Source organism: Oncorhynchus clarkii, chromosome 22 (genome assembly GCF_045791955.1).
Source record: "Oncorhynchus clarkii lewisi isolate Uvic-CL-2024 chromosome 22, UVic_Ocla_1.0, whole genome shotgun sequence".
NCBI classification, from domain to species: domain Eukaryota; kingdom Metazoa; phylum Chordata; class Actinopteri; order Salmoniformes; family Salmonidae; genus Oncorhynchus; species Oncorhynchus clarkii.
Genome location: NC_092168.1, coordinates 31,436,581 through 31,554,784, shown reverse-complemented (window position 1 = coordinate 31,554,784; position 118,204 = coordinate 31,436,581). Strand labels below are relative to the sequence as shown.

At 43.8% G+C, this 118,204-nt stretch overlaps 1 protein-coding gene across 12 annotated transcripts; it reads right to left on the bottom strand.

Annotated features, from left to right (window-relative positions):
• Positions 1-11,362: 11,362 nt before the first annotated feature.
• Positions 11,363-107,004, bottom strand: LOC139380785 (mitogen-activated protein kinase kinase kinase kinase 4-like). 12 transcript variants are annotated; one of them, XM_071123802.1, is made up of 32 exons: positions 106,712-107,004; positions 106,339-106,404; positions 57,537-57,593; positions 53,577-53,702; positions 50,876-50,986; positions 50,428-50,518; positions 50,112-50,242; positions 49,756-49,810; positions 49,560-49,638; positions 48,990-49,165; positions 48,816-48,888; positions 48,478-48,688; positions 46,619-46,780; positions 46,429-46,530; positions 42,848-43,003; positions 41,191-41,406; positions 40,586-40,624; positions 38,901-39,013; positions 37,243-37,400; positions 36,951-37,048; positions 36,003-36,184; positions 35,039-35,156; positions 34,013-34,453; positions 31,516-31,630; positions 31,116-31,283; positions 30,878-31,021; positions 24,550-24,684; positions 23,978-24,078; positions 23,653-23,802; positions 23,245-23,404; positions 22,983-23,122; positions 11,363-14,534 (listed from the first exon to the last, which is right to left on the bottom strand). In XM_071123802.1, exons 1-32 carry the CDS (start codon positions 106,766-106,768, stop codon positions 14,451-14,453), a joined length of 4,215 nt encoding a protein of 1,404 aa, XP_070979903.1. In that variant the 5' UTR covers positions 106,769-107,004; the 3' UTR covers positions 11,363-14,450. The 12 variants fall into 12 exon arrangements, with proteins under 12 accessions (XP_070979903.1, XP_070979904.1, XP_070979907.1 ...); XM_071123803.1 differs by having other exon boundaries at positions 46,444-46,530; XM_071123806.1 differs by lacking the exon at positions 40,586-40,624 and having other exon boundaries at positions 34,013-34,290; positions 34,327-34,453; positions 46,444-46,530.
• Between the last annotated feature and the right edge of the window lie 11,200 nt (positions 107,005-118,204).

Genomic DNA, 118,204 nt, shown 5'->3' with positions numbered 1-118,204 from the left:
CAGCTGCACAAAAGACTAAGATCACCATGCGCAATGTCAAGAGTCGGCTGAAGTGGTGTAAAGTTCCCCACCATTGAACTCTGGAGCAGTGAAATGTGTTCTCTGGAGTGATGAATCACGCTTCCCCATCTGGCAGTCCAACAGACAAACGTTACCTGCCCCAATGCATAGTGCCAGCTGTAAAGTTTGGTGGAGGAGGAATAGTGGTCTGGGACTGTTTTTCATGATTCAGGTAGGCCCCTTAGTTCCACTGAAGAGACATCTTAATGCTACAGCATACAATGGCATTCTAGAAATGTCTGTGCTTTCAACTTTCATCATGACAATGCCCCCGTGCACAAAGCGAGGTCCATACAGAAATGGTTTGTTGAGATCGGTGTGGAAGAACTTGACTGGCCTGCACAGAGCCCTGACCTCAACCCCGTCGAACACCTTTAGGATGAATTGGAACGCTGACTGCGAGCCAGGCCTAATCGCCCAACATCAGCACCAGACCTCACTAATGCTCTTTTGGCTGAATGGAATCAAGTCCCTGCAGCAATGTTCCAACAAAGCCTGCCCAGAAACATATAGGCTGTTATAGCAGCAAAAGGGGGAACAACTCCTCATTAATGCCCATGATTTTGGAATTTGATGTTCGATGAGCAGGTGTCCACATACTTTTGGTCATGTAGTGTATGTTTGTGAAACATTGTTGCATTTAAACAAAAAATCTCCAGTTACTTTGTGTGCTAAATGTGAAATGTTTTTGCAATGGGAAGTAATAGTTGTACATTTAGATCGGCCTAATGGTTGTACACTTAACCTAATGGTTGTGTTTTTGTATTGTTATGATTGGGACCTACTGGCTTATTATGTTCGAGTGAATTGACTGCTGTCTTTCCATCGGCCCTATTCAGTGGTGCAGCGGTGCCTGGAGAAGTGGGTCCTGTGAAGGAAAGGCGCCCTGTGTGAAAAAATCATATGTTTTCCTATATATTTTTCAGATTTTCACTCTCAAAATCACACTTTTTAAAAATAAAAAGTCCATAACAATGCTTTAACCACATCAGGACACCATTATTGAAGTCTGGGGAAAAATCAAAAATATTTTTGTGTGGGTGTAGTTTCCCTTTAATTCATTTCAGAAAAACAAATGACCTCCCCATTGACACAACTCAGCATTATATCATTCTGTCAGGTAGACCTACATTGCAGTCAACATTTAATTGGAAAGTTTTTGGGGGAAACCCTTTAGAAATGTTAATGCAAACAGTGCGTGGTGAATGGATTGCACATCGCAAATAACCTACTAAACAAGACTAAGGACAAAACTTGTTCAATGCCTGATTTGCATACCCCGTGTTGCCTAAGTTAGCATTTACTGGTAGATATAATACTTGGAAATGTATTTCCTATTTCCTACCTACCGGATACCGATGTGATTCTGCTGTGAGCTGCTCCATGCAACAACCAGTTAAGAGCTGAATGCTCTTGCTGCCTGCAAATGATATTTCACTGAAACTAGTTTATCAACTATATTTTACATGCTTTGTGATTGTGTAGGCTACTTCGTGCATGATTTCTCTATTGTACTACATAATTAACAAGTCATATACCTCCACTACACTACTTTCATACGCAACAGAAGGGATTAAAACGTGAAATGCAAAACAAGATAATGCGACTCACAATTTAAAAAACTCTAAATGTCACCTACCTGACTGAACCCTAGTCAACACTTTACTCAGAAGTCAACCACACACACCACTAAACACCCTCGAAAATTCCACTCCTGGAGTTGACACAGTTTACTTTTTTTAGCAGGTTACTCATGCAGGGCCACAGCTCTGCACGTTCTCTCTTTAATACGTGCATGGCCAATGCTTTTTACTCCATGATCATACAGTGTACTAACCGGCAGCAACAACTAACACATTCTTAGCATACATTAATGATATAGTCATAAATTAATGAAATACTGTATACCCATTGACTCTTATAGGATGTAGGATATATCTTATAGGAATCCCTCATGAGCTTAGTTCAACTGTCGTACACCATCAGAACCAAAATACAAGCTTGTTTTACTCCAATGTTTGTAAACAATGTAAATATCAACAAACACTGTATAGCCTCAAAACATGCCTAAAACTCAAATGTTGATATCATGGATGATCAGTGCTTGCATCGATAACTGTGTCCGTGAATTTGAGCGCTTACATTTCTCCAGGCCCATCCCTCAGACTGTTTCAATTAAGGATTCTAGCTTTAAAGTTACTTCTCTAGTTATCACTGGTTAAAGGTGATACACATAGGATTTTTTTTGTATTGTAATTTCAGAAAATGTCAATAATATATCTGATGTAATAGTATAATGATACTGTTTCACAGTATCACTGTACTTACCCACCAGCGTTGTGATTGGCTGTGATATTAGCTTTTTGTTTTCTCCCGCCGGAGCGGCATCTGTGGGAAAGCTAATCTGACTTTGTGTCTATGTTATCTAGTGGAAATCGCTCTGGCAGTTCTTGGTTGCTAAATTCGACACTGTTTGCTTAATTTCAGTTTATGAGAGAAAAGATACAATGAATAGTGTAGGGAATCTATGCTAGAAGATACCCATTGACTTCCAGTCATTGCACTAATGCGAGTTAGCATTGGCTTGCGAAACTACCTCTAACTTCCTTCATACTGGACACATAAAAATTATATCCACAAGTTCTCTGGGGAAGTAGATAAAGGGCCTCATTGCCACAATCCGGAAGTATCATTTTAAAGCCTTCAGTGTGAATAAGGCTTTAGAGGGCCTCCAGGCAGAGCTAAATGGTGGGGGCTACTTAAAGAGCCAGTACAATTGAGACACAACGTGAGCCCCATGGTGGAGTTGCTTCTCCGTGAGGACCACAATCCTTACTGAAGACATTGTGTTGTGGTAGCCAGGTGGACATGACATACAGTGCATTCAGAAAGTATTCAGACTCCTTGACTTTTGCCACATTTTGCCACATACCCCATAACGACAAAGCAAAAACAGGTTTTTAGTAATGTTTGCACATTTATTAAACTGACATTTTTTTTGCAGACCTCCACATGTCTGGTTCATCCTTGGGAGTAATTTCCAAATGCCTGAAGGCACCACGTTCATCTGTACAAACAATGTATAAACACCATGGGACCATGCAGCCGTCATACGGCTCAGGAAGGAGGCGCATTCTGTCTCCTAGAGATGAACGTACTTTGGTGCGAAAAGTGCAAATCAATCCCAGAACAACAGCAAAGGACCTTGTGAAGATGCTGGAGGAAACAGGTACACAAGTATCTATATCCACAGTAAAATTAGTCCTATATCGACATAACCTGAAAAGCCGCTCAGCAAGGAAGAAGCCACTGATCCAAAATCGCTATATAAAAGCCAGACTACGGTTTGCATGGGGATAAAGATCATACTTTTTGGAGAAATGTCCTCTAGTCTGATGAAACAAAAATAGAACTGTTTGGCCATAATGACCATTGTTATGTTAGGAGGAAAAAGGGGGAGGCTTGCAACCCGAAGAACACCATTCCAACCGTGAAGCATGGGGGTAGCAGCATCATGTTGTGGGGGTGCTTTGCTGCAGGAGGGACTGGTGCACTTCACAAAATAGATGGCATCATGAGGGATGGAAAATTATGTGGATATATTGAAGCAACATCTCAAGACATCGGTCAGGAAGTTAAAGCTTGGTCACAAATGGGTCTTCCAAGTGGACAATGACCCCAAGCATTCTTGTGTTGTGGCAAAATGGCTTAAGGACAACAAGGTCAAGGTATTGAAGTGGCCATCACAAAGCCCTGACCTCCAGTGGAAAATACAGAGGGAAAGGGTTGATAATCTTCTCTACTATTGCCGTGATTGTGTCAGTGTAATGTCACTCAATGGGGACACTACATCACCACAAAATCTACATGGAGAGCTTGAAAGTTTAAGCCCTCTTGGGTGCTGCCATAGATTTACATTAGAAGTCCCCATCCAAAAGACTCAAGGTCATTGGTCACAGATAAAATTACGTCAAATCACATTACAGCTACCGTAGCTTTGATTGGACTGATCATGTCAACGTCATACTTTCAAAATCTTAGCTAGCAAGCTAGACAAGCAGTCATCATCGTGAATCACGTTGACAATCTACTGGCAAATCCTTTTCCATCCTTGTCATATGAAGAGAAATCGTGGATAAACATATCAGTGCTAATCGGCCAATTAACATAAACATTACACAACAAGTTGGAAATCGCAAATTCAACAATGAGTGGTTTGGAAGGAATCATTTACTAACTACAAGCGTTGAAAAGCAATCCCTATTTTGCTTCCCCTGCCTGCCTGCCATTCGGTGGAGAGGGTGTGTGGTCCAAGTCTGAGTTTAAGGCTTTTCCAAGCTTAAAATGATAAACATTCACATGCAACACCATGGGCCAGAAAAGGTTGAACACGTTGGCCATGCTGTCATGCCAGCATGACATCTGCCGTGCTCAAAACAACTGGGAACTCAGAAAAAACGAGCTCCGACTGGGAAAATACGTTTTGAACGGTCATACAACTCGGAATTCCAAAACGGGAACTCCGGTCTCTTTCTAGAGTTCCTAGTTGTTTTGAAAGCACCATAAATCCAGAGAATGTCAGACCTTGATGACAAAGTTTCATGGCAAAATTTGCCCACAAGAAGGACCGCTGCGCCACATTCCTGTTCAAGTGGGCATAGCATAACTGTGAGTCCAAAAATGTCTTGTATGCTGCTGCATAAATTATGTAATATGCCAGGGAGATATGTCTACTGTATCTAAGAAAGTCATTCTAAGTGTATGTTGTGTAATAAGCTGTTAGTAACCCATGTACCTCACCCTAACAATTTTGTCTCTTTCTCCCTCATAACTTAGCCTACTGTTCTGACTTGGTAACTGCTGGACGATTCTAAAATCTATAAAGCATTACTCTTTTATCAGAACTAACTTTAAACCTGCTGTCAATCCTTCCTAATGGTTATCTTCATGCTACATATTAAGCCTAAGTGTACTAACAGTTTGCAGTAACAATTACAATACTTCCATGAATCTATGTATCTTCTTGGAGATGATAAACCCAAGGTGCTCCTCAGGTTGACTGAAGTGTGATTTTAAGGAAGATTCTTCACTTTGACAAGACAATGCTGGAGAATGTTTTCTTCAGGTGTGAAACAACCTCAGCTGGATTTTCCCCCATTGGATTGTAGAATCTCCAGTACTCCTAGCCACACTTTCTTTGAAATGGCCTATGATCACATTGGATTACAGTAAAGCAGGTTACCAGTCACAGCCAGTCCTACCTGTATGTAAACTAGACATAACAGAAGAGCTTGGAGCTTGGAGCTTCTCCAAACCGACACACCATTTCTGGGAAGTGTCTGGGAAGTTTCAGGACTGTGCTTTAATAAATTATTTAAGCTATTCGGCTCACCATTTATAAAACATTTAACAATAAATGTCAGTAAGCTGTTCATAAATACCTGCATTCATAAAAATTTGTTTAAAATGTATTGATTATCTCAATTCTGAAAATATATTCTTTCAACAATCCTGAATAAATAAAGGAACATTTAGGTGGGAAATTGTTTTAAGTAGATAAAGACATTAAATAAATTATATAGAATGTACTGGGCACTCTTTATTAAAGCTGTCTCACAGATGTGGTGTGTACAGTCGTGGCCAAAAGTTTTGAGAAATTTTAAATTTTCACAAAGTCTGCTGCCTCAGTTTGTATGATGGCAATTTGCATATACTCCAGAATGTTATGAAGAGTGATCAGATGAATTGCAATTAATTGCAAAGTCCCTCTTTGCCATGCAAATGAACTGAATCCCCAAAAAATATTTCCACTGCATTTCAGCCCTGCCACAAAAGGACAAGCTGACATTATGTCAGTGATTCTCTCGTTAACACAGTTGTTGACATGTGTGTTGACATGGACAAGGCTAGAGATCACTCTGTCACACTGATTGAGTTTGAATAACAGACTGGAAGCTTCAAAAGGAGGGTGGTGTTTGGAATATTTGTTCTTCCTCTGTCAACCATAGTTACCTGCAAGGATACATGTGCCGTCATCATTGCTTTGCACAAAAAGGGCTTCACAGGCAAGGATATTGCTGCCAGTAAGATTGCACCTAAATCAACCATTTATCGGATCATCAAGATCTTCAAGGAGAGCGGTTCAATTGTTGTGAAGAAGGCTTCAGGGCGCCCAAGAAAGTCCAGCAAGTGCCAGGACCGTCTCCTAAAGTTTATTCAGCTGCGGGATCGGGGCACAGAGCTTGCTCAGGAATGGCAGCAGGCAGGTGTGATTGTATCTATACGCACAGTGAGGTGAAGACTTTTGTAGGATAGCCTGGTGTCAAGAAGGGCAGCAAAGAAGCCACTTCTCTCCAGGAAAAAGATCAGGGACAGACTGATATTCTGCAAAAGGTACAGGGATTGGTCTACTGAGGACTGGGGAAAAGTCATTTTCTCTGATGAATCCACTTTCTGATTGTTTGGGGCATCCGGAAAAAAGCTTGTCTGGAGAAGACAAGGTGAGCGATACCATCAGTCCTGTGTCATGCCAACAGTAAAGCATCCTGACACCATTCATGTGTGGCGTTGCTTCTCAGCCAAGGGTGTGGGCTCACTCACAATTTTGCCTAAGAACACAGCCATGAATAAAGAATGGTACCAACACATCCTCCGAGAGCAACTTCTCCCAACCATTCAGGAACAGTTTGGTGACGAACAATGCCTTTTCCAGCATGATGGAGCACCTTGCCATAAGGCAAAAGTGATAACTAAGTAGCTCGGGGAACAAAACATCGATATTTTGGGTCCATGGCCAGGAAACTCCACAGACCTTAATCCCATTGAGAACTTGTGGTCACTCCTCAAGAGGCAGGTGGACAAACAAAACCCCACAAATTCTGACAAACTCCAAGCATTGATTATGCAAGAATGGGCTGCCGTCAGTCAGGATGTGGCCCAGAAGTTAATTGACAGCATGCCAGGACAGATTGCAGAGGTCTTGAAAAAGAAGGGTCAACACTGCAAATGTTGACTGTTTGCATCAACTTCATGTAATTGTCAATAAAAGCCTTTGACACTTATGAAATGCTTGTAATTATACTTCAGTATTCCATAGTAACATCTGACAAAAATATCTAAAGACACTGAAGCAGCAAACTTTGTGGAAATTAATATTTGTCTTTCTCAAAACTTTTGGCCACTCCTGTATGTACAACTGATTTTTTAAAAACAGGTAAAAATTGCACCTTATGGAACAGCAGGGACTGTGAAGAGATACACACGAAGGTACAGACACACGCATATGCATACATTGTAAAATTGTTGTATGGTGGTATTATACATTTTGTATTGTACATTTTGTGTTGTAGATACAGTGGGGCAAAAAAGTATTTAGTCAGCCACCAATTGTGCAAGTTCTCCCACTTAAAAAGATGAGAGGCCTGTAATTTTCATCGTAGGTACACTTCAACTATGACAGACAAAATGAGAAAAAAAAAATCCAGAAAATCACATTGTAGGATTTTTAATGAATTTATTTGCAAATTATGGTGGAAAATAAGTATTTGGTCAATAACAAAAGGTTATCTCAATACTTTGTTATATACCCTTTGTTGGCAATGACAGAGGTCAAACGTTTTCTGTAAGTCTTCATAAGATTTTCACACACTGTTGCTGGTATTTTGGCCCATTCCTCCATGCAGATCTCCTCTAGAGCAGTGATGTTTTGGGGCTGTTGCTGGGCAACACAGACTTTCAACTCCCTCCAAAGATTTTCTATGGGGTTGAGATCTGGAGACTGGCTAGGCCACTCCAGGACCTTGAAATGCTTCTTACGAAGCCACTCCTTCATTGCCCGGGCGGTGTGTTTGGGATAATTGTCATGCTGAAAGACCCAGCCACGTTTCATCTTCAATGCCCTTGCTGATTGAAGGAGGTTTTCACTCAAAATCTCACGATACATGGCCCCATTCATTCTTTCCTTTATACGGATCAGTCGTCCTGGTCCCTTTGCAGAAAAACAGACCCAAAGCATGATGTTTCCACCCCCATGTTTCACAGTAGGTATGGTATTCTTTGGATGCAACTCAGCATTCTTTGTCCTCCAAACACGACGAGTTGAGTTTTTCCAAAAAGTTATATTTTGGTTTCATCTGACCATATGACATTCACCCAATCTTCTTCTGGATCATCCAAATGCTCTCTAGCAAACTTCAGACGGGCCTGGACATGTACTGGCTTAAGCAGGGGGACACGTCTGGCACTGCAGGATTTGAGTTCCTGGCGGCGTAGTGTGTTACTGATGGTAGGCTTTGTTACTTTGGTCCCAGCTCTCTGCAGGTCATTCACTAGGTCCCCCCGTGTGGTTCTGGGATTTTTGCTCACCGTTCTTGTGATCATTTTGAGGTAAGATCTTGCGTGGAGCCCAGATCGAGGGAGATTACCAGTGGTCTTGTATGTCTTCCATTTCCGAATAATTGCTCCCACAGTTGATTTCTTCAAACCAAGCTGCTTACCTATTGCAGATTCAGTCTTCCCAGCCTGGTGCAGGTCTACAATTTTGTTTCTGGTGTCCTTTGACAGCTCTTTGGTCTTGGCCATAGTGGAGTTTGGAGTGTGACTGTTTGAGGTTGTGGACAGATGTCTTTTATACTGATAACAAGTTCAAACAGGTGCCATTAATACAGGTAACAAGTGGAGGACAGAGGAGCCTCTTAAAGAAGAAGTTACAGGTCTGTGAGAGCCAGAAATCTTGCTTGTTTGTAGGTGACCAAATACTTATTTTCCACCATAATTTGCAAATAAATTCATTAAAAATCCTACAATGTGATTTTCTGGATTTTTTTGTCTCATTTTGTCTGTCATAGTTGAAGTGTACCTATGATGAAAATTACAGGCCTCTCTCATCTTTTTAAGTGGGAGAACTTGCACAATTGGTGGCTGACTAAATACTTTTTTTGCCCCACTGTATGTAGTGGTGTAATAATGTATATGGTGTACTGTTATCTTTTGTTTTATATGTAATGTAAGTGCTTTTATGTGTTTGGAACCCAGGAGTGGCTGCTGCCTTGGAGGCAGCAAATTGGGATCCCTGATAAATACAAATACAAATCCTCAAAAAGGTGCTACAGGAGGGTAGTGCGTACGGCCCAGTACATCACTGGGGCCAAGCTTCCTGCCATCGAGGACCTTTATACCAGGCAGTGTCAGAGGAAAGCTCTAAAAATGGCCAAAGACTCCAGCCACCCTAGTCATAGACTGTTCTCTCTGCTACCAAACGGCAAGCGGTACCAGAGCGCCAAGTCTAGGTCAAAAAGGCTTCTTAACAGCTTCTTACCTGTTATTTTTCTTGAAACTACATTGTTGGTTAAGGGCTTATAAATAAGAATTTCATGATAAGGTCTATTGTATATTTTCCCAACTTCAGTTTTATTAACTGCTCTGTATTAGTAGTAATGGTAGTTGTAGTGGTAGTAGTAGACTAAGACAGTGGGTATAACAGCTTACATATAAGTGATTTTCCTCTTCCCTTTGATATCTTCTGACATCATCACGTTTACTTTATGAACATGCATGTTATACTGTCACACTGAGTAAAATAAAACAGCAGATTGAGAAATTCAGTTCCCTTACACACCGGAAAGATGCAATAGAATTCAAGACAACAGTGATTTAAGAACGGAGGACCTTAATGGGAGGAGCTATAAGAGGACAGGCTCGTAATGTCTGGAATGGAATTAATGGAACGGAGTCAAACATGGTTTCCATATGTTTGATACCCTTTCATTAATGCCATTACAATGAGCCTGTCCTATAGCTCCTCCCACCAGCCTCCTCTGTTTGAGAAGCATTGTGTATGTGGATTACTGCAAATTCAACTTAACTCCCTTAGCTGTGTGTGTCCATGTGCGTGCGTACGTGAGACCATGTGCATGTCCACATGGTGAGTAAACTGTTTTTTTTTTCTTTTTTTCGGTATCATACGTCCATCAAATCCCCCAGGATCCTTGGCAGGTGAATGACCACACACACACACACACACAGTGTCTTCGAAAAGTATTCAGACCCATTGACTATTTCCAAATTTTGTTACGTTACAGACTTCTAAAATTGATTAAATAGAAAAAAATCCTCAGTAATCTACACATAAACCTGTTTTTGCTTTGTCAGAAGATGTCAAAGGGAAGATGAAAATAACATATGTAAACTGTTATACCCACTGTCTTAGTCTACTACTACCACTACTACTAATGCAGAGCAGTTAATTAAACTGAAGCTGGGAAAATATAATAACAAACTGTCTCAATTCCCTCAGATTACATTTGTACAGTACAAGCCAACACACAACCTAGTGCATCTTTTGTATGTAGCAAATCAAATCAAGCGTGTTAGTGTGTGCACATCTTTTTGTTACAGCCTGAACTCGAAATGGATTCAAATCGTTTTTTCATCTATTTCAACTCATCTATACACAAAACCCCATTATTACAAAATTAAAACATGTTTTTTGAAATCTTTTTTGAAAACTGTTACTAGGCCAGTCAGGAACATTCAATGTTGTCTTGATAAGCAAGTGTATATTTGGCCTTGTGTTTTAGGCCATTGAAAGGTACATTTGTACATTTGTCTCCCAGTGTCTGTTCAAAAGCAGACCGAACCAGTTTTCCTCTAGGATTTTGCCTGTGCTTAGCTCTACTCAGTTCATTTGTATCCTAAAAAACTCCCTAGTCCTTGCTGATGACAAACATACCCATAATATGATGCAGCCACCACCATGCTTGAAAATATGAAGTGATACTCAGTGATGTGTTGTGTTGGATTTGTCCCAAACATAACACTTTGTATTCAGGACAGAAAAGTTAATTTCACTGCCACATTTTTTGCAGTTTTACTTTAGTGACTTGTTGCAAACAGGCCTCCTTTTCACCCTGTCATTTAAGTTAGTATTGTGGAGTATGTACAATGTTGTTGATCCATCCTCAGTTTTCTCCTATCACAGCTATTAAACTCTATAACTGTTTTAAAGTCACCATTGGCCAAATGGTGAAATCCCTGAGTGGTTTCCTTCTTCTCTGTCAACTGAGTTAGGAAGGACGCCTCTATCTTTGTAGTGACTGGGTGTATTGATACACCATCCAAAGTGTAATTAATAACTTCACCATGCTCAAAGGGATATTCAGTGTCTGCTCTGCTCTGTATTTGTTGTAGAAAATATTTCTTACCCTCAGGGACATACTATTGGATAATGATGACATTCTCACACTCTCCACTTCAAGAATTCAGTCAGTCAGAGAGGGGACAAGACAAAATACTACAGTAAATCTTTAAATTACTTTAGAGTTTATTCAAACAGAAAAGACCTTCAGGAAAATACAAGACTTCCTGTCATACACAGAGAGCACATAAGTTAGAGTAGCATGGAAGAAACACTGGAGAAAAACACCCACACTGACATCCAAGCCGGCAAGGAACAGACTTTGTCACTACAATGTCCCCACAATGCTGGGAACGACATTATGGGATCATCTGGAAAATCAAATGTGGCATGTGTATTCTTTATTGTGTTTTGAGTTGTTTGAGAAAAAAAAACAAAAAAAATGGCATAATTTAGGATTATTGATCAATCATGTTCAATATAAAACAAGCTAAAAAAAACTAATATCATGATACACATTAGTGTAACAAAACATTGCATCAGTAAACATTGCCATTTTCTCAACCTAACATCAGCGTTATAATATTCAACCACTGCAAAGTACATAAACTATTGTTAAGCTTCTTAACTAAGTCTAAAACTTAATGCTTCAAGTGAGATCTTAAAAAAGTATATTTATCAACATAGTGGTTTCGTCATTCTTTTTACACTTTTAATGTTGCCATATTGGCACTTTTATAAAACATAAAATCAGCAAGTGACTGCTTTTCAGATTGCGAAGAAATTGTTGTCCGTCTTTCCATTAATAGAATATCAATAACCATAACCTTAATAAACTCACTTATGCCACTCATGAAGGCCTTGATGTAACCAAAAAGACATAGTGGGACAGTGCTGGGGGGGGGGGGGGGGGGGTATTCAACACACACACACACACATACAGCATTGGGGTTCGCTTTTCAAACAGGTTTCTTTTTCCATATATAAAAAAGGTTGGCTTGTGAAACAATTCTGTGATGTATAATTTGCAGTGCCTTTCCCACAGCTCTACACACAATGAATGGCATGACTGTTAGTAGGAGAAAGACTCAACTCAGAGAATGATTGACCCACTATGGAGTCTGACACACAGTTAGGGTAGAAAATCTGTCCCCTTGGGTGAAATAGCTTTGATCCATCATTACCATTAAACCACAGTTGTGTTCCTTGGGAAAAGTAGGGTAATCCTACTCAGGAAAAGAATATTAAATGTTGTTTGTCACCATGGTTTAGGCAGGTCAGATACCCTGTCGTGAGAGAGTCGTGGCAGGGAATATTGCAGTGTATTGAATAGTCTTCAGATGTACAGACTATACCCTTTAACAGTGAACAACAACAAAAAATAATCTTCCCAACGTGGGTTTCTGTGGTGAACACCTTCAGAGAGCTGTAGAATCACAGATGTCACCCATGCTCTGCTCTCCTCTGATTTGAAACAGTTGTTTTGATTTGCCTTCCATTAACAAGCTGACACATCACACGAGAAGGACAAGAAGTAGAGCTCAAGACTTCTTTATTGAGCCTGGCAATGTTTTTTTAGAGTTAAACACTGAGGTCTAAAGCCCTGTTAGCGCATCTGGTTCATTAAGCTACTGTGAGCAAACTGGCCCCACAGGAAACTACTGTAGCCTAGCAACTTCTCAACTCAGAGCTGTTAACGCTTAAGCCCCGATTCACTTTAAAACATTGAGTTTGTGAAAGGAGTCACAACCTAGTCTCAGAAACGATTCAGAATTGCCCCAAAAACCGACATCTTCCTTAGAGCCTCCATTGTTTAATATTCACTTGTGTCAACTTGAAATTGATCACTTGTGACAAGGAACAAAAATAAAATTCTCATGCCTTTGACCACCACACAGTATATTTCTTTCTACATTCTTGACACTTAGTGCATTGCATTCATAAAAAGATACTAATGAAAAACAACAATAAAACACCACCATTATTTCCATCCACAGTCTATGAGTCCATTGAGGTTTGCTGACCATGTGTAACCTTCCTGCTACAAAAACTTACATTGACACCCCTCCTCTCTCATCTATTGGCCCCTTTACTACCACACACATACTGTATATGACCTGAACCTTCTCCTCCACTCTCTTTTATTATATCTGTCTATTCACATCAGGACCATGTCCTCCATCCTGGACTCTGATGGTACAAGCCGGATCACAGTGTCATGTTGGACTGAGGATTCCACTAACATGACGATTGAAACTATGAATGATATTAAATTAATATTTATTATACATAGATACTATTTAAATGTTTTACCCAACCACTCTCTGACTCAAAGCATTTGAATGTGTTGTGGGTTGAAATAAAAGCAAAGAAAACTGGAGGCTATGTGCATTGTGATTTTTAAAACCAAGGTAAAATAAATATTAACTCCAAATACTTACTTTTTTTTAGGGAATCATAATAAAATAAAAAAACACTAAGTCAAAAAACACAAAGTCCATCTGGTTCAAATGTTTTTACATGAACTTGCACATTAAAATACGGTAGCTGTCCTAACTATCAACACACTCCAGCTGAGTCCTCTCAGATAACAGACTTACGGTAAAATGCATAGGCCCTTCCCACACACTGTGTCATGACAGCATTGAGCCTAGAACCAATTGGCTCCCTTGCACAGCTTCTTTATCCCCCCCCCCCCCCCGCAGTCAGCAATCATTGGACCAAACAGAAAGACATTGACATACACTACTGTAGCATTAACACTGTATGCTCCGCCCCCTGCCCCTCCTTCGCTAAGGAAAGGAAGGGGAGGGGAACTAGGAACGACACACACACACACACACACGCACACACACACACGCCTTCAGGGCAACAGCCCCGCACAGACGTGTGTCCACAACCTGTTGAGCACCAAAGTGGGGCAAACTGTTCACCCCCTTTCTTCACATTTTTTTATTTGATTTATAATCAATTAACTTCATTTTTTTTTTTACAATTCTCATATCTGGTATTCACGGCCGGGGCGACGTCATCTGCCAGGTCGCAATTGTAAATGAGAACTTGTTCTCAACTTGCCTACCTGGTTAAATAAAGGTGGGAGAAAAAAACAAGATGTTGTGTATCCTCAATATAGCACGATGCCCCGGGTCGAAGGTCATGATTATGTCGGAGGTGGTTGGCTTTTGACCGATGGCATCGTTGAACGTCGGGTAAAACGTGGTTGGTTGGTTTCCAGTGTAGAGGGGGTGTAGTCTCTCTACCAGCTGAGCAGAGAGGTGCGCCCCAGGGTCATAAAGTACACCTGGCTGGCTCCTCCGGATCGCACCGAGGCAAAGAACACCTGCGGATGGGAACACATGCACACACGCCAGTCAATAATGAAACAAATCAGTGACATCAGTAATGACCTTAGTGATCAATGTTTACCAGCCTGTGTTCGTAATGGATGCTCAGTTAAAAACGACCTGTCCTGATTTGTCAGATGCTTGCTAAAAAACTTTAATGAGCAAGCCTTCCTTCAAGACCTGGCCTCTGTAAATTGGTATAGAATCAGCTTGATCCCCTCTGTCGAAGACTCTTTGACCTTTTAAAAAAATATTTTCAGTGGTATTGTTAACAAACACGCCCCCATAAAGAAAATGAGAATTAACAACAGGTTCAGCCCCTGGTTCGACGCTGATCTGGCTGAATTACTCCACCTCAAGAAGTCCATTTGGTGAAAGGCTTGGCACACGCATACTCAGGCTGACTGGCTCTAGTTCAGGAAAATTAGAAATAAGTACACTCAGGTGAGCAGTTCTCTCTCTGTGGGTCTAATCCCAAGAAGTTCTGGAAAACGGTTAAAGACCCGGAGAATAAACCCTCCTCCTCACAGCTGCCCATGTCCCTTAATGTTGATGATGTGGCTGTTACTGACAAGGAGCACATGGCTGAGCTCTTTAAATCCCCACTTCATTAAGTCAGGATTCCTATTTGACTCAGCCATTGCCCGTCCAACATTTCCTCATCTCCCACCCCTTCCAATGCGACTAACCCCGATGCTCCTCCCTCTTTTTCCCCTGCCCCGCTACAAAGTTTCTCACTGCAGGCAGTCACTGAGTTGACGTGGCAAAAGCTTTTGATACAGTAGACCATTACATTCTTGTGGGCCGACTAAGGAGTGTTGGTGTCTCTGAGGGGTCTTTGGCCTGGTTTGCTAACTACCTCTCTCATAGAGTGCAGTGTATAAAGTCAGAACATCTGCTGTCTCAGCCACTGCCTGTCACCAAGGGAGTACCTCAAGGCTCGATCCTAGTCCACACACGCTTCTCAATTTACATCAACAACATAGCTCAGGCAGTAGGAAGCTCTCTCATCCATGTATATGCAGATGATAGTCTTCTACACAGCGGGCCCCTCCCCGGATTTTGTGTTAAACGCTCTACGACAAAGCTTTCTTAGTGTCAAGCAAGCTTTCTCTGCCCTTAACCTTGTTCTGAACACCTCTAAAACAAAAGGTCATGTGGTTTGGTAAGAAGAATGCCCATCTCCTCACGAGTATGATTACTACCTCTGAGGGTTTAGAGCTTGAGGTAGTCACCTCGTACAAGTACTTGGAAGTAGGGCTAGACGGTACAATGTCCTTCTCTCAGCACATATCAAAGCTGCAGGCAAAGGTTAAATCTAGACTTGGTTTCCTCTATTGTAAACACTTCTCTTTCACCCCAGCTGCCAAACTAACCCTGATTCAGATGACCATCCTACCCACGCTAGATTACGGAGATATAATTTATAGATCGGCAGGTAAGGGTGCTCTCAAGCGGCTAGATTTTCTTTACCGTTCGGCCATCAGATTTCCCACATCACTTCATTCTATACTCCTCTGCAAACTGGTCATCTTTGTGTACCCGTCGCAAGACCCACTGGTTGATGCTCCTCTTAGGCCTCACTCCCCCCTATCTGAGATACCTACTGCAGCCCTCATCCTCCACATGCAACACCGGTTCTGCCAGTCACATTCTTTTAAAGGTCCCCAAAGCACACACATCCCTGTGTCACTCCTCTTTTCAGTTCGCTGCAGCTAGCGACTGGAACGAGCTGCAAAAAACACTCAAATCTCCATCTCTTCATTCAAAGACTCAATCATGGACACTCTTACTGACAGTGTGGCTGCTTTGCGTGATATATTATTGTCTCTACCTTCTTGCCTTCTTGTGCTGTTGTCTGTGCCCAATAATGCTTGTACCATGTTGTGTTGCTACCATGTTGTTGTCATGTGCTGTTTCTACAATGCTGTGTTGTCATGTGTTGCTGCCATGCTATGTTGTTGTCTTAGGTCGCTCCTTATGTAGTGTTGTGGTGTCTTGTCCTATATTTGTATTTTTAATCCCAGCCCCCATCCCCGCAGGAGTCCTTTTGCCTTTTGGTAGGCCGTCATTGTAAATAAGAACTTAACTGACTTGCCTAGTTAAATAAAGGTTAAATAAAATAATTAAATAAAAACATCATCGGTTAGTTACCACTGCCACAAAGTCACAACTGTTGGACATATCTCCATGCTGCTGTGCTGTTTGTTGCTACTTGGCTACCTACCAACCTTTTGGTTTTTACATTTACTAACCGTTTAATCAAAATCTGCATTTAACACATTTACCAATGTCTTAGTTTTTACCTCGCTCAACTATTTTCATTCAACTTTTTCACCCCGGACGCTTTATCTGGACATGTTTCTACAGGACCTCCACCAGCCAAAGCTAAGTAGTAACATTAACACTATGACATTTAATTGCAGTCGCTGTACTCATAATATATAGGAGAACTATCGCCTTATGGTGAGGATAGCTGAGTTGCCAGCACAGCTTCAGATGCAATCGTTAGGCAAGGGTAATTTAAGTGTAGGAAAGGATGAAACAGCATCTGTGCCACCAGTAAGTAGAGATAGTAGTATAAATATCCCCATACAGTACCCGCAGCCGGACAATTTTCTGGAAAGAAATGCTGTCGGCATACTCAACAGGTGTCGCTCATTCAGCTGACAGAAACTTTCAACCGGTTTTCCCCATTAAGCATTGACTCAGAGTCAGAGGCCGGGCCCTCTCAGGTCTCTCCTCCACCCGCTACAGGGTCTGAGCTGCCGAAGCCACCCATTATTAGCTCTGACAAATTGAAAACCCTAGTCATTGGCAACTCCATAACCCGCAGTATTAGACTTAAAAATAATAATCCAGCGATCATACACTGTTTACCAGGGGGCAGGGTTACAGACGTAAAGGCTAAAGCTAAAACTGGCGAGCGGAGAGAGTATAGGGATATTGTTATCCACGTCTGCACCAACGATGTTAGGATGAAACAGTCAGAGGTCACCAAGAGCAACATAGCTTCAGTGTGTAAATCAGCGAGAAAGATGTGTCGGCATCAAGTAATTGTCTCTGTCCCCCTCCCAGTTAGGGGAAGTGATGAGCTCTACAGCAGAGTCTCTGGCCCCCTCCCAGTTAGGGGGAGTGATGAGCTCTACAGCAGAGTCTCTGGCCCCCTCCCAGTTAGGGGGAGTGATGAGCTCTCACAACTCAATCGCTGGTTGAAAACTGTTTTCTGCCCTTCCCAAAAGATAGAATTTGTAGGTAATTGGCCCCCTTTCTGGGACTCAACCACAAACAGGTCCAAGCCTGGCCTGCTGAGGAGTGACTGACTCCATCCTAGCTGGAGGGGTGCTCTCATCTTATCTATGAACATAGACAGGGCTCTAACTCCTCTAGCTCCACAATGAGATGGCCTGCAACCTGATAGCCAGCCTGCCAGCTCAGTGGAGTCTGCCACTAGCACAGCCAATGTAGTCAGCTCAGCTATTCCCATTGAGACAGTGTCTGTGCCTCGATCTAGGTTGAGAAAAACAGAAAATGGCAGTGTTCGCTTTAGCAATCTCACTGGAATAAAGACCTCCTCCATTCCTGTCATTATTGAAAGAGATTGTGATATCTCACATCTCAAAATAGGGTTACTTAATGTTAGATTCCTCACATCCAAGGCAATTATAGTCAATGAACTAATCACTGATCATAATCTTTATGTGATTGGCCTGACTGTAACATGCCTTAAGCCTGATGAATTTACTGTGTTAAATGAGGCCTCTCCTCCTGGTTACACTAGTGAGCATCTAGTCATGTAACCTATGCAGCCTAATCAATCACTTTTTATATCTACTGTTTACAGGCCTCCTGCGCCGTATACAGCATTCCTCATGGAGTTCCCTGAAGGACGTCAGAGTACAAAATAGGTTAAACACCTATCCGAGGATCTAAATTTAACCATGCGTAATACCCTAGAAGCAGTCACACCAGTCACACCCCTAAAAACAAAAAATATTTGTCACAAGAAATTAGCTCCCTGGTATACAGAAAATACCCGGGCCCTGAAACAAGATTCCAGAAAATTGGAACGGAAATGACGCTCCACCAAATTGGAAGTCATCTGACTGCTCAATCATCCAATTTTTCAAACCTAATTGCAATTTAAGCAAATTACAGACTCCTCTTTGAATCTGCATATTTCTCTATAGCTCAGTTGTCCTGAGTCTGCAAAGACTGTCAGGACCTTGGATCAATGGAGATCCAAGTCTTTTAATCCTGTATCTCTTGACACATTCATGAAAATAGTCATGGCCTCTAAACTGTCAAGCTGCATACTGGACTCCATTCCAACTAAACTACTGAAAGAGCTACATCCTGTGCTTGACCCTCCTATGTTGAACATAATAAATGGCTCCCTATCCACCGGATGTGTACCAAACTCACTAAAAGCGGCAGTAATAAATTATCTTGAAAAAGCTACACCTTGACCCGGAAAATGTAAAAATCGGCCTATATCGAACCTCTTCAATATTATACCTCTTGGTGATGTCATTCGGAAACACAATGTCAACTTTCACTGCTATGAGGATGACACACAGCTGTACATTTTGATGAAACATTGTGAAGCCCCAAAATTGCCTACCTGGAAGCCTGTGTTTCAGACATAAGGAAGTGGATGGTGGCAAATGTTTAACTTTTAAACTCTGAAAAAACAGAGATGCTAGTTCTAGGTCCCAAGAAACAAAGAGATCTGCTGTTGGATCTGACAATACATATTGAAGGTTGTACAGTCTCAAAACAGTGAAGGACCAATAATATTTCAAGGACAACTTTATTCCATCTTCTTAACATTGCAAAAACGATGTGGTAGAATTACAACATTATGTTAAACACATTACCTTTATATTCAAATGTATTCCTATATTAGTATTTTCACAATCTGTCCTTCTGAGAGGAGTCTCTGAGGCTTAACGCTGACGGCTGATTTACGATGCCTGGGTGATAAAACCTAAAGACTGCATTCCATTCCATGATTAGTGTCTGGGTGCCAGTCTGCCAGTACCAGGCATAACCTCCCATACCTCCAGTTTATTTCTCCCACGTGGCAGATGAATACTGGACTTCAGAAATTAAGTGAAGGACCTGGTGTCCTATGTTGCATTAGTATTTGTGTATAGTAGAAAAAGTAGAAAATGACCTAGAGACAGAAACCCGGTGCAATGTCTATCTTGCTGTCCATTGCATGAGAGCACAATCTACCTTTGTATAATTTCACAAATCTGGCGTTTGTTCCATATTCAGATGGATGTGTCTTCACTATAAAATGCTGTGGCTTAGTTCTGCTCATAGAGTTCTCAGTGATTACCTTAAGGGTGGCTACCGACCAACTCCATTACTGCAGTAATTAAAAAAGAAAGTTAAATTGTTTTGAAGAAATCTAAGTCTCTCTCCTTTGACTAGAATAATTCCACGACACCATACTTTTGTCACATCTAGAAGAAAGAATCATAAAACATTGTCCATTGTGCCATTAGATGGTATGCACTCACATGAGATTTTCTGTGATGTTTTGACAGAGTGGCATGGGAGGTTTATTTCTTAGACTGGGTTAAGATGTCAATTTTGGGACACATCCTCAGTAGTGTGCCTTCGAATCAGTGGGTGTTTCGGCCTTTAATCACTAAACACCCTCATCAAAGGTGGCCAGCTAAAGGGTGATCAAGCCTTAGCTTGTGTCCCATGCCCAATTAAGATTTCCCACGGGGGCCTCCTGGGTGGCGCAGTGGTTAAGGGCGCTGTACTGCAGCGCCAGCTGTGCCATCAGAGTCCCTGGGTTCGCGCCCAGGCTCTGTCGTAACCGGCCGCGACCGGGAGGTCCGTGGGGCGACGCACAATTGGCCTAGTGTCGTCCGGGTTAGGGAGGGATTGTCGGTAGGGATCTCCTTGTCTCATCGCGCACCAGCGACTCCTGTGGCGGGCCGGGCGCAGTGCGCGCTAGCCAAGGTTGCCAGGTGCACGGTGTAGCCTCCGACACATTGGTGCGGCTGGCTTCCGGGTTGGATGCGCGCTGTGTTAAGAAGCAGTACGGCTGGTTGGGTTGTGTATCGGAGGACGCATGACATTCAGCCTTCGTCTCTCCCGAGCCTGTACGGGAGTTGTAGCAATGAGACAAGAAAGTAGCTACTACAACAATTGGATACCATGAAATTGGGGAGAAAAAAGGGGGTAAAATTGTTTTTTTAAAAGAATTGTTGTTATTGGGACCTCACAGACTGTGAGTGGCCACATTACCCGGGGGAGAAGTCCAAACTGTAGGCACCAATGCTTGAGCTTCCCAGGCAGTAGGGTCTTGTTGATGTTCTCAAGACCGTCGGTGATGTCCTGCCTTACTTGCTGCACTTGATCTTTATCGCGGAGGCTTTCGTTGTACCATCTACCCAGGCTCTTGACGGGTTGCTCAGACACCGTTGGTATCGGGTCATCTCCAATGCAGAACCTCACATCTTTAAGCTGTCCCTTGACTATGGAGATGCTTCGAGATTTGCTTTGCTTGATTTTCATCCGGGCCCACTTGATGTTATCCTGCAGTTTTGCAAGTAGCCGCCTGGTGCATGCTGCAGTGGTCAGTGTAGTCATGTCATCCATGTATGCTCGGATAGGTGGGAGACAGAGCCCTTCCTTAGTTCTCTCACTGCCAACCACCCATCTCGATGCCCTGATGATGACTTCCATGGCCATAGTGAAGGCCAGAGGTGAAATTGTACAGCCTGCCATTATGCCTACTTCCAAGTGCAGCCATGTTGTTGTGAAGTCAGGTGTTGTGAAACACAATTGCAAGGTCTTGGAAATAGGCCTTTACCAGTGTAGTGATGGGTTCTGGTACGTGGAAAATGTTGAAGGATTCCCAGAGGAGTTAATGGGGAACTGAGCCAAAGGCATTGGCCAGGTCGAGGAAGATGACATAGAGGTCTCTCTTGTCCTTCTTAGCTGTTTGGATCTGGTGCCAAATCATACTAGTATGTTCCAGGCAACCAGAGAAACCAGGAATGCCTGATTTCTGTACAGATGTATCAATGTACTTGTTCCTTTCTAGGTAAGTGGACAGCCTCTGTGCTATTATACTGAAAAAGATATTCCCTTCGATGTTGAGAAGGGAGATTGGTTGGAATTGACTGATGTCTGTCGCATCCTTCTCTTTCGGGATTAGCACACCACCAGCCCTTCGCCATGTCTTTGGTATTATTTCCTTCTGCCACACTATCCTCATGAGCCTCAAAAGAAAGCGTAGAACATCCGGGGCGTTCTTGTAGAGCTTGTATGGTACTCCATTAGGCCCAGGAGCCGAGGCCGCTCTTGCTCGTCGGACAACGTTCTCTACTTCCTTCCATTTTGGAGGGTCAGTGTCCAGATTGAATTCTGGTGGTTGAATAGGTGGGATGTCATGTGGTGTGATTATCTGCTCATGCCTTTTCATGTCCTGGTGGACCTTTTCCAGATGTTCTTCCAGTTCTGGCTTTGGAGTTTTTAGGATTCCGCACTTTTCCTTTGCGAAGAGGTCTTTGACAAACTTAACGTTTTTTTTTTATAGAACCGTGTTCTTGAGTGTTCCTTCTTCCTACAAAGTTTCCTTAAGTTTTCCGCTCTTCACAAGGTTGCCAGCCGACATTTGATGTCTGCTTGGAGTAGCATGAGACCTTCTCTCTCTGCATCAGAGGCCTTCTTCCACTGCTTTCTCCGCTGCCTTCTCTCTCTGACAAGTATCTCGATCTCTTGCTGCCTCCTAGATTTAGCTGGCGCGGGTGGTGTCTTGCCACTTCTCCTTTCGTTTACTCCAAAGCGCTCTTCTCCGTAGTGGTAGATAATGTTTCCCATCCTTTCAAGCTTTTTCTCTGCTGTTCCTACATGTTCCTACAAGATTTTTGTCAGGTTGTTGTTGATTGTTTCCCACTCTCTCTTTTCAACAGCTTTGGGCCACTTCACACTCGGTCTGTGCCCTTTGATCTTTTCCTCTTTTAGAGGTCTCTGTGGTTGGGTGAAGCCATGAAAGCCATGAAGTCATGAAACTGCTGAACAATTAATCAAATGTTCACCCGGACAATTTATATTGTCCCCCCCCCCTTTTATTTTTTACACTGCTGCTACACGCTGTTTATTATCTATGCATAGTCACTTTACCCCGACCTATATGTACAAATTACCTCAACTAACCTGCACATTGACTCGGTACCAGTACCCCCTTTATATAGCCTCATTATTGTTATTTTATTGTGTTTATTTTTATAAAATGTTTTACTTTAGTTTATTTAGTATTTTCTTAACTCTATTTATTGAACCTCATTGTTAGCTAAGGGTTTGTATTCTGCGCATGTGACAAATAAAATGAGATTTTGACAGAGTTATTCGTGAAAACAGACCTGGGGAGAGTACCTCCAAATGTGTGTGTACGTGTCCAGGGGTCTCACCTTGTCGTTCCTCTCACACAGGAACTTGAGTCTCTGGGCTCTCTTGTGCATGAAGACTCCGTCGAGATGTCCAGTCTCCACAGATCTGATCTCTATGGCTTTCTCCCCCCAGCCCATTATCTGGTTAGAACGGATATAGGCTACAGAGAGAAAGACAAAGTGAGGGATAGGGCGGTGAGTCGGTGGGATGGCAACCGAGTTAACATGTTTAAATACTTAATTTAAGGACCTATTGTGTGTGAGTGTGTCTGTGTCCACTTACCCACAGAAGTGGGCATCTCGCCCCACTGCAGCACCACGTCCTTGGTGATGCGTCCGTAGGTGTTGACATAGACACCCTCGTCCTCGTAACACACCAGCAGCTCAATGCCATCTGTGTTGGGCAGGATGATGATGGCATGGGACTGGATACTGGTCTGGATCTACAGAGAGACAGACACAGAGACAGAGAGAAAGAGAGCACGAGAGGGAGAGCGAAAGAGAGAGGGGAAGAGAAGAAAGGATAAGAGAGAGAGAGCGAAAGAGGGGGAGAGAGAGCAAAAGAGGGGGAGAGAGTGAAAGAGGGGGAGAGCGAGAAATTATTTATTCAATTATGACGTTATCCTTGAAAAAAAAAAAAGGAGGAAGAGAAGGGGATTTGAGGTTCCATAGACATGAGTGTGCTTCTTACATGGGTGGGCAGGTAGATGTCGTAGACGGCCCCTGAGTCCACGTCCACAGCATGAAATCCGTTACTGGAGCCATAGATTACCTTTAACCTCTGACCCTCCTCCACCGTCAGGTCAACCAGCAGGGGCTTGTGCACCAGGTCACCAAACGACTGCAGGGGTCAACCAGGGGGCAAAGGTTATTCACATACAGTACAGTAGTGTGTGTGCATGTGTGTCGGGGAGTCATTTTATCATTGTCATGACAATTTACAATAGCTGCATGACTAATTGAATAGATGGAAGTGAATATCTGTCATGCATAAGCAGGGGCATCGAAGGTTTCACCTTGAAAGCCATGAACTTGTGGTAGGGTTTCGGTGCCCATGCATAGACCTCCACCGAGTTCTTCAGGGCCAAAACCAAAAACTTGATCCTCTCGTATTTCACTGGGGAATAAACCAGTGGGGACACATGAGGATGTTGCCATAAGGAGGCACCAACTAACAGGGTCAATTCAGAGCATCCTCAAGACGTTTAATGACATAGTAGCCTTATTGTTCTCTGCCCCAGATACTATATGTAGTAGGAAATCAAAGTCTACCAAAATGCTATTAGCTGACATGTATTACAGTCTTATTATCTTACTCAGAGATGTGACAGTACAGAAATGGGACATGGTGTTTGCTGGGTAGACAGAGGGTATTTCGAACGCTGCTGTAGATTTCATTACCAAACTCTGGACTTTATCTCTTCCAACATGTTTCAGTCATGACATGAAGTGCTGACTTATAAAACAGTGGTTCCTAAACATGTGTGCAGACTCATTTGACCATAACGTAAATTTCTATGCAAAAACTGTCCTCAATTTTTCTCCGCAAAAATGTACTGGCCAGATGCATGCTGGAGATGGGACATACCAACTTTGTAGTGAACAGCACCCTCCAGGTCACCCACAGTGACCCAGCCCTGCTTCTTCTCCACCTCAGGGTCGTTGTGCAGGATCTTGTTCCTCAACCAGGACAGATAGTACACACGCAACTTGTTCTTCTTGCCTTAATAGGACAGGGTCAGACAAGCGGGAGAGGTCAAGAGTCAGGGTACCTACGATATATAATCCATATGTAATGGCACAGGGGGTGAAGTTTCCCCTAGGATCAGCTTCCCCTCAACCAAACATAAACTTAACCATTAGTGGGGAAAATCCCAAACTGACCTAAGATCAGCATGTAGGGGCAACTTCACCCTACTCCTACCCTACTCCTATGGGTGGAGGAAGCGTCTTTATTGTACACACCAATTTCAATGAATAAAGGTGTTATTGGAGTTTTTACTATGTTATTTAATTATTGGTATTATATTAGACATCATTATCAATACTAGTACAGAGGATATGCCGAGTCAATAATGAGGTCTGTATTGTTGTAGAACCTGTACTGAATATTTGACAACACGTTGCAACATAACGGACTATTATGTTTGTAAATTTAGGTCAAGGTCGAGGTCAAATTGAAAGACAAGATTTTCTGTAAACTCACCAACAAGTCGGCACACTCACACACAACTTTTATATTCATCTACTGAGAATGATAAAGTACAATGACTTAAAGAATAAAAAATATGTATTTCTATCGAAGATAAAAACTGAAGAAGCAACATCAAATGGTCTCAACGTCTCTTTTGAGCATGGACCCTTTCTTCATTCATTGCAAAATGACATCAAAATGACACTGCATCTATGTGTGTTTCCGTGCTTCCAGCATGGAAACCTTTGCGTGTGTCAGTGGACATGCAATACAAGTATATGATGTCGTACACTCTAACTAGACCATTTACTCCATTTCCTCTGGCTGAATGTCTGTTGGGTGACACCAGAGGAACCAGCGTTGGTTGTTACAGTGAATGAATGACGCGACCACAGCACAGGAAAGAGAAGCAGGAACCTACAGTCAGCCCACGCCCGACGGTCAGTCAGACCCCACCCGACGGTCAGTCAGCCCCCACCCGACGGTCAGTCAGCAGTCAGTCCCCGCCCTACGGTCAATCAGCCCCCGCCCGACGGTCAGTCAGCCCCCACCCGACGGTCAGTCAGCAGTCAGTCCCCGCCCTACGGTCAATCAGCCCCCGCCCGACGGTCAGTCAGCAGTCAGTCCCCGCCCGACAGTCAGTCAATCAGCCCCCGCCCGACGGTCAGTCAGTCAGCCCCCGCCCGACGGTCAGTCAGTCAGCCCCCGCCCGGCGGTCAGTCAGTCAGCCCCCGCCCGGCGGTCAGTCAGTCAGCCCCCGCCCGACGGTCTCATCAGAGAGATCAACATCCTAAAAGTGTGTGTGTATGTTCTGTGATAGAAAAATTATGTATTCACCTTATTTGTTGGATATGTAAAAATGATTTACTTAACAAAACAGTAAGATATTTCTGTCCTGTTAATGCTGTGTTTTATGGTCTCCACTCTAGCACCTTGCAGCTAGTCTGGTTGTTGAGGACATGGGTTTTACTAGAGATAGCTTGAAGCTGACGATTGATGTTGGTGATAAAAACCTAAAAGCCGGCATTCCATAGACAAGATGTGGTGTGTGTGACCCGAGATAGAGATAGCCTGGAAGAGTTCAGAACAATCCCTCATTGTCCATTCTTCCTGGCATCTGGGAAACTAAGCCGGGTTGGGGGTAAAACACCATCCTGTGTAGATAACCAAGGTGGCTTATGGGAGATGGAACCACTAAGCATTTTTAGGTCCTATATAATATCACTATTTTCATTATCAGTTAGGCTCTCAGCCTAACAGTCAGAACAAGACTGTTGGGTTGACGATTTCATTATTGCAATAATTATACGATATTAAATAAAGATGATTGTTTGAAGAAATGACCAAGTCTCTGTCAGTACTGAATTTCATACGACAGTGTTTGCATGTCTGTGTTTTCCCGTGTACAGTTGAAGTCGGAAGTTTACATAGACCTTAGCCAAATACATTTAAACTCAGTTTTTCACAATTCCTGGCATTTAATCCTAGTAAAAATTCCCTGTTTTAGGTCAGTTAGGATCACCACTTTATTTTAAGAATGTGAAATGTCAGAATAATAATAGAGATAATTATTTATTTCAGCTTTAAATTCTTTCATCACATTCCCAGTGGGTCAGAATTTTACATACACTCAATTAGTATTTGGTAGCATTGCCTTTAAATTGTTTAACTTGGGTCAAACGTTTAGGGTAGCCTTCCACAAGCTTCCCACAATAATTTGGGTGAATTTTGACCCATTCCTCCTGACAGAGCTTGTGTAACGGAGTCACGATTGTAGGCTTCCTTGCTCACACACACTTCTTCAGTTCTGCCCACAAATGTTTTACAGGTTGAGGTCAGGGCTTTGTGATGGCCACTCCAATACCTTGACTTTGTTGTCCTTAAGCCATTTTGCCACAACTTTGGAAGTATGCTTGGGGTCATTGTCCATTTGGAAGATCCATTTGCGACCAAGCTTTAACTTCCTGACTGATGTCTTGAGATGTTGCTTCAATATATCCACATAATTTTCCCCCCTCATGATGTCATCTATTTTGTGAAGTGCACCAGTCCCTCCTGCAGCAAAGCACCCCCACAACATGATGCTGCCACCCAGTGCTTCACGGTTGGGATGGTGTTCTTCGGCTTGCAAGCGTCCCCCATTTTCCTCCAAACATAACAATGGTCATTATGGCCAAACAGTTCTATTTTTGCTTCATCAGACCAGAGGAAATTTCTCCAAAAAGTACAATCTTTGTCCCCATGTGCAATTGCAAACCGTAGTCTGGCTTTTTTATGGCCGTTTTGGATCAGTGGCTTCTTCCATGCTGAGCGGCAGAAATCTTGCTTGTTTGTAGGTGACCAAATACTTATTTTCCACCATAATTTGCAAATAAATTCATAAAAAATCCTACAATGTGATTTTCTGTATTTATTTTTTCTCGTTTTGTCTGTCATAGTTGAAGTGTACCTATGATGAAAATTACAGGCCTCTCTCATCTTTTTAATAGATGACATCATGAGGGTGCAAAATTATGTGGATATATTGAATTAACATCTCAAGACATCAGTCAGGAAGGTAAAGCTTGGTCGCAAAAGGGTCTTCCAAATGGACAATGACCCCAAGCATACTTCCAAAGTTGTGGCAAAATGGCTTAAGGACAACAAAGTCAAGGTATTGGAGTTGCCATCACAAAGCCTCAACCTGTAAAACATTTGTGGGCAGAACTGAAAAAGTGTGCACGAGCAAGGAAGCCTACAATCGTGACTCCGTTACACTGGCTCTGTCAGGAGGAATGGGTCAAAATTCACCCAAATTATTGTGGGAAGCTTGTGGAAGGCTACCCTAAACGTTTGACCCAAGTTAAACTTGCACAATTGGTGGCTGACTAAATACTTTTTTGCCCCACTGTATCTGGAGTACTTCAACTGTCTTATCCAGTGTCCTGTGTGAATTTAAGTATGCTCTCTCTAATTCTCTCTCTATCTATCTTTCGGAGGAGGACCTGAGCCCTAGGACCACCATGCCTCAGGACTACCTGGAATTTTATTTTTTTATTTTACCTTTATTTAGCCAGGCAAGTCAGTTAAGAACAAATTCTTATTTTCAATGACGGCCTAGGGGGTTAACTGCCTGTCCAGGGGCAGAACGACAGATTTGTACCTTGTCAGTTCGGGGGTTTGAACTTGCAACCTTCCGGATACTAGTCCAACGCTCTAACCACTAGGCTACCCTGCCGCCCCATGATGACTCCACCTGGCTGTGCTGCTGCTCCAGTTTCAACTGTTCTGCCTGTGGCTATGGAATCCTGACCTGTTCACCTGACCCAGACCTGCTGTTTTCAAATATCTAGAGACAGCAGGAGTGGTAGAGCTACTCTTAATGATCGGCTATGAAAAGCCAACTGACATTTACTCCTGAGGTGCTGACTTGCTGCACCCTCGACAACTACTGTGATTATTATTATTTGACCCTGCTGGTCATCTATGAACATTTGAACATCTTGGCCATGTTCTGTTATAATCTCCACCCAGCACAGCCAGAAGAGGACTGGCCACCCCTCATAGCCTGGTTCCTCTCTAAGTTTCTTCCTAGGTTCTGGCCTTTCTAGGGAGTTTCTCCTAGCCACCGTGCTTCTACACCTGCATTGCTTGCTGTTTGGGGTTTTAGGCTGGGTTTTTGTACAGCACTTTGAAATATCAGCTGATGTACAGTGCCTTGCGAAAGTATTCGGCCCCCTTGAACTTTGCGACCTTTTGCCACATTTCAGGCTTCAAACATAAAGATATAAAACTGTATTTTTTGTGAAGAATCAACAACAAGTGGGATACAATCATGAAGTGGAACGACATTTATTGGATATTTCAAACTTTTTTAACAAATCAAAAACTGAAAAATTGGGCGTGCAAAATTATTCAGCCCCTTTACTTTCAGTGCAGCAAACTCTCTCCAGAAGTTCAGTGAGGATCTCTGAAGGATCCAATGTTGACCTAAATGACTAATGATGATAAATACAATCCACCTGTGTGTAATCAAGTCTCCGTATAAATGCACCTGCACTGTGATAGTCTCAGAGGTCCGTTAAAAGCGCAGAGAGCATCATGAAGAACAAGGAACACACCAGGCAGGTCCGAGATACTGTTGTGAAGAAGTTTAAAGCCGGATTTGGATACAACAAGATTTCCCAAGCTTTAAACATCCCAAGGAGCACTGTGCAAGCGATAATATTGAAATGGAAGGAGTATCAGACCACTGCAAATCTACCAAGACCTGGCCGTCCCTCTAAACTTTCAGCTCATACAAGGAGAAGACTGATCAGAGATGCAGCCAAGAGGCCCATGATCACTCTGGATGAACTGCAGAGATCTACAGCTGAGGTGGGAGACTCTGTCCATAGGACAACAATCAGTCGTATATTGCACAAATCTGGCCTTTATGGAAGAGTGACAAGAAGAAAGCCATTTCTTAAAGATATCCATAAAAAAAGTGTTGTTTAAAGTTTGCCACAAGCCACCTGGGAGACACACCAAACATGTGGAAGAAGGTGCTCTGGTCAGATGAAACCAAAATTGAACTTTTTGGCAACAATGCAAAACGTTATGTTTGGCGTAAAAGCAACACAGCTCATCACCCTGAACACACCATGCCCACTGTCAAACATGGTGGTGGCAGCATCATGGTTTGGGCCTGCTTTTCTTCAGCAGGGACAGGGAAGATGGTTAAAATTGATGGGAAGATGGATGGAGCCAAATACTGGACCATTCTGGAAGAAAACCTGATGGAGTCTGCAAAAGACCTGAGACTGGGACGGAGATTTGTCTTCCAACAAGACAATGATCCAAAACATAAAGCAAAATCTACATTGGAATGGTTCAAAAATAAACATATCCAGGTGTTAGAATGGCCAAGTCAAAGTCCAGACCTGAATCCAATCGAGAATCTGTGGAAAGAACTGAAAACTGCTGTTCACAAATGCTCTCCATCCAACCTCACTGAGCTCGAGCTGTTTTGCAAGGAGGAATGGGAAAAAATGTCAGTCTCTCGATGTGCAAAACTGATAGAGACATACCCCAAGCGACTTACAGCTGTAATCGCAGCAAAAGGTGGCGCTACAAAGTATTAACTTAAGGGGGCTGAATAATTTTGCACGCCCAATTTTTCAGTTTTTGATTTGTTAAAAAAGTTTGAAATATCCAATAAATGTAGTTCCACTTCATGATTGTGTCCCACTTGTTGTTGATTCTTCACAAAAAAATACAGTTTTATATCTTCATGTTTGAAGCCTGAAATGTGGCAAAAGGTCGCAAAGTTCAAGGGGGCCGAATACTTTCGCAAGGCACTGTACAAAGGGCTATATAAATACATTTTATTTGTTTTGAATTAGTCTATCAGAAGCTTCTAAAGCCATGACATAATTTTCTGGAATTTTCCAAGACGTTTAAAGGTACAGTCAACTTAGTGTATGTAAACTTCTGACCTACTTGAATTATGATACAGTGAATTATAAGTGAAATAATCTGTCTGTAAACAATTTTTGGAAAAATGACTTGTGTCATGCACAAAGTAGATGTCCTAACCGACTTGCCAAAACTATAGTTTGCTAACAAGAAATTTGTGAAGTGGTTGAAAAACAGGTTTTAATGACTCCAACCTAAGTGTATGTAAACTTCCTACTTCAACTATATGTGTAGTAACTGTGCATGTATAGTGTGTGTAGTAACTATATGTATAGCGTGTACAAACCTGATATAGTAACCAGGACGTTGAGTCCCTCTAGGACATCCATTTGTTGGAAGCGGCGTCGGCTGATGAGGGGATACACCTTCCCCTGACCGCTACGATCTAGCAGCATCAGACCACTCTCTGTCCCCACCAGCAGGTTCACTCCTACAAACACTTTCGCCTTTAGTTTGCTGCCACCTGTGGCGAAGACTGAAATGACTGAGATAACTACATAGCAGAGATAATTGTGACAACTCACCCCAGAGCGCAGCACACAGGATCTCAGAGTTGAACCTCTTCTTGTACTTGCGGATCTCTGGGGTGTCACTCTGCGGCCGTGTGTTGACAGGGTTCACATTGACCACGGAGCCTTTACGTGACGGGTCCGCCCTCAGTGCCTCCGCCAGCCTGGCGTCGTTCCCAAAAGCTGCAGAGGACAAGGAAGGGATTGAGTGTAAATACAAGCAGATTATGTTTTACTATCATATAGATTCAGTTATATTTAGTATACATTTATATAACTTTTGTCAGTTATAAACAGGTGTTCTCTGGTGTTGCCTCAGAATCTAACACCAGGTTGATTGACACTGGAGGGAACCACTCAGATACTACTGAAGGGGACTTGTCATCCAATAAGAGGGCTGGGAGAACGGGTTTACCCAGGTTGTTGAGAGCTGCGCCGGATGTAGAGACCTGGAGGAGGCGTGGATCGATAAAAGGAGTGAAGGAGGAGGAGGACTTGTGTTTCTGCATTGTGTTGCTGACAGAATGACTCTAGAGGAGTAGGAGAATAGAACAACAATGAGGATACATAGAATCACATGTATTTCTACCATTATGACATTGACTTACCTGCCAACTCATAGACCAAGACAACAATGGCAGCAGTGTGTGCAATATGAAATATACAGTGCCTTTGGAAAGTAATCAGACTCCTTGACTTTTTCCACATTTTGTTATGTTACAGCCTTATTCTAAAATGTATTAAATGTTTTTTTCCCCTCATCAAATCTACACACAATACCCTGTCATGATAAAGCAAAAACAGGTTTTTAGAAGTGTTAACAAATGTATTAAAAAAAAACTTTGGCAGCGATTGTGTCTTATTGTGTCTTCTTGGGTATGACGTTACAAGCTTGGCACACCTGTATTTGGGGAGTTTTTTCCATTCTTCTCTGCAGATCCTCTCAAGCGCTCATGTTGGATGGGGAGCGTTGCTGCACAGCTATTTTCAGGTCTCTCCAGAGATGTTTGATCGGGTTCAAGTCCGGGCTCTGGCTGGGCCACTCAAGGACATTCAGACACTTGCTCCGAAGCGACTCCTGTATTGTCTTGGCTGTGTGCTTAGGGTCATGGTCCTGTTGGAAGAAGAACCTTCGCCCCAGTCTGAGGTCCTGAGCTCTCTGGAGCAGGTTTTCATCAAGGATCTCTCTGTACTTTGCTCCGTTCATATTTGCCTCAATCTTGACTAGCCTCCTAGTCCCTGATGCTGAAAAACATCCCCACAGCATGATGCTGCCACCACCATGCTTCACCGTAGGGATGGTGACAGGTTTCCTCCAGATGTGATGCTTGGCATTCAGGCCAAAGAGTTCAATCTTGTTTTCAGCAATCCAGAGAATCTTGTTTCTCATGGTCTGAGATTCATTAGGTGTCTTTTGGCAAACTCCAAGCGGGCTGTCATGTGCATTTTACTGAGGAGTGGCTTCTGCCTAACCGCTCTACCATAAAGGCTTGATCGGTGGAGTGCTGCAGAGATGGTTGTCATTTTGGAAGGTTCCCCTATCTCTACAGAGGAACTCTAAAGCCCTGTCAGAGTGACCATTGGGTTGTTGGTCACCTCCCTGACAAAGGCCCTTCTCCCCCGATTGCTCAATTTGGCCGGACAGCCAGCTCTAGGCCAGCTCTAAAAAGGAGTCTTGGTAGTTCCAAACCTCTTCCATTTAAGAATGTTGGAGGCCACTGTGTTCTTGGGGTCCTTCAATGCTGCAGAAATGTTTTGGTACCCTTTCCCAGATCTGTGCCTTGACATAATCCTGTCTCGGAGCTCTACGGAGAATTCCTTTGACCTTATGGCTTGGTTTTTGCTCTGACATGCACTGTCAACTGTGGGACCTTATATGGACAGGGGTGTGCCTTTCCAAATCATGTCCAATCAATTGAATTTACCACAGACAGACTCGAATCAAGTTGTAGAAACATCTCAAGGATGATCCATGGAAACAGGATGCACCTGAGCTCAATTTTGCATCTCATAGCAAAGGGGCTGAATACTTATATAAATAAATACAATTTCTAAAAACCTGTTTTCAGTATGTCATTTTGTGGTATTGTGTGTATATTGCTGAGGATTTTAAAAATTTTGTTTAATCGTTTAATTTTAGAATAAGGCTGTAACGTAGAAGAATGAGGAAAAAGTCAACGGGTCTGAATACTTTCCGGAGGCACTGTATAAGTTCAACATAAAGTTCAAAGACTACCAAAGAGAAATGTTGAAAGACGGAAGCAAGAAATTGAGGCAGATGTTAGGAGCATGCAGCTATCAGGCATAGGGAGAATTTCACAAAATCACACGTTGAAGTAAAGTGAACAAGGCAAAAACAAGAGGACTCTATGGTGGTGGGTAAAAGTAAAACAGATGGAATGTTCAGGTAAAAACAAAAGCTGAGGAACAAAAATATATTTAAAGGAATGGCTTTTTTATGGTAAAGCAATTGCCAGTGCTTATTCATGAAATATGCTACGTTGTAGCCTAGTCTTGAGCGTTTCTGGAATATGTCTTTAACAATCTGACTGATTAAAATAAACAAATAATAATCAGAGATAGAGATCTTAGGGCTAAAGGAATACCTGTAATGGGCCTCCAAGAACATGTAAGCCAGTGCAACCTAATATAGTCTCAAAAATAAAAAAAGATGTCAAATGCCAGACACTAAATATTTTTTCAGAGGCAGCAACAAAAATGATCCATCACCACACCACCTTACCTACAGAGCTTGGAGGAAACTAGATTAGTCGTCGCACTCAGAAAAAGGAAACGATAAAGAGCACCACTAGGTGGCCAGAGAGAGAGCAGATGCAACCAGCAGAGGGTGCTCCTTGCAGACCCAGGCCTGAAGGCGGACCAGGGGTCAGAGGGGGGGCTGAGGGACATACCTCCAGGAGTATGCTGAGCTTGTCCAGGGGGCTCTGGGGGGACATGGACATGGTGGGGCTCGCCATGCTGGAGGAGGAGGGAGAGGAGGAGGCAGAGGAGGAGGGGGAGTGGTGGCTCTGCTGGATCAGGTCAGGCAGGAGGTGAATGCGGCCCACAAAGCCATTTTTCTCCTGGTGGCCTTGGAGACCAGGGTGGCCTTGGAGACCAGGGTGGCCTTGGAGACCAGGGTGGCCTTGGAGACCAGGGTGGCCTTGGAGACCAGGGTGGCCTTGGAGGCCTGGAAGGCCCTGGATGGCAGGGTGGCCTTGGAGACCAGGGTGGCCTTGGAGGCCTGGAAGGCCCTGGAGGGCAGGGTGAATCAGCCCGGGGCTGGTGTTAAACCCAGGGACAGGGCCATGACCAGGGCTGGGGGCAGGTCGTTTTTTGTTGTCACCTGTACTCTGGAAGTAAGAACAGGGGCACACTTTGGGTCTAGATTTCTTTCCCTGAGGAGGAGGGATTCTATTGGCTATTGTGTTAAGGGAAGACTAGTCTACTAAAGTAGTCTAGTAAAGTAGTCTACTGAAGCTACAGTCTACTACTGTAAGTAATTGAGGATTAAGTAAAAGAAAATGGTCAACAACAGACACCAAAAGTGTAATAATTTTGTTTACATTTATTAATAAATGATTTCTATGACTTTAGTGGAGCCATTTTATGATGTTCAATCTGTTGCAGGACTACCATCTAGCCTTTATACTGTCATCTAATGGGGGAGTGGGTGGTTAATACTTGGAGTAGGTCCATTTCTCCAGGCTAACTGACCCCTTTCCACTCCAACCCAAACCCCTTCACCAGCAACACAAAGTAAACAATGACAGAACAAATAAGATGAGGTCCAACACAATATCAAACACAGTGGGTAAACTATAGGGGGACAAATTAGTCAATTAAATACCACAATAAAATAACTAAAAGGTTTACAGTGTGTGACTGATATGTTGTTATAAGAGAGGTGGACGGCATGGCCTGGGTGTTGGCCTTACCGGTCTGACGATCAGAGTGTCATCTTTACAGGGTGTGGTTTTAGAGTCACTCTCGCCCTCGACGTGAACGATCAAGGTCTTCACCGATTCCATCTCTCCGTTGCTTAGTCTGGAGGAGCTGGTGGAGTAGGTCGAATAAACAGAGAACCAGGAAGATGGTTAGTGCTGGGGGAAAAAATCAATACAGTTACATATCGGGAAATTATTTTTGATGATATATGGTATCGTTTTCACAATATGGCAATATTATTTATCGAATCGCAATACAAAAAGAGTCCTGATACACATGATATTGGCACCGAAGTATGGTGATATTATCGTATCTTGAGGTCCCTGGCAATTCCCAGTCCTAGTTATAATGACCGGACTTTTCCTTCACTGCAATCACAAGCTCAAATGTCGTCGCAATATGATGTCATTGAGTATGTTTAAATGCACACTAATAATTTGATTTTAAACTGATTATGGCACTAGGCTGAATATGGCAATAGTCAAGTAAACGCCTAACTGCTCATTTTAAATCAGCGTAAGGTCGTAATCGAAGCAAGCATACAACGATTAAACACCTGGTTTTCTGAGCAGTCTTTCTAATTATTAGGACATGTAAATGCCTTAGAGTTCCAGCTGTGCAGTTGATCTGTGCATGTGCTAGCACGAGTAGCGCAAGCTTCCTTCTTTTGCGCGAGTGAAATGAGTTTGGAAAAACAAAGTATGCATCTAATATGTCCGATCTAAGAATCAAATAGTTATCCCAAAAATAATATGGTCGCTGTGGTAGAATGTTTATTTTGATTGGTGATTTTGGGCATTTATCCCATCGTTATTCTTGCAAAGCATGTTAACATTTAAATCAAACTATTATATTAATCTGACTATTCACAACAATTGTATTATTGTGTGCATGTAACTGGACTCATTGTGAAAAGGGTTAGGGGTTAGGGTTCAGGTGTCCTCCTCTACATACACAGCGTGAGAGTCCTCTGGTCCTGAGGTAGACTCCTCTCCTCCCTCCTGGTCTACTTCTTCATCATCCTCATCCTCATCCGTGGTCCCCGACTCCTCACTAGATGAGGAGTAGTCTGTCACCTTGTGTAGGCGTTGCACGTCCTCCACCACACGCAGCTCTTTGGCCAGCGCGGTCAGGTCCTGGGGGGGTCAGAGGGGGGGTCAGAGGTCAAACTATGCTTCCATCCCTTTCTCTCTCTTTCTTTCAGTCTTGCTCTCCCTCTCTTTTTTTAGCTCTCTTTCCGGGTTGTGGATGTGTTACCAGGTCACTCGCAGGGTTAAATGCAGGAGACAGGCTACAGGAAGCTGCTGGGGGAAGAAGTGAGGTCACAGGTGCACCAGCAAATGAAGAGCCGGCCGGTGAGTAGCAAAGCCAATAGGATATGAGAAAAGAGATGAGTAAGTACATACACTGCTGCCATACTGCCAATGTGTCCACAAGGCTATAAGAGGTTAGTGAGTCCATCAAGTGACCAGACCCGAGCATACAAGGAAGGAAGGGGCTGCAAGTATGCGAGTGAGTGATTGAATGATCCAATAGAAAGAAATAACAAGTATGAGGGGAGGAGATTGAGGTTAAAAGGAACATGAGTAAAATAGCAACAATCAGGAGAGAGGCAAGCCATTAGTACAGAACCCTTCAGCCAATGAGATCTTCAGTACAAATACCCACCCCATTTCATTCTAGCTTACCACTTCCCCCTACAGAATTCACAAGTACCGGTAATCCACAGCGCAGAGGGCGAAACAAACACACACACAAAGAACTATGTCAGATTATTGTAAAACCATCATTCCCACTCAAAACTTAATTCCACCGCTTTCTGAAGTGTCACAACACTTAGTGTAGTTCAACACTAGTTAGTACACTAGGTAGACCACTAGTTTCACGGGGGTAAGGTCTCACCGCCAGTCGGTTAGTTCTGACAGACTCCTTCCTCTCCTCAGGTTTTTTCACAGCATGCTCTGGATGCTGGAGGGGAGAACCCTCAGACTTTGATGAGGCTGAGAGGGGGACAGTGGGGGATACCGGTCAGTAAATTAAAGAGCTATGTGGAGAATTGTGCCAAGAATTTAATTGTAAATGTGAGTACTTTGTAAAGAGTAATTATGTGTGTGTGTGTCTTGAGATTGTGCATGTAGGAAACTATGCGTGAGACTATGAATGCATGTGTGTATCAGGGCAATATCAGACTCACAGCGGGCTCTGAACCTCTCCCCTGAGCCACTGTGAGAGCTGGGCTGGGAGCTGGAGTTACTGGAGCCAGAGGAGCTGCAAGTACTACCACTGCCACTCGTTGGCCTGGGAACCAGTTTCTCCACCCGCTCCCACAGCAGACGCGGCTCTGCTGCAGCACTGTGGAGAGAAACAGAGAGGGGTTGTTATAGTATAGACACACAACCTTTACACATACACACACAACTTTACATACTGTATAGACACACAACCTTTACATACTGTATAGACACACATACTTTACATACACACACACACAGTACTTTACATACACTCAGTGGTCAGTTTATTAGCTATACCATCCCGTTCACAAAAATTGTTCACTCCTACAGACAGTGATTCAGGTGGCCGTGGCTTGCTATATAAAGCAGGCAGAAAGGCATCGAGGCATTCAGTTACTGTTCGATTGAATATTAGAATGGGCAAAATGAGTGACCTAAGTGACTGAGTGTGGTATGATCGGGGACAGGCGCGCCAGTTCCAGTATCTCAGTAACAGCTGGCTTCCTGGGCTTTTCACGCACGACAGTGTCTAGGGTTTACAGAGAATGGTGTGACAAACAAAAAACATCCAGTCAGCAGCAGTCCTGTTGGTGAAAACAGCTTGTTGAGAAGTCGAAGGAGAATGGCAGTCATGCAATCTAACAGGTGGGCCACAAACAGTACAATAGTGGTATGCAGAACATCATCTCGGAACGCACAACTCATCAGTCTTTGTCATGGATGGGCTATTGCAGCAGACGACCACACTGGGTTCACTCCTATCAGCTAAAAACAAGAAGAAGTGACTCCAGTGGGCATGCGATCACCAACACTCAACAATTGAGGAGTGGAAAAACATTGCCTGGTCCAACAAATCCTGGTTCCTGTTGAGTCATGCTGATGATAGTCAGGAGAACATGGCCCCATCCTGACAGGTGTCAACGGTATTGGCTGGTGTCATTGGTGTGGGCAATGTTTTCTTGGAACACGTTAGGTCCCTTGATACCAATTGAGCAATGTTTCCATGCCCCGAAGAATTCAGACTGTTCTGGGGGCAAAGGGAGGTCCAATCCAATACTAGATGGGTGTACCTATCTAATACTTTACATACACACACATTCTTTACATATAGACATGTATACAAATACATACAGTATATATTAATAGACAGACCCATAAAGAAACACACATACATTTCCATAGACACAGACATGCACAGTCTGAAAGGAGCTCAGTATTATAGAGACATGCTAAGAAGGGAAGAGTGTGTGTGACAGTGCAGGAGACAAGTGCAGGAGACAAGGATATGTAATGCATGGCAGAACAGTAAGTAATGTTACATAAATCATAATTCTGCCTTGCTCAAGGGCAGAACAGAAGATTATTACACCGGGGCCCGCTCAGGGATTCGAACCAGCGACCTCTCGGTTACTGGCCTAAAGCTCTTAACCACTAGACTACCTGCCGCCCAGTACTAACAACCCGAATAGAAGTGGAGATGGTGGAGTGGTGAACAGAGGGATAGACGGAGGGAGAGACAGACAGAGCGACACCAAAATAAAGCAAAAAGGATCGATCGAAAGAGAGAAAAAGAAAACGAGACAGAGAAAAAGATAAATGGAGGGATGTGAAAAGGTACCTGCAGGCGTTCCTCTGGCCCGCCGGGTTGTTAGGCGTGGCATTGGAGTTGCCATGTAGAGGAGAGTCCCTGCGTGACAGTACTGGAGACCTGGACGTTGTCCTCACAGGAACCTTCCACACATACAGATGCCTGCTCACAAACACACTCTACGGGCACATACACACTCTCGGAGGGTGTATGTGTGCAAGAGTGTGTGACATAGGGGTGCCAGGAGCACAAAAGCTAGACACACACTGTTAAGATGTCCCTAGAAAGTCCCCAAACTATGTCCCTGTATACTCACACTGCGTAAAGCCAAACCACTGAAAGTGAGTTCGGTCTGACACAGCAAAAGACAGCATTATATCCACAACAATCTTCCCTCAAATATTTTTCATCACTGAGCAAATTTCAGGTCTGCTGAGCGCAGAAAATTCTGTGCGTGCTTTTACACTAAGGCTGTACCTGCTTTAAGTTCATTTTAACAGTGGTCAAGTAGACTGTGGCTATTTGATCATAACGTAGGCCTACCACAGAGTGGCTTACCATTAAAAACAATGGAGACAATGTATCCCATAACATTTTTACATGGAAATTGCTGTTCTATCATTCAGCCTACAGTAGCAGCCAATGTGTGGTGTTCAATGTAGGCCTACATTCCATGAGACCTTTGACAAAACATGCAGGGCTTGACATTATTGTCCTTCAGACAAGGAGGTGACTGAAAATGTTGTTGTGTTGTTTGAGGCAAGAAACCATTTTACTAAATAAAACTCATAATTAATCCCATACCATTATTTCAGAGAATCAGACAAATTATGCTACCCTCTGCCTATTGGCTATTTAGCTTATTCAGGCCTGTCTCAAAATACAACACTGCCCCCTTTAAGACAGAAAATTGAGCTTTAGCTAACTGGCTTTTCAAAGACGTCTAGAAATGCACACGTTTTGTGCTCTTGTAGGAAGTAATCACTCCCACATTGCTGACTACAAATGATCTATAACTGGGCTAATAACTCACTAAGTATATGAACAAATGATCTATAACTGGGCTAATAACTCACTAAGGATATGAACAAATGATCTATAACTGGGCTAATAACACACTAAGGATATGAACAAATGTACAAATGTGCACATGTCGCTACACATCTACTCACAACTGCCCATGCTGTAAAAACAGTCCAGTTAAAAGTGAATGGCACATATCCATATATGGCAATGCTATTTTTGCATATCGGCCTACTGCAGCTCTGATTGGTTATGGTGCACAGGTTTGTGTAGAGCCATGCCTGTCAATGCAATAGAATCCTAGTCCGATGTGCTTCTCTGCGCGCGCTAATATTTATTCTGCGCGGCAGTCCCGGGTAGCTGCGCGCCCACACAGGGGTTGATAAGAGAAACGTGTGGATATAATACTGTATTTTGCTGTGTCAGACCTAACTCTCTTTCAGGGGGGTGGCTTAACACAAAAACAGCTTTAAAGTTATATTATAGATTTCAGCATTTCTCTTTAGTAGTTTCCAGGGGACAGGAGGGAGAACAGCTTAAGAAGGAACAGGGGGCAGCATCCAAAGCAAAGCAGGGCGAAACAAAGCCACTCCATTCAGATGGAATGCTAACTAACACTGACATTGATATGAGACACTACCAAAGGCTTACACAGGAAGGAGGGGGCAGAACAGGAAATGGCATACTCATACCTCACCAAAGAAGAGGAAGTGATGTTTGATAGTTAGGCCCTATGTGAAGAGAGGACAATAATACCACCTCTAATTTGTGCAGATGGAGAGCAAAAAAATGGTCACGATTTCAACATGAGGAATATTTTCCTTGGAGAACGTTTCTAACAGTCTGAATCCTACACTTTATTTGTGACAGCCTCCAGCGTCCCATTGATTTGGGAGCATCTCTAATATGCTGAGATGCAAAAGCACTCAGCTGTCGAGTGATTGCTGCTGCAGCTTTCTTTCTCTAGTATTTTTACATGTCTGCTATGGAGGTCTGGGAGGCTGAACGAGGGAGGGTTCTGAGAGGAGAGACAGAGGGGGGGAATAGAGAACGAGCCTCTAATCCTTTCATAACGTTCTGCTCTCTCTGAATCCTCTCAGCAGGCTAGGGTGAGGAGGAGGTCGCTCCATCTTAGAACTGTTACTAAGACAAATATCACTCTGCTCACTCACTCCAATGTTGTCCTATCCAGCATCTAGTGACTACTAGTATACTGGTCTACAGTTCAGACTTCCTAGCAAAGCCGTCTAATGACTACCAGTTTACCCGACTTTGCCAGAGGATGAGCCTATCTTACCCTGGGAGGGGTGTCGTCTGTGGGGGCCTTGTCAAGGGGCAGGGCCTTGGGCTGGGGGTAGGACTGCGGGTCAGTGCGTGCGGGTGATGATGGTGCAGGGTGATGGTGTTGCTCCTGAGAGCACAGGTGGAGGTGTGCAAAGCTAGGGACGATGGGCTCACTGAAGGAATGGGAGCATGAGACGACGGGGGGAGCGGCCAGGTGGGACCACTGGACCTTCCAGAGACAGAGACAAACGGGTGGTGTCAGAGGGGGAGGACACATTGGGAGGAGTGGGGAGGTTTGGGGGAGGAGGAGGGAGACAAGAGAACAAGACCACAAACCCAAGCAGCAGACAGTGATTGGATACTGAAGCTTCAGGAAGCATCACAATGGGCGGAGTTGTCTTGAGACCAATGGGAAGTCTTAGGAAGTCAGATTGACCATTTGATTGTTTCACATCACAGACAGCCAATGACTGCTCCACCCGTTTTGATGCTCATGACGATTCAGTCCCAACACCAGGTGTGAGAATGAGCATGGATCACATAAACAAGGCATACACAGATCAGCTACTGTAGCATCATGCATAGACAGTTAGACACAAACACTCAAATAACGGCATGCGCACATTCAAGGATACTTAACTAAGAGGAGATGAATCCAATAGGGACATAGCCATACTAGGTTTATAACTGAATTTATTCCCTTTCCAATTGATTTCAAATATGCACTGAGAAGCGCTCAGACAGGAAACACCAAAAACATTTATCACTCAACAAATGACTTTTCTGTAACAAGCCCAACACGCCTCATATTTGTCTCTAATGACGTGTCACTAACGAGAGAAAACTGACTAATGCATTTAATGGCTCTGCTAAATCATTTAGCAATCAATTACATCATCATCATCACCAAATTCCACACTGTTACATCTAATTACCATGACATTGTCCAAAAACAGAATGTTTCCCTGAATGGTGCCCTGTGACATTAATGACTGTATTCACGCTGGGTTGGTTGAGTCTCTGAGCAGATGATATTAGTAATATACTGAGTCACTGTGAAATCAGAAAGACGAATTATGGATGTGTTTGTGGTGTTTAGCACACAGTCAAGATGTACATGTAACAGCTCTACCTTTATAAAAGGAGTCACCAACATGGCAATGTACACACACACTCACACAATAGAGGAAGCAGTCAGAGGTAGAGCGAGTGGGTAAAGCTGATATTGAGCAATGAGTGGCCAGAATAGAAGCAAGCAGCTTGGACCTCGTAATAACACAGTGGTGGAGGATAGGCTGTCACCCAGGGAAGTATCAAAGACGATGGAGTTACCTATTAAGGTACTAGAAAAGGCCAACTATGTCATCAGTAAGGGACAGAGAACAACACCCACATTTCTCCACACTGTGAAAGAATTCAGCTAGAACAGAGGCTAGAAGAGAGTTAGCGAGGGGGAAGAGATAGTAAACACAAGAACAAAAATCTACGGTAGCTAGTAAGACACCACTACTGCAGATACACAACCCGGAGAGAGAGCGAGAGAGAGACCACCCTGTTAGAACTACCTGGAAGGAAGAAGTGATTGGAAAAAGTAGAGCTACGGAAAAGGGAAGAGTAACGAGAGGAGGAATAAGCAACTGGCGATCGGCCATCTTGGTTGTTGTGGTTACCTGGGGTTCCATGGGCCTTTGCATGGAAGGCTGGACAGCAATGGGGGTGTTTCCATTGGCGATGGTCTCGGCGGCGCGGGGAGGAACCGGGGGCTGAACCTTAACCTGGGCGGCCTGAGGAGAACCTTGGATGTTCTTACGGTACCTCTCATCAGCCTGGAGGGAAAGAGAGAGAGGGACAAAGTCATTAACCATCATCATGACAAAGAGGATCGAGCCACAGCAGCAGTGAGAGGGTCAGAAGTAAGAGATTTCAGGTGGTCTTTTGAATGACCTGTTATACTAAAGGGCATTATCATCATTTTCACAATTTCACAGTATTATTCCAACCAGTGTGGAAATATATAAAACACAGGACAATCACGTTTTTGACTGCACTGGGCGTTTAATGTTTTATGTTCATAATAATTTAGTTTGGAGAAGAGACAAATATAAAGAAGAGTTTTCATTTCTCCAAGGTGCTGTATTTCCATCTGACAACAGGGGTCTCCATTTGACAACAAAACCCAAACAAGGACACTTCCATGTACACTTGATTGGACAGATTGGTGAAACGCTAATATATTGCCATCTGAATGTAGAAAGGATATGGGTAGGTAGCTTGGACATGCATTTTCCCAGGCCTGTATCTGTAGTTTCTTTAGAGGCCTCATCCTGAGCAGGAATAGTAACATGACCACTACAGTGAAAGTACCTCACACCAGAAGTCAAGCCACAGACCCCACATAAAAATGCACACCTTACAGCAGTTTATAACTGTAGCGTCGTGGCAATGAAGCTTGGGTTCACCTCTCCAATTGGCCCAGGCATGGGGGCCTTTGGGGTCAGGGGTCAGTTGCTGTGGGGACTTGGTCCTCTCCTGGATCAACAGCTATGGGGACATGGTCCTCTCTTGGATCAATAGTTGTTATGGGGAATTTGTCCTCTCTTGGATCAATAGTTGTTGTGGGGACACAGTCCTCTCTTGGATCAATAGTTGTTGTGGGGACATGGTCCTCTCTTGGAACAATAGTTGTTGTGGGGACATGGTCCTCTCTTGGGTCAGTTGCTGTGGGGACATGGTCCTCTCCTGGATCAATAGTAGTTGTGGATACTGAGACCTGTTGGTGGCTGGCTGCAGGAGTTTTGGCTGCTGTTGGAGGAGCAGTAGGTAGGTCTGTTCCTGCTAAAGCTGCTTCATGGCCTTTCGCTGCTACTCCAGCTCCCAACACTTGTTCTACTGAGTGCAGGGAGGTGTGGTGGTGCATCATCATCTAAACTTGGCCACCCCATTGAAGCATGGTGTGTGCTGTTCCATTTGAAGTAGTTCTGTATAAATAAGGGCTGGTGTCTTTATGGTACAAGCTATATCCATGTAATGAGGGAAATGTTGAGTGGGTTTGTATTTTCACTGGGACCCAATTATCCTAAATGTTTAAATGCTTCGAAAATGTTTACTATTACAATATAGGCCAAATATTGGTTTAAAAATGTAAAAAGTAAAAATGACTGAGCTAAAAGCTGATGATGCTTAAGAAGACATGAGGGAGACAGTAAGACATTGGTTGAGAGAGAGAAACGATGACAAGCAATGGTGGTGTGAAGTTGAAGGGATGTGGGTGATCATATCCTCACATTATCTAATGTCCTCGTCAAACCCCTGGAGGAACAGAGGCCTTCAACAACATACACAGTGTTAACATGTTGCCACGCAGATCCGCTAACAACACACCATCTCAGCAGAGTTAGGAACATTGGTAGAGAAACAATGAAAACCTTATCTTCCTGTTGGTAGGACACTCCCACATCCTGGTGACATCCTCAATTAAGGACTGTAATAAACATTCTGGCTCCCCCAACTCTGCCCAGAGAATGAATAACTCCAACCTCAATAGTTGGCTCCATTCAGATATACTGTGATATACTCTAACTAGATATTAAGAGTAGGGTGTGACAATAAATCCATTTTTCAACACCCTACTACAGAACAAAACCCATAGACTGCAAACCACTGACTTAGAAAGCTAGAATAACAGATGGATAATGGGAGATATACAGTAACAGTCCAAAGTTTGGACACACCTACTCATTCAAGGGTTTTCTACACTGTAGCATAATAGTGAAGACATCAAAACTATGAAATAACACATATGGAATCATGTAGTAACCAAAAAAGTGGTAAAACAAAACAGATTCTTCAAAGTAGCCACCCTTTGCCTTGATGACAGCTTTGCACACACTTGGCATTCTCTCAGCCATCTTCATGAGGTAGTCACCTGGAATGCATTTCAATTAACAGGTGTGCCTTGTTAAAAGTTATTTTGGGAATTTCTTTCCTTCTTGAGTCAATCAGTTGTGTTGTGACAAGGTAGGAGTGGTAAACAGAAGATAGTATTTTACCAAATAGGGCTAAGTCCATATTATGGCAAGAATAGCTCAAATAAGCAAAGAGAAACGACAGTCCATCATTACCTTAAGACATGAAGGTCAGTCAATCAGGAAACTTTCAAGAACTTTGAAAGTTTCTTCAAGTGCAGTCGCAAAATCCATCAAGAGTAATGACGAAACTGGCTCTCATGAGGACCGCCACAGGAAAGGAAGACCAAGAGTTACCTCTGCTGCAGAGGATAAGTTCATTACAGAGTTCACGTAACAGACACATCTCAACATTAACTGTTCAGAGGACGCTGCATGAATCAGGCCTTCATGGTTGAATTGCTGCAAAGAAACCACTACTAAAGGACAGCAATAAGAAGAGACTTGCTTGGGCCAAGAAACACGAGCAATGACCGGTGGAAATCTGTCCTTGGAATGATCAGTCCAAATTTGAGATTTTTGGTTCCAATCGCTGTGTCTTTGTGAGACGCAGAGTAGGTGAACGGATTATCTCTGCATGTGTGGTTCACACTGTGAAGCATGGAGGAGGTGGTGTAATGGTGTGGGGTGCTTTGCTGGTGACACTGATTTATTTAGAATTCAAGGCACACTTAACCAGCATGGCTACCACAGCATCCTGCAGTAATACGCCATCCCATCTGGTTTGGGCTTAGTGGGACTATAATTTTTTTATAACAGGACAATGACCCAACACACCTCCAGGCGGTGTAAGGGCTATTTGACCAAGAAGGAGAGTGATGGAGTGCTGCATCAGATGACCAGGCCTGCACAATCACCTGACCTCAACCCAATTGAGATGGTTTGGGATGAGTTGGACCACAGAGTAAAGGAAAAACAGTCAACAAGTGCTCAGCATATGTGGGAACTCCTTCAAGAGTGTTGGAAAAGCATTCCAGGTGAAGCTGTTTGACAGACTGCCAAGCGTGTGCAAAGCTGTCATCGAGGCTACTTTGAAGAATCTCAAATATAAATATATAAATATATATTGTTTAACACTTTTTTAGTTATTACATGATTCCATATGTGTTATTTCATAGTTGTGATGTATTCACTATTATTCTACAATGTAGAAAATAGTCAAATTAAGAAGAACTCTTGAATGAGTAGGTGTATCTAAACTTTTGACTGGTACTGTATAAAATGCTAAAAGAACAGATGGATAATGGGAGATATACAGATGGATAGAAGAAGATAGATAGGCTTACGGAGTTCGGTCTCACCAGTAGCATGGCCTGTTCATGGAGCAGCTGCTGCTGCAGGATCTCCAGGTGCCTCTGCTCCTCCTCCAGCTGGCGACGGATGTACTCCTGTCAATCAAACCACACACACAGCAAGTGTCAGGGGTAGACTACAAGTATCATGAAAGAAACGGTTGTTGATAGAGAGTTCTCCTACCTGCTCCCGGTCAGCCCTCCTTTTCTCCTCCTCAGCCCTCCTGCGCTCCTCCTCCTCTTTACGCCGGCGTTCAACCTCTTCCATGCGCCTCTTGTCATCCTGCTCTCGGCGACGCTGCTCGCGCTCCTGCTGCCTCCTCATCTCCCGCTCACGACGTTGTTGCTGTGGACGACCATAGGGGGCGACAGAGCAGGCGTCAGGAGCAGACATCACTATGCATTAACACTCCGAGCTAGCTAGCTCTCTTGTTTCTGGTCACCATATCTGGCCTTTATGAGATAAGCTAGCCATTTCTTATTGTGAGCATGTGAGATGCTAGTCTCACTTCCCAGGGTTCACGGTTGGTGGACTACACTACGTATGTGCCATGTTTTACCTGTAAGCTTACCATCACCACTTCAGTAATACTGGCAGGCTTCTCAGTTGGTTAAATAGTGTTGATTTATTGCAGCCATCTCTATGAATACAGTAAGTAGCTCTACACCATTATAAAATGGGTGGGTCTAATCTTGAATGCTGATTGGTTAAAACCGCATTCCAGCCGGTGTCTATTCCACAAGTTACCACTGGCTAAATCTATGACGTCAAAATGCCTATTTACTCTGTTCCATCTGACTGCGTAATCCACTGTCTCATCAACCCAGCCAGCTTATTTGCAGTCTTTCCAGCTTCAGTTTGAAGTGATTGTGTTACTGTATCTATGTCGTTGGCTAGCTCCTCTGAACGACAGTATCCTGACGAGTGAGTACATTTTCTATGCCAGGCGAAGTCGTGCCTCATCAGCTTATTGTTATGGATGTATCCAAATAAATGTCACTAGAAAACAGCTTAAACACATGCTAATGCAGCTACTTTGCTGTTATGCTGGCTGCACTTTTTGACACGACTGTAAGTTAGCTGTAGTTGGCTAGCTAGCAAGCAAGGGATAAGAACGTTGCCAGCCAGTATGGCAATGAAACGTTTAGAACGAACGACTGGGTCGCGCCCATAAATCGAGAACAAAAAGACGATGACAGGAACGCGTCTCTAGCAACCCTAGATTTGTGTCGGGGTTATATCTTCTGGAAGGATGAAAAAGAATCAAAAAAAAAAAAATCATGACCTTCTTTTAGGGAAAGAGGATCCTTTTGTACATGTATTAAACTGAGTTTGACCAATTGAAAATCAAACAAAAAAAATTTAAAAAACAAAATGTTTTAATAAATTATCATGACGGAAATTGGTCGAAGTGACGGAGAACTTTAACCCTTGTGTATGGGATACTGTATGGGGGAAATTATGGGAAAATGTGTGATTTTGAACTATTCTACACTGGAGGAGCACTCGGCTGTTATATTTTCTGACTCAATTGTACAGGTTATGTGTCTTTAAAGAGGTTCCAACCAGATAACTTAGACATGGTAATATCATGGGGACTACTGCATATAAGGCATGGGTCAGGGAATTGCCTGTGCCGTTTTCTGCAGACTAAAACAACCGGAAGCTCTCTCTCTCAGGTTCTAGTAGCTAATGACTGAGGAAGAAGTCTTTCTGACCCAGCCTCCCAGAGAGGATAAAATAAAGACAGACAGAGCCCTGTGGTCTTCCTCAGAGAGATAAAGGCCAATTAGGAAACACAGCCCAGAGGGCCAAAGGCTGCACACAAATACACTAATCACTACACATTACTATAAACACAACACAGAGGGGGGAGACGTCTGTGAGGAGTGTATTGACTGCTTTAGCACACACACAAAAACACGTTATGCACACATACACCATTTATGCAAGCTGCAGAGTAAAAGGATCAAACACACACCATTAGACAGGGAGAGAAAACACACACAAACCATCTTAGACACACACACTCTCTTTCGTACCTCCTCCAGCCTCCTCCTCTGCTCCTTCTGCTGCTCGATGCGTTTCTGCCTCTCTGCCAGTAGTTGGCGCTTGTACTCCTCCTGCTCCCGGAGCTGCTGCTCCTGCAAGAGCTGCTGTCTGCGCAGGGCCTCTGAGCGCTCCTTGTTCTCTTGCTGCAGACGGATGAAATCCCTACGCAGGGTTGACTCCCCTGGTTGGTTCACTATGGAGCTACAGGACAAAGACATACATTAGTATGGAGCACGATGGAGCTATGGACCAAACAAACACTTTAGCTAACGCATTTGCTATTAGTATGTTGGCTAGTTTTTGCCATAGGTACATGTGGGTTAGTTACCTGGGCTCCCCCTCCTGCTCCTGAGCTTCCTCCTCCTCTTCCTCACTCCCGCTGTACTCATACTCGGTCTCATCTAGAGAAGAGAGGAACGATGAGAACGTTTAAGTTAAAAAAAAGTATTGTGAAGAAGAGGTTTTGGAGAAGTGTGTGTGCATTAGTATGTCTAAGACTCACCCTTCTCCCCCCTCTTCTTTTTGGTGCGGTCGATGTGGTCTTTGAGCTGGATACGGACCTGCCTCTCGTTGGGCTGGTCTCTGATGAAGGGGTGTTTCAGCAGCTGGTCGGTGGGGGGGCGCTGAGTGTAGTTCTTCACCAGGGAGCCCTCGATGAAGCTGCAAAACTTCTTAGACCTGAGGAGAGGAGGCATTTGTTACTTTTATGAGCTTATGCTAGATCTACCAGGGGATATCAGCTGAGCTATTTTTTTATTTCATCTTTATTTAACTAGACAAGTCAGTTAAGAACAAATTCTTATTTTACAATGACGGCCTACCCCCTCCCCTAACCCAGACGATGCTGGTCCAATTGTGCGCCGCCCTATGGGACCCCCATTCACAGCCGGTTGTGATACAGCCCAGGTTCGAACCAGGGTCTGTAGTGACGCCACTAGCACTGAAATGTAGTGCCTTAGACTGCTGTGCTACTCGGGAATGAAGGAGTTTCACCAGTGTCATTGTTCACAGTGGGATTGTAAAATGGTGGTTTAAATGTCTGAAATCATAACAGCAGAGATTAGTCACACACCATTTCTTTGACTTGAGTCGAGGAGGAGGGTTTCTGGGGATGAGGAAGAGAGCTCTCATTGGATGCATATCGCACAGCGCTGGAAGACAAGACCAAACACAGGTCAGACAGAGGAAAACAAACATAATTTCAACCAGGTTTTCCATCTGGGACAAATAGTAGTGTAGAAGTCCAATAGTAAAATGGCTGTACTTACGAGGAGCTCCCTCAGCCATCTCTATAGCTGTGATTCCAGTGGACCACAAGTCACTCTGCAGGAGAAAACACACTATGAAAGATATGGACACAGCTACCATTGTGTGTGTGTGTGTGTGTGTGTGTGTGTGTGTGTGAATGTGTGTGTGCGTAAATCTATGCATGCATACGTCTATAGGATGGTAATTACCACCCTCTCTGGTCCTGACAACATCAGCCCCAACCTGCTACTGTACTGTCCCATCAGCCTACACAGCCACATACAATGGCACAAACGCAAACAGCTATCAATCCACCAACTCGACACACCGCTGGACACTGACAGAAAGCAGCATGGTTTTATTGAGCGCATCTTACTCTGTAGTCATAGGTGGCGTCTGGGTTCTCGTCACAGGCGATGACCTCGGGCGCCATCCAATAGGGCGTACCAATGAAGGTGTTCCTCCTACCCACTGTCCGGTCCAGCTGGGCGCTCACACCGAAGTCCACTGGAGGAGGGGGGAGTAGACCGGTCAGAACCAGTTCAAACTAGTTTAACCCCCACATATCAGACCAGCTCCATGCAGTTTAAGCCAGCGTAAACCAGTTCAAACCAGTAATAAAGCAGTCCCAGTTCCAATCAGGCCAGCTAAAACCAGGCTAACTTGAAAACAGTTTAAACCAGTGAACTCACCTAGTTTGACCTCTGCGTTCTCAGTCAGCAGCACGTTCTGGCCCTTGATGTCACGGTGGATCACATGGTGGGCGTGCAGGTGAGCCAACCCCTGAGGAGAGACACAGTCATAACAGTCATTTATTGTTTTTTAACCTTACTTGTAGAATCTCCAAAGCTCAAAAATAGGAAGAGTTGGGGCTTCTAGGGCAATTCAGGCAGCTGATTGAGTAACTTTTTACTGAAGAAAGTGTTTGTTTTATATTGTGTTTTGCTTTTCATGTATATTGATGTGTATAGTGTATATTGATGTGTATTGATGCATGTCTGATAGAAGGTTCATCTGTAAAAGACATTGGTCTCAGCATGACTCCCTTTCAAAATAAAGGCGACATAAACAAATTCAAATAAGCTACAGATCCCAGCATGCAACAGCAGGGGAACTTGTAGGCCGTAAATGTGGACTCACCCTGAGGATCTCACGAGAGATGTAGGCGATCCAGTCCTCCTTCAGTGTGTTGCCCTTGGTGTTCTTCACAAGGTCTGTGATGGAGCCTGCACCACAGAACTCCATCACCAGCTAGAGACCCAGAGAGAGAGAGATAGAGAGAGAGAGAGAGAGACCCAGAGAGAGAGAGAGAGAGAGAGAGAGAAACCCAGAGAGAGAGAGAGAGAGAGACCCAGAGAGAGAGAGAGAGAGAGAGAGAGAGACCCAGAGAGAGAGAGAGAGAGAGAGAGAGAGACCCAGAGAGAGAGAGAGAGAGAGAGAGAGAGAGAGAGAGAGAGAGAGAGAGAGAGAGAGAGAGAGAGAGAGAGAGAGAGAGAGAGAGAGAGAGAGAGAGAGAGAGAGAGAGAGAGAGAGAGAGAGAGAGAGAGAGAGAGAGAGAGAGAGAGAGAGAGAGAGAGAGAGAGAGAGAGAGAGAGAGAGAGAGAGAGAGAGAGAGAGAGAGAGAGAGAGACCCAGAAAGAGACAGAGAGAGAGATAGAGTAACATGCATACATACACAAGCACACACAAAACACACTATGCAGCCATTATTATTAACAGTGTAGATGTGAAAGATTAGAGTCACAGCCGTGAAAACACTAGACAGGGTACTTGAGTCTTTACTGGGAGAACCACTCACTCTCCTTCCTTCTCTCTCCCTCTCTCTCTCTTTTTAAGAAAACTATAGATGGTTGGCAATAAACCGGGAGTAACCCTGGTCTAGCAAATTCTAGCAAATTATAGCTCTCTCCCCTACTCCATCCCTCCTCCTCTCCCCCCCTTTAGTTTCTTGATGTACCTCCACCTCTGAGAGAATACAAAAATACCCAGAGTTTGACAGGGGCCATCAAAGGTAGCACTTTCAGGCAAACACACAGGGACTGACTCAGAGAGAAGGGAGGTGAGGAAGGGGGAGTTCAAACTTCACCCAATCTTTAGAGGATTGGAGGAGAGAAGGAAGGGTGGTTTGTGGAGGGTATGCATCAGTGGAGGCTGCTGAGAGGAGGACAGTTCACAATAATGTCTGGAACGGAGCCTTTGGAACGGCATCAAACACCTGGAAACCCTGCGTTTGATGCATTTGATACCATTCCACTCATTCCGCTCCAGCCATTGCCACGAGCCCGTCCTCCCCAAATAAGGTGCCACCAACCTCCTGTGGTATGCATGTACCCACTACCCACTCACTTGTGGAGGGATATGGGTGGGTTGGAGTTAGGTTGGTGGCAGCTATGGTATCCATATCAACAATTTTGCCCTGCTAGAGTTGCCCCGGTCAACTATAAGTGCTGTTATTGTGAAGTGGAAATGTCTAGGAGCAACAACGGCTCAGCCGCGAAGTGGTAGGCCACACAAGCTCACAGAATGGGACTGCCGAGTGGGACAGAATGGGACTGCCGAGTGCTGAAGAGCATAAATATTGTCTGCCCTTGGTTGCAACACTCACTATGAAGTTCCAAACTGCCTCGAAGTAAGCACAATAACTTGTTGGCAGGAGCTTCATGAAATGGGTTTCCATGGCCGAGCAGCCGCACACAAGCCTAAGATCCCCTTTGACAATGCCAAGTGTCGGCTAGAGTGGTGTAAAGCTCACCGCCATTGGACTCTGGAGCAGTGGAAATGCGTTCTCTGGAGTGATGAATCACACTTCACCATCTGCCAGCCCAACAGACTAATCTGGTTTTGGCGGAATTCAGGAGAGCGTTACCTGCCCAAATGCATAGTGCCAACTGTAAAGTTTGGTAGAGGAGGAATAATGGTCTGGGGCTGTTTTTCATGGTTTGGGCTATGCTCCTTTGTTCCAGTGAAGGGAAATCTCAATGCTACAGCATAGTGGCATTCTAGACAATTCTGTGCTTCCAACTTTGTGGCAACAGTTTGGGGAAGGCCATTTCCTGTTTCAGCATGACAATGTCCCTGTGCACAAAGTGAGGTCCATACAGAAATTATTTGTTGATTTTGGTGTGGAAGAAAATCAACTGGCCTGCACAAAGCCCTGACCTCAACCCCATCGAACAACTCTGGGATGAATTGGAACGCCTACTGCGAGCCAGGCCTAATAGCCCAACATCAGTGCAGTGCCCGACCTCACGAATGCTCTTGTGGCTGAATGGAAGCAAGTCCCCGGAGCAATGCTCCAACATCTAGTGGAAATCCTTCCCAGAAGAGTGGAGGCTGTTATAGCTGCAAAGGGGGGACCTACTCCATATTAATGCCCATGATTTTGGAATGATGTTCGACGAGCAGGTATCCACATACTTTCGGTTGTTTAGCGAGCTACCTTTTTTCCCTGTTGGACTGTGCAGATTGATAAGATATCCAATTTCAGTTTGTGTGGTTGTCGATTTAGCTTTCTGTAACTTTGTAGCGAGCACGGTCTGCATGTGTAGACGCATATTGTGTCATGATTGCAAGTTGTCCCGATATCTTTTCCAACAGTCCCGTTATCTGGTGTTAATATCCATTCTGGAATGCCCTTCCGTCCAATCAGAAATGAGTGTCAACAATGCTGTGGTAAAAATCTACATTTAATTTCTAAATACTTTCTACCTATTGTTAGTGTGGCATGGAGTGTGTTTTTTTACCTAAACCTCTTGCGTCATCCATATGATGTAAATCCGACGCAGTGACGGAGAACTTTAACCCCTGAGGCTGAGGGAAAGCGGGAGGTAAACCAACTTACCCAAAGCTGGTCGTCGTGTCCTGGGGGGCTCTTCTTGATGAAGGCTCCGTAGTAGGTGGCTATGTTTCTGTGGTGGGAGTACTTCTTCAGCATATTAATCTCCAGTTTAATCTCCTCCTCTTCATCCTATAAAAGAGTGCAGGAGAGTGAATGAGGGAGACCATTAATTGAGTTAATGGCTCCCAGATGACCTGATAACAGTTTAATCTGGGAGCCCCCAAGACAAATAAACAACCAACCAACCACAAGTCACACACACACACACACACACACACACACACACACACACACACACACACACACACACACACACACACACACACACACACACACACACACACACACACACACACACACACACACTTCCTAACAAGCTATTTGTTTAGTTTATGATGGCTTATGAGATGACACTCCATGGTTGTTTACCACTCTTGGCATTCTTCAGACTAAGTTTATTGTAATCATGACAACAACAATAACCGAACAGGCTGGTATTTATTCAACCACATTATGAGCCTAGTAAATACCACAATTTATTGACTTTCAGTCAAACCGAGACTGTTGAAGAGCATGGCAGTGAAAATAGCGCATTCTATATCGTACAAGATAATGGAGTCTAATAAACCAATATCACACACACAGTGTGTAGGATTCACTCATAAACCATGTCAGGCATCCATTCGATGAGAAAACATCGATTCAGTGTCATTTTTAACAATAGTCCCTCAACATGTGGTCTTCCTGTTGGTAGAATGACATGACATTTCCCCTGCCTGGTTTTATCATTCAGAGAGGGGGGAGAGAGAACGAGACAGAGAGAGAGAGAACGAGAGAACAAAGAGAGAGAGAGAGAGAGAACGAGAGAGAGAGAACGAGAACGAGAGAGAACGAGAGAGAGAGAACGAGAACGAGAACGAGAGAGAGAGAGAACGAGAGAGAGAGAACGAGAGAGAGAGAGAGAACGAGAGAGAGAGAGAGAACGAGAGAGAGAGAACGAGAGAGAGAGAGAACGAGAGAGAGAGAGAGAACGAGAGAGAGAGAACGAGAGAGAGAGAGAGAACGAGAGAGAGAGAGAACGAGAGAGAGAGAGAACGAGAGAGAGAGAGAACGAGAGAGAGAGAACGAGAGAGAGAGAACGAGAGAGAGAGAGAGACAGAGAGAGAGAGAGAGAGAGAGACAGAGAGAGAGAGACAGAGAGAGGAGCTGACAGACAGAAGCGGTTGGGGTTCTGGATTACAACTGCTCAGGCAAGGAAATATGACATCATCTCTCTCCTCTATCTCACCTTCACATCAGTCTGCACTCTCCATAACCTCATCTCTCATCACCCATCTTCTCTCACTGTCCTTCGTATGCCCCACTTTCCTCATTGTCCTGATGCTATAATCACCATTCTAACTCATGAAATGGTGGGAGAAGGTGGTATCAGACATAATACAGATAGTATAACACAATGGAACAAATAAGGGTGATGTGCAACCCTTTTTCTTACTGGGTGCAGAGAATGATGCAACACCTCTGCCAACCAAGATACTGCTGGGAGAGAGGAGAGAAAGCACGAGAAAGAGAGAGAGCACAAGAGAATGGAAAGATGGAGAGGCTGTGTCTGAATCAGGGCTTTTACTAAGAACTTCTGACTACTATTGAATCACAGTGAATGATAGCCACCAACAGCAGCCTTTCTGCTAGGTTAGAGGAGCAGGCCTCTAGATAGTACAGCCTTCTGCTCTGCCACAAGTAGACCTAATGTGATTAGAAGTTATACAGTGAGACACAGAGAGGCAGGGAGAGGTGTGGTAGGTAGAGAAAGAGCAAGAGATGAAGGGAGAGAGGAGAGATGGGTAGTGATGGGAAAGAGAGCAAGACAGAGAGAGATGGAGCAAGACAGAGGGTGTGAGGGAAAGCAACCAAGAGAAAAAGGGCAGCGATAGGAGGGAGAGAAAGAGGGACAGAAGAGAGAGACAGTGGTCAAGAGAGGTGAAGAGAGCCAAGCGGCTGAGCGCCTTAGACCCCTCCCATAATCCCACTGCACTTCAACTGAACCTTCTGAGAGGAGGAGGAAAGAAAAACAAACTCTCCCTCCCTCCCCCCCTCTGTGCTGTATGTAGAACAGGATGTGGTATCTGGGTCAGGGCACATATGCTGAGATGAGCCTGTAGAGTAAAGTGAAGCTATAACTATACTGGAGCTGTCTCTAGATCTACTGTAGTATGTTCTATACAGGAACACACGTACATGGTAGGGAGCTTGGCCAGAAGTACTAGGCTGACAATACATGCTTCCATCCTAGGCATGCTTCCATCCTAGGCATGTTTCCATCCTAGGCATGCTTCCATCCTAGGCATGCTTCCATCCTAGGCATGCTTCCATCCTAGGCATGCTTCCATCCTAGGCATGCTTCCATCCTAGGCATAGACCCTATAACTGGTGTGCACCACCGCTACACACCTCAATGATGCTACCTGATTCTGTTTCTTCAAGTAGTAGGCTACAACAACACAGTTCAACAAAATATACCGAAAATACCTCAAGTAAAAAACAGATGTTTTCTGCTGACCAGGAGTTCCTGGATGGCACATATCATATGTCCTGTCGGTTCACTAGACTAGCTTATCTATCCCCCTGCAGGACAACCAGAGAACATTTTCAAAAATAAACAAGCTACTCCAACCAAACTAACTCTCGCTCCTGGCAAACACCCAAACCTCAACGGAATTGTTTCTTTTACAAAACGGCTTTAAAAAAACCTCTTCTCAGAAAAGAGCTGATGTGTGTAAAATATCTCTAACATGTGTAGATCACCAGTAGGACTGTATAGCCACACGGCAATACTCTCATTCTCTGTGCTCCTACGTACATACATCCTTCTCCCTGTCCTAATCGCTATTCCATCCTTTCTTTAGTCTCCATTTTGCAACGTTCACATGAGAAGTGAAAGATTTGTGTTCAGATGTCTTTTCAAACCAATTATTAGAGACAGGGTAGGAAGATGCTCCGTCGTATAGACAAATACAGTCTAACATTTGCTTAGTGACAATAGCCTGGGTCTGTCTTTCTGTTCAGGCACCATAAGGCAAATGGGTGGAGGTAGACACTTAACACACACACCTCGAAGGCAGGCTGACTTCACAAGACATGACAGGGGGTCCATAGAGGCTGTGTGCAACCCTCCTCCAGAGTATCTGAACGCCAGACCTCTCAGCACTGCCTAACGATGCCCTGGGCTACATAAAACCTCCTCCATCCAGCTCCAAACACAAACTCAGCTTTGTGGCATGAAGAGGAAAACACGGAGGTTGAAGACCTACATTCATATAAGCCTGATATTATGTCTATTTCAGGAGGAAAAATATTGACTAGGGGAATTGGGGAAAGGAGAGAGAGCAGGGGGTGGTGGAGGTTTATCTTGGCGACTGTTGCTATCCTGCTACAGTATTTGTGTTTTGGTTCAAATTAAAGACATACTGTATCTAGGGTCTCGGATGCAATAAAACTCAACTTGGGATATGTCCCAAATCTACATGGGCTAGAATGTGGCTATAGAGTATTTATTATTAAGCATAGTTGGATCATTGAGTCAAGTACTAAAGATCTATTCTGTGATCCAGATTTTGACTTGATTCGGTCTTGACATAATGTCTGACAAGGGATGTAATTTGTGTATCTAATGGTTTGGGTCTTAAAAAGGAAATGTCTCTCTGAGGAGCCTATTGGAGGGAATATAAAGTCTAGAATGAGTCCAAGGAAGTATTAGACTGTGATGTTATAAATCAACAGATTATTCAGGAAGTAGTCTATCAACACTGGGAACCAAAATGGAACTGTTAATGAGTGGAAGTGAATGTGTGGGAGCAAATGGACAACCAAGTAAAGCTATGGCAACTACCAAGTAAAACTGTCAGTCAAACCAGCTCTCTGTTAAATCACACACAAAGCTCTCCCAATCGAGCACCAGCTTACCTCTGTGACGTCCATGACCTTGATGGCCGCCAGTTGTCCTGTCTTGACATGTCGGCCCTGCAGAGAGAAAAAGAGATGAATTAATGACGTCATTTCAACCCTGACATGCAAAGTATCCATATGACGTAGTTTCAGTCAGAAAGACCTTGAGTGCTTGATCCCAGACTAAGTATGGGTGATTCCTTGATTACTAACCATGAGTTATTACTCTACATGATGATCATGGAAACACCAGACATCAGATACCTAAGCAACAACCCAGTCCATATCATCAGCGCCATGCTTTTCTCTTTTCAGCTGAAACCAGTCTTTAGTTACCTCACAATGTGAATGACTCTAACCACTGCAGACTTCAATGACATCATATTTTCTGTTAACAGAGGAAGCAGTAGAATAGAGGGGACCACTCTGCAGTGAAACTGCCAGACAGAGAGAGGGTCAGTGAAGGGTAGGGGAATAACACTGCTGCAGGATTGGGTTTTCTTTGTCTGAACCGGCGACACCTGAGCTGGACCTGACCCCCCCTGTCTAAAATGGGAGAGTCCGGGAGCTGAGTGATGAGGGATTAACCCACTTCGGCTCGGCAGGGGAGGGGGTAATGAGGGGGTCACAGGCTTTGTTGGTCTGACTGGAAGCAGACTAGTAGAATGACTGGAACAAAGAAAGAAGTGGGTTCACAACCTTGCATTAAAACATTGCATTTTCTACTGCTTAAAAATCATAATCACAGTAAGCTAGTTGTAAGAGAGAGAGAGAGAGATGAGAAAAAGAATCCCAGAGTCACGACAGATCAGTTGTATGGGCCATATGTCAGTGCTGAGTTTGGGAGTCAGTCTCACAGTGCTAGTCTTTATCCCAGAATGCTTTAGTCTCTTCGGTGCCCTGCTTGGAGCAATCACCATGACAACCTGTTCTACCACGGCTTTTAACAGAGAGGGAGGAGAGAAGGCTGAAGTAGAGGAGTGACAGGTTTAGTGAGTGTGTGTGTCCATCCTCATCGCTTGGCAACCCTGCCTGAGTCGCACTAGACAGGACACAGATTTAAAAGCTCTGCTGAGAGAGGACTCTGACAAAGACACCCCACCAAGGGCAGGGATCTCAGCCAGGCAGCAGCAACACAGGACCTCCCAGCACAGGGCCCAACGAGGTCCCTACCAGCTACCATACAGACTGCACCACAACACCCTTGGGCTGCCCAGGGATACGCCAGACCAGAAAGGCCCTATAAATGAACCACACACTCCCTATCAAACAGGACTGGACTAACTATTTCCCTGTTTAATGACAGGCAGGGTGTAGGCAGCTGTGGTCCTGGGGGGGTCCTGTCTGGGAAAGGGGGTAATCTAATCTGGAGATCTGTCTAAGGACTGTGGGGATTAAAGAATGTCTCACCAGTCCACATTACACAAACACACATAGGGACAACACAAAGAGCAGCCTGTTGTAAGCATAACAGAAAAAGTCCCATCACTGTTATATACCAATAAACTAAATTGCAGAGATACAATTCCTATACTGTTCTTGTATTGAATTGGTCTTTCGATAATGGTGCAGAATGGTCATCTAACAGCGGTGTTACCTTGACAAGACCTTTAATGTGAGAAGGCTTGGCTGAAGTCCAGTAAATGGCTTCTATCATTGAGGCCACTCCAGTCATGAGTCTCTCTAACTCCTATCAGTGTGCTGTGAGGCTTTCAGTGGACTGTAATGGACTCATTTGGCTCGTGTGTGTGTGTGTGTGTGTGTGTGTGTGTGTGTGTGTGTGTGTGTGTGTGTGTGTGTGTGTGCAATGGATGACTCAGCTAAGCTGGTATAATGGCCACACATGCTTGAGGAAGATGGATGCTGCAGTTAAATGGAAGCTGATGGAAGTTGACCACTGGCGTCCTTCACTCTGAGGGACCACTATGTACTCAGACACACACACACACACAAACACACAGTACAAGTCAAACTACTCATTCAGGGGTTTTCTTTATTTTTTACATTTTCTACATTGTAGAATAATACTAAAAACATCAAAACTATTAAATAAAACATGTGGAATCATGTTGTAATCAGAAAAGTGTTAAACAAATCAAAACATATTTTAGATTCTTAAAAGTAGCTATTCTTTGTCTTGATGACAGCTTGCACACTTGGCATTCTCTCAACCAGCTTCATGAGGTAGTCACCTGGAATGCATTTCAATTAACAGGTGTGCCTGGTTAAAACTTAAATAGGGGAAGTTCTTTCCTTCTTAATGTGTTTGAGCCAATCAGTTGTGCTGTGACACGGTAGGGGGTGGTATACAGAAGATAGATTTTGATTTGGGAAGGTCAGTCAATCCGAAGGTCAGTCAATCCAGAACATTTCAAGAACTTTGAACTTTTCTTCAAGTGCAGTTGCAAAAACCATCAAGCGCTTTGGTGAAACTGGCTCTCATGAAGACCGCCACAGGAAAGGAAGACCCAGAGTTACCTCTGCTGCAAAGGATAAGTTCCTTAGAGTTACCAGCCTCAGAAATTTCAGCCCAAATAAATGCTTCAGAGTTCAACAGACACATCTCAACATCAACTGTTCAGAGGAGACTGTGTGAATCAGACCATGGTCGATTTGCTGAAAAGAAACCACTACTAAAGGACACCAATAAGAAGAAGAGAATTGCTTGGGCCAAGAAACATGAGCAATGGACAATAGACCGGTGGAAATCTGTCCTTTGGTCTGAGGAGTCCATATTTGAGATTTTTGGTTCCAACCGCCATGTCTTTGTGAGGCGCAGACTAGGCGAACAGATGATCTCTGCATGTGTTGTTCCCACCGTGGAGCATGGAGGAAGAGGTATGATGGTGTTTTGCTGGTGACACTGTCAGTGATTTATTTAGAATTCAAGGCATACTTAACCAGCACGGCTACCACAGCATTCTGCAGTGTTACGCCATCCCATCTGGTTTGCGCTTAGAGGGACTATCATTTGTTTTTCAACAGGACAATGACCCAAAACACACTTCCAGGCTGTGGAAGGGCTATTTGACCAAGAAGGACAGTGATGGAGTGCATCAGATGACCTGGCCTCCACAATCATCCAACCTCAATCCAATTGAGATGGTTTGGTATGAGTTGGACCACAGAGTGAAGGAAAAGCAGCCAACAAGTGCTCAGCGGCGTCTGGTAAGGCAAGGGGTATCGATATCAAAGGAAGTCTTGAGCTATTCCTTGCCTGGAGGTAGGGTTTCTCATAATAAGCTGTAGACCACACTACCTACCGAGAGAGTTTTCACCGGTATTCTTTGTAGCTGTTTACATACCACCACAGTCAGAGGCTGGCACTAAGAAAGCATTGAATGAGATGCATTCCGCCATTAGCAAACAAGAAAACACTCACCCAGAGGCGGTGCTCCTAGTAGCCGTGGACTTTAATGCAGGGAAACTTAAATCAGTTTTACCAAATTTATATCAGAATGTTAAATGTGCAACCACCTATACTCCACACACAGAGACGCATACAAAGCTCTCAATCTATTTGGCAAATCTGACCATAATTCTATCCTCCTGATTCCTGCACCAGTGACTAGATCAATAAAAAAAGTGGTCAGATGAAGCAGATGCTAAGCTATAGGGCTGTTTTGCTAGCACAGACTGGAATATGTTCAAGAGATTCCTCCAATGGCATTGAGAAGTACACCATGTCTGTCATTGGCTTCATCAAAAAGTGCATCAATGACGTCGTCCCCACCGTGACCGTTCGTACATACCCCAACCAGAAGCCATGGATTACAGGCAGCATCCGCACTGAGCTAAAGGCTAGAGCTGCCGCATTCAAGGAGCGAGACTCGGAAGCTCATAAGAAATCCCGCTATGCCCTCCGACGAACCATCAAACAGGCAAAGCATCAATACAGGACTAAGATCGAATCGTACTACACCGGCTCTGTGGCAGGGCCTGCAAACCATTACAGACTACAAAGGGAAGCACCGCCGAGAGCTGCCGAGTGACACGAGCCTACCAGACGAGCTAAACTACCTCTATGCTCACTTCGAGGGAAATAGCACTGAAACATGCATGAGAGCACCCGCTGTACCGGAAGAATGTGTGATCACGCTCTCCGCAGCCGAAGTGAGTAAGACCTTTAGATAGGTCAACATTCACAAGGCCTTAGGGCCAAACGGATTACCAGGGCGTGTACTGCGAGCATGCGCTGACCAACTGGCAAGTGTCTTCACTGACATTTTCAACCTCTCCCTGTTCGAGTCTGTAATACCAACATGTTTTAAGCAGACCACCATACTGACTGTGCCCAAGAACACTAAGGTAACCTGCCTAAATGACTACCGACCCGTAGCACTCACGTCTGTAGCCATGAAGTGATTTGAAAGGCTGGTCATGGCTCACATCAACACCATCATGCCAGAAACCCTATACCCACTCCAATTTGCATATCGCCCCAACAGATCCACAGATGATGTAGTCTCAATTGAACTCCACACTGCCCTTTTCCACCGGGACAAAAGGAACACCTATGGGAGAATGCTATTCATTTACTACAGCTCAGCATTCAACACCATAGTGCCCTCAAAGCTCATCAATAAGTGAAGAACCCTGGGACTAAACACCTCCCTCTGCAACTGGATCCTGGACTTCCTGACGGGCCGCCCCCAGGTGGTAAGGATAGGTAACAACACATCTGCCATGCTGATCCTCAACACAGGGGCCTCTCATGTGTGCGTGCTCAGCCCCCTCCTGTACTCCCTGTTCACTCATGACTGCATGGCCAGTCATGACTCCAACAACATCATTACATTTGCAGATGACACAACAGTGGTAGGCCTGATCACCAACAACAACGAGACAGCCTATAGGGAGGAGGTCAGAGATCTGGCCGTGTGGTGCCAGGACAACAACCTCTCCCTCAACGTGATCAAAACAAAGGAGATGATTGTGGACTACAGGAAAAAGAGGACTGAGCACACCCCCATTCTTATCGATTGGGCTGCTGTGGAGCAGGTTGAGAGCTTCAAGTTCCTTGGTGTCCACATCACCAACAAACTAACATGGTCCAAGCACATCATTACAGTTGTGAAGCGGGCACGACACAACCTATTCCCCCTCAGGAGACTGAAAAGATGTGGCATGGGTCCTCAGATCCTCAAAGGGTTCTACAGCTGCACCATCGAGAGCATGGTTGCATCACTGCCTGGTATGGCAACTGCTCGGCCTCCAAGGCAAGGCACTACAGAGGTTACCAGTACATCACTGGGGGAAAGCTTCCTGCCATCAAGGATCTCTATACCAGGCGGTGTCAGAGGAAGGCCCTAAGAATTGTCAGACTCCAGCCACCCTAGTCATAGACTGTTCTCTCTGCTACCGCATGGCAAGCGGTACCGGAGCGCCAAGTCTTGGTCCACGAGGCTTATAAACAGCTTCTACACCCAAGCCATAAGACTTCTGAACATCTAGTCAAATGGCTACCCACAACCTCAAACAGTCACACTCCAAACTCCACTATGGCCAAGACCAAAGAGCTGTCAAAGGACACCAGAAACAAAATTGTAGACCTGCACCAGGCTTGGAAGACTGAATCTGCAATAGATAAGCAGCTTGGTTTGAAGAAATCAACTGTGGGAGCAATTATTAGGAAATGGAAGACATACAAGACCACTGATACTCTCCCTCGATCTGGGGCTCCACGCAAGATCTCACCCCGTGGGGTCAAAATGATCAAAAGAACGGTGAGCAAAAATCCCAGAACCACACGGGGGGACCTAGTGAATGACCCGCAGAGAGCTGGGACCAAAGTAACAAAGCCTACCATCAGTAACACACTACGCCGCCAGGGACTCAAATCCTGCAGTGACAGACGTGTCCCCCTGCTTAAGCCAGTACATGTCCAGGCCCGTCTGAAGTTTGCTAGAGAGCATTTCGATGATCCAGAAGAAGATTGTGAGAATGTCATATGGTCAGATGAAACTAAAATAGAAAAACTCAACTCGTCATGTTTGGAGGACAAAGAATGCGGAGTTGCATCCAAAGAACACCATACCTACTGTGAAGCATGGGGGTGGAAACATCATGCTTTGGGGCTGTTTTTCTGCAAAGGGACCAGGACGACTGATCCGTGTAAAAGAATGAATGGGGCCATGTATCGTGAGATTTTGAGTGAAAACCTCCTTCCACCAGCAAGGGCATTGAAGATGAAACGTGGCTGGGTCTTTCAGCATGACAATGATCCCAAACACACCCTCTGGGCAACGAAGGAGTGGCTTCGTAAGAAGCATTCCAAGGTCCTGGAGTGGCCTAGCCAGTCTCCAGATCTCAACCCCATAGAAAATCTTTGGAGGGAGTTGAAAGTCCGTGTTGCCCAGCAACAGTCCCAAAACATCACTGCTCTAGAGGAGATCTGCATGGAGGAATGGGCCAAAATACCAGCAACCGTGTTTGAAAACCTTGTGAAGACTTACAGAAAACGTTTGACCTCTGTCCATGCCAACAAAGGGTATATAACAAAGTATTGAGATAAACTTTTGTTATTAACCAAATACTTATTTTTCACCATAATTTGCAAATAAATTCATAAAAAATCCTACAATGTGATATTCTGGATTTTTTTCCTTCTAATTTTGTCTGCCATAGTTGAAGTGTACCTATGATGAAAATTACAGGCCTCTCTCATCTTTTTAAGTGGGAGAACTTGCACAATTGGTGGCTGACTAAATACTTTTTTGCCCCACTGTACATGTACATGGGGGCACATTGACTCTGTACCGGCACCCCCTGTATATATATATATATGTTTTTTTTTACTGCTGCTCTTTAATTACTTGTTACCTTCATCTCTTATTCTTATCTGTATTTTTTGAAACTGCACTGTTGGTTAGGGGCTAGCCGAGTAAGCATTTCACTATAAGGTCGCTGCATGTGACTAATACAATTTGATATGTGGGAACTCCTTTAAGACTGTTGGAAAAGCATGCAGCGTGAAGCTGGTTGAGAGAATGCCAAGAGTGTGCAAAGGTGTCATCAATGCAAAGGGTGGCTACTTTGAAGAACCTCAAATATAAAATAGATTTTGATTTGTTTAACACTTTTTTGGTTACTACATGATTCCATAGTTGCGATGTCTTCACTATTATTATACAATGTAGAAAAGAGTACAAATAAAGAAAAACCCTACTTGGAGGGAGGGAGGGAGGGAGGGAGGGAGGGAGGGAGGGAGGGAGGGAGGGAGGGAGGGAGACAGACAGACATTACATACATAACATACACACTATGAGCATGAACACACACCCAGTACAAAGCAATATCCTGTGCTTATTGCCTATTCAGTCTAGCCTCTTTCCCTCACCTTGAGAATTTGTAGAACACATTATCTCTCTCCTAAGGCTTTTTTGCAATTAAGTGTATATGAGTTTGAGAGAGAGACTTGGGTACAGAGGTAGCGGGGGAGAGATGGAGGAGAGGGAAAGGGAAGAACAGAAAAGGGAAAAAAAGAGGCTGAAGGCCAAGTTTTTCTGCTGATCTAAGCGGTTTTCCAGCAGAATCTGGGAAAAGACTGTCGACTGGACCTAATCACAGCTCCTCCCCACACACAAAAACATGCACAAACTCTCAGATACCGCCATAGACTGGGTGCATACGGTAGGCAGGGCTGGTATAGGTGCTCTGACTGTCATGTCAGTGTCAGCCTTTGGCTGTGTCTCAATGAGCTGTCTCTCACTCGCTCACTCTTTCCCTCCTTCCCTCACTCTCTGATTCAAGGGGTTTGGTTTCAGGCCTCTTTGAAGTAAAATAACCCACAAATGATTGGCACCCAACCAGCTCACTTTCAGAGGTGTGCGTGTGTGCGCGTGCCTGTGTGTTCTCTCCCAGACCAATCACCGGAGGCCAACTTCACTATGACATCATCCTCCTCTCAGGTTCCTATACTCCAGACTTTCTTGAGTCTGCCTTCTGTCTGCCTAACACAAACAGATGCTCACACACACACAAACAGGAGCATGCTCACACACACACAAAAAGGACAATAACCCCCCCACCATGTGAGTGTTTCTATTTTCTGTGCATTAACTTCCCCATAACTTGCTCTATGACCAGTCTCTGTGCCCTACTGATAAGTTTCCAGTCTATGCTCTGCCTTTAGTCAGTCAAATATAGGAGGTAGTGGTTAGTTTGTCTTACCTGCGGCTTGAATTGAATAAAAATAAATGACATAAAATAGACTAAAGTCCACCGTCTCAGTTGACTGTGCAAAACTTACATATTAGACCACAAGCAAACCATTTTGGAGTGACTTCCACCATAATAGAAATTTCACAAAACCTTGGTCATGTTCCAACAGTTTTGAAAGGCCTGTTTTCCTTCAACCTTCTAACTCCCCCTCCAGTAATCACCAAGGGAAGGAGATGTGGTAATTAAGCCTTCTAGGACTATGGGGACCAGACCCCTTCAGTTAATAAGATAATCATTCTGGGAGTCTGACCTCTGACCCCAGCACACAAGGGGTTAATCTAAAGTCCTCATTAAAAGGACCAGAGCACCATTTGGCTACTTGTCTGGTCGACCTCCACAAAACCCATCCCAAACTAACTAACATTACCTCTTTTCTACAAATGGTGGAGCATTAATTATTATCCTATGCAGTAAATAATGGTGACAGTCAAGGACTGATTGGAACTAGTTAACCTCTCTTGGGTAGGGGGCAGTATTTTGACTTCTGGATGAAAAGCGTGCCCAAAGTAAACTGCCTGTTACTCAGGCCCAGAAGCTAGGATATGCATATAATTGGATAGAAAACACTCTAAAAGTTTCTAAAACTGTTAAATAATATCTGTAGTATAACAGAACTTATATGGCAGGCAAAAACCAGAGGAAAAAACATCCAGAAAAAGAAAAAAATCAGCCCACCACTGTTTCCAAAGGCTGTCATGTTTAATATGAAGGGAAAAACTCTCAGATTGCCATTCCTAGGGTGTCCACTAGATGTCAACAGTCTTTAGAAAGAGTTTCAGGTTTGTTTTTGGAAAAATTAGCTAGAATTTGTCGTTTTTCTAAGTGGCTCCCATTTTGGCTGTAGTGTTTTCATGCGCGTGGATGAGAGCGCGTTCTTTGTTGTTTATCTCCGGTAAAGACAATAAAGATTCTCCATCTTAAATTTGATCATTTATTTACGTATTAGGGTACCTGAGGTTTGATTATAAATATTGTTTGACTTGTTTGGAGAAGTTTATTGGTAACGTTTGGGATTCATTTTGTATGCATTTTAAAGGAGTGAAACCAGTAGATTATTGAATGAAGCGCGCCAGCTAAACTGAGTTTTTGGGGATATAAAGAAGGACTTTATCGAACAAAAAGGACCATTTGTGATGTAGCTGGGACCTTTTGGAGTGCCAACAGAAGAAGATCTTCAAAGGTAAGGCATTTATTTTATCGCTCCTTCTGGCTTTTGTGGCGCACCTGCCTGGTTGAATTAAAAAAAAATGGAAATCAAGCAAAACAAAGAATGCAACAGAATACAAAAGCAGTAGTATATCAAGTACAGAACAAACCAAAGCAAAAAACTGAAAAAGAGTGAAAAGTTAATAAAGCAGTAGAGTATAGGAAGTGTGTAGTTCAATGTCTTGTGTCTGAGGAAGATAAAAGCCAGATAAGAGAGCCACTTCCCTGATGAAATACCAGGGGAGTAGCGGCATCCTGTATCAGCACACACAAATGTGAAGCTTCTCACACACATTTTTATTTAACTAGGCAAGTTAGAACAAATTCTTATTTACAATGATGGCCTAGCTCAGCCAAACCCTCCCCTAACCCGGACGATGCTGGGCCAATTGTGCGCTGCCCTATGGGACTCCCGATCACGGCCTATTGTGATACAGCCCGCGATCGAACCAGGGTCTGTAGTGACCCCTCTAGCACTGAGATACAGCACTTAGACCGCTGCGCCACTCAGGAGCCTATACACATTCCTGTTTTTCTGAGTCTATCAATACCGAAATGCCACCATGCAAAAATAAACATCCATGACTGGAAACAGGCCCTGAGCACAGTGAAAGAGAGAGCGCAAAAGAGAGCGAGAAAAAGCGAGACAAAGTGTGTGTGTGTGTGTCTGTAGTAGTAGTGCTCCATGCCCGCACCTGGCCCTCTTGTCCCGTTCCCCAAGCCTAGAGGGGTGCAATAAAGAACCCCTTGTCCCAAAAACTGGAGGTACACACATACAACCACAATACAGAGCACTCCAGCCCGCCCAAGCACAGAGGAGGGAGACAAGAGACCCAGAGCAGAGGAATTCATGTTGAAGCACTGCATTCTAGATACACGAACAGAATTCATGTTGAAGCACTGCATTCTAGATACACGAACAGAATTCATGTTGAAGCACTGCATTCTAGATACCAGAACATAATTATCACACCAAATGCTTTTTTTGGTTGCTTTTCTTATATACGTTTGTTTCAATCTCATGTACACACATTTACAAGTGAACATATGTACACTTACGAACAAACATGCAACCACACTGACACAGAAAAGCACAAACACACCATGCAACCAAGCAATTTAGTGCAGCACAACTCTGTAAAAGGCCTGTGATGTAGACTTATGTGCAAGAACATGCAGGGGAAAACACCACTACAACTCTTCATCTCGAGCAAGAGAGGTGTGTGTGTCTTTTGTGTAAGTAGGCCAAGAATACAGTCGTGGCCAAAAGTTGAGAATGATACAAATATTAATTTTCAAAGTCTGCTGCCTCAGTTTGTATGATGGCAATTTGCATATACTGCAGAATGTTATGAAGAGTGATCAGATGAATTGCAATTAATTGCAAAGTCCCACTTTGCCATGAAAATGAACTGAATCCCCAAAAAACAATTCCACTGCATTTCAGCCCTGCCACAAAAGGACCAGCTGACATCATGTCAGTGATTCTCTCGTTAACACAGGTATGAGTGTTGACGAGGACAAGGCTGGAGATCACTCGGTCATGCTGATTGAGTTTGAATAACAGACTGGAAGCGTCAAAGCTCTGTCAATCATGGTTACCTGCAAGGAAACACGTGCCGTCATCATTGCTTTGCACAAAAGGGCATCACAGGCAAGATATTGCTGCCAGTAAGATTGCACCTAAATCCACCATTTATCGGATCATCAAGAACTTCAAGGAGAGCGGTTCAATTGTTGTGAAGAAGGCTCCAGGGTGCCCAAGAAAGTCCAGCAAGCGCCAGGACTGTCTCCTAACGTTGATTAGGAGATTGGGGCACCACCACCCGGGATCGGGGCACCACCATTACAGAGCTTGCTCAGGAATGGCAGCAGGCAGGTGTGAGTGCATCTGCACGCACAGTGAGGCGAAGACTTTGAGGATGGCCTGGTGTCAAGAAGGGCAGCAAAGAAGCAACTTCTCTCCAGGAAAATATTCTGCAAAAGGTACAGGGATTGGACTGCTGTGGACTGGGGTAAAGTCATTTTCTCTGATGAATTCCCTTTCCGATTGTTTGGGGCATCCAGAAAAAAGCTTGTCCGGAGAAGACAAGGTGAGCGCTATCATCAGTCCTGTGTCATGCCAACAGTAAAGCATCCTGAGACCATTAATGTGTGGGGTTGCTTCTCAGCCAAGGGAGTGGGCTCACTCACAATTTTGCCTAAGAACACATGAATAAAGAATGGTACCAACACATCCTCTGAGAGCAACTTCTCCCAACCATTCAGGAACATTTTGGTGATGAACAATGCCTTTTCCAGCATGATGGAGCACCTTGCCATAAGGCAAAAGTTATAACTAAGTGGCTCTGGGAACAAAATATCGATATTTTGGGTCCATGGCCAGGAAACTCCCCCGACCTTAATCCCACTGAGAACTTGTGGTCAATCCTCAAGAGGAGGGTAGACAAACAAAACCCCACAAATTCTGACAAACTCCAAGAATTGATTATGCAAGAATGGGCTGCCATCAGTCAGGATGTGGCCCAGAAGTTAATTGACAGCATGCCAGGGCAGAATGCAGAGGTCTTGAAAAAGAAGGGTCAACACTGCAAACTCTTTGCATCAACTTCATGTAATTGTAAATAAAAGCCTTTGACACGTATGAAATGCTAATTATACTTCAGTATTCCATAGTAACATCTGACAAAAATATCTAAAAGACACTGAAGCAGCAAACTTTGTGGAAATGAATATTTGTGTAATTCTCAAAACTTTTGGCCATGACTGTACAGCCCTGCTCTGGAGGGAAAGATGGAGAAAGAGAGAGAAAGAGAAATAAAGAGAGAGAAAATGAATGAGGGGTGTGGGAGTCCTGCTGGTCAATAATAAATTAGTGCTCATTTACAATTAGTGCTCATTTACGTTGTTAGGTTTAGGTTCGATTATGAAAAAATAATCACGGTTTTAGATCATTTATTTTAAACATTAAATGCATTATGAAATAATGAGATTAAAATGATGAACTTTTTCATGGAAATTCTAAAGCCAAAAATTTTGAACATTCAACTGCCAAAACATTGAAAATATTCCATTGTCTCTGTCAGATCCACATTGGGTAGACAAAAGAAAAATAAGAAAGTTGTGTATATTAGTTACTTTTATTTGATGACTATATCATTTCTCATTCCTTAAAGTCATCATCTCATCTTGTCTCAGGCAGTAGCAGCCAACCATCTAACATGATCTATGTTCTCCCCATACTGTACTGTCTTTAGTCATCCAATTTTGCTAGGCTAGCCTTCCTAAGTGGTGAAGAGCTGTCTGACAATCATTTAACTCGTTTTTCAAAGAAGATGAGGCATACTTTCACAAACTCTCTCTATCCCCCTTTCTCATCGTTGTGTTGTGTACATATGCGTTGTGTGTAATCTAACCTAACGGAGCATGCCTAAAAGTGTATCCATATCTGTCCGAGACAGAAAATAGCAAGCTCAATGGATTATGGTCATTGTAGTTAATTACAACGTTTCTGCGCTGAACTAGGTTGAATATTGGCTTAATGAAAACTACAACTTTCTTCAGCCCAGCATCCCATTTAGTTTGACTTAATTTCTCTCATTAATTATTTGATTTCTCTAGAGAAACGGCGTGTTAGGCTTTAAAAAAAAAGTTTTTAAAATAAACTAAATAGAATTCAAGTGATTGAACCGACGTCAGTCAATTAGTTGTTTAATAATGCATAAAACATTTTATCAAACTGCTGACTGAAGACGGAACAGCCGGGCATTCGTGCGGGTGAATCTGTTTCTGCAGTAACATGGACTCTTAACATGATGACACTGTTGCTCCTTGCTGAAACAAGCAAGGTATTGTAGCAAACGAGCACACATAGAAAGGTTCAGCAGCAGGACACAGAAATAGAATCTATGGCAGCACATGCAGTCAGGAGCAGAGGAAAACACATGTACAGTGCCTTCAGAAAGTATTCAGACCTTTTGACTTTTTCCACATTTTGTTACGTTACAGCCTTATTATAAAATTGATTAAATAAGTAAAAAAGCCGAAGCAATCAACACACAATAACCCATAATGACAAAGCGAAAAACTGTTGTTTAAAAAAAAATGTATTAAAAATAAAAAACAAACACCGTATTTACATCAGTATTCAGACCCTTTGCTATGAGACTCGAAATTGAGCTCAGTTGCATCCTGTTTCCATTGATCATCCTTGAGAGGTTTTTACAACTTGATTGGAGTCCACCTGTGTTAAATTCAATTGACTGGACATTTTTTTTATTTTACCTTTTTTAATCAGGTAAACTAGTTGAGAACAAGTTCTCATTTACAACTGCGACCTGGCCAAGATAAAGCAAAGCAGTGTGATAGAAAGAACAACACAGCGTTACACGTGGAATAAACAAGTGTACAGTCAATAACACAATAGAAAAAAAGAAAGTCTATATACAGTTTGCGCAAATGGCATGAGGTGGTATGGCAATAAATAGGCCATAGTAGCAAGTAATTACAATTTACCAGATTAACAATGGAGTGATAGATGAGCAGATGATGGTGTGTAAGTAGTGATACTGGTGTGCAAAAGAGCAGCAAAGTAAATAAAAACAATATGGGGATGAGGTAGATAGATTGGGTGGGCTATTTACAGATGGACTATGTACAGCTGCAGCGATCGGTTAGCTGCTCAGATAGCTGATGTTTAAAGTTAGTGAGGGAAATGTAAGTCTCCAGCTTCAGTGATTTCTGCAATTTGTTCCAGTCACTGGCAGCAGAGAACTGGAAGGAAAGGCGGCCAAAGGAGGTGTTGCCTTTGGGGATGACCAGTGAGATATACCTGCTGGAGCGTGTGCTACGGGTGGGCGTTGTTATCTTTACCAATGAGCTGAGATAAGGCGGAGCTGTCCCTAGCATAGACTTATAGATGACCTGGAGCCAGTGGGACGAATATGTAGCGAAGGCCAGCCGACTAGAGCATACAGGTCGCAGTGGTGGGTGGTATAAGGCACTTTGGTAACAAAACGGATGGCACTGTGATAGACTGCATCCAATTTGCTGAGTAGAGTATTGGAAGCTATTTTGTAGATGACGTCGCCAAAGTCGAGGATCGGTAGGATAGTCAGTTTTACGAGGGTAAGTTTGGCAGCGTGAGTGAAGGAGGCTTTGTTGCGAAATAGAAAGCCGATTCTAGATTTGATTTTGGATTGGAGATGTTAGATATGAGTCTGGGGTTTACAGTCTAGCCAGACACCTAGGTATTTGTAGTTGTCCACGTATTCTAGGTCAGAACCGTCCAGAGTAGTGATGCTAGTCGGGCGGGCGGGTGCGGGCAGCGAACAGTTAAAAAAGCATGCATTTGGTTTTACTACCGTTTAAGAGCAGTTGGAGGCCACAGAAGGAGAACTGTATGGCATTGAAGCTCGTTTGGAGGTTAGTTAACACAGTGTCCAAAGAAGGGCCAGAAGTATACAGAATGGTGTCGTCTGCGTAGAGGTGGACCAGGGAATCACCCGCAGCAAGAGCGACATCGTTGATATATACAGAGAAAAGAGTCAGCCCGAGAATTTAACCCTGTAGTACCCCCATAGAGACAGCCAGAGCTCCGGACAACAGGCCATCCGATTTGACACACTGAACTCTGTCTGCAAAGTAGTTGGTGAACAAGGCGAGGCAGTCATTTGAGAAACCAAGGCTATTGAGTCTGCCGATAAGAATAGGGAGATTGACAGAGTCGAAAGCCTTGGCCAGGTCGATGAAGACGGCTGCAAAGTACTGTCTTTTATCGACGGCGGATATGATATCGTTTAGTACCTTGAGGAGGACTGAGGTGCACCCGTGAACAGCTCGGAAACCGGATTGCACAACGGAGAAGGTACGGTGGGATTCGAAATGGTCGGTAATCTGTTTGTTAATGACTCAAACCTAAGTGTATGTAAACTTCCGAGGTCGACCGTTTAATTGGAATGGACGATTAATTAGGGCCGATTTCAAGTTTTCATAACAATCGGAAATTGGTATTTTGGGGTGCCGATTTATTTTTTTATTTTTACACCTTTATTTAACTAGGCAAGTCAGTTAAGAACACATTCTTATCTTCAATGACGGCCTAGGAATGGTGGGTTAACTGCCTCGTTCAGGGGCAGAAAGACAGATTTTCACCTTGTCAGCTCAGGGGATCCAATCTTGCAACCTTACAGTTAACTAGTCCAACGCAATAACGACCTGCCTCTCTCTCGTTGCACTCCACAAGGAGACTGCCTGTTACGCAAATGCAGTAAGCCAAGGTAAGTTGCTAGCTAGCATTAAACTTATCTTATAAAAAACAATCAATCATAATCACTAGTTAACTACACAAGGCTGATGATATTACTAGATATTATCTAGCGTGTCCTGTGTTGCATATAATCTGACTGGTCATACAAGCATACAAGTACCTTAAGTATCTGACTGAGCGGTGGTAGGTAGAAGCAGGCGCGTAAACATTCATTCAAACAGCACTTTCGTGCGTTTTGCCAGCAGCTCTTCATTGTGCGTCAAGCATTGCACTGTTTATGACTTCAAACCTACCAACTCCCGAGATGAGGCTGGTGTGACCGAAGTGAAATGGCTGGCTAGTTAGCGCACGCTAATAGCGTTTCAAACTGCACTCGCTCTGAGCCTTGGGGTGGTTGTTTCCCTTGCTCTTATTCTGCTGTGCTAACATAATTCTTATTTACAATGACAGCCTACCCCATCCAAACCCGGACGACACTGGGTCAATTTTGCATGGGCTGTGAGTTCACAGACTGGCTGACAGTACATGGCAAAGCAAAATGTCTGCTTTGGTTTCTGAAGGCATGACTGGTATCTTCAAACCAGTGAATATATTGGTCCCATAGCTAAGCAAAGCAGCGAACTGGGCCTGTTTGGGCCTTATAGGGAAACATTGCTTCATCCATCTAGCATTCATCGGGAGCCAGAAGCTTGGAAAAGACTGCAGCTCCACTATGCATTCCCTGCTTTATGGTGTGTAGCTTACAGACAGACAGACGATCCCCCCTCCCCTCTCCTCTCCTCCATCATACACCCATCCCCTCCTCACATTCCTGATTTGAAGCAGAAGAATCACTAGTATAAACAGCCAGGGGTATGGACCTGGAGGTGTTAGAGGCCCCCCCCCCGGGGCCAGGGAGCCAGGCCTGAGCCCCTGAATAAACCCAAGTGAAGCCTTGTGCACACAGGGGGATTACTGCGCTGTCCGACACCATTATTCATGTTATTCAGGTGCACTATCATCTGGAGCGCTGCCTCGCCCTGTCAGACCCACCTTGTCCAGAGGGAGAGAAGGGGAGCGTTGATGATTTTATTTCATAAACTCATTCAGAGCATGTGGATCTGGGATGAGTGAATTACAGAGATACAAATCAGAGAATCCACAAAACAAAGGGGCTCAAAGGAAAGCTTTCTTAGACTTAAATTGGGAGGAAGAAAACAATGAGGATTTGGAGCCTGAGGAAGTTACAAGCTAAAGTGTCTGGCTAGATGCTAATCATATCCATCATCCAGAATTAGGGCTCTCAAACAATTGAAAATAATTCAAATCGAGTTAATGGCATTAGTTAATCACAATTTGTCCAAATTTGCCCCCCAAAATGCAATAAATAATCTGTATCAGAATGTTTTTAAATGGCATTTTCACCATAAATAACACAAAAGTCACTGTAACATTACAGCTACTAATAGTACCCGCAAAACACCAGTCTCAACGTCAAGAGTGAAGAGGTGACTCCGGGATGCTGGCCTTCTAGGCAGAGTTGCAAAGATTTAGCCATATCTCAGACTGGCCAACAAAAATAAAAGATTACGATGGGCAAAAGAACACAGACACTGGACAGAGGAACTCTGCCTAGAAGGCCAGCATCCCAGAGTCGCCTCTCCACTGTTGAAGTTGATACTGGGGTTTTGCGGAACTATTTAATGAAGCTACCAGTTGAGGACTTGTGAGGCATCTGTTTCTCAAACTAGACACTCCAATGTACTTGTCCTCTTGCTCAGTTGTGCACCAGGGCCTCCCACTCTTTCTATTCCGGTTAGAGCCAGTTTGCGCTGTTCTGTGAAAGGAGTAGTACCCAGCGTTGTACGAGATCTTCAGTTTCTTGGCAATTTCTCGCATGGAATAGCCTTCATTTCTCAGAACAAAAATAGACTGACGAGTTTCAGTATAAATTCCTTTGTTTCTGGCCATTATGAGCCTGCAATCGAACCCACAAATGCTGATGCTCCAGATACTCAACTAGTCTAAAGAAGGATAGTTTTATTGCTTCTTTAATCAGGACAACAGTTTTCTGCTGTGCTAACATAATTGCAAAAGGGGTTTTCTAATGATCAATTAGCCTTTAAAAATTATCAACTTGGATTAGCTAACACAGCGTGCCATTGGAAAACAGGAGTGATGGTTGCTGATCATGGACCTCTGTACGCCTATGTAGATATTCCATTAAAAATCATCTTTTTCCAGCTACAATGGTAATTTTCAACATTAATGTTTACACTGTATTTCTGATCAATATGGTGTTATTATTTTAAATAGTGATGACCCTCCCACTGTCTGCCGAATTTGTTCTCTTTGCTCTCGTTTTCCTTATTAGGATGCCGGTGGGCGGAGCCGGGAGGGTCGTCAGCGACATGGGACACACCTGGGCCCGGGTGTGTCCCAGGATATATACACCACTTCCCCATTCATGGAGGAAACTCTCTCCATGCAGACACCTTTCTAGATTTTGTTGTGTATCTTGGTGGTTTATTGTCTGTGTGTTAGTCTGCATTATATATTTAGCTTCAGTTTCTCGGTCACTTTGGATTTTCTTTTTTCCTTGTTTTGGAAGAGAACGTGAGCCGGGTGCACCATTCTCCTTGCGGAGAAGGCGCAAAATCCACCAACACGATCGGTCCCTGGGATTGGGCTGGCCAACACGATTCGGTTTGCTTGGAAGGAAAAGGACTTTGAGCCTTTAAGACGGGAAACTTTTGGAAGTACAATCTTGATGGGGATTCTAAAGCTGACGGTGAAGGACGTGTTTTGCTTCCAAGGCAACTCGTTGGAGGGAGCATACGATGTGGCACTACATACAGAGGAGAAACACGATGATATCCTGAGAAGGGCAAGAGCAGTGGGAGGTGAGATGAAATAAGCCTGGCGAGGAACAACTTTAGGGTTGTAACTATCAACATGGATAACATCTCCTCAGCAAGGCACCTCAAAGACTCCCTTGGGTTTTGGAATGGGAGGAGAGGCTTCCAGGCCCTCCTCAGGGAGGACCCAAAGGGACCTGGTGGCTACCTCCATCCTCCTGCTATGTTCTCCCTGGGGGCTGACAGGCACTGGGGGTGGGAGAAACCTCTTGGTTGCTGCTGGTTTCCCCAGGCCCTCAACTTGGGGACCCACCTAACAAGGCCCAGGACTGGGTAGAGGAGGAGGTGGGGAGTTTTTTTTTGTTTCGGGACTCAGCCTCCCCTATTTTTTTCCAAACCAGCTACAGCGCTGGGGAAGGGGAGGAGTGTGGGGGTAGATCCAGGGTGCAGGGCACCCCGGTGCCAAACACTATTCCTGCATCCTGGGTTGGTGAGATGGAGGAAGAGGGGGGGACGTTGGGAGTACGGATGGTGTTCCCACCGGTAGATATGGAGCAGGGGAGCATCGGGTGAGTCTCCTGTTTTTTTCTGTCTGGGTTTAGTATTTGAGTGAAATTTGATGTTTTTATTTTATTCTTTCATGGGGTCTAATTTAACTTTTGTTCGTTTAAATGTAAGGGATTTTGTTAAGAGGAGGGCGGTATTTAGTTATTTGGAGGGTGTGGGGTTTGATTTTTGTTTTTTACAGGAGGTTCACCTGAGGGATGGAGGGGATGTTAGTAGGTTTAAGAGGGAGTGGGACAAGGGGGAGTCGGTTTGGGGTATTGGGGGGGTGCACTCATCGGGGGTGATTTTGTGGTGATGCAAGGGAGGGTTATGGGGGTGGATGTCACGATAAGGGATTGTAAATTTAGATTAGTGGTTGGGGTAGGTGGCGGCAGACAGGAGGGAGATGGTGGACTGTCTGGCGCCCCTGTGCGTCACAAATAGGAAATTAGTGATGGGGGGGATTTTAATATAGATTTAGGAGTAGGGGGGGGGGATAGCAGTGCATGCGCCATCACCGGGCTAATGGCTTGCCATGGTCTGGTTGATGGTGGCCTGCACACTACTCCGAAAATGGCCGGTCCTACATGGCGCAACTCCAGGGGGGTTGCGCGGAGGCTCGATTATATTTTTGTATCCAGGTCTTTGGGTAAGTTGTCTGGGCAGCTGTTGCCTGTTTTCTTTTCGGATCACGACGGGGTGCTCCTGCAGGTGGGGGTCGCCAGTCTGCCTCTTCGGTAGGGGGTACTGGAAGTTAGATCGGGATGTGCTGGAGGAGCAGGCTTTTGTTGACGCTTTTTTGGTTTCTTTTGGAGGCTTGAAGGCCTCCGGTCCATGTGCGAGGGGGTGTTAGAGTGGTGGGAATTAGTTAAGGTGAGGATTAGGGCTTTTATAATAGAGTATTGCAAGAGGAAAAAAAGGGAGGAAAGGAGGGAGGTGGATCGTATCCAAAGGTTAATCGAACTTGAGTACGAGGCAGGCAACCTCGGCGGGTCGTTTGACTGGGAGAGATCCGCAACCCTAAAGGCGCAGCTCAGGGAGCTGCAGGAGTGGAAGGCTCGAGCTTTCCTGGAGCGTGCGCATGATGGCTTTCTAGAACACAATGAGACTTGTTCCGCTATGTTCTTTAAGTCGGTTAGGGCCAGACAGAGTAGGAAGGTAATGCATGGCGTTAGGGAAGAAAATGGCAGTATAGTTAGAAAACCAGAGGAAATGGTCAGGGTGACAACTGACCATTTCCAAGGTTTATTTAAGGAAAGGGAAATAGATGTAGAGCAGGGAAATGTGTTTTTAGAACACTTGTCCAGGTGGTTGCCGGAGGGCATTAGAGAAGTGATGGAGGCCCAGATCTCACTAGAAGAGGTTGAGAGCTCTCTTAGGAGGATGGGAAAAGGGAAGGTGCCAGGGATGGATGGGCTACCGGCTGAGTTTTATCTCAAGTTTTGGGGTATACTTGGACCAGTGGTCCTCTAAGTCTTGAAGGCCATCCTTGAGACGGGGGTCCCGGGGGGATCAATGGCTGTTGGTGTGCTGTCACTTCTGTATAAGAAGCGGGAAGCAACAGACCTTGGCAACTGGCGGCCGTTGACCATGCTGAGCGTAGATTACAAGCTACTTGCAAAGGTTTTAGCAGACCGGTTTCGTACAGCCCTTCCCTACGTCGTCCATGAGGATCAGACGTGCGGGGTAGAGGGCCGCTCTATTAGATGGAACCTACAGTTAATCAGGGACTCCATCGCTTGGGTTGAAGATAGAGGTCTGCCTTTAATGGTAGCAGCGCTAGATCAGGCGAAAGCCTTTGATCGCGGGAATAGATATTTTCTATTCAGAGTGTTAGGTAGATTAGGATTTGGGGAGAAGTTCATAGGATGGATCTGTACATTATATGTCGGAGCGGGGTGCCGAGTTAGTGTAAATAGTCACTTGGGTGACGTTTTTGACCTCTTGTCTGGGGTCAGGCAGGGGTGCCCACTCTCGGCTCTCCTTTTCGTTCTGTACATGGAGCCTCTGGGGGCTGCCATTAGGGCAGACACAGGGGAGGAAGGCTTGTTGATCCCTGGAAGTGGTGGGCTGCGTGTTAAGATGACGCAGTATGCCGACGACACTTCCTTGCTGCAGTGCAAGGACTCGTGCCTGACAAGGTCCCTTGCCATCATTGGGGATTTCACCCGAGCGTCGGAGCGGTTCTGAACCATGCAAAGTCTTCCGTTAAGTTTTTCGGAAGATGGCGCGGTAGGACGGATGTGCCCGGGGGGGTTCTCTCTCTGTGAGGGGGCCCTGATGATTCTCGGGGTCCATTTTGAGACCTCCGGCTCAGCGACGCTGAACTGGAACATGGGTATCGCAGTGGTACGGAGAAAGCTAGCGATTTGGAGGGCTAGGTCTTTGTCTTTTATGGGCAAGGTCCTGGTCCTAAAGGTGGATGTGTTGCGGTCTCTTTTATATTTGACGTACATCTACCCATTGCCGGCTTATCTGAGGAGGCCTCTAGTGAGGCTTGTGTTTCAGTTCATGTGGGGTGGCAGGTACGAGTGAGTCGCCAGGGCACGCATGCTCTGTCCCATCGGGGAGCGAGGTAGGGGGGTACCACATCTCCCCCTCAGGCTGGACGCAATTTGTTTCTTTCTTGTTAACGGGATACACCCGTCCGGTTACCTCCTGCGGGAGTTCTTCTCATATCAGGCGAGAAGCGTAATGGTGTGGTCTAACACGGGTCCTCGGGCGGACAAGTGGCCGCAGCCACTGGTAAGTTGGTGGTTGAAGATATCCCTCTAGTGGTGTGGGGGCTGTGCTTTGGCAAAGTGGGTGGGGTTATATCCTTCCTGTTTGGCCCTGTCCGGGGGTGTCCTCGGATGGAGCAAGTGTCTCCTGACCCCTCCTGTCTCAGCCTCCAGTATTTATGCTGCAGTAGTTTATGTGTCGGGGGGCTAGGGTCAGTTTGTTATATCTGGAGTACTTCTCCTGTCCTATCCGGTGTCCTGTGTGAATTTAAGTATACTCTCTAATTCTCTCTTTCTTTCTCGCTCTCGGAGGACCTGAGCCCTAGGACCATGCCTCAGGACTACCTGACATGATGACTCCTTGCTGTCCCCAGTCCACCTGGCCGTGTTGCTGCTCCAGTTTCAACTGTTCTGCCTGTGATTATTATTAATTGACCATGCTGGTCATTTATGAACATTTGAACATCTTGGCCATGTTCTGTTATAATCTCCACCCGGCACAGCCAGAAGAGGACTGGCCAGCCCACATAGCCTGGTTCCTCTCTAGGTTTTGGCCTTTCTAGGGAGTTTTTCCTAGCCACCGTGCTTCTACACCTTCTACACGCTTGCGGTTTGGGGTTTTAGGCTGGGTTTCTGTACAGCACTTTGAGATATCAGCTGATGTACGAAGGGCTATATAAATACATTTGATTTGAAGTGTAGGGAGAGCGAGAGGGACAGATAGGGACAGGTTTCTGCTCTGGCTTCTCATGAGTCTCTTTAAACAGGGGCTGTGGGAAGCCAGGCAGAACATGGTTAAGACAGGGAGAGATTGGGGGGTGGATGGGATAGTGAGGAGGGTGGAAGGAGACTTGAGGGGGAGGATGAAGAGGGATGAGAGGAAGTGGGGGCAGCATGCTGCCCGGGAGAGGTGGAAGGGGGGTTTTGGGCTGGGTTTCACTTAGATTTGTAAGGGGATAGATTAGGGACGGGGAGATAGGGAAAGGTAGTTTGTAGGATGACGGGGAGGGAAGAAGCTCCCCTGAGGTTTTGTTTGGGGTTTTTGTTTAGTTAAATTAAAATACCATTATTGGAGTATGAATGAAAATTATGAGTTGTAAAGAATGAATGGTATTGAACGTAATAAATTATTTTTTCTAAAAAATAATAATTTCTGGTGGCCTTTTGTTTGTTTTGGCACCTTTCAACAACCAGCATTATCACATTTACGCATGCAAACACTCACTTACACTACTGATTACACACACCATTGTTAATTGTATTTAGTTGACTTCATTTAATAAATATATTTTGTTATTCCTTGTCTCCGTCTTTGTTACGGGCTTCGAGCCGGTTCGTGACAAGTGGGGGCTCGTCTGGGATCATAAGTTTGGTTCATAGACATTTGGGTGTACAACACTTTGTTGCATTATGAAGGACTAATACTAGTGTCGTTTGGCTTACTAGTATGTGTGGTGTTTGGGAGAAAACGTGGAGTTAATGTTAAATTCTATAGGTGCTTTGTTTTGTATCTTTTGTTACAGTTTGAGTTTGGTAGGCCCAGTATTGGTTCCCTTTGTTTGTTTTTGGTAAACTTGCCACTGCGGTGGATAGTTGTGTGCTGTGTTGGAGAGTACATTGGTTAGTTTCCAGGCCCCTGCCCAGCCTGGAAACTCTTGCTTTACTCGCTGTTGGGACATCGGTCTGAGGTGAGTACAATTTGATGTGTACCTCAGTGGGAGATTTGGGTAGGGTAGTGACACTTACTACCCGGAGCTATAACCTTTTCCCCTGTTAGGCTTAGCGACGTTTCATTTTGGAATACGATGGCCCTGGTTATTTTGTTTATTTTTGTGTGGTGTCTGGACTGAGCAGTTCTCGGGCACATCCATGGTCTGGGCGAATCTGCCAGCGTGCTGGGTGGTTTTATTTCCTTGCCAGTGGGCTACAGTGCATAATTACCCACTGCAAGTCTGCATGAAGACTAGGGTTGAGCTACTGTAGGTTTTGGGGAAGCTCCATATCTCATCTCTCTTCAGTGGTGCCCAGTGTGATTGTCATTTCTCTTGTGGTCTGGTGTGTTCAGCAGAGCGGAAGAGCAAGATACCATTTTTTTTGTATTTACTTCTGACTATGGCGTCTAATGCAGATGTTAATTCGCTTTCCAGAGGAATTGTTAGAATTAAGTACTAAAGAACAGCTGTTGAAGATCACTAAACACTACAAAATATTGAAATTAGTGACACTTTTATAGATTGTTGTCTTTTTGGTGGCCTTTTGTTTGTTTTTGCACCTTTCAACACCCTGCATTATCACATTTACGCATGCAAACACTCACTTACACTACTGATTACACACACCATTGTTAATTGTATTTAGTTTACTTTATTTAATAAATATATTTTGTTATTCCTTGTCTCCCTTTTGTTACGAACTTCAAGCCGGTTCGTGACATAAGACAAATGTCCTTGTTTTTTGACAGAATATCACATTTCTAAGTGACACCAAACCTTTGAACAGTAGTGTACATACAGTTGATTACTATAGCATCCATCCTGGGCCAATCAGTGTCATTTTGTAAATGCCGGATCACTATGTCAAGTTGCATCAGTCACCCAAGTTTTGCCTTGACAGTGTTTGCAACATGTATACCTACTTTTGTTACAATATGACTATCCATTACAGTTTTATATGCATTTATGTGCCAGCACGTCCACATTAATGTTTTAGGTACTAGTCTGGAAAATATTGCGTTGAGACCTTTTGTCCATAGATGCCACAAATCAGTAATTCGGTGCCAGAAGAGAAGCGCTTTAAGTGTTTGTCACAAAATTGTAAATGGCGGAAAATCCATCATGGCGTCACCAGCCGTACTGCTCGTTCTATGCTTGATTTCCTGGAAGACAGGAATGTCAGTGTTTTGCCATGGCCAGCGAAGAGCCCGGATCTCAATCCCATTGAGCACGTCTGGGACCTGTTGGATCGGAGGGTGAGGGCTAGGGTAATTCCCCCCAGAAATGTCCAGGAACTTGCAGGTGCCTTGGTGGAAGAGTGGGGTAACATCTCACAGCAATAATTGGCAAATCTGGTGCAGTCCATGAGGAGGAGATGCATTGCAGTACTTAATGCATCTGGTGGACACACCAGATACTGACTGTTAGCAGTGAGAGGACGTTTTTTTTTTTGTGCTGAGTTTACCTAATTGTATGACTTTTCAAAGTTGTAATTGTCAATCTCTTGTTATAGCGCCACCATCTGGCCAATCCGTGTAATAGTGTAAATGCAGGATCTTTATGGCAAGACATCATTCACCCATGTTATTCAAAATTGGGCCAGTGCTGTCTGAGATATCACATGTGACTAATGTACTAACGGACGGAGACAAAACCACAGTCAACGTTGCCTCTAAGCTGCATGCAGCTCCCCTGGGACTGTAGCGCAAAATAAATATCAGCCCACGCAAGAAGCACGAGCTTGAACTTCCCTTTCCCTTTAGTTAACACTATCAATGTTTCCCTCTACTATAGGAATTACCAATATTAGCAATTTCAATGCAACATAGCGAAACTTAACTATGCAAGATATTTTCTTGTAGGCAGAACGCAACGGATGGGGGATTATATTGCATTGATATGCACGACTCAGCTGCACTCTACAGACAGGTGCGACAACCAATCAGAGCTGCAGTATCCCTTTATGCAAATAGATCATTGCCATATATGGATCTGTGCCATTCCTTTTAACAGGATTGTGTTTACAGCATGAGTGGTCACGAGTAGATGCTCTTGTTTTGAGATCCAAGCGAGATCTGCATGTAGCCGTGTGTGTGCACATTTGTTCCTTATATTTTCTAGTAAGTGAATTATTAGCCCAGTTATAGCTAATTTTAATTATCCTCTTAGGCGCCAGAATCTGATAACCAAACCAAACCTGGAACAAATGCTACGGTTAATCAGAGAGGGGACAGCAGAGGAAACTGAATTAGCGGGAGCTGTCTGTGTTAGCTATTAGCCTATCTGCCCTCTTAAACGGATGGGGAGCGCTAATGGCTGAACTAGCCTAGCTCTTATTAGCGAATAAGACAAGCTGCTAAGTCTGGCTTCCAGTTATGATTTATACTCCAAGCTCTGGTATTAGGATTCATTATTGCTATGGGGAGAGACAATTACCTTATAACATCCGGATGGGGGAACTCAATAAAACCAGACCATTATGAGACTATTATAACTATGCTTAGAAATGCAGGAAAACCCAGAAAAACATGACTACTGATGGATATTATCAATGCCAACTAGCCACATACCTACTGCACTGTTGAGCAACCCAAAATACAGCCCTACCAGTCAACTAACAGATAATCTCACAGCACCGTTAACACGAGCAGATAATAGAGTCTCAGAATAATTTGACACACCAACCATTTCAAAGACAGACAGTCCATCGGATACAGTGCAGCCAGCTAGTTATAGCTACAGGCAACCATTATGAAACAACACAGACGCATGTCTGTTGTCTGACACGACTTCAATAGTGATCAGTTGCTCAGCCTGCCTGGTCTCATTTGCCTTCCTGTATGTGAAAAGTCAAAAGGCCTAGTTTCTCTGGCTGGGTAGTGATGCAAGAAGAGCACTGCTACAGAAATCTATTAGCCTCTGCTGCTTTCTAAATGCAGCATGCCTGAATACTGTACAAATGATGTATCTAAGAGAGCTACATAGTACATGAGCACTGGAGAGAGACACACACGGCAGTATTTTACTCCTTTTTTCTTTCCGTTCCATTGGGTTATAGGAGTTAATACAGAAAGCATATGTATTCTTTATCAATCCTCGAGGGGAGGTGTATGTGTGTGTGTGTGTATGTAGAATAGGCCTATACGCCAGCTCTCATGCAAATGCATAGTGTAAAGCATCAGTGCATTCTCGCATGAATGTGCACCCTCAGCGAGGACGGAAACAATCGGAATCGGATGCATCCGGTTTTTAGGGGAGATGGAAGAGATCCTGTGGACGTTAAGGTGACAATCCATCTTAATTCCTCCTCCACAATTACTGGATTGGTTGAACAGTGCAGAAGACAATCTCCCGATAGTATTTTGTTCCTCTCGTCAGGACCAGAATGTGGGGAATCCCACTCAGACGTTTATTTTATGCCTGCTACGTAATGAATGTGTGACTGGAGAAGTGTACATCTGGAAGAGTGTGTGAGGGAGTGTGTGTGTGTGTTTGTGAGTTGGTTCTTCTATCCTTGTGGGGACCTAAAATCCCCCAAAGGATAGTAAAACAAGGAGAATTCCCACGTCCCCATGAGGACAAAGGCTATTTTAAGCTTAGCGGTTAGGTTTACAATTAGGTTTAGAGCAAAGGGTTAGTGGTTAGGTTTAGGGTTACGAGTTAAGGTTAAGGGGGAAAAAAATTGTAGGTCCCCATGAGGATAGAAGAACAAAACGTGTGTGTGTGTGTGTGTGTGTGTGCCATCTTCTTGACTGGACACACAATAGTGCAGGGGTGGCGTGGTGTGCATATTCTCATTCCCATAAGACATAAACCTCTGGTTGCACTACTGAGTGCAAGGATTGCATCACCATGGAAACAAGCCAACATCACAATCCTGATTTAGCTCTGTCATAAAGACCAATCTATAGAGGTCAAAGGTCAGAAAGGTCTCCAACCTACCCAAACACCCACACTATTTCTAAGCATATGTATTGTATTCATGCATCATTGAGTGGCAGTAATGTGATGGAAAGACTGAGAGGACAGGTAAAGATGGAGAGCGCTGCATGGTGGTCCTGGCAGTGTATATAGGCGCAGTTTGACAGAGACAGGGTTGCCCCGTCCACTCCACTCGGCCAGCTGGGTTTATAATCTGTTTCTCTGGTTGGCCTGTAGGACTACCAATTACACACAGCGAGAGTCTGCAGCACACACACACACACACCACCATCCTTCCCAGGGCCAAGGGGAGACCCTCCCATACCAGCTCCTTTAAGTGCACTGAGCAATAACATCACCACACACGCCAAGCTCCAATCACAGAGGATCGTATGATATCGAAGACACTCCAGCCAATGACAAACCAGGGATTCCTGCTTCCTTCCCTTCCCCTTGACGACTCATCCATGTAAAGTCTTTGGACTCGTCATTCTCAAAGGAGTGGATAGGCGGGATAGGATCCTGGATAACTATGTGTCAGAAAGAAAGAGGAGCTATTCTGGATGTGTCTGTAGGTGGATGCTAAAGGAAAACTAGCAATGAGCTCCAATAGCCTAGTCCATGAAAGCATCTTGACAGGGAGAGTCAAATGCTTCTGAAAACCAAATTAAAAACACTCTCCCTAGGATCTATCCTGCTCGGTCATTTCTCCACGTCTCCCAGACAGGAAGCTGCTGTCGGGGCCTTTGAGTCCACCAGGCCTCCTCGTGGCTCCATAACTGTCCATTTTGTGGGAACAAGTGGGGTGATATCTAAACCCCTGGAACTTTTTACACAGCCATTTTTATCACCTCCTCAAAGGGCTGGGTTTATGATAAATATATGTCCTTGTGATGGAGGTTTCATATTCACAGTAATAAAAGAGTGCCTCTTTGGTGCAGGGAAGGGCGAGGCTCAGTTAATTAAGACAGAGTTGTTTTAACCGCCAGTAAAAACAAATGCCAAAAAGAGAGAGAACTGGGGAGTGAGAAACATTACACTGGAGATTGGATAACAGTCCTTGAGAGGAACACAGTGCCCGGTGTTGTTTCGTCGAGATTTTCTTTCTCACGGCACGCAATGATGGCTAGTCTGACACAATGAGCCGCTTCAGAGAAGAGCTTCTTCCCCAAAGCTGAGCAGCTGCAGGACACAGCATTCTGCTCCGGCAACACCATAGACAGCCCAAATGATTTAAGTTGACCTTCTTTGCCAAAAACTGCACAAGCATAGACATGGTCAGCAAAAGTGCTGTGAAATTGTGTGAACCATAGAAGTTGTGATAGAAGAGAGCATTCTGTTCGGGCAATGGCATTGGAAAGCCAAAAATGTATGGGTCCTTTTTTACAAAAACCAGAGTCCTTTTCAGGCAACAGCATTGACAGGCCATACTCTGTTGGTCCTCTTCTCTGCCAAAAACATGTATTGTAGGCTACTGTGGTCCTTGTGACATCCATTATAAAAAGCCTTAGCATTGGGAGGTAGAGGATGGGGAGTTGTCATAATGAAGCGTATCCACCCTCTCAGTTCCAAAACAAACCCACATACCAACATGTCAACAAGGAGACAATGCTTGTTGTCGCACCGGGTCAAACCCTGGCCCTCTTAGTGAGAGGGTGACACATTCAACACCCATCCACCTCCTGTTCCAGCGGAGTAACCCAAAAACAAGGCCTCAGACTGGGTGTACCTCCGGGATCTGTACTGGTACCACTCATTAAGGTGGGGGGTTTACAGAACAGGATACAGTCAAAGTACAAGGTCATACAACAAACATACAAAAGCTGACTAGTGTGTGCTTTGTTAGCTATACCCTCAGGAGGCTGAAACCTGTGTTTGTCTTAGATTAGGTGTCTGTGTATTTTAATACTAATCATATCACCAATCACAATAAACGCACAATCCAAGGCTAATAATAACAGACAGCATTTTGTCCGCTATTCAGACCCCTAATCCAGGAGCAGACCTCCACCGGCTTCTTCCTTCTGTAAACATGTACGCAGTGCAAGGGTTCTTTCAGTCTGTGTGTGTGTGTGTGTAAAAATAAAGGGATCACTTAAACAACACAATGTAACTCCAAGTCAATCACACTTCTGTGAAATCAAACTGTCCACTTAGGAAGCAACACTGATTTACAATACATTTCACATGCTGTTGTGCAAATGGAATAGACAACAGGTGGAAATTACAGGCAATTAGCAAGACACCCCAAATAAAGGAGTGGTTCTGCAGGTGTGGACCACAGACCACTTCTCAGTTCCTATGCTTCCTGGCTGATGTTTTGGTCACTTTTGAATGCTGGCGGTGCTTTCACTCTAGTGGTAGCATGAGACGGAGTCTACAACCCACACAAGTGGCTCAGGTAGTGCAGCTCATCCAGGATGGAACATCAATGCGAGCTGTGGCAAGAAGGTTTGCTGTGACTGTCAGCGTAGTGTCCAGAGCATGGAGGCGCTACAAGGAGAGGCCAGTACATCAGGAGACGTGGAGGAGGCCGTAGGAGGGCAACAACCCAGCAGCAGGACCGCTACCTCTGTCTTTGTGCAAGGAGGAGCAGGAGGAGCACTGCCAGAGCCCTGCAAAATTACCTCCAGAAGGCCACAAATGTGCATGTGTCTGCTCAAACGGTCAGAAACAGACTCCATGAGGGTGGTATGAGGGCCCGACGTCCACAGGTGGGGGTTGTGCTTACAGCCCAACACCGTGCAGGACGTTTTTCATTTGCCAGAGAACACCAAGATTGGCAAATTCGCCACTGGCGCCCTGTGCTCTTCACAGATGAAAGCAGGTTCCCACTGAGCACATGTGACTGGCGTGACAGTCTGGAGACGCCGTGGAGAACGTTCTGCTGCCTGCAACATCCTCCAGTATGACCGGTTTGGCGGTGTGTCAGTCATGGTGTGGGGTGGCATTTCTTTGGGGGGCCGCACAGCCCTCCATGTGCTCGCCAGAGGTAGCCTGACTGCCATTAGGTACCGAGATGAGATCCTCAGACCCCTTGTGAGACCAAATGCTGGTGCGGTTGGCCCTGGGTTCCTCCTAATGCAAGACAATACCCTGATTCCTGGGCTAGCCTAGCGCCGTGGAGGCCTCACCCTGAACCACTAACCAGATCACATATGACTGTAGCCCCCTGCCTCTGCCTGAAACACATACTAACCCACATAGCAGCCCTGCTGCACTACAAAAATAGCTGTTAATCCACAGCGAGAGGAGAGGCAGACAGAGAGAGCAGTTTAACCCTTCACGTGCCAGTTTGCCAGATACCAGCAGCGCTGGGGTTAATGAGCTCCCAGCCTCCTGCATCTGGTCTGACAAAACCTTCTGTCATTTAGGCTACACATCCAGAAAACGGGATCATTTATTTAGATGGCTAGGAGAACGAGAGAGGGGATTACAAGAGGATAGAGAAGACAATAGAGAGATGGGAGAAGAAAAAGGGAGAGAGGGAAAAATAAAAGATTTAACCATATGCCCATCGATGCAACAGTCTGTAAACCCTGTCGTAGGGTTCTGTTAAGGTAAACTTGCCTCTCCCTTGCATCCTCATCAGCCTCGGTCTGTCCTCAATTCCCCCTCCTCCATCTATCTGTTCTCCATTATGATGTCCCCCTATGCTTTATCCTCACAGAATGCTTTGCATGAGATGACAGAAGAAAATAACAAATCCTTCCTTAAAATAGGCCTGCACTACAGTCCGCAAGGAGAGAGAAGTTTGGCTGTGATTATAATGGTATGGAAGGGAAGAAGAAAACTGCGGATGGTAAAACAGATTGGTGGTTGGAAGGTGTTTTTAAGGACAGCATTAGCCACTAGTCAGCAGGAGAGCAGACAGAATAGGAGCCAAATCAGCACGACATGATAAATAGCTTTATTTTACGCAATCTGTTACTGCCTCGCCAGAATATTACATTATTGTGGTTTTTAGGGGGCGTGACCTGATTCTCAGCAATGGACCACTGCCGGTACAAAAACAAACTCCCCTATAAAGCACTGTGGGCTTGTGAGGCCCGAGCTCATAAATTGTCCCAAAGCAACTGTGCACAACAGCACTCAGGAGAGAGATAGACCTCGGCAAGACTTTGCCATTAACACCACTGAAGCCATTAACACTTTCCTACTGGGCCTGACACAGATCAACTGATTCACTAGCTCAGTCACTCTCTCACGTCACTCAGGGGAGCGGCCTAATATAGCAGCTATACCTGTCTGCCTCACAAGTTGCCATGGGACCATGGTTGCCAAGGGCTTGTTTTAATCATATGGAGGGGATGGTGGGTGTTAGTCAGGAAGAAAAAGAGAGGGAGAAAGAGGGAGGGAGAGAGACAATTATAAAATGATTACAGTGCAGCGATGCCATGATAATAAAGAAAAAGAATAAGGCCTTCACAGAGAGAGTGAGATATTTACCAAGTAGGAAGAGGGGGAAGGGAGGTAGTAGTGATGGGGAAAACATTGATACAGTTACATATCACAATATTTTTGGAGAATATTATATTGATATTGATATTCCAAGTATCGATTTGTTATATATATATATTTCATACATGTATCATATTTTTTACTACTATAGGTAGCGTTAGCTAGGGCTAGTCGGCTGTACTGGCACCAAAACTCCAGTATTTTACATTCTATACCTTGTTCTCTTTTAAAAGTGAGCCAACATGTTTTCAGCACTGTTATTTCCCTGACTGGTCAAAACTTGTTGTTTTCTCATGCTCTCTCGCATCTCTGCAGAAGATATATAGTGAGCTAAATGTTTGGAACATCAAATTACAATAAATTCTCAGTACATATAGAATCGGGAGACGCAATGCATATCCTATAGGCACAATACATATCGCCTCATCCCCAGCCCTAGGAGTGATGATGAAAGAGAGGGAGTAAGGGAGGAAGAGAGAGAGAGGGAGAGTTTTATGAGTACACAGATCTTCCGTGCATCCAAGGCATTTATGTGTTGTGTACTGTTGTTGACTTCCATTGATGCTTTTTCCACTTGACACACACACACACACACACACACACACCAAAGGGATGAACAGAAACTTTACTGTGATGCATTACTGTTGTTGAGTAACATCCCTGACCCACCCTTTAGTGCCACAATCTGGGGTCTGATTTTCCATCATTCATAAGCGGTGTGTGTGTGGAAAAAGTGAACTAATGAATAACATCAGCTAACATTCTTCTAACACCTCAAGTCAATACCAACGAGATAAAGTCACCTTCTCACACGACATCACGTGACCCACCTAATGTATGTGCACACACAATATGATGGCTTGTATCATGTCACTCTGAAGACATGCACTGTCAGTCTGTCCGTACGTCTTCTTGTCAGAGTCTGACCTACAAATATGTGTGTGCCGTGCACGCACGCAGATTAGGGATGGGTATGCTACTTTGCGAACTGCTAATGCCACTTACAATTGGTTAGCCTAGGCTCGCTAGACGGGTTCCACGCTGAAAATATGCTAAAACATTAGTTTGACAAAGACAAAGAGCGTATTTTCATCAGAATCATTAAGCATAATCCTTCTCATCAAACAGATTTCCTGGCTGTGATTCATCACCATGCACTGTTCAATGTGGAGTTGTTCATTTTTTTTCTCACCTTTATTTAACCAGGTAGGCAAGTTGAGAACAAGTTCTCATTTGCAACTGCGACCTGGCCAAGATAAAGCAAAGCAGTGTGACACAAACAGAGTTACACATGGAGTAAACAATAACACAATAAACAAGTCAATGACACAGTAGAAAAAAAATAAAGTCTATATACAGTGTGTGCAAAAGGCATGAGGAGGTAGGCATCCACTCAGACCATAAAAAATAAGATGCCAGAATAATCTAGATCAAACCTCTGTATAGCGAAAAGACAAATTTTGATTTGTAACCCAGAAATGTTTTTATTTCAACTTGCCCAATTGAGCCTAGTTTCAAATGATCACTCTTTTAGAATAACTGTTCCAGACGCGTGTCACTTCACACTTGCAACTTTTTGTAATTTGAAAAAATATTCTGTTCTATATTACATCATGTTTTTACCACAAAATAGGTGGGTCTGAATGTGATAAGGGCTAGGGAAATAACAGCGTCTTGTCTGTTAATTAACAAAACCATGCCATTGCACAGCGAAAGGCCTCTACAAGCAAGCTCCACTGCTGAGGTTACTGCCTTTCTGAAGATTGTGTTCCATGATATAATATAACCAGTTGATATTACGGGTTAGATCAATTCATCTTGAAAAGGCATTGGGTTTTTCATTGACTGAATATACAGTACATACAGTTGAAGACGGAGGTTTACATACACCTTAGCCAAATACATTTAAACTCAGTTTTTCACAATTCCTGACATTTAATCCCTGTTAAGATTCCCTGTTTAAGGTCAGTTAGGATCACCACTTTATTTTAAGAATGTGAAATGTATAGTAGAGAGAATTATTTATTTCTGCTTTTATTTCTTTCATCACATTCCCAGTGGGTCAGAAGTTTACATACACTCAATTAGTTTTTGGTAGCATAGCCTTTAAATTGTTTAACTTGGGTCAAACGTTTTTGGTAGCCTTCCACAAGCTTCCCACAATAAGTTGGGTGAATTTTGGCCCATTCCTCCTGACAGAGCTGGTGTAACCGAGTCAGGTTTGTAGGCCTCCTTGTTCGCACACGCTTTTTCAGTTCTGCCCGCAAATGTTCTATAGTGCACCAGTCCCTCCTGCAGCAAAGCACCCCCACAACATGATGCTGCCACCCCACAACATGATGCTGCCACCCCACAACATGATGCTGCCACCCCTGTGCTTCCCCGTTGGGATGGTGTTCTTCGGCTTGCAAGCCTCCCACTTTTCCTCCAAACATTACCATGGTCATTATGGCCAAACAGTTCTATTTTTGTTTTATCAGACCAGAGGACATTTCTCCAAAAAGTATCATCTTTGTCCCCATGTGCAGTTGCAAACCGTAGTCTGGCTTTTTTATGGCGGTTTTGGAGCAGTGGCTTCTTCCTTGCTGAGCGGCCTTTCAGGTTATGTCGATATAAGACTCATTTTATGTGGATATAGATACTTTTGGATCTGTTTCCTCCAGCATCTTCACAAGGTCCTTTGCTGTTGTTTTGGGATTGATTTGCACTTTTCGCACCAAAGTACGTTCATCTCTAGGAGACAAAACACGTCTCCTTCCTGAGCGGTATGATGGATGCATGGTCCCATGGTGTTTATACTTGCATACTATTGTTTGTACAGATGAACGTGGTACCTTCAGGCATTTGGAAAATGCTCCCAAGGATGAACCAGACTTGTGGAGGTCTACAACTTTTCTTCTGAGGTCTTGGCTGAAATCCTTTGATTTTCCCATGATGTCAAGCAAAGAAGCACTAAGTTTGAAGGTAGGCCTTGAAATACATCCACAGGTACACCTCCAATTTAATCAAATGGTCAATTAGCCTATCAGAAGCTCCTAAAGCCATTACATAATTTTGTGGAGTTTTCCAAGTTGTTTAAAGGCACAGTCAACTTAGTGTATGTAAACTTCTGACCCACTAGAATTGTGATACAGTGAATTTTAAGGGAAATAATCTATCTGTAAACAATTGTTGGAAAAATTACTTGTGCCTTGCACAAAGTAGATGTCCTACGCAATTTACCAAAACTATAGTTTGTTAACAAGAAATTTGTGGATTGGTTGAAAAACGAGTTTTAATGACTCCAACCTAAATGTATGTAAACTTCTGACTTCAACTGTACATGTATGGCAATTTAGCAATTAGGATTTGATATCTGTAATGGTTATGACAAATTAGGAATTATTGCGCAATGTTGGCATATAGATAAATGCACACATTTTTTTTTCCAGTGTGGGCCTTGTGTTCTAAAAATAGTTTTAAAAATGTCAAATGCCCATCCCTAAAGCACACACCAGTCAGTCCCTGAGCTGAGTGCAGTGCAGAAGTAGGCCAAGTGATTTAAGGCAGGACGCTCACTCTCAGCCTTAACCCACCACTGTCTGGCACATAACTTACACACGTGGCACAGCTAACTCTATGTAGGGATGAGAGAATAAAGGGAGGTGGGAAGGGAGAGAGAAATGGGGATGGGGGATTTAGAAAGAAAGAGTGCAAGAGACAGACAGGATCAGAGAGATAGGTGAAAACAAACAGCCAGAAAGACTTGGGGCACCTTCATGGCCATTCATTCAGTAGAGCTAGGGATTCACCACCAGTGACACACTTCTATCCAAAAATACCCTGGTCCATCTTCTCTCTATTACACCACCCAGGGCTCTCTCCTCCCCTCCCATCCTCTGCCAGCTGGTCCTGAGCCCAGCAATTAAAGACCTGCCTAAACCCCTCTACCACCCTGTTTCTTCAGGGTATGGCCCTGCTTCACATGAAACTGATAGGGGCTGAGCATGACAGGCATCAGATGGGCTTACCTGCAGCGAGAGAGAGACGAGGGGAGCAGGTGCTAGCCCACCTCTTTGTCTGGACTTGCCCTACAGTATGTGGTGAAAGTGTGCTTTTGTTTTTGGGGAAGTGGGTGGAGAGGTAGTTACAGGTCACCAAGTCAGTTAATGCCTGACTTTCACTACACTGAGAATCGCTGTGTGGAACAAGAAACAGATGACCCTTCATGCACACACACACACACCTACCTTGGAGACAACAGTGCACCACAACAGGGAACCAGAGTTTAAATGAAGTACCATACTGTCCAGAACCCATGGCAACTCATCGCCATGACAACTGTACCGCAACCCCCTAACCTACCACTCACTTCCCCTCAATGAATACACCCCCACCACCTGTGCAACTGAGACAAACTTAGTCGGAACTGCAAGGCTTTTGTGGAGAGAGAGGAGAGAGGGGGAAGGTCTTTGTGAAGTCAGTTCAATACCTTAGCAGTACCCTTGGGAAGGGGTCCAGTGCTGTATATAAGCTGGCTGGCGGGAGAGGATTGCAGCAGTTCTTTCCCTCTTGTTAAAGGCAGTGTTGGCATGTAGAACACCTTGCTAATGAGTCTTCCAGCTCAAAGCAAAGAGTTGGCACAGACAGAGGAGAGGAGGAGGAGAGAGAAAGAGGCTGCCCTTCTCGTGCCTGGTGTCAAAATGCCCACGGCTGCATCCACAACAACGAGACAAGGCTTTCACTATACACCAAGGCAAAGGGTGGCTACTTTGAAGAATCTCAAATATATTTTGATTTGTTTAACACGTTTTTGGTTACTACATGATTCTAAATGATTCTAATGATTCTAATACCCAAAAGTCTAATACCCACAATAAAAAATTACATGACTCTCCACCAATAATTACATACAGAGGATTGGAGGATTCTAAATTAAAACCAAAAGCCACCTCATGGGTCTCCCGGTGGCGGCCGGCACGGGTACCGAACCTGCATCTGTAGCAACGCCCATCCACTCCGGAGCAAAGAATCAAAATACAGAGAGGTGTTGGTAAAGGTATATTGTCCCGCTAATAGCCCATAATGGACTATTATAATACTGTACATGGTGTCCAGGTCAGGATAACTAAGATATTTATTTATTAAAGACTATCAGAAAGAATGTTGGTATGTATTTATTTTGATCCAAAGCCATGAATGAGTGAGTCACTCAGCTTTATGTAGGTGTCGGCTATATGACTGTCATCAACTTGATAATATATAATGATATTTTGGAGGTTATTGCAATCTGAATAAAGGCCAAAATAATATTTGTAAAGGCAAAAACATTTCTTTCTGATTTTAGAGGGAGAGAAACGCTGGGCCAATTGTGCGCCTCCCATAAAGGCCAAAATATAGCTCTGCTAATATCCATAATGGTGCTGTACAACGTGGCCGTGTGTTTGAAAGAGTATTTTCCAGTAAGCAACAATTTGTTTACCTTCATTAGACAACTTTGTTCCAATATTTCTGTAATTCAGTGATATTTATTTTCATAGTAATTCGTTATGGATCCATAACTAAATAAACATCAGCAGTTTGAAAGACTATTTTTATCACTATTTTATTAACAAAAGCATTAAGATGTTGATGAAGAAAATGTACTGCTGTTTTGAGTTGGAAATGTAACACTTCAGAGTACTTAAGCATCGAATACATTGCAGGTAGGGGGATGTTCACACCTACAGTAGCAGGGCTATAAAGAGTCTATTGTCCTGCTAATCTGGCAACCACTGTTTGATAACCTGTTTTCAAAATGCCACCAGCTGTCCATCACTACCATAAATAAAAAACACAGCACCTTGTTTACATTCTTTATTGTAACCACAATGTCACAAATAATTTGTATCTACCTTTCCAATTACTTTTAGTAATTTTAGTTTGTGATTAATTTGATTAGTATTATGGTGTTTCTTGTCCAAGGAAAATGAAAAACCCTCTGGATTTCCATTAGGATGGAACGGAAACTATGGCGCTGTACAACGTGACAGGCGGGGAGTACAGTACTGGGCTATTTAGCTAAAGAAAACAGTGTCCTGCGGGAGACCAGGGTTCAATTCCCCGAAGAGGAGGAAGGAGTAGGCTGTCCTTGAAAATAAGAATTTGTTCTTAAACTGACTTGCCTAGTTAAATAAAGGTTGCAATAAGAGCATTACATTTCTACACCATCATTTTCTAATCTAGTCTAACCAATACCCAAATGGGGATACAGTGAAAATAAAATCTCATTGATGTATCAAGACCAGTCCCCAAGCTCGTCTCAGAGCAGCGCGGAACGGTGCTAAAATTCTATTGCATCTAACTTCAATGTGCTCTATAAATAAATAAGACCTACACCACTTTTAACAGCACATTACTCAACACTAGTGAGACTCGTGACGCTTACGGTAGGCCTACAGTATATAACAAAATATGACATGACTCTGCACCAATAATTACATATAGAGGATTGGGGGATATTTCTGTAATTCAGTGATATTTATTCCCATAGTTATTCGTTATGGATCCATAACTAAATAAACATCAGTATTTGTATCATTATTGTATTAATGAATGCATAAAGATGCCATTATTAGTTACATTGTTTTAGTCTGAACGTGCAGACTGGCACTAAAAACAGAACAGCGAGAAGGTGGCTACTTTAAAGAATCTCAAATATAAAATATATTTTGATTTGTTTACCACTTTTTTGGTTACTACATGATTCCATGTGCCATTTAATAGTTTTGATGTCATCACTATTATTCTACAATATAGAACATTGTAGAAATAAAGAAAAACCCTTGAATGAGTAGGTGTGTCCAAACTTTTGACTGGTACTGTATGCGTGTGCTACTCAGGGTATTCAAATAATTTAAATGTGATACGGGGGAGAGAAAGTGAAATTCAGTGTCTCAACACAAGCCTGTGTATGTGTACAGCCAGTGCATGCGAAAGAGTTTCAGTGTTCAAATTTATTTATAAAGCCCTTCTTACGTCAGCTGATATCTCAAAGTGCTGTACAGAAACCCAGCCTAAAACCCCAAACAGCAAGCAATGCAGGTGTAGAAGCACGGTGGCTAGGAAAAAACTCCCTAAAAAGGCCAGAACCTAGGAAGAAACATAGAGAGGAACCAGGCTATGAGGGGTGGCCAGTCTTCTTCTGGCTATGCCGGGTGGAGATTATAACAGAACATGGCCACAATGTTCAAATGTTCATATAATAATAATAATAATCACAGTGGTTGTCGAGGGTGCAACAGGTCAGCACCTCAGGAGTAAATGTCAGTTGGCTTTTCATAGCCGATCATTCAGAGTATCTCTACTGCTCCTGCTGTCTCTAGAGAGTTGAAAACAGCAGGTCTGGGACAGGTAGCACGTCTGGGTTCAACTCTGAATCTCCATCAGTGTGTGGAAGTATGTATGTGTTAGATAGATTATGAGGACGTATCTGTGTGCATATGTGCGTTTGAAGCACACATTCTCTCGGGAGTTTAGAGAGTCTGCCCAGCTACAGGAGGAAGTGCTCTGGTGCTCTGCTCCAATCACAGGCCTAGGTTCTAGTCAGGTGACCTGTGTTCTAGTCAGGTGACTTGGGCAGAACTCAAGTGTTGTGAATCAGATTAAAACAACCTTAATGAGGCCCACAGTCATTCAGTTCAACCAGCCAGTCAGTCAGTCTAACCAGCTGCCTGGCCCTGAAAGTGGAGGGGAAGGGGATGAAAGGAAAGAGGCAGCCCCCAATGAAGAAAAACGGCCATGATAAGAATCAGGGACATATGGAGATTGCATGATAGTGTGTTAAGTGAGTGTGTGTGGGAAGTGGGGGGAGTTTAAGTGAAGGAAAACTACAAAATAAGACAAATTAAAAACTTTGTATAAATAAAAACACACTGATAGATATATTTAAGGTTAAACCAAAATGGAAGACAATAGGGCCATGGTCAGAAATGTGTTTGGAGGAGATACAACTTTTATGCAATACAAAAAGCCATTAAAACAAAGAGTGAGGTACAACATTACAGCAGGGATGTCAAACACATTTTGTTTCAGGGGCCGCATCCGGTCTTCAATGAGGGCCGGAAGGCCACACTGAAACTTCCTCGCCATCAAAATTTGCAAAAGATAGTCCTTTTTTCTGATGTTCCCTGACTCTCCAGATGTCATTTAGGTGATTATTAGCGAGCTGGACATAAACTGAATGACTGCAGGTGCATTATCATTTTTACACAGTTTGAATTTGGTTTTAGTCATTTTAAAGTATAGAGTTCTTTATTTACTCAAACCACTGGCCTGCAGGCCATATGTTTGATACCCCTAAACTAAAGTGAATACAGCCAGATATACCAACAGTCTCCCTACTGAGTGGTATAACCTATTCCAATGGACACCTGCTGTATTTTGTCTTCTTTTTATGCTACATTCCCCCATCTCTACCTAAAACCTTGTGTCCACACAGATCAGACAGAGTGCCTCAGCCTGCCTCCCCCCATCCTTATATCCCCTATACCCAGTCCAGATGGCCTCCCATACAGTAGTATGCTAAACCCTAAAGGCTCAGACAAGCCACAACTGTCATTAAGAACAAACAACACACCGAATTAGACCTTTCAAGACACAGAACCTGAAGATATATACCTAAGAGCTAGTGAATGTCTTGCAGCCAGAAGCCACAAGACAATGTCTCTCATCCTAAACTGCTAGTACCACCATTCATCGGACCTTGCTTGATTGACTACACTAATAGACAGAATACATAAGACAGTCATACTATCTTCTTGTGTCTGAACCCCTCTGGCAGAGTGTAGCATTGTGGGGTTTCTCCAGAGCCCGCCTGCTCACAGTTGCTCTTCTGTCTGTCCGGTACACACGGATCTGATGGCAGCTGGCAGGCCACGGCGGACATTTTGATGTGGAACAGAGAGGCCTTCTCTAGGCCTTATCAGTCAGAAGGAGGTCAGAAATAGATAGCAGAATGAAGTAGCTGTTGTCTGTGAGGCTAGTTAGCACCAGGCTCTCTGTGTTTAACAGACAACTCTTTTTAGAATCAATACAGCCAGGCGAGCGAGAGAGCATGAAAGAGGAAGAAAGAGAGAGAGAGAGGGGGAGAAGGAGAGCGACATCTGACTAAGCTAAACCTACTACCCCACACCACAGGACACATCGAACACGCATGACTGATGAACTGACAGTGACATGGACGTGTGTGCATTCCTGTGTAGACCTATGACTCACAGCCATCTACTGGTCTCCTTCTTGGTTTAGATAGAATAACTCGGAAAAGACTCCTGCATGTCTAGCTAACCCTCTTTAAGGGTAGAGCTGCAGCCTCATTTTGAAAGACCTAAAAGCCAGCAGAGCACACTTCTTCTCTACACACTACATAGACATAATACTGTAATGTCTTCTTCAGACCCAATGAAACAATGCAAGCCTTGCAAAATAGCATTGTGGACTTCAAAGTTGTATCTGTGAAGAAAGTATCCAGTGAGCTGTCAAACCCACACACAGGAAATAGTGTTTTCACAGAAAAGCACTCAAAAAGATCAGTGCTGTCAGTCTCTGGGAGCTAGAATGGCTGTCTATTTACACCATTGTCTGAATGTATTAGTCATTGGGCCGCCCTATAACAGAGCATGAACACATACTGAGTGCATTGTATAACAATCTGTCTCTTCACAGGGGACATAAAGATGCTTATGGTTTGGAAATTGATGAGTCTGAAGGCGATCAGGACAAACAAGCAGCTGGTGCTTGTGATGATTGTATTTTGTTGGAGGCACGCAAGCGAAGAACAACGCTTAGCCCTTATTGATCAGGTCTCAACTCCCTTCACTGCGTCTTAATTTTCCTATCATCTGGGGGAGGGGAGTGGGTGGGCATGGTGTACTGGGGGCTAGCTGGAAGAACCAACGCTAGCTTAATAATCAGGGGGACGGGGCCTCCCGGGTGGCGCAGTGGTTAAGGGCGCTGTACTGCAGCGCCAGCTGTGCCATCAGAGTCCCTGGGTTCGCGCCCAGGCTCTGTCGTAACCGGCCGCGACCGGGAGGTCCGTGGGGCGACGCACAATTGGCCTAGCGTCGTCCGGGTTAGGGAGGGCTTGGTCGGTAGGGATGTCCTTGTCTCATCGCGCACCAGCGACTCCTGTGGCGGGCCGGGCGCAGTGCGCGCTAACCAAGGTTGCCAGGTGCACGGTGTAGCCTCCGACACATTGGTGCGGCTGGCTTCCGGGTTGGATGCGCGCTGTGTTAAGAAGCAGTGCGGCTGGTTGGGTTGTGTATCGGAGGACGCATGACTTTCAACCTCCCGAGCCCGTACGAGAGTTGTAGCGATGAGACAAGATAGTAGCTACTACAACAATTGGATACCACGAAATTGGGGAGAAAAAGGGGTAAAAATTCAAAAAATAAATAATAATAATAATAATCAGGGGGAGGAGTTAAAAGGGGGGAGGAGGTAAATGGACAAGATCTAAATGAGGGGGTAAAGTTGCCACCCAGTCACATCATGGCCATAAGCTGCCAATTAGACATGTCTATGCGTGGCTGAGAGGCAGAGGAGAGAGGTGGATCGCTGTATGTTTTCAGCTTTTTCCACCTTTCATAGCAAGCTGCCAGGGGGCTAAGCATTAGGCAGAGCCCCTGTGCTTGGGTGGCCGGGCTCTGGGAAGGAAAGGACAACTGCAGTCTCTCTATTAAACAAACTTGTTGGGGAGAGTCGAGCAAGCATTTCAGTATGCAGTAGCAGTGACTTCATCTGGGTAGAATGTCGGTATGTTCATGAAGGATCTACACCTGGGGCAGGTAATGAGGGGAAACTAGGTGTTAACCACAAACAGTGTTTTAATTAGGTGGTAGCTAATGCCATGGACTGGTGTGCCCTACTGTTCCAGCAGGGATGATGGTTTGAATCAGCAGAGAATGGAAATGAAAGTCAGGTGAAAAACCAGGCCTTACTTCTTGCCAGGCTTCTAGTACGTTTAAGCTGCTGTAAGTAAGTGTAGGTGCCCACTACAAACTACATGGACACTGCACCGCATCACACCTCCCACAATGGACCATAACCCTGTTCCTCACTCGCTCTCTCATCGTTGTCCTCTCTCATCTCTTGTAGACCTAGGGCAGATGGAGAAGGAGGTGGTGGAGTGCATTTCAATTAAACAGGTGTGCCTTGTTAAAAGTTAATTTGTGGAATTTCTTTGCTTCTTAATGCGTTTGAGCCAGCTCAAATAAGCAATCAGACTCATTCGACATCTTTCTCTGTGTCCAAAATGGAACTTCAGATTGACATTGCATCAAACAGTGTGGGGTTTGGCGGTATCCAGATTTTCATATCGTCATTTTCTGTCACCCCGGGATTTACTTTATTATCAGTTTGGTACACAAGGGGGAGCCAAAACGCTAAAAAACCCATTGGGCATTTATTACCAGAATGCTAACAAAATTAGCACAAGTAATAGAACATTTCCACGGAGGCTGCTAGCTAAATATTCTAAATAAGCACAAACGAAAATAAACTAATTGCAAAGACAGGCAATCCAGCTCATAAAGTTAGGCATTTATAGGGAGGAGCTAACCGAAGAGTTTGGTGAGTTTGGACATGCTCTGCTCGGAGAAGAGGGAGGAACAGACAGCCAAGAAATATCTTGCTGCATTTTATAAACACAGATCTAAAATGCTTCTTATTGTCATTTCTTCTCAGCATCAGACAAATTTTGTGCTTCAGTTGCACTTCTAAACTCAGATGAGAATTCACGAACGGCATTCTATCAGCTGACAGCACTCTGACTGATGTGTAGCTACTTTTCTCCTCTCAGTGAAGCCAGACCATTTTTCTCTAGTAAAATGCAAGATTAACTTTAAGCAAAACATTAGGAAACATACCTGGCTACATTCTTTATATGACAGGCCTAAACATTAGAAATATGACGGCAATGCATCGTTTCGCAAAAAAAGACCTTGCTTTTTCATTGTACGCTCATTTACTTGTGTGGCTGGCAGTCAAATAGCGTTACACTTCTGTTGTCATCTGATGAAAATTAATACATTTTCTGAATGTGTTGCACTAATGTATTTTCTGTTAAGGAAAACTATAGTTGCACATCCCTGATCACTCTATAGAAGCAAAAAAACACTTGACTTTCAATATAAAACACAACACGGTCAATACAGAGCTGGACTCACTTGCTCCCGATTTCTCCCGTTGTGCTATTTACAAACACCTGACTGGCTCAACTGTTCTGGGTAACTACGTAAGCTTCATAATGTAAAATAATGTGACAGGTGAAATGAGAACGCAAATCTATTTTATCTCCTATGTCCATTGCACAAGTTGGGAAAAAAAATATGTATTGAAATGTATTGAAAAACTTCAAAGAAATAATGTCAACGGTATTGAATAACCATACCGTGGCTATTTCCAAATACCCCGGTATACACAGTACACCGCTCAAGCCACCAACTTCTCGTCATTCCATGATGACTTCTGCCATTTTCCTACTTCCTCACGCCTGACTAACATCCACCAGCTCTCTACAGCAAAGCTGATGACCAAGCAAACAATATCAAGTTCCTTGAAAATAACCATGTCAGACTAACTAGAATTAACTGAACCGTTGACCAGTTGTAGAATGGACTAGACAGTTATTATGAGGGTTTATAATTGGGATAAAAAAATGTACCCCCACGGGGGAAATGCTACTTACTCGTTGACTGACAGTGTGCGTAAGATGTTTTTAGGACTAGAGGGTGTGAGACATGCATGCAGAATGGCCCATTACAACTCCTGCTGGGTCTTACCCTCTAAACAAAAACACCTTTGATTATGAGATTCTCTCTCTCTGTGTCAAGTTGGCTGGATGTCCTTTGGGTGGTGGACCATTGTTGATACACACAAGAAACTAGTCAGCATGAAAAACCCATCAGCGTTGCAGTTCTTGACACAAACTGGTGTGCCTGGCACCTACTTCCATACCCCTTTCAAAGGCACTTAAATCTTTTGTCTTGCCCATTCACCCTATGAATGGCACACATACACAATCCATGTCTCAATTGTCTCAAGACTTAAAAAACCTTATTTAACCTGTCTCCTCCCCTTCATCTACACTGAAGTGAATTTAACAAGTGACATCAATAAGGGATCATAGCTTTCACCTGGACTCACCTGGTCAGTCTGTCATTTTCTTAAAGTGTTGCATACTCAGTGTAGTTTGTATTTACAATGGTGTTTGTGCTTCACTGGTTGCCCTTTTCTTGTGGCAAAAGGTCACAAATATTCCTGCTGTGATTGCACACTGTGGTATTTCACCTAATAGACATGGGAGCTTATCAAAATTTGATTTGTTTTCTTTGTGGGTCTGTGTAATCTGAGGGATATCTCTCTCCCCACCACAACAGCTGCTGTCCACATAGCTACAAAAAGGCACACAGCTGCCATTAGCACGTCTGAATATGATGGCCAATCAAAAAGGGCTGTAGTTCGAATATACACATGCAGATCCTAACACAAACACACACAGCTGTGGATCAAAACATATGCAAACCCCAAACACACTAAGACAGAGGCACTAAATGAATGTGGGATATGGGAAACTCTCTATTTTAATGACAGAGTAGGCTTAATCCACCGGCAGCCTTCATGACGTTGGCAGTCCCTAAACAATATGATTTGATGTAACATTTCTTTACGCCCGGTTATTTATATATATATAGCAAATTGTTTATGTGCCAGTCCCCAGATCTAAGAAGACATTGTAGCTAGCTACTCATGGTGAAATGATTTCATATAAAACAAGTTGATTCAGCCAAGGGTATCATCTGCTCTCAAGAGAAAATGGCTGCTACAGAATGTATGTTTTTAGATTTATGTACAGAGAATATCTGCTACAGTCCCTAAAAGGAAGACAACCTGTCAGCACACACCCAAATGCAGAGTGGATGGTTTTAGACAGAATCAAGATAATGACACACTACAGAAAACTCTTGGTTGTATCTTGATGTTGACATTCTGTGGATTCCTGGAGAGAGGAAGGGCCTGTATCTAGCGATGTGTGGGTAAAATCACCAGTGAAGCCAATGCAGAAGAAAAGGCATATTACAACCTGTGTTGTGATAATTGCTTTGTTTGCTCTATAACCTGTTAGTTCATATGCCTGGACACCGTGAAATATACGCCTAAAGGCCGAGACAATAAGAAAACAGTGGCAGAATAAATTCAACCACAAATTTCTTTCAGCATAAAACTGGAGAGCAACATCTGTCCAGTGAAGTCCACAAAACATATTGCATGTATAACAAACAGTTACATGCCCTAGGCATGGTCAAGCAAAGTAATGTTTCTGACAAATTTTCAGACTACTAATCAACTATTGATTTAGAACCATGGAGTTACCGCAAGTCGCAAAGAAAACGGGAGCTGCTTCCACTATTCCAGCACCATTTCAACATCTAAATCACCTATGCTTAGTCTAATACAATGACAACTAAAAGATAGCAAAAACGATTTAGTCCCATCAACGTAAGCTAAATATGATGTGGCTGTCCATGGCACTGATTTCTCTGTGTGTGTGTGTAAGTAGAAAAAACATGTTGACTCACTCTACTTGTAGAGAAATGCCAATTACCATCCTCCTCTTTCATGTTGCCTAAACGGTCTATCACTCGGTCATACAGTACACGTATTTTTTATTTTTTTGTCCTAGACTACCTGGCTAAAATACTTGCTCACTAGACTAACTTCCTTTCATGGGCAACGATGTGCCAGGCCAGCTAGCTAACATTAGCATACTATATTTAGCTACATGTTGATCTTCCATCCTCTCAGACCAGGGGGACAATGTATGAGTTTACGGTTGATCAGAATCGCCATTCTAATCATTAGCCAGTACGGGGAATTAAGTAAAACCACAAGTCCAAATCCCTATCTCCATCCATGGCTAATTTAGGAAAGAGACGATTTTAGCCAGCTAGCCACCAGAGGACAACAATGAAATGCAACAAATTAATTTTAGTTTTCTGTCAATAATGACATTTGGCTTATGATTGGTCTGAAGCCAAACCCAAACTGGTTTCCCTTGATCATTTTTTGGGGTGCGCCAGAACCATTCACAGCTGAGCTCACTCAGTTTAACGCTAATTGGCTATTATTTGAATCAAGGGATGCCAAATGCTCGCTGGCTTCCCATGCATTCAATGCTATGGGCGGCAACAATGGCACACTCTTTCTGATCAGACATCAGATAGATACGCTACACAGATAAGCTTTCCCAGCAGCATACCACCCTGCATCCCACTGCTGGTTTGCTTCTGAAGCTAAGCAGGGTTGGTCCCTGGAAGTGGTGTTGGAGGGCCAGTAGGAGGCACCCTTTCCTCTGGTCTAAAAAAAATATCCTATTACCCTGTGTAGGGTGCTGTCTTTCAGATGGGGTGTTAAATGGTGGACTGACTCTCTGTGGTTGCTAAAGATCCCATGGCATTTAATGTAAGAGTAGGGGTGTTAACCCCGGTGTCCTGGCTAAATTCCCAATATGACCTTCATACCATCATGGTAACCTAATCATCCCCAGCTTCCAATTGGTTCATTCATCCCTCACCACTGTAACTGTTCCCCAGGTCGTTGCTGTAAATGAGTGTTCTCAGTCAACTTACCTGTTAAAAAAAAAACATACTGAGACAGAGGGATGCTTTCTCCGGTGAGATACATTCAGCCTCTAGAAAATTTTTGAGAGACGAAAGATAAACATTTTTGGGACACCTGGCTTCCGTTGGCATCAATGAATACACACCACTGTGTATCCTCACTCTGAACCTCTGACATGTCCTCTGATTATTACATGTTTCTATCATACCCTACTGAACAGCTATGTAAAGCTGATGGAGGTCAGCTTTGATCACTGTATATCGACTGACTCAGTTCATCACTAGGCCCCTGTGTGATCTGCACTGATCCAGTCCTGGTCAGCCCGATCATTGTATACAGTAGGGTGTAGTAGCGTACACTGTGAATCCATGTTTGTTGGGGTGTTTCCACCCACGGAGGACTCATTTGTCCAAATGTTAGTTTTACAGATGGTTTTAGGTCAAATAAGTTTATGTAATTAATTACATATGTCAAATACATAATCTATATAGTGCAAATTATTTGGCTTTGAGTTGGCACTTTTGAGACTATCCCATTGCATATGCGACCAGGCAAGCTAGCTAAATCATTATCAAATTGGCTATTTTTCAACCAATTTATTTGACCCAGGTCTAATAGTCTTCTATTAGAATCCATGTGACCAATATAATCAGGCGACAACAGGGTGATTGATGCAAGTCGTCTATTCTGAACAAGTCTGGACATATTCTCTCTTTCTACAAGGTAAGAGCAGCTTCAAAACAACAGGATGTGATGTGGGGAGGCTGCTCTTACCACTCCAGTGACATGGGGAAGGGGTGACGGTAGCTGGATACTGTAGGTGCAATCTCCTACACATCGAATCCCATGCTGAGCTAATCGACTGTTATTACAGTGGCATGTCAATTTGCCTATCACCGCATCGGATCTGAGTATACAGTAGGCCTAACTAGAATGCGCAACCGTGCACACCCAGTAGCGCAACGGGAGAAGTTTGTCAGGCACGTATGATAGCCTAAGCATTGGCAGGAAAATGAGGGTCTGGTTTGGCTTACATGTTGTTGACGGATAAATAAACGAACAGTTGGTAAGTCCTAACACAATTAAACACACGAAAAAATCGTAAAGAAAATAAAAGGAACAGTTATATAGGTTGGCCTTTACATCTCAGCGCATTACTAATCCAGACCGCACTGGTCCAACGGTCTATAATTGCAGTTTCTCTTGAGCAGGGAGAAAAATACATGTTTGAGCTAGTTTCCGCCTATTTTGAGTATATAGCCTATATGGAATATGAAAATCCAAACAAACCTTGTATACTTGTCCATAGGTACCATTGCCGACCACTTCCACCAGTTCGAAAATACCCGCTGGGTCCTATAAAATTAAATTATCAAATGGTTAACATTTACCAAATAACTGTTTGTGAGAGAGGGATGGTTTAGTATGGGCCACGTTACAAAACGTTAAATCAGGTGGTTGCGACCGAATTGCCTTACATCCCAGAGCATTGCAAACAAAAGAATGATAGGAACTCAGCCATCTAACGGTATACACAATAAGAACAACACATACTATGTGACACATTTTACCAGGGTTTATCCCATGGTGGCGTCAATAAAATTACAATACAAGGATTTGAACAGCAAATAACACAAATCCGCATAACATGCATTGCACTCACCCGCAAAGAGGCAAGGTCTATGTCCACTAGACTTTTAGCTGGAGACTCGTTCGCCATTTTTTAATAATACATAGAAATTGCAACGTCTATTTTAGTCTCTTCAAGTCAATTGTCTATATGCAATGCCGTAATCTCATAATTGAAATTGTTATCTTATTCCTTGCTAATGTAATGTCGATCCAAAGCGGGTTTTTCTTTGTAAAACTACTCCCGTCGTTGTCGAACGGACGCGATTACTCCATATTGCGCTACCACAGTTGGCAGTGAGCTTGCTTCTCTCAATTCTCCGCCCTGCCCCTCTCTCGCTCTCAATTCAATTTAAGAGCTTTATCTCTCGTTCTCGCTCTCCCACTCACTCCACTGTAAAGCCTCACCAACACGGGAAGCAGAATCAGTCAGTGTCTGAGAGACAGATAGACCGAGAGAAAAACGCTGCAGGTGCAGGGGGGAGTGGATGGAGAGAATAATAGTGAAGAGCTCCCCCATCAGAAATTAATCCAAACATGCTGAATTTATGTGCCCTGCTGCTAAACTTATAATATTGACTTTTTGAGCATTGTTTTCCTGTATTCTTCATAAAACCACATCCATGCAAGTACACACTCTTTATTTGACCCTGGGTCTGTTAATCCAATTGTATGGGTGGGAGAGGGATTGAAGTAGAGATCAGTGTCACCTTTTGGATTTGTTCATGTTTATGGTGGATAAATAAACTGTTTATTATATTACTGTAAGGTGTAACCAAAATGTGTTTATGTGCTTGAAAGGGCTCTCTCTCTCTTCTTTCTGCTGTCTGTCAGTGTGTTAGATAAGGCTTTCGGTCAGTTAACTCATTAGTCCTTAACAATGACAAATAGCCTGTAATTCATAAAAATAACGTTTTGTAGCCTTAGTGCAGACAATGTTTACAGTGGTAGATCAGCTAAACTGCAGATCGTACTGAATCAATACATCCTCTCAAAACATTGACTTAACCAACATGGACAAACCTTCTTTATAAATCTATGAAAACACCCTCCATCTTTCTCTGAGACCTATGCTGTAGGCATCACAATAACCTGGTGAATGTCGCCAACCTCCAGCTCTCTATATCAGATGAAGAGTTAATAAGAGCATGTGAAATGGAAGCAGTGATAAATATTTCACCACTGTTGTCAAACCTGGTATTGTTGTTGGGTTCTATCCCATTGCTTCCTACACCACTGAATAACAGCATACTTTTTTGCAAACTCTTTTCATGTCATACGCAATGGCTGAAATGTCAGTGAGCAGGCTGTTTGTCCAGGCTGTGTCCCAAAGCAAGGTGCTCTTTGTGGGGATCAGTTCCCTACCCATGCCCCATGACTCAACTAAGACAGGCCCATGAAGGCCCCACATTATCCTGTATATAACAGCAGTCATTGCTGCTGAAGAACTAGGTTAGACTTGCTGTCCCACCATCAACATCACAGTACTAAAGTTTGTAAATGTGTTTATCTTGCTGCCATCGTTAAAATGGTTCCCTATTTCTCCCGGACACAGCTGTCTTTACAATGTGGCAATGTCACAGTTCTTCTAGCTGCCAGAAATAGGACATGTACATTATTTACTGCTGTACTTACGTCTGACTGCTGGGTATTGTCTGAGCGGGCCGCTGAGGCCCTGGACTGTGAGAAGAAATATATGACAGTTGGAAGTATGTACAATGCATTCGGAAAGTATTCAGAGCCCTTCCCTTTTTCCACATTTTGTTACGTTAGTCTTATTCTAAAATTGATTTTTTTTTATTTATCTTCATCAATCTACTCACAAAACCCCATAATGACAAAGTGAAAACTGTTTTTTAGAAATGTTAGCAAATTTATTAAAAATAAAAATTGAGCTCAGGTGCATCCTGTTTCCATTGATCATCCTGTGGTAAATTCAATTGATTGGACATGATTTGGAAAGGCACACACCTGTTTATATAAGGTCCCACATTTGACAGTGCATGTCAGAGCAAAAACCAAGCCATGAGGTCAAAGGAATTGTCCGTAGAGCTCCGAGACAGGATCGTGTCGAGGCACAGATCTGGGGGAAGGGTATCAAAACATTTCTGCAGCATTTAAGGTCCCCAAGAACACAGTGGCATTCTTAAATTGAAGTAGTTTGGAAACACCAAGTCTCTAGAGCTGGCCACCCGGCCAAACTGAGCAATCGGGGGAGAAAGGCCTTGGTCAGGGAGGTGACCAAGAACCCGATTGTCACGACTTCTGCCGAAGTCGTTGCCTCTCCTTGTTCGGGCGGTGTTCGACGTCACCAGTCTTCTAGCCATCATTGATCCTTTTTTCATTTTCCATTGGTTTTGTCTTGTCTTCCCACACCTGTTTTCAATCCCATTCATTTCCTGTTGTGTATTTAACCCTCTGTTTCCCCTCATGTCTTTGTCAGATTGTTTTATTGTCAGTGTAGTGTGATTGTTGTATAGGTGCGCGTCGGGTCCTCGTACCCATGTTTGTGTGTTTATGTACATTTAGTGTTATGGAGCATACTCCGTGGACTTTATTAAAAGACTAAATTTTTCACTCCATTTGACTCTCCTGCGCCTGACTTCCCTGCCACCTATTACACCTACGCATGACACCGATAGTCACTCTGACAGAGCTCCAGAGTTCCCCTGTGGAGATAGGAGAACCTTCCAGAAGGACAACCACTCCACCAATCAGGCATTTATGCACTGCAGCACTCCACCAATCAGGCATTTATGGTAGTGTAGCCAGGCGGAAGCCACTCCTCAGTAAAAGACACATAACAGCCCCCTATGAGTTTGCTAAAAGGCACCTAAAGGACTCTAACCATGAGAAACAAGATTCTCTGGTCTGATGAAATTGAACTCTTTGGCCTGAATGCCAAGCATCACGTCTGGGGGAAATCTGGCACCATCCCTATTGTTAAGCAAGGTGGTGGCAGAATCATGCTGTTGGGATGTTTTTCAGCGGCAGGGACTGGGAGACTAGTCAGGATCAAGGGAAAGATGAATGCAGTAAAGTACAGAGCGATCCTTGATTAAAACCTGCTCCAGAGCACTCAGGACCTCAGACTGGGGTGAAAGTTCACCTTCCAATAGGACAACGACCCAAAGCACACAGTCAAGACAACGCAGGAGTGGCTTCAGGACAAGTCTCTGAGTATATACACTACCATTCAAAAGTTTGTGGTCACTTAGAAATGTTCTTGTTTTTGAAAGAAAAGCACATTTTTGTCCATTAAAATGACATCTATTCATCTATTCAAAACATTTCATTTTCACCATGTTCTATAGAGCATCAATCACTGCTCTTTTGTTGAATGTGAATTATATTTCTCTGGCATCACATGGCTTTTATGATTAGTTCACCTCAGTCAAAAGGGCCTTATTGTAACATAAGAGCATTTTATTCTGCATCTGCACCGCACTGTAATACCACTCATATTGCAGTCAGTTGTTACTCTATCTCATATACACTGAGTGCACAAAACATTAGAAACACCTTGCTAATATTGAGTTGCATACCCTTTTGCCCGAGAACAGCCTAAAAACTTGTCAGGGCATGGCCTCTACAAGGTGTCGAAAGTGTTCCACGGGGGATGCTGGCCCATGTTGACTCCAACGCTTCCCACAGTTGTGTCAAGTTGCCTGGATGTCCTTTGGGTGGTGGGCCATTCTTGATACACACAGGAAACTGTTGAGTGTGAACAACCCAGCAGTGTTGCAGTTCTTGACACACTCAAACCAGTGCGCCTGGCACCTACTACCATACCTCGTTCAAAGGCACTTAAATATTTTTTCTTGCCCATTCACCCTGTAAATGGCACACGTCCACAATCCATGTCTCAGTTGTCTCAAGGCTTGAAAGTCTTTCTTTAACCTGTCTCCTCCCCTTGATCTACACCAGCGGTAGGCAACCCTGTTCCTGGAGTGCCACAGATACTACAGGATTTTGTTCCAACTAGGCACCACACCTGACCAACTGAGCTAATTGATCAGTTCAGTGATTGCCTAAATTCAAGGTCTTCTAGGTCTTCTAGGTCGGTTAAATAAAAAACATGACTAGGGTTGCCTAACCCTGATCTTCACTGATTGAAGTGGATTTAACTGGTGACATCAATAAGGGATCATAGCATTTACCTGGATTCACTTGGTCTGTGTCATGGAAAGAGCAGGTGTTCTTAATGTTTTGTACACTCAGTGTATGTAATGTACCTTTCTTTAATGCCAACACCCTATACATTACAATCAAATCAAATGTATTTATATAGCCCTTCTTACATCAGCTGATATCTCAAAGTGCTGTACAGAAACCCAGCCTAAAACCCCAAACAGCAAGCAATGCAGGTGTAGAAGCACGGTGGCTTGGAAAAACTCCCTAGAAAGGCCAAAACCTAGGAAGAAACCTAGAGAGGAACCAGGCTATGAGGGGTGGCCAGTCCTCTTCTGGCTGTGCCGGGTGGAGATTATAACAGAACATGGCCAAGATGTTCAAATGTTCATAGATGACCAGCATGGTCAAATAATAATAATCACAGTAGTTGTCGAGGGTGCAACAGGTCAGCACCTCAGGAGTAAATGTCAGTTGGCTTTTCATAGCCGATCATTTAGAGTATCTCTACCGCTCCTGCTGTCTCTAGAGAGTTTAAAACAGCAGGTCTGGGACAAGTAGCACGTCCGGTGAACAGGTCAGCAGGGTTCAATGATGTCACTTTCCAAATTGCATTCCCTCACAGAATCTAATTTGGCAATATGGGAAGTTAACAGTTCCTTGGTTCCTAAACATTTCCTCATAACTCAGTCTGTGTGATTTCTCTCATGTAAGCAGATCCAAATATGCCCAAAACAAAATCTCTCCTTAACCATTGCAGTCTATAAAAATAGAGTAAAGTTAAATATTTGAGCATCCAAACAGAATATTTAAATATTGTCTGTCCTAACAACCTCATACCTCCCCCTACACTAGAGCTGGTTGGGTAAACAGAAGAGATTCACCTCAGGGTGTGTGAGTAGGAGGTGCTGTGTGGGTGAGTGAGTGAGTGAGTGAGTGAGTGAGTGAGTGAGTGAGTGTTTGTCTCAGGAGCGCAAAAGTGGAAAACAAGAGCAGACACATTGAAGAGGGAGGTAAAGACTTGGAAGTGCAAATGAAAGGACACTCGAAGCAGAGCCATTCAATTCTTCCTGTTTATTCAGTATTACAGTTAACCACCTTTACAACCTGTGGTGTCTGATAACTGTCACACTGTGCTTGTACACACACGCACAAACACTGCTTCCTCCTCCGGCCACAAAACCGTTTGCATACAATATATAGGCGGCAGGTGTGGGCAAAAAGACAATGTTTGTTCAGGACCCATCCAGCTACCACTACACTCCAGACACAATCACACACTTTCACAGATGGTCTACACTGAGGTGAGGAAGAGGGAGGGAGGGGTTTTATGAGCAGGTGAACGATATGAAGAGTTTTTCGTGGCCCTTTACCCCATAATATACACTAGAGACAAGGATAACATTTTTGACACCCTTCTAAACAAATGCAACCCATCTTTTACTCCTGCTGAGTAGACAGTACCTCAGTTACTCTGGTCTAGAAAACAATGTTGTGACAATACTCAAACAACTATGCAAATACTCCTCGTGTCTGCGTTGTAATTCCGGTACAACCCAGTTACACAACTAGTTTCATATGTGTATGGTGTTTGAGGGGAGAATATACAGGAGGGGAGAATATACAGAATGTGTGGGATGTGTGTGTGTAACTCAAAAGCCTCAGCCAATTTCACACACCTCCAGGGGATAGGTTTATTACAAAAAGATCATCTAAATGAATTGAGATGCCAACAAACATAATATCTCATGGGATCTGTTGGTTCAAGCATCATGTGATACGATGATACAGTTCCAGGCTTCTGTACTGTCATGCACATGCACCACAAGTGTGTGTGCGCACACCTGAGTGCTTGAGTGTGTTTTGCAAACTCGTAAAGGCTGCGACAGAATCAGCAAAGACCTGAAGTTCCAGCTGGATGATGACTTAGTTAAGTCACCTACCATAACAAAAACAACTCTACAACATTACACTACAAAAAGTACTTTACAGAGACATCCTTAAACCTGTTCCTTCTGTCAGATATACCTTAAACCATGTATAAACATGTACAGATAAACCATACACGCAGATAGCTGTAGGCTATACATTCTCAAGCTGATTGATGTAGGCACAGACAAACACACAGCACATGAAATTAGGAAAAATATTAAATTACTATTGGAAAATAGATTATGGTTCTGAATCAACATATTCACCTCATGGATCAAGGCCTTATATTGACATATGATGGTCAGCATCTAGGTGACCATCAAAGGCAGACTGGGGTGTGTTCTATCTGTTGTTGTTGTCACAAAGGGAGAACATGAGCTGTCTGTCTGAGTGTCTGTGAACTCAGTGCCCCAAAAATCACCCCACTGAGTGACTCATCTACTGTAACTCTCCACTACCACCCGGTGGTCAAATAACATTACTGCAGGCTACCAACAGCTAAGTACTCAACGTCACTGCCCAGCAACAGCCACATTGCAGACTAACTATACACTGTGTACAAAACATTACGAATACCTGGGCTGTGACTGTCAGGTTGTGGTGCTGACCACAGTGCATGCTGGGTATACTGCAGCTGGTGGAGTTGCTGTCACAATGGGTCTATTGGCAGTCTGGGCCGACTGCACGCACCGGGTAGGAGGACATGTTTTAATTATTTTATTAAGTCAGTTAAGAACAAATTCTTAATTACAATGACGGCCTACCCCGACCAAGCCCTAACCCGGGCGACGCCCAATGGGATTCTCAATCAAGGCCGGTTGTGATACAGCCTGGAATCAAACCAGGTCTGTAGTGGCGCCTCTTGCACTGATATGCAGTGCCTTAGACCGCTGCGCCACTCGGTAGCCGCCTGAGCTCATGCCATCATTGCTACAGCACTCCATCTGAGCACTGACTTTCTGGGCCTCACAGGATACTGCACACAGAGACAAGGTTAGAAAGGAAAACGCACACACAGTTAAATGGGAATATAGGGCTCTGGAAAGCCGGGGCACTTCAATTGGTATATGTTACGTTTCATATGGTATGTATTCATTTGTTTATGTCCATCATCCTTTTCGTATGATATGTTACAGATTGCAATCCTTACAATATGTAACGAATTCCAATTTGTTGTGGCTAAAGTTAGCTAGGTGGCTACCGTTAGCTAGGCTAGGGGTTAAGCTTAGGGTTGGGAATTAGGTGAAATGGTTAGATGGGTTAGCTAACATGCTATGTAGTTGCATAGTAGCTAATTAGCTAAATGACCTGAATGATCCATAATGACCTGCTCATATAATCCTTACCCAAAAACAGAAGTGTGACTGGAGCTAAATCTAAAATACTTATAGAAAGTAAATTATCCATCTCCCTTTACTGTAGTCTTCATATTAATGTAGGTGTGGGGGCCCTTTTACCTGAGCAGAAAAGCCCCCTAGGCCTAATACAGTGCCTTGCAAAAGTTTCCATCCCCCTTGGCGTTTTCCCTATTTTGTTGCATTACAACCTGTAATTTAAATAGATTTTTATTGGACATACACAAAGTAGTCAAAATTGGTGAAGAGAAATGAAAAAAAATAACTTTGAAAATAACTTTTAAAAATTTTAAATGGAAAAGTGGTGCGTGCACATGTATTCACCCACTTTGTTATGAAGCCCCTAAATAAAATCTGGTGCAACCAATTACCTTCAGAAGTCACATAATTAGTTAGATTGCACACAGGTGGACTTTATTTAAGTGTCACATGATCTCAGTATATATACACCTGTTCTGAAAGGCCCCAGGGTCTGCAACACCACTAAGCAAGGGGCACCACCAAGCAAGCGGCACCATGAAGACCAAGGAGCTCTCCAAACAGGTCAGGGACAAAGTTGTGGAGAATTACAGATCAGGGTTAGGTTATAAAAAAATATCCGAAACTTTGAACATCCCACAGAGCACCATTAAATCCATTATTTAAAAATGGAAGGAATATGGCACCACAACAAACCTGCCAAGAGCGGGCCGCCCACCAAAACTCACGGACCAGGCAAGGAGGGCATTAATCAGAGAGGCAACAAAGAGACCAAAGATAACCCTGAAAGAGCTGCAAAAGCTCCACAGCGGCGATTGGAGTATCTGTCCATAGGACTATTTAAGTCATACACTCCACAAAGCTGGGCTTTATGGAAGAGTGGACAGAAAAAAGCCATTGCTTAAAGAAAAAAATAACCAAACACGTTTGGTGTTCGCCAAAAGGCATGTAGGAGACTCCTCAAACATATGGAAGAAGGTACTCTGGTCAGATGAGACTAAAATTGAGCTTTTTGGCCATCAAGGAAAATGCTATGTCTGGCGCAAACCCAACACCTCTCATCACCCCAAGAACACCATCCCCAGCATCATGGTGTGGGAATGTTTTTCATCGGCAGGGACTGGGTAACTGGTCAGAATTGAAGGAATGAGGAATGGCGCTAAATACAGGGAGGTTCTTGAGGGAAACCTGTTTGTCTTCCAGAGATTTGAGACTGGGACGGAGGTTCACCTTCCAGCAGGACAATGACCCTAAGCATACTGCTGAAAGCAACACTCGAGTGGTTTAAGGGGAAACATTTAAATGTCTTCAATACAATTGAGAATCTGTGGTATGACATGCTGTACACCAGCAGAACCCATCCAACTTGAAGGAGCTGGAGCAGTTTTGCCTTGAAGAATGGGCAAAAATCCCAGTGGCTAGATTCCAACGGGGGTCAATGCCAAGGGGGGTGAATACCTTCGCAAGCCACTGTACATCATTGGGCAAGCATAATTGGGAGTCAATCTATAGATTTTATTATGTATTTTCTAACCAAGGGCTGAGATTTGTATGGACTTATCAGTGGCGATTTTAGCATGTACATCTTGGTGGAGCAAAAAAAACAATAATGTGGGATGCATGCCAGCAAAGCCACAACACTAAATTAATTGCACTATAACGGTGACAAACGGTGCCCACAAACTGTTAGGGCCTACATACAGCTGTCCCAATAGCAGAGTCCCAACAGCAGTCCCAACACCTTACCACTGCTACACCTGGCTATCAGCGGAGCCTTGTCTGGCATCGAAACAGTTCATTCAGCCTCATTTACTGCCTTTTAAAAAACATAACTGATATGGCTGACTTGCTTAAACAAATGTGGTTTCTACTGACAATTGAGATGTACAAACTGGCATAAGGGGACAACAAGCTGATAAGAGGCAATCTGTAATTTCAATTAAGACATTGAGCTTGGACGGGCGTAGTCAATATAACTAACTATTTGTTGAGCACTTTTGAAATGTTTAGCGATAGAATTCAGAACATGTGCCGTTCTTCCTGTACTCCATGTCAGAACCGTAGGATAAATAAAGGGGGCATGTAAAGTAGCAAATGAAAGCTCTTACAATATTAGATGATTATATTTCTCAAAAATAGGTTATAGGCTACGTGTGCACCACCAAGTCAGAACAGTAGGCAAAATTAAGAGGTGGAAATATACCAAATAATTAAGGTGAGGCATATGGGCTACTAACAACTTACTGCACAACATACGACATATGACTTTCTTAGCTACAGTATACATATCTTCCTGGCATATTACATAATTTATGCAGCAGAATACAATACATTTTTGGACTCACCTTGTTGTGCTGTGCCCACTTGAACAGGAAGGTGGCCCGGCGGTCCTTTGTGGGCAAACTTTGTCATCAAAGTCTGGCATTCTCTGGATTTATGGTGATTCATGACAACTGGGAACTGCAAGAAGAAGAAAAAGGTTGAATCATGATTACGTCAGTGATCTTCAGGTCGTAGCTCTACAAAGAGGCCCGAGTTCCCGATTCACAATTCCGAGTTGGATGAAAGTTCAAAACGTTCCCAGTTGCCTTGAACTTACTAATGTCAGATTTTGCAGTTCAGAGTTAAGTTGTTTTGAGCGCAGCACAAGTCATGCTTCATTGACAGCATGGCCAATGTTGAATGTTTATCATTTTAAACTTGGAAAAGAGACCCTTAATCTTGGGACCACACAGCCACTCCACTGAATAGCAGGCTAATGATTGCTTTGCAATGCTTACAGTTAGCCACTGATTCCTTCCAAACCACTCATTGTTGAATTTGCAATTTACAACTTGGCCGATGAGCCAATGGCCGATGAGCACCGATACATCTATCATTTCTCTTCATTATTTCTCTTCATATGACAAGGATTAAAAGGGATTTGCCAGTAGATATCGTCGACTTGATTCATGATGATGTTAACGTGATCAGTCCAATCAAAGCTACTGTAGATATAACATGATTTGTTGTCATTTTATTTGTGGCCAATGATCTTGAGCCTTCTTGGATGGGCACTTCTAATGTATCTCTATGGCAGCACCCACCTGGCTTGAATTTTTGAGCACTACCTTTAGACTTGGCAGTGATGTAGTGCCTCCATGAGTGACAGAACACTGAGCCAATCACAGCACAATGCTCGGTATTTCTTGCTGGCTTGCCCCACCACTGCAGAAAGCACTGAGCCAGGCTGAAACACCTGTATTGTGGAGCTGCCTTACTTTTGGAGCTGCCTTGCAGCTTTATTAACTCAACGATATATATATATTACATTGTTTGCAAACTGATATGTGATATGTATTTATGTCAAAATAACGTGCAAAACAGGCAAGCCTTGCTAAAAATGTGAGGCTCAAAACAAGTGGGTCTCTGCCTATATAAAACAGCCCTTATTTTAAGTGTTTCTAAAAAATCCCCTATGGGAAAAATGAATGGTGGAAAAACAATTTGGAACCATTTCCCTGTTTGACCACTAGGTTTTATGGGTATTATCACATCTCCACTGGGCTCAATGGGAGTCGTTGTCCGAAAGGCAGGCAACAAGTTTAGACCCAAAAATAAAACAATAGAGGGGAGGAAGGGTAGCCTAGTGGTTAGAGCGTTGGACTAGTAACCGGAAGGTTGCAAGTTCAAACCCCCGAGCTGACAAGGTACAAATCTGTCGTTCTGACCCTGAACAGGCAGTTAACCCACTGTTCCTAGGCCGTCATTGAAAATAAGAATTTGTTCTTAACTGACTTGCCTGGTGAAATAAAGGTAAAAAAAGAGACGAATTGGGATTATTTGGACAGATTTTGTAGAGAGAGAAACCTCTTGCTTCGCCTTTTCCTCTGACACGTAGCCGAACTGGGGGAAATGGAGCAGTTAATGGTCATTGTAGTTAGTTACCACGTTTCTGTGCTGAACTAGGTTGAATATTTGTTTAATGAAAACTACAACTCCCTTCAGCCCAACGTCCCACATAGTTCAAGAGTTGATTTCTCTCATGAATGATTTGATTTCTCTCTAGAGAAATGACACGTTGGGCTCACAAAACCCAACCTAAATGGAATTCAAGTAATTGAACCAATGCTGGTCAATTAGTTGTTTAA

What these genes read in the sequence shown, in the direction of transcription:
- LOC139380785 (XM_071123802.1), bottom strand. Translation starts at nt 106,768, where the DNA reads ATGGCGAACGAGTCTCCAGCTAAAAGTCTAGTGGACATAGACCTTGCC. An exon ending in CCTATGGACAAGTATACAAG is followed by an intron (nt 57,594 to 106,338) that starts GTTTGTTTGGAT and finishes TTCTCTCTGCAG; the next exon opens with GGCCGACATGTCAAGACAGG. An exon ending in TGTGTGAGAGGAACGACAAG is followed by an intron (nt 14,535 to 22,982) that starts GTGAGACCCCTG and finishes TCCCATCCGCAG; the next exon opens with GTGTTCTTTGCCTCGGTGCG.